This window comes from Diadema antillarum, unplaced genomic scaffold, assembly GCF_040938485.1.
Source record: "Diadema antillarum isolate AM-2024a unplaced genomic scaffold, OU_Dant_1.0 scf00000090, whole genome shotgun sequence".
Lineage (NCBI taxonomy): Eukaryota > Metazoa > Echinodermata > Echinoidea > Diadematoida > Diadematidae > Diadema > Diadema antillarum.
Window position 1 is genome coordinate 1,891,626 of NW_027270979.1, and position 144,179 is coordinate 2,035,804.

At 38.7% G+C, this 144,179-nt stretch overlaps 2 protein-coding genes and 4 non-coding genes across 6 annotated transcripts; 3 read left to right on the plus strand and 3 right to left on the minus strand.

Moving 5' to 3' along the window:
- Nucleotides 1-31,246: 31,246 nt before the first annotated feature.
- Nucleotides 31,247-42,369, minus strand: LOC139718152 (dolichyl-diphosphooligosaccharide--protein glycosyltransferase subunit TUSC3-like). Its single transcript, XM_071629636.1, has 12 exons — nt 42,310-42,369; nt 40,321-40,416; nt 39,598-39,767; nt 38,503-38,620; nt 38,116-38,198; nt 37,132-37,189; nt 36,175-36,315; nt 35,579-35,668; nt 34,618-34,681; nt 33,922-33,996; nt 32,643-32,733; nt 31,247-31,412 (listed from the first exon to the last, which is right to left on the minus strand). The coding sequence occupies exons 1-12, from the start codon at nt 42,349-42,351 to the stop codon at nt 31,397-31,399; spliced, it is 1,044 nt and encodes a 347-aa protein (XP_071485737.1). The 5' UTR covers nt 42,352-42,369; the 3' UTR covers nt 31,247-31,396.
- Nucleotides 42,370-42,594: 225 nt separating this feature from the next.
- On the plus strand, nt 42,595-42,666 carry Trnam-cau (transfer RNA methionine (anticodon CAU)). The gene has a single exon. It is a non-coding gene; the product is annotated as a tRNA-Met (tRNA).
- Nucleotides 42,667-45,610: 2,944 nt separating this feature from the next.
- Nucleotides 45,611-45,682, minus strand: Trnaw-cca (transfer RNA tryptophan (anticodon CCA)). Its single transcript has one exon. It is a non-coding gene; the product is annotated as a tRNA-Trp (tRNA).
- A 1,167-nt stretch (nt 45,683-46,849) lies between these two features.
- On the plus strand, nt 46,850-46,921 carry Trnaw-cca (transfer RNA tryptophan (anticodon CCA)). Its single transcript has one exon. It is a non-coding gene; the product is annotated as a tRNA-Trp (tRNA).
- Nucleotides 46,922-48,632: 1,711 nt separating this feature from the next.
- Nucleotides 48,633-48,704, plus strand: Trnaw-cca (transfer RNA tryptophan (anticodon CCA)). Its single transcript has one exon. It is a non-coding gene; the product is annotated as a tRNA-Trp (tRNA).
- Nucleotides 48,705-52,196: 3,492 nt separating this feature from the next.
- LOC139718166 (protocadherin Fat 4-like) lies at nt 52,197-106,446 on the minus strand (the record flags this gene model as incomplete). The annotated part of the gene is made up of 11 exons (XM_071629651.1): nt 52,197-55,154; nt 55,830-56,094; nt 56,804-57,021; nt 57,696-57,991; nt 58,495-58,574; nt 64,985-69,759; nt 70,854-71,098; nt 73,059-73,233; nt 97,604-98,692; nt 104,930-105,131; nt 105,922-106,446. Coding segments are annotated over 11 exons (9,696 nt in total), but the record flags the coding sequence as incomplete, so codon positions are not given.
- Nucleotides 106,447-144,179: the final 37,733 nt, after the last annotated feature.

Genomic DNA, 144,179 nt, shown 5'->3' on the forward strand with positions numbered 1-144,179 from the left:
GGGGATGCCAGAAAACGTTCAAACAATAAGCATTTTTTTTTAAATGACACAATAGTACAACTTTTAAGAAAAAACGCAATGGCGCAAAAGTCATTTGCTCATGCAGGAATATGGTGAATGAGCAGAGTGTTAGGAAACATTGCATGCACATTTTCTCTCTTTTCACAGTAGGGGAGACTCAATGCAAGCATTCAAAATCGTCCGCTGCTAAACACAGCATTTACGGTGATGGCAGGTGCGGGTCCCACGGGCATCACTCGAGGGCTCCCCAGACTGTTGTGCAGCCTGCAAATGTCATTGGAAAGCTAGTTCGTTATCGGCATTACGTGGGCACGCACCTGTAATGGTGGCGATACAATGGACGAGGGATGGGGATAGGGGACGTAGACAGAGAGCACGAGAGAGAGGGAGGGATGCGCTTTGCAACATGCAGAAGCCAAATTGGTGTTTAAAGGCATTGGTTGCCATCATGTTGATTTTTGTGAATGGTCTCAGGGTATCTGATGATGGCAGGTTATTTGTCATTGAACAGAATGTGCTGGGGCAATGTTATAAATGCAAGAGTCACATCAAATTTACATACTTTGCAGCTTGAAGATTGTATTCCTTTGTTTGAGACCCTTTTTTTTCTTAGTCAAAATGATGATTACTGTCATTATTTTGTAAATGGATACACAATTGTACCAAATGTTGGTAATGATAGTCAGAATACATACACTTGTAGTGGCAAAGCCATTTATCATATTGAAGTAACCTGACAAACTTGTACAATATGATTAGATCTACATAATGAATGTGGAATTTGCATTTTTTTAACATACAACTACATTTTCTTTTTCTTTCTTTTGGTGGAAAGTCAATTGCCTCACAAAGAAAAAAAAGCATAGGATTTGCCTTTGATGGAAGATGCAGCTTGCTCTCTTTAAAGTATGCATTTATTGCTTGATAACATGCTGCTTTTGTCTACATCTAAATCCAAACACAATTCCATTTTATCAATCAATTTCATAAATCTTGTTTTACGGACAATTCAGCAAAGAGTCAATACAGAGCCTACAATGTCATGCCACATTCAAATCACAAAAAAACTTCTTGCAACATAGAAATCAGCAATAAAAAGCCCTGGAGAACACTGAAGAAATCTGTTTTACCATGGGCATGAGATGAAAGAATATCATCTCATCTACTATCAAGTATGAATCCTCTAAGAATTTCACAACCTTTCTTGCTACTGTAGGTACACTGTTATTTCCAATCATATAATGGCATTTTCTCTTGTCACTGTGATAGAAATACTCCTGTGTTAGTAAATGTCTGTGCAAGTGTAGCAAAAAAGATATTCTGCAAAGAAACAAACAAAAACAAGAAAAGTATTCACCTGAAATGTAACATTAGAGTACATTTGCTGTCAGTACCGGTAAGTATCACACCAGCAGACTATACATCAGCAGTACAGAGGTTAGACATGGAAGCATCATGCCACGACAAAAAATGAAAACCCAGAGAAACGACTTTGTGCCTTGTCACAACCTCCCCCATAAATCATCCCAGAAACTGTCCTCTGATTAGCATTTATTGCACACACCCATACGGAGGTGTGTACATGTATGCAACGTATCCCACGTTTCAATCCCGAGTGCTGTCCAAATTGCACACTTTTCAATTCATCTCGGCGGAACATTCATCATGTGAGTGCCTCTAAGCCCAACGGGGCAATTTATTCTCAGTGAACAGGTGGTAGTTACATGCAGCGCTTTCATCAAGGGGGCATTGGCTTTGACAACATCTGGGCTGGTGCATAAATGTCACATCTTCATTTCACTAAAAGTCACAGTTTTCAGTTTTCAGTTTTCAGTATGGTGGTTTTTTTTCTTTCTTTCTTTCTTTTTTTGATAACTTATTTATGCAATAGAAAGACATGATTGTTTGATATCTATAGCATGATATTATTCAAATCCAGCCTTGAATTATATTCAAAGTCTCAAGCAAGAATTACTGGAATGTGTCACGATATATTACTTGGTGAACTTGGTATATCCTTTGATGTTAAGGCCATCAAGTGATTTAAAAAAATTGTTGCACACAGCCATTTTCGTATGCTTTCATTCAGATGTACATTTGCACAAGACAGTTGGCATATCATAGTTTTATTACTCTATCCTTTCTTATTCCTATGAATTTTGCAAGGATATGCAAATTACAGCTACACGTATATGAACAACTGTTCGATTTATAACCTGTGTATGTAATAAATGCAGGAGTTGTAACCAAAGCAATAAATTGGCATTTCCTGCCTAGATTGCGACTGGCATATGAAATTAAATTCATGGAGAACGACACTAGGCTCATTTGTTATCAATCACACACACCATCATGACAAATTTTTGCGCGTTGCACATTTGCAGCAAAAGAACAATTCTCTGGAGGGGGGATTGCGAGCCATGCATTGCTACATGGGCATGGGAGTTTGCGCCTAAATCAGATGAATTACGGCGCGAACATGCGCATAATCAACCCCATCAAGGCTGCACATTCAATTCACATTAGAGCGAGTCTTCCCCCAGGGCTAGTGCACCAGTTGGAGGAGTGTGATGGTACGAGAGAGCGATGCAGGAAGAAAGAGAAAGATATTGTGGGGAAAAGGGATTTCTCGCGCTGTGAAAGAACCATTAGGAGAAGATATGCTGGAAAGAGAAAGAGAAAAAAAAAACCAGAGAGAAAGGAATGAGAGAATCAAACCGGCATTCGGTACAGTTGGCTCGGTTATAATGCTACAGGTACATGAAGATATTCGGTTACGGAGTGTTGGTGTCTCGCTTCTAGCAGGTGTCAAGCCCGACACGGCGTGCAGTGGGGCATCTCTAGTGCTTTGTTACCCTCAATGCGCCTCGCTTCTACTCCATTCACACTCGGGCTCACAAGGCACATTGACATGAGTGGATTTTTTTTTCTCTCTGCTCTCTGGGAGTTGTGTCTGAATGACAGAGAGAGATGATGTGTGTAGAGAAAGAGTGGGAGAGAGAGCGATGGGAGAGAGAATGGTTGGGAGAGATGAAACAATGAGAGCCACCATACGCCATGAGGGAGATGGAGATTGGATATTGAGAAATGTGGATGATTCGAAATGGGTGACAGGTAATGCATAACACACTGACACAAAGACAGTCTCTGGTGCAACACACGCTCTCTCGTGCCACCAACAAAACCTTTCCTCTTCTCCCCTGCACCTGCCCCTCCCCTTGCCCCTCACCCTACCCCTTCCCCCCCCCCCCACATCCTCACCATTCAGAGGCCAGCAAATGAATGTTGACGGGTCGTTTCGAGTTCACTACCATAGCATGAGAGTTCAGAGAAGAACGGATGTTGAATCAAGATATATTACACAGTAGAAGACCTCAAGTGGAGTGAGAGAACTACCGAGTGTAACCTGATCACCAACTTAACGAGGGGGGGGGGGGTCTGGGGATATGATGATCAGGCCGCATTTACAAAAATTTGAAAACAATATGTCCAAAGAGCTCTAAACAAAGGTACATGTATGTGATCCAAGCAGCACTACGGTTTACATCTTGGGCAACTAGACATTTTTATTTTTAATTCATCTTTTTTTTTCTTCTCCTCAGGTTAAAAAAAACAAAAACAAAGAAAAAAAAACACAGCAAAACATTAAAAAACAAAGCAAAAAAACAAAACAAAAAACAAGTGGCTGCCGATAACTTTTTTCAAATGTCTAAAATTTAAAGTTTTCCTTCCAGCACCTTATGGCCAACTTCACATCTTCTACAGATGAAGTTATGGCATGCCACTCCTTCAAAAAAATTTTTAAACTTTTTTGGTCATTTTGTCTCAATTTTGCCCTGCATTTATGCACCTTGCGCATTCTACAGACTGGATTCGGCACAATATAAGTTAAATGTATTATAATAATTTATTCCATGCACCACCTGGCTTCAATATTAATAACAAAGTCAATGCTAATTTCACAAACATTTTCACACTTGTAAATGCTTTTAACTGATCGTTTTCCCAAATGATTACAAGTCTTAAAGGAGAAGTGAAGAGGTATGATGGGGAACTTCACATCTTCTACAGATATCATCACCACACCCTGAATTACCAAGTCAAGAAAAATCCATGCAGTCCTGAAAATGGACACATTATATTTGTCTTTTTTTTTTCAACTTGACTAGAATTCCGCAACTCTTCTGTGAGGAGCACGGTAAGATGGCAAAATTTCACTTTTGTTGTCACCTAGCACAGAAACATGAGAAATATCAGAGTTCACTGCATGTGAAAAGAGACGCCTCCTGCACACTCGGGGGTACAGAGTCATACATAACAAAATAAGCCCCCAAGTTAGCACTCATATCTCAGACACTGATATCAATGTATCAATTCATTAATTTGAATAATGTACTGGAACTTCTGAAAAGAGAATTTTGTTTCTCATTATCTTTCAGCAGAATACGTTTCAGGGGGCATTTGAAAATCAATATTGAATACATGTAGATGAGATACATGTTGTCATGGCAAGAAGCAAAAACAATAAGCACACCAGAATTTTGATTGCTACATATGATACATGTTTACACATGCTGATAAAAATCACATTTGAAAGAATGGCTGTGCAGATATCAACATATGGTATTGGTTTCAAAGCATTATCTTACTTTTCTAGGAAGAAAAAAAAAAGAGATGTAAATAATATATCATCTCAAGAGTTGGTTAATGAATACACAATACACATTTAGCATGTCTGGCCTTCTTTGCTGCAGTGACCAGAACTACTAATATACATAGTTAAAGTTGAATATGGACTATATGCGTGTAACTCAGAATGCATTTTCCTTTTGTATATGATACAAGCAGTGGTGCTGAAATATGGAAGAACAAAACAAGTCTTCTCTTAACCAACAGGTGGATAGACAAGATGGCCTGAATTCACGAAGGTGGTACATATGAAACCATGGTTTAAACCATGGACAAAAGCCATGGAGCGCCAAGTGTCCACGGAATATTTCTTTACGAAATTGATCATTTCGTCGACAAAATGACCGTTTCGTTAACGAAATTATCATTTTGTGGACGAAATGTTCACGTAGTTACAAAATGTTGTAATTTTGTTACAAAATAATCATTTCATCGACGAAATGACTGATTTCGTAACGAAATATTCCATTATCATTTCGTGGACGAAATGTTCATTTAGTTACAAAATGTTGTAATTTTGATACAAAATAATCATTTAATCGACGAAATGACTGATTTCGTAACAAAATATTCCATGCCACACTTGGCGCTCCATGGTTTCTGTCCATGGTTTAAACCATGGTTTCATTTGTACCACCTCCGTGAATTCGGGCCAATGTGAACAGTGAATAGTGAGTTTATGTCATTTCATTTCCATATGATTTAGCACACAGTATCTTCATAGCATAAACAACATACACAATTGACAAGGCCATCAAATCATTATATATTATTATATCTGTGGATTGTCAGTCCATCCTTGTGAATCTGACTTTAACAAAAATGAGAACGCATGCTCTCCAAAAAAGAGAACTGCGACTGTGTTCAACATTACTATCAAAATGAGAGCAATAAACATGTGCTTTTATTAAAAAAAAAAAAAAATGATAGTCTACAGGCACCATCACTACAACACTTCCAAAGCGACCTAATGTCTGGGACAAAATGTGTATGTGAAGTGACACATTTTGTTCAGATGATTAATGCCAACCAAAGCTCGAGTCTCATCTTGAGCGCTACTTTCATTTCAGCCATGACGCGGCCTTCCCCCTGACCTACGCTGGAGTACCATCAGCCCAAAAGTGGCTGCGATGAATTTCGTTCTCCAGTCTCATGGAAAATATCTTGACACCGATGGTAAACGAGCCATAAAATCACCATTAGCATGACACCCATAAATTAGGGTGTCTCCTTTCACAAATGCAGTCTATCTGATAAGACCATAAGCATTAGTTCACTATTTCAGGTCTTCTAGAGCAGCTTAAATATTTCATTTCATTCTTGAAAATGGAAATAAGGCTGCATTACCAGCAGAATGATGCAAAAAAAAATCTGAAATGATTTTATAGCATAAAATTATTGACCACAGGTAGTCACATCAGGGAGGTGGAAGAAATGGAGATGGCACTGTGAGAGCTTCCCTCAGAGAAAAAATCAAGTGGTCTTACACCGATTAACGTCTTGAAATCCAACCCTCATTCTGTGATAAATATGTCAAAATCTGGCCTTATCGGTCCACCCATCACCCTCCGGCGCACTAGAGTGACGCAACATGATCTCCTTTCCAGGCCTTCCATAAACACACGCTCGTAAAAATCGGGCTTTGAAGCGATGCGTGGCACCGACAAAATGACGTCATATTCAACATTTTGGCAGTCTATTACATTCAGTGAAAGACGTCCCCCTTCGAAAGTTACAACTTATGGCTCAAAAATTGGGTAGTGTGGTATGTCTATACCTTTCGCTGGTTCAGCAGACTGTGCTGAGGAGATTGCCGTTTGAACCAGCGAAATCGGTACACAAACAACGGAGTTACTGAGCAGTTAGTTTTGTGCGCTAGAGATGTCATCATATTGTTTCTGTATCGATTATGAGAAATTCCGCACATTTCCGCAATTTTTTTATAGTTAGAGAGGTAGGCCTGACCTTGATCTTCAAAATGATATAAGTTACATGAGCGTGTTCGAGCGTGTTTTCAAACAGTTCGAGTGTAAAAGTAGTGCTTCATAGAGACCGAAGCGGGATTTTTTTCGTCTGCACCCGTGCGAGCTGGGGCTTTTCAGCGTACTCGTCGGGTTGTTGTAGGGCCGCCGCGTAGGCGTCGGGACAGCGTTCGTTGCCGTTGTTTCGGTGAATTTGAGTTACTAGTAAATACATATTGGAATGGAAAGTTGAGTGTTAAAAAGTGTTAATTAGACATATCAGCCTTGATTATAATAATTTTCCGTAGAGAATTAAAGATGATATCTATAAAAGCCTAGATGTATGATGCTGTAAGTATATTTTAGGGGGGAAACAGAGCTTAGTATACAGTGTTTCGCCTCACTCTCCCTCGATCATTCATCGGTAAATACCGGTAATCGGCTTGACTCTACCCCATGCTAACGTTACAAAAAAATTGAATTAAAAAGTAGTAGAGTACACCCTGGAGCTAGTAGAATCTAACGTTTAACAGTGGTTAGATTCTAGTTTGTGAAATATTAGAGTCTACTAGCTAGGACTAACGTTAGGTATGCTTTTGCTAGGCAGCATACCTGAGGTGACGCTGCGCTATTAAACAGTGTCCTGAGCCTTGCCCTTGCCTTGGCCTCCAATTTCCAAGCCAAGGCCCAACTAACTTTCTGAGTTTCAGTTTCAATTGTAAATCAAATTTAGTTAAGTTGCTGTGTCAATGTGATTTTGAATTTGAAAAAGAAGCAATTCCTCCTCAACAAACTCGTCTCCGTTAAAATCACGATCGCCAGAACCACCACCACTGCTTACACCACTGCTTACACTCTAGAGTTCTGTGCTCACACCGTAGGACGCCATTTTATTCCCCGACCACAATGCATTTCGCGTCGTGAGTTTCCGCCACAAGATTTACGACTTGCAGTGCGCCGAGCGTGAGTAATGGGATTACGGGAGGGGGAAAAAAACGCTGTCGGGGCCACGCATGACTTCAAAGGAAACTCAAAAGAGCACACTCCATCTTTCTTCCACCTCCCTGGTCACATAATCTTATTTTGCATTTGCATTATCCAGACTTAAAGTGCAGTGTGTGTCATTTAGTATAGACCGATTCGGGTTCGTTGAGGGCAGCAGACAATTTGTGGCACTGGGCGCAGCCATAAGCTCATTTTGAGGTGTCTTAGCCGACCCCCCTCCTCTCCCCCACCCCCCGGCAACATGTTTATCGCGCACATTTAACAAAGGTTCGCGCACTTAGCAAGCATTCGCGCACTCAGTACGAGACACCTATTGGCTAAAACAACCATGCATCAGTTTTTCATTTCTCGCGCGGAAGGGGGTGGGAGAGAGGGGAGGGGGGGGGGGGGGACGGCTAAGACACCGCGTTAATGGCGCTGCCCATGCCAAAAATACACATAGCGCGTCACAGAATCGGTCTATATGTGGTACTTGTACTCATGCGTAAGGTCTGAAACTTTTTAATACCTCAAGTTTAGGAGATGTAAAATGTTGCTTTCTCTCAACCCTCATTTTGCTGCATCATTTGCTCAGAATTCTCACTTATAATGCTGTTTTCATGGAATGAAGGAAAAGGGAAAAGAGCTAGTGATGCCTCGTGAGCAACTTCTGTTGAAGTCTTTACCACCTCTGCCGAGTTTTGCCCAAGGATGCCGTTTAAGAGGCAGAATGTTAGGCAACGTGCAAATGAGAAATTTCAGCCTACCCCTTGCCTTCATATCTACCAAAGAGATCTCGTTAGGCATGTATCTTTACATTTTAATTTTCAGGAACTACAACATCATAATTAAGAAACACTTTATGGTATGCCTCATACAAGAATGGTTACACCAAATGATACACCAACAATAGCTCACTCTCTTAATCCCCGGTCATCCTCTCTCCCCATCACCATCTCCTCCACACCCTCCACTTTCAAGATGTCTGCATGATATGAGGACTAAGAAACCAAAGTAGGCTCCTTTTCAAAAAACATTCTGGGGTTGCTATGAGAAATGGCCTACCTGTCATCTTCAAGGTGGCGTGTTTAGTAAACATTTCACCACCTTTTGATTCACGATTACCAATGAAGACGTTTGCTGCGAGTGATTAAGGCACTTGTATTGCAAGGCGACACAAAGTCACCTTTGAAGAACTTTACAAAATGGAGAATTGATTTTACAACATTTTTAAGTGTTAAACAGTAGGGCAATATGATAACACATTTACCAAATTATCATATACTATCTATATCAATAGCATGCTATTTATGGTATCAATGAGTCGCAATGCACGCGCCGAGGAGCCGAGGAGCTATTTTACCAGCTAATTTACCAGCTACAGGGGACACATTTCTTCGAAATTCTCGTGCACCTTGCGGAACTGCTACGATACACTAGAATATTAATAGTGCTTTTGGCTGCGGATTCTGAATTCAGAAGAATGGACACATTTGAATTTCACATTCAGCCTCAGCAGCATGACCCCGCTCTTCGTGTGTAGTCCCGTCCATTTGTCTTTGTGCGCTGTGCCCTGGAATAGTGATATACAGTCAGTGCACCGTGTCTCAGCTTGGCACTGTGCTGTGGAACCAGAACTTCACGTTGGAGACGAGCAGTCTACCCCATCATGCCCCAGCCTGTTCCGTCACAGTCCCCTCCCTCAACGAGGAAATCAACTGCGCTTGTTTGTCAAGTAATCAAGGAGCTGTTGAACAATGAAGACTACATCAATATGCTCAACAGTGTAGTCAGCAATGCAGTCGACAAGGCCTTCACTAAACTCAACAGCCGTGTTGAAGTGCTTGAAGGTCAAGTCCATGATCTCCAAAATGAATGCGACAACAAGTCACACCAGATCACAGTTCTCAAGAAGGAGATAAGTCAGCAGTCAGACCGAATCCAAAATCTTGTCCAGGGTCAACTCGACCTCGAGCAGTACTCCAGACGTAACTGCATCCGGATCTTCGGTGTCAGAGAAGCAGCAGGGGAATGCACCGACAACATACTGTGCGACATTGCTCAGAGCAAGCTAGGAATCACCATAAACCCAGCAACAGACATAGACCGGAGCCACCGCACAGGAAGGAAGAAACCTGAATCGGCCTCTCATTCTCCCAGACCAATCATCGTCAAAATGACCTCGTACAAAAAGAAGCATCAAATCCTCACAGCAAGAAGAAAACTGAAAGGAAGCGGTATCTCCATTCATGAAGATCTCACGAAGCACAATGTCGATCTCCTACGCAAAGCAACACACCACCAGAAAGTGAAGAATGCCTGGTCATCAGACGGTCGTATCATAGTCGAAATACCTGCCTCACATGGGAAAACAATCAACAAAGTAATCAGAAGTGAAAGTGATCTGGCCAGATTATGACTTCAACTTCTCAAAGTCCCCCACCTCCATGTATGTATCCTGTAAGTTTTTGTAGTTTTTGTAAGAGACAACGGGCTCAAGATAATATCTGTTATTTTTGTGCAACCTCTAGTTCCAGTCGCCTGAGGGCATTAGAAGAAGATGAAGATGGTGTATCTGTACTTAGTACTGAAACAGAATATTTCATTCCAAGTGAATTTGCCTCTATGATGAATGGTACGTTTTCAGAAATGTTTACGTGTCTGCATTTCAACTGTTGAAGTTTGAAGGGTAACAGTGATAACTTTATATCGTGCATTAATTCCTTGAATACTGAAATATCTATTATTGCTGTATCTGAAACATGGGCACAGGGAAATGAATCCCCTCAGTTTACGTTGCCCCAATATAAATTCCTCGGAAGGGGAAGAACAGATAAGAGAGGTGGAGGTGTTGGTATGTTCATTAATAGAAAATATAATGTTAAACAGAGATGTGATTTAGAGGTTTTTGATCAATGTATTGAGTCAACATTTGCTGAAATTATCAATTTGAAGGATAAAATTGTTATTGGCGTGGTATACAGACCCCCCAATCAATCTCTTCAATCATTTCTTACTGGTCTACAGCCAACATTACAGAATATATCTCGAGAAGGTAAACATTGTATCCTACTTGGTGATTTTAATGTTGATTTATTGAGTTCCGACAGTTCCACTCACCAATTCTTGGACTTAATTCTTACCTCCTCATACACTCCTACTATTTTTAAACCAACACGTGTAACAAACCACTCTGCAACCTTACTTGATAATGTATTCATTAATCGTCCTGAAAATGTAGTTAAGTCTGGTATATTGATTTCAGATGTGAGTGATCATTTATCACCCTTTGTCATCTATCACCTTGGCCGTCAGCAGGTGAGCACCGAAAAGGAATCATCCACTTATATTTACAAAAGAATGATACATGAAGAGGGTATGACAAATTTTTTTTCATTGCTCCAGTCTTATGAGTGGAGCCACCTGGAAAATATTCCAGACATCAATGAGAAATACTCTGTTTTTATATCTCATTTTATGACCCTGTACGATGAGTGCTTTCCTATAAAGAAACTTGATAAAAAAAAATATGAGAAAAAACAAACTTGGTTTAACAGCCATCTGAAGAAGTTGTGTAAAAAGAAATACATTTTGTACCGTAAATACATCAAGAATCCTACAATGTACAGAAAAGAGATTTACGTCAAATATAGAAATTTTGTGAATAATGAAATACGACGTGTTAAGCGGGAATATTATCATGGTATTTTTGATAGAGTAAAAAATGACCAAAAAGGTACATGGAAGGCGATTAACGAAGTCTTGAATACATCGAAGTCTAAAAGTACATGTGCAAGTATTATGAAAGAAGGTGTTCTGATTGAGGATAAAGAAAACATTGTGAATTTATTCAATGATTATTTTAGTAATATTGGTTCTGAGTTGGTTAGAAATATGCCCCCGTGTTCTATGAATAATGATTTTTCAGAGTATTTAAGACCGAGAGTATTACATACTATGTTTTTTAACCCCATTTCTGAATCTGATTTGATTACAGCTGTATTAAGTATAAAGGATAATAAGAGTTCAGGGCATGATGGCATAGAAGCATTTATTGTCAAAAAATGCATTCATTTGATTGCATCCCCATTATGCCATATTTTCAATACTTCAATTGAAAAAGGTGTTTTCCCAAGTGATATGAAAATCGCAAAAGTTATCCCAATCTTTAAATCTGGGGATAATCGTCTTTGTTCTAATTATAGACCAATTTCTATTTTGTCCATTTTTTCAAAGGTTTTCGAAAAGTTGGTACACAAACGATTGATCTCATTCTTGGAAAAAAATGCAATCCTGTATCAAGGGCAATTTGGTTTCAGACAAGGATATAGCACATTTATGGCCCTTTTAGAATTTGTCAATAATGCTACTTTGGCTTTTGAAGAAAAAAACATTGTTATTGGATTATTCTTAGACTTATCAAAAGCCTTTGATACTATTGATCACAAAATTCTGATAAGTAAAATGTATCATTATGGAATTAGAGGCAATGTGTTAAACTGGTTTGAAAGTTATTTGTTAAACAGAAAACAATATGTGTTTATTGATAATCATACTTCACAATTTCAACATATCAATGTTGGTGTCCCACAAGGATCAGTGTTAGGTCCATTACTCTTTTTGCTTTATGTAAATGACCTGGCTTTTGTAAGTGATGTTTTAAAGCCCATTATATTTGCTGATGACACAAACATCTTTCTGTCAGGCAAGGATATCCATGATATGAATGTTGTATTCAATGCAGAACTTGAAAAGGTGTATTCCTGGTTTTTATCCAACAAACTCACTATTAATTTTGAAAAAACAAATTTTATGATATTTAGACCTCAGCAATTACAGCTAGATACAGCTTTGTTTGATTTATCCATTAATGACCAAAAAATAAGTAATGTTAAAAAAATAAAGTTTCTTGGTGTCATTATTGACGAACATCTCACATGGAAAGATCAAGTGCAAAATATTTCAGGTAAAATAGCAAAAGCAGTGGGTATTTTAAACAGATTGAAGAGCTTGCTTCCTCTTCGAATTATGTTAAATATTTATAATACCTTGGTTTTGCCACATCTTTCATATTGTACTGTTGTATGGGGAAACTGCTCTAAATATCTTTTGGACAGATTGCTTGTTTTGCAGAAACGTGCAGTCCGTTGTGTCTCAAACTCTCACTTTTTAGCTCCAACAAACCCTTTGTTTGAGAAATTGAAGGTTTTAAAGGTTTTAGATTTGTATACATTGCAGGCAGCATGCTTCATGTACAAATTTTCTAGGGATTTACTGCCTGATGTTTTTAAAGAGTATTTTATTTGTAATAACAAAGTTAATTTGTATAGAACTAGAAACTCTGATAAATTGTATGTACCATTTTACCGTCTTAGCCTGTCAAGAAAGTCAATAAGGTATACAGGCCCAAAAATATGGAACTCAATTACCCCCAGTTTGAAATTATGCCCCACCATTTCATCATTCAAAAGACAGTTTAAGTTACAGTTGATTAATGCATACCGGTATTGTTCGTAGAACTGTACTGTGTCTATACAGTGCACTGGCTGATTCTCGGCATGTGTTGTTCTGTGTTCTCTGTTCGGGCGCCTGCTCGGTGAACTTCACCCCGGCGCGCTGGCGGGGTGCGCGCGCCGGGGTGGGGGTCGCCGGGCGGCCGCCTCGGGTGGAGGATGTAGAGTGGTACAGGTTGGGAATCGCGCGCGTGCCTGTGGTGATTATGATCGGAGCCTTCTACATTCATTGTACAATGTATTACAATTATTCTATTACACTGTACTCAGTACATGTATCGTAATGGAGAGCTCTGATCATGTTGGAAGTGGTGCGCCCTCAGTGGCGGGGCGCGGCTCACGATATTGCTTGGCATAAATGTACACACTGAAGAATCACGATTATACAGCTGCACACCATATTCAATGATACTCGGTATTATGATGATATGTATTTTTTTTTTTTTTTGTCTTTGTCGATTCTTATAGAATATTATATGCTCAAACCATATATATATTTCTTAAATTGCATTCAATGATAATTCTTGCCCATTTTTGTCCCACCCTTTTTATGGTTGTTTTTGGTATGTCGTGGTTCCTTCCTTTTGGATGTGCTTTTTTTTTTCTTCTTCTTCTTCTTCTTGCCCCTATTTATTGCAAATCCAGTTCTTTTTTATGCGACTCATGATTTATGTAACAGTGTATAACGACATACAGTTTTAATATTGTATATTTGCTCAGGGGATCAGCCTCGAAAGGCCAATGGCCTACTGCTGATCTCCTCCACCATTTATTTTAATTGTTATGTCAATCTGGAACACACACTTTTTAACTTTTAACTGTGATTATGTATTTATCCAAAATAATTTTTGGTTTGTATGTATGTGTTAGAACTGATTGATTGTGTATTTATATGTTTTTACCTGAACTGTGGAAATAAACTGAATTGAATTGAATTGAATATATTTACTTATCTATTCATTTATTTATTTACTTATTCATTTATCTATTTATTTATCTATTTATTCATTTATTTCTATAAACAATGCAATATCTACACTTGAACTTGTGTGCCAATGGCCATTTATTTATCTATTTATTTATTTATTTATTTATTTATTTATTTATTTATTTATTTATTTATTCATTCATTTATTTATTTATTTATTTATTTATTTATTTCTATGAACAATGCAATATCTACACTTGAACTTGTGTGCCAGTGGCCATGTTCTGTACACATGACAGCTCCTGAAAGCAGGGAGAAGTCTCATTAAAGGGCAAGCACCCTTTAAAGGCTGCAGAGTTTACTCATGAAAAGTGCAAAAGACTATGTTGGACCTTTCCTGTGGCAGCTGAGGCTGCGCCTCAGCGCCATGGGAGATGTCCAGGCACCTCATAATCATTACGCATTGATAGACTGCATGAGGGGGTTTCAGACTTCAAATAATTTTCTGACCTGTCATAGCATTACTGAAACAAGTTTGTAGTCTAGTTACAAGCCACTTGAGACACTGAATGAGTATTCTCCCCAATCACTTATCCTGAATACAGAATTTCATGTGACAGAGGTCTGTCATATTAAAGGGAAATGAACCCCAAATATATGTGGATTGAGTGACAGCAGAAATTTATACTAGTAGAACATGTTTTAGTGAACTTTGAGGAAATTGAAAATCTAACGATTCATTCAAAAGTTATGAATTTACTGCCATAGCTAGATAAGAAGACAACAACAATTTGTGACATCTTTGTACCATATCAAGTTCAATTATACAAAGAATTCCACCTTTTTTATTTAAACTGAAAAATGCACATTCCTTCCACTTGTTACTGACATATGTTGAGGGTAATATCATTGCCCCTGCCTTCTTATAGAGGTATGGAGAATGTCCTTTAATTATGCAAGAAAAATTGAAATATGTTCAATTCTCTCTGCATTTCCTTTATATTGCACTGCTGTGACACCACAAATTGCTATTGTTATGAGTTCTACTAATGCATCTATTTCTGCATTCACCCAAATTACATATATTTGCGGTTTATTCCCTTTTCCCCAAACACTCAACTCTATATGCTTAAAAACATGCAAGACTTTGCAGGCACATGCACTGACCAAGGAAGCAGGGAACACAAGGTCACATAAAGTTCCCCCTCCTAAATTGTGTTAGAGATCAAACCATTTCAGATGAGATGAGAAATGCAAGCTCAGATTGAGGCACAACTTAATTGGAAACAACCTCCTGATTTGGATGGGCCAACTGTGTGATTTCAAAAATATGTTTGTTTGGAAGACACATGCTTTACATTTGTTTACAGATTTTACACTTTAAAAATGACGATGAACATGAAACATGTTTCTAAGCACATTTAAAACAAAATCTTTTGCAAGTCTGAAATACCCCATAACTGGTTGTAGACCATGGAATGCCCTGCTCTTTTGGAGACGGTCGGTCAGATCGGTACAAAGGGGAAAATTCTCTGGAGACAGAAAAGGGGGGGGGGGTGAGAGGGAGAGCAAAGTGCAATGATTAGCCGTGGCTCATCATCACGAATGAAGCCATCATTGGTCAAACCAACATCAAATTGGCTAATCATGATGCAAGGAAAGCGAGGTTTAAATAATACGAAGAAAAGAGCAAATAAATGCAGTGAGCCCTCCTTGACACTGGATGGAGGTTGGTCAAATCAATACCAGCGACGACCGTCTCTGTCTCGCAGGCAAATTTGCCAATTTTCCTCCAGCAGAACAAATATTGTTGAAGAAAAGTGCTGGTATGTAGGGATTTTATATCTTTTTATTAGTTCACCGCTGCTGCTGCTGCAGGAGAAAGTGTTGATCTACTTCCACCATACGTCTACTGAGAATTTGTGCAGTGTGAATTTCCAATAAACTTCACCACAGCGTCTCTTTGAATTTTAAAATCATTGCAACACTTGGCCTTCATCTTTTCTTTTCTTTTTTATCACAGCAATCATTTGCTCAGGACTCTGGAATGAACTGTCATAAAATCAAATCTCTTGGGGGAAAGTATTGACCACTATTACATGTCTATGGCTGCATTTATCTAAAAATTTTCTGAGGCAGAATCACGACCCTAAACGCGTTTGAGGCATTTTCAGGGGTTAGATAAACGCAACCGTGGTTTCAAACACGTTTAGGAACGCCGTTTTGAAACGCCTCTCAAAAGGCATTTTGAAACGCGTTTGAGACCACGATCGCTGTTCTGTGAGTAGATAAACGCAATGCCGTTTTGAAACGCGTTTGTATCTCAAGGTCAAATCCCAGCTGTTTCCGGTTGTGCTCTCTGCCCATTATTTGTGTGTGACTGATGAGGCAGGTTTGGTGGTATGAAGTTGACCTTTACTTCCCGGGTCAGACGGCGCAAAGCAGCTGCGCAGTGACACCACTGGAATCGCGATTGTATGATGGTTGGATAAACGTGGCTCCTCGAGAATCGCGTTTCAAACCACGTTTACGAACACCGTTGCAAACGCATTTGGAAACGTGATTCTCTCTCTCAAGTTAGATAAACGCAGCCTATAGAGAATTTGTACCGTGCAAATTTCCAATAAACTTCATCAAAGCTCCTAAAGAGTTCATGCAACAACAGTCAATACAGCATTCAAAAGAGAATGTAACTCAAATATAGCTCATTAACTAAACTGCAATACATCTGTGGCACCAACATTTTCAAATTTACAAAATTTGCACGATATTCAATCCATTTCTTACGGATATACTGAATATTACTTTGCGCAAAGATCTTCTTTCACAGTCTTTGTTTATTAAACTGACAGTTATCAGTTATCAGCATTAAAGAAAAAACTCCTCCATCCTCTTTTGATGGATGAACCATTACAAAAAGAAATTGTCCTCACTGGCCAACATTCCAGTTGGGACCTACAAACCCAGACTGCAATGTGAAAGCAGCCCACAAATCATGCACTTGTTCTACCTGAAAATTGAATTCATACCTGCCAATCTAATGCACGACAGCATGGAGTTTGGTATTAATTTCTAATTTAATCGAGTTTACAACACGCGGTCACATATCAAGAGACAGCCCAACCACTGGATTGGATGGGGGGTGGGGGGGGGGGGGGGGGCTGGGAATAGAAAAGAGAAGCCTTCAACAGGGGCATTATTTTGCTTTAAAGTTCAAGATGGATGCTGAAACCCACCCTTCCTCTGGATAACCAAAGGATGAATTTAATTTCCCTCACAAGGCCGCGGAATTTAACTTCCCACTGGTAGACTATGGGGAACCAACAGCTATCTTTGATTGCGAGTGTCATGGGAATTGGATTTGGGCATTAGGGCTCATCTTCCGACTCGCAAGAAAGTTTTCCCCGTTCGACAGCCAAGTTGAGGCCAATGCTGCGCACAAGCTGACATTTTTTAAAGGTCAATTATGCAACTATTACCTCGCTTACTGCAGTATCCACCGTGTCATCTCAAAGGCAATGGCCCCAACTCCCTGAATATGGGTCGGGCTCTCGCAGCCAGAATTAGAGTCACTTGACAAAAAGCCAGCACACAGTACGACCTGTCTAGTATCAGCTACCTGTCCACAGCGACCACCTCATTGCAGTGGCCACTGGATATAATCCCAAATGCACAGGCAAACCAACTCACAAAAGCTGTTCATACGTACCGACTTGACAAATGTGTCCATGAAAATGCAGCAGAAATCTTTCTCTACTTTCCAGGACTGGACTGTTATAGTATGTAAAATTAGATTGCATCTAAACTTGCATCTGACAGCCTTATCAGAAACATCGAAAGTTATCTACTGTAGATGTGTTGTATAATATCTTTTCGTAAAAGTTTAATCCCTTCTGTGCCTCAGAGTAAGTTTCTAGATTGATAGCACTTCATAAATTGTATTTACTACTATTTAACAAAGTCTAAAACATTTCCACTATGAATCTGCTATGTACAGTTTACAAACAAACAAATAAAATGTAATAGAATATTCATGTTATAGACAGTTGCAGCAACATCTACCCTTTCTTCTTTTTGTCAGAAATGTACTTTGAAAATCTGTAGTTAATCATTAGAAGTTTACCAACATCTGTCGATTATTGTAAAGGTCTTTAGTCTGCGACAGGGGGATTGGTGGCTTGCAAGAGCTGAATAGAAACTATCACACGCCCTGTTCAGATGCTTGTTGTGTCATAGTTGGTCTTGGCCCTGAATTAAACTGAGCATGCCTCAGTATATGTACACACGTATACCTATACTGTATAATACAAACAATCAAACACATACATTATACACATGTATACCAGTATTAGTGTACATATAAGTATGTATGTGTATACATGTGTGTGTCTGTTGTGTGTATACAGTATCAATTGCACTCTATAGAATAAATAAAAAGGAGAGAAAAAAAAAAAGATTGAAACAATCTCATGACCATCTAGTATTTACCAGGTGGAAAGAAACACAAAGCTTGGTCATATATAATGTAATTTGTAAATGATCACAAAAGTAAAACAATACTGTTCAAAATTCTTACACACAATTTCAAAATTAAAATGGATATGTCAATAACTGTTTTCTTAAATTATTCTGTCCGGCTGTCCGGCAGTCTGGCATATTGGATGGATACGTCTTAACCTTAGGTGAAGGCATGCAGAAAGGTTTATTCACAGTTTTCCCTTTTTCCCCTTGCGTTCACTGTCTGGCGCTACACCCACACAGTGAACAGATGGGCATACGTTGTGTGAGCGACACATGTGGGCCATTCTCCTATCGCGACACACCTGTGACAAAGCAGTTGATGAAATCATGTAGGCTTGTACAATGATCAGCCCATGCACAACCCGCAAGCATCCCATTCATCCTATTTACCAGCAGAATCAAATATTGACAGTCAATCTATCACACTGTCTGTGATACTAGACAAGCTTACATGGCACCCAGAGGGCAAATCCCTCGGGGTCTAAATCTTCCTTGCCTTTTTTTGCTTCCCCCCCCCCCCTCCCAACTTGCTATCCCTCAAATATTTCGAGCAAATTAGGTGTTGATTATTCAGGAAATACCCAAAGAGTGTTTCCCATATCACGATATATTCTCAAGGTGATCACTCATGAATGCAACAGTGGTAAGACATTATCATGATACCTTTTCAAAGTGATAACTCTCTTAAATGTTTTAATGCTGTGAGTGTGAGGAAAGAAAAAAACGACACAAGTACAGTTGTATGGAAGGAATTTGAACAGTTGTACACATAAACTTAATCATGCTCATTTCTCCCTCAAATAATTCTCCAACCTCTATGGAATAAATGAATGTGAATGTGAAATATGATACATGTATTACACTACCCACTGCTGTTCACAAATCACATTTAATGCACAATTGAATATGCTGGGAAGCATGTGTACATACGCCCTACAGAGCAAAACTGTTACAGAAACATATTTGCACGGCAATTGTTTACACGATACAGCATGCAAACCCTGCACATATATTTCAACCCTCCATATTCTTTTTCTTTTCTTTTCTTTCTTTTTTAAACAGGCACATCACTTGGGTCAAAGGTCCTGTTTACCTTTGGGAAAAGCGATTTAATTTTTTTTCAATATACATGTATGACATTTAATGCATATGTGTTGGTCTGTTGTACCACAAAACATCCTATCATATAAAATTTTTGTGATAAAGCCTAAATAGGGAGATATCTGTATTTTTCTCAATAAACCGTAACTGTAGACGGTTTAGTCTGGAAACATTTTTATTGTAACTATTGTTCACATTTTGTATATTCAACCATACTTAACATCGATTTCAACAATTCAAATTTTTACAGTGGTTGTTTCAATTCCGTAACTCACATTTTAGAACTATATCAAAGCACAATGCTGTGTTTTTGTTTAATCTGCAAATAGTATATTATGCCTTTAATGTTTTCCTTGATGGCGTCACCAATTTCTGATTAGGCTTGGCGGAGGTGTGTGTTATTTACATAATATTTGGTACATATTCTGTGGGAGAAGCACTCAAGAGGGACTTTCTGGATGTTTTTGACAGTGTCCCAATCCCCTTCACTCTTTTCCTTCAATCAAAGACTGTATTGCATGAGATAAAATGTGTACAGCCTAGATGGTGGCATTCCAAACCATACTTGCACATGTTATTATATAATCCTGCTGACTCTTCAAATAATAAATATAATGCATTAACCAACATATAATTCATCTGAATCTGATATTACAATCCCATGCTTGTTTGGAGGGGCAGATATGACTTTCAAAATAGTCACATTTCATATACCGTGAACATGTACCAAACACAGACAGTTTCTGCTCACTGCTTCATTTTTTTTTCTATGTAATTCAACTCTCTGTCTTTCCCCTAGCATGCAAGACGGACTGACCTTGATTCCCTTCTGAGGCCACAGCATGACACCATTCAAGAGATGGGTTGTCATGGTAACAACATAGTTTCCCCCAACAGTGAGAGTTGTTGGGAGCAAGACAGGAACAAAGCCCTGCAGTTAGGTTACATACATCAGGTACATCTGAGCTGTTGGTACATTTGGCCACACATACATATATGCACAGCTTGCAGATTGAACACATATATATAGGAATAATTTGCAAAGTTGAGACTGACAAAAGAAAACTTGAGCATTTGATTTGTTTGCTTGTTTGGCTTTTGATGCGATTCAAACTCCACCCATTCCTGCTAGAAACATTGCTATTTTATACCTGGAATCAAGTTTGCACGTACATTATCTTTCAGACCTACTGAAGGTTAAAGTTTTCGAGTTGTTATTCAAGAATTTGTTCAAAGGGTATGTATAAAATTTGAACGTGTTTAGTAAACTGTTCTACCTGTACCATCACCTATGACATCTTCAAAGTCTGACAGGTTTGTGTTTAGGTATGGATCTGCACTGAATTTGATAATTCCTTCTAAAGCTGGCCTTGCAAAGTTTGGGGACTCTGCCCAAATTTGTCAAGATAGCCAAGCCAATATACACAACATCTTTCTGATTTGATATTTCTTTACAGGAAGACATGGGACAAATCGTGTAGGTCTAACATTTAACAAGGTTTTCAGGACAAAAAGACATATTGAGTAGCAATAAAATTAAAAAACAGAAAAGATTTAAAGCAACATACTGACAAACTTTTATTACCGTAAAGTTCCGTGTATAAGACGCACCCGTGTATAAGACGCACCCCTACTTTCGGACCTAAAATTAAAAAAAAAAAAAAACGAAAATTTCCACGCAAATATTGCATGTGTCATACATATTTTTTCAGCTCAAAATTTCCCTAGAATGCAGCATGTATTTGCTCTATTTTTCGTCTTGTTTTATACTTTCTTTTAACGGTATTCATCGGACATCGGCAAAATATGGAAGACGCAAAATGCGAGTCTTGTCTCGGTACTCACTTGCTGTTGTTTCGCCTTTCAATCGTGGTACATGTGTCATGCATATCGTACTCTTGATTGTACAGTACGATCTTTGCTGTCATACATGGCAGAGGGTGTCTCGCATATTGACGCATGTCAGACTGGAAGGTTCATTACGAAAAATAAGAAAAACATCAACAAGTGTAGCAGAGGGATCATACGGCGAGACGTACGGTGCGTACGGTAATTACACTCACTGTTGTTTCGCCCGTAGGGATTACCAGTAACATGTGTGTCTCTTGTACCATGCTTGTATGCACAGTGCTAGCCTTTTGCAAAAGGCAGCTCGCTATAATTTCAGCACACGCACACAGAGAGCAATGGACTTGCACACACAGCGCGCAACGGGCAAGCGCGCTACGATCCGATCGCTGTGTGCACGCGAGTCCATTGCAAAAGCCTCTCTAGCTCTGCAGCAGCTGCTGCCTTTGCCAAAGGCTTGCTAGCTAGCTACACGCTGTAGCTAGCTATGGTGTAGCTATGCTATCCGCGATCCTAGCTGGCCTCGTGAAATGAAGAGCAAACGAACGACACGGATATATATGCATGCATGCTTCACACATCGTTCATATTGCGGTGACATAGTGTCGATCCTACTCCGTATTTTACAGCTTTTGTCTATGGCCATATTGATACTTGTAGTAGTAACTAGTACAGTGATAAGTTTTACGGTATTGGTAATTTAGTAATGATACCTGTACATCGCGTATTCCAGCTACTAGGTTGGCTGTTGGTAGCTTGGTAGACTGACATCGGTAGCATACAGCAGTGCTGTTACAGCTGTTGTCTATGGCCAGATTGATACATCGTTACTGCACAAGGCCGATCGTAAGTTTATCTCGTATTTGCAGCTTTTGTGTGTGTCCCGATTGAAAGATCGCTCATTTATCTGTAAGTTTTAGTGATTGCTTACCTTCCAAATGTCGATGGGCATACATGGCCCCAAGTTGGCCTTATAAAATTGGGTGTACATGACGGATTTTTTCCGTGATTCGACTGTACCCGTGTATACGACGCACCCCCGATTTTCAATGTTTTCTGACGAAAAAATAGTGCGTCTTATACACGGAACTTTACGGTAATCACTGCCAAACCCCTATAAACAAGTTTACTGTTTTTCTACTGACATGAACTTTATTCTCACACAAAGTCAAGCAAAGATTGGAAGGACTGCTACAAAGAGCTGCATATTACTTTACCTTATCAAGTCTTGGGGATTTCAATAAAGAAATCACAATCCTGTAATCATGAAATTGGCAACTTTTGAGTTTTACTCAGTATTGGAGAAATATTACGTGTATAAATGGAACTGGCTAAATGAATATCAGTCTTATAAGAAATCAGAAAGAAATGAACATATTTGAGAGTGAGAGGGGGGGGGAGATAGGCTTGTCATTTTTGTTATAAACTGTAAGTTTAGCAAGTAAGGGACTTTCAAAAATTTTGTTTTAAAGGTAAACAGAAATTTGAACAAAGGGAACAAATGGAAGGTCCCCCTCCATTTTAGCTCCCCTTCTATTTTCAACATTACGCAGTAAACAGGATAATACGTTTATTAATTTCTTCCTAAATTCATTGTTTATATATTTTGATGTATTAAGAATATATGTATTTTTACATTATTTGTTCCTTTTTTGTGCTATGTTTGTATAGAATGTACATTATCACTCTTTGTCAAAAATGAAATAAACAAAATCAAATTAAATCATTCATCATCCAGAAGTTTGTTCATTCAACCTTGTGAAACACAAACAATGAATAGTCAAAAATCAAAAGATCAAACAGCAGTATATAGCGAATGCCAATATTCACTAAATGATGGGTTCCCACATGCTTTAACACACATTACATTTGAATCTGATGTGAGGTACAGCCATTTTTCATGAAATGCAAGTATATAATGTAGAAATGGTATGTAACATGTTTTTGTACAAGTGTTCACTATCTTTACATTCGTCAGATGCTCATGACATTAAAAAGAGCTCAAACATCTGACACCAATGACCAATGTGAAGCATATCCCATCCCACTATGTATGTTATGATGAAGACATGCATGAATACCACTGTCAAATTAAGCCCTGACTTTAATACACTGGTGTCCTTGAAACGCTAATTAGCTTTGCATGGGTCTTAAAGACCATCTATTCTCCAATGCTCTTGTCTACACTCTAATGTAAACTAGTATTCCAACAAAGATATTAAACATTAATAATGATAACATATATATGTGAATTGCATCATGGAATCCAAAGTGCTTCACTGACCACATTTGTTACAGAAATGCAGATACTAAAATTTCACATATTTGGTAAAAATGTTTTTCCAGCGCTCTAGCTCTGATATGCTGTTAGGGTAATTTATCTATCACACCAAGATGTACCTGAATGCTGGAATCTCATCAGTCTGTAAATCAGAGCTAATAAATTCCTTCTTCATGTGTTATTTGTTCTTTTCATTGTTTCCACATGAAACATTCGCCCTTGCCACGTCAGTGTCTCTGAGGTGAAATGGAGCCCTTCTTTCTAACCCCAACAATAAGCATGTGCATAGAATAATCATTAATCAAAGCAGTTACCTTGTCACATTAACATTCAGAATGGATCCACCATATGTTTACCCTACAATGCCCTCAGTAATACAATGCATCATCAGTATCAATAAATTGCAATGCTGCATCATGATATTAAGCCATAGCTGTATCACAGAGAGCAGCTTCAGTAATTAATGAGCTTTTTTGTACTCTAACCATGACAAATAACGTGCATCGAATACTGCCTGCTATGTTGCCATTCGTTTGATGAATAAAATCATTATGGCCTATCAGCAGTTAACAACAAATAGGTGATAATATACAACCTGCCCTGCATTTGTGATTTCAAGTGATTTTATACTAGAGTACTACTACTGTACAGTACGTTGCACTTTATTTTGACAGCCCATCCGAAATCATGCCACCATCATACCTCCTCTATGACAAAAACACATGCCTCATGAGATATTGTTACATGTACGTCTTTTAAGAAGTAAAATCCAGCAAATTGATATTTTCCAAAAATGTCTAGACTGTAACACTTCAAAAAATATACTGAAAGAATAATATATATTGCTGATAATTTGCAATATCTTGATTAGTAAATTAAACTGTCATGTGTGTAGTGCAACTGGAATTTTGGAAAAATCCAAACATAGTATAGTTCTCGCAGAAGGGCTCAAAATTCATCTTCCATCATCATTTAGAATATGTGCTTACAATACATCAAAAGGGTCTACCAGGAAACTTACCTGGCTGATGCGATTTGACAGGATAATAAGTCTTTTGAGATCAAACATGTAAAATAATTTCGATTTCTAAGTGCCCTCCCCAGGCCCCATTCAGTAGTGGGTAGGTAGACCATGATGATCGATCATGCCCTAGCAATATGTGATTCACTCTCTCTCATGGAAGATCGGTGGATACTGCTGTGGCCCAATTTGTCAATTTAGTATCGATAATCGATTAAATTTACATAAAATTACATGGCACTGCAACCATAATCTGGTATAATGGTATGCTCCAAGCACCCAAGTTGAGATTGTAGTACTTCCAGCGAACCTTTTTGGCTAATATTTTGCATTTTCATTGTTAAACAATAAAATCATGATATTACAGCATTATTTCACACATTTACATAATTTCAATTTTGAAGTAAAAATCGCCAGTTCTGCAGGCATATAATTATGAGAACTAGTATCAAACGTTACATGTTTTCACTTCATGAGTGAGTAGATACAATTGTACTTTAAACGGATCATATAGTTTTGGTTGAGACCTAACTTCAGGTTTCTAACATTTTTTGATGAGATAATGAGAAACCTCTTACAAAATGTGAAAGAGCATGTAATTCCAAGAGGAATTCAGCATTAAATTGGTGAAAATTGGTTTTGTTATGGCCAAGATTTCAAAAACAGAGCGATTCTAATAAAAGGTGGGACCCACCTCTTATCAGGATCACTTTTGTTTTTGAATGTCTCAGCCATTCTAAAACTGATTTTCATCAAATAAACTTTGAATTCCTCTATTAAAGAATGGTATGCTCTGTACTATTTCATAAGTGGTTTCTTGGTATCTCCCAAAAAGTTTAAATAGAAGCCCAATCCTCATCTCCACAAATAGTAATACCGGTGCGGTATTACACCATTCCTGTTAAAGGGGATGGCTAGTAACTGATTGATCCAATCCTTGTTGGATTCATTCAAGAGTACGATATATATCTATTGTTGTGTGAAAATTATTTATTTCAGAATGGTCTCATATTCAAGTAATGTGCAGATTAATGTTTCCAGGTTAGCATGCCTGGTACAGTGACGGGGCATTCGTTAACGGCCAATTAAATGAATCCCACAAGGATTGGAAAAATCATCCCTCAGCATTCCCACTGATCCCACCGATCAGTTACTAGCCATCCTAGTACGTAGATCTATTCTATCTGTTAGTATTGCTGGTTAGAGTCTATATGATCACCTCACTCAGCTCAGTCGGTATTTTTCTCTTTAGTGGATTACCTGAACATCAGCAGTCAACATCATACATGCATACTGTACACTGCAACTCACATTTCCCTTGTATTTAACGATTTGTCAATCAAGATGATCTAGACTTCTATACGAAAGTTTACCAGTAGAGATAAGAGAGATGCAACATACCGAGTCGGGTGTACTCGTAAGTGAACTCTTGTCTGTCTGCTGTCAACACCGTTTGATCATGCACCGATAACGTAGCGTTCGTATGTGTACTGTCGTCAAGCAAGCGCTCCCCACGCGAAACGTTGGATCATCAGCTTGCTTGCTGGGTTACCTCTCGAGACACTGGCAGTGCCTTTTTCTGAGACTCAGTGAGAATGCAGCTGACGTTCTAACATGAGGAAGATGGAAGGCAGAAAGAGTTGAAACGACACAGTTACTCAGATCTGCTGTCACGTCTTTACCCACGAACAACTTTCGTACGCTTCTGAGACAGGATCGCAGCGAGCGGAAGGTTTTGCTCGGGCAACGATAAATCGCTCACCACGCCACTACTATCTAGGGAGCTCTCGGAGCAGGTGAAGGTACCAGTGCAGCGCAGTGAGCAGCACCACACACGCGGTAGCCAGCTCGCTAGCCAGAGAGATGCGGGGCCAATGGATGAAAATGACGCATGACTGGTACCGTCAGTGCAGTGTGGATGCGAGGTCACCCCATGTTCTACCAGGATGCTCGATGGGAAGCAGATGGGAAGGGCCAGGCCAGGGAAGGGGACACACATTTCGGGAGAGGGAGGGGGAATGTAGTTACCGACGAGAGAGGGCGCTTGTCACAAAAACTGAAATGACATAGGATGTGCCTTCATGTCAAAAGATTAAAATGAAATACGGTACTTTATACATCATAAAATATTCGACAAATGGGGGTGAAAATTACACCATTATGCTCTTCCATAGCGTCATCTGTCACAATGTCTTACAGGTGTTCTAGGGGGAATGCAAAATAGTTCCTTACTAGCACTTGTGCTATCTTTGATTCATTTGACAAGGTTCTATATCCTGTAATATATCATAATATTTGTATTGTATTAATTTTATCATTTTCTTTTCTCTTTCTTATTTGTCTGTCTTTTATATTTGTTCTATACGTGTAATATGTTCTTGCCAATGAAAATCAGTTTAGTTCTAATGTTTACACATGTGTGTTTGTCTAGTTTCACTTATTTTGTAATGAACTTTTGCATCCATTCATGTATTCGTGTATTCATGTACAATGTATTCATGTACTCATTTACTCATTTACATGTTGTTGTTGTTAATAAACTTCAAACTTCAGTTCCCATGAGATTGTAACATTATCTGTGCATTAAAAAAAAAAAAATTGGAATATCTCTCTCTCCAAAATGGTTCCAAGACATTTGTTCCTGCAACAATTGCTCGGACCACAAGATATCTGCACGCTAAGCCAAATATAAATTCTACCCACAAACATAACCCTAATCCTTATCCTAACTTCAAACTACATCTAAAACCCTATCACAACCCTAACCCTATTAAAGTCCTTGGAGAAAACAAGACCGAAGCCATTGTCACAGCAGCAAATGTTGTGTCACCCTCTAAAATATATACTGTAATCAATGAAATATCAATAATATCACATTTCATCAAATTTATTTCTCAAACTTCTCAGGCAAAGGAAGTTTAAAGTAGAAAGGGACTCAACATTCATATTGCCTTGAATAAGTAGTTATTCAAACATACAGGGCGATATCTTTTTCCTATGAACTTGGGCAACTAAAGTGAAATAAATCTGATGGTGTGAAGAAAGTAAAAATCATGGAATTCTCAAGTTTTGCATAAAACAGTGATGTGTGTCACTTTAACCTGTTGAGGACGGGCTGATATTCCTACAACACACATTTCTCATATACACCTGCCCGAGTATACTCAGGAATTGTCCTCAATGGGTTAATAAGTTAAATGAAATATTGTTATCACCTCAAAACTCCCAGTGACCTGAACATAAATCTCCATCAACTTCCCATGACAAATACAATTTTCAGTCTATTTTTTTCTTTTGTTGCACTAAAAAAACAAAAACAAAACAAAATTAAACAAATCATGGAGCAGTCTTGTCACTTTCAGTCCTTATAATTAAAAATTCCAGAAAAAGTCTGTTTCAGGATCTTTTCACATAGCCTACAAGGAAAATTGCCTTATTGCAAATATATGTGCAACACATCACTGTAATTATATATATAATATATAATATATAACTGTTTTGAGGTATAAGGCTAACGCAATATGCAAAGTACAGGTACTGTACACGTATTTGCATTAGTTGATTTTATAGTTGAAATGATTTTTTTTAAGTCATAGTCAATTTTCCATAGTTGAACCCAATGTAAACTAGCTCTTAGCACTAGCATCTCCCTGTATGACAAGGAAAACTGCAAGACATAATACATTTAGACAGTGGACATCAGGAAATAATGAAAAAATTGTTCTATGCAAGTTTCAGAATGTTGAAAGTGAATACACCAATGTTTCAAGGGTTTCATGTGTAGCATGGTAGCATTCAGTGAGTAGATACATCATATTTCATCTGAAGATAATTGTGCTAAGTAGATAAACCACTATGTTCAAACTGTAATTTGTGTGCAATGTGTGTCAAGTGTAAAGAGAGTTCACATAAAGTTATGTGGACCAATTCGCAAACATCAAAGTTTTACAAATATGCATGTAGAGTGTAGTTTGTTAGCATTGCATAGCAATTTCACCCAAAGACAAGAGTACCTACTTGTAGTTGCAACCTTTAAAAGTAATTTGTGTGTAATGTATTACATGTAGTGTTTAGAGTACTGAACTCAAGATTCCTGTTTTGTTGCTAATTTGTTCGTTTCTTGCGTCAAATGTGGTGTTCCATGTCATGTAACCAATCAGTGCACAGTATACAAGACTTTATTCTCATTTTAATGACCAGGACATAATTGCTCATCACAGTATACTGTATACATGTTTTTATCATGCCTGAAAATAGAATCAAAATAAAACAGACAAGGAAAATCTATCGTAATTTCAGTATTCATCTTCAAAAGTGAAAAATTTATTTCATCACACATATTCAACATGAACAAAAATCATTTCTAAAGTAACACTTTCCAATCCATCCATTTCACCCAGCTACAGAAACTTCAAGAACTCCACATACCATTTTAGAATAAGAAAAAAAAAAGATACAAAATTAACTAAAACCAAGAAAAAAAAATCTGAGTCAGTTGTAAGGGGAAAGAGAAGAATAACATAAGAGAATCATCATACACATACATGTACTATTATACTAGAATCATGATGAGAGAAGCAATTTTCACTCTTGGTCAAGTAAGACGAATTTTGCATGTTTTTAATTCTGGACTTAAAACATGCAACAGTGCCAGCCACATATAACAAGCAAAAATATTAGCATGATTTTATTTTCACACTAGTTTCATGTTGCGCGAAATGCGAAAAACCTTCCACACCACCAATATGTCCATTTTCACAGTTATCTACAGAAGCAGTTTGAAGTCAGTGACACAGTGCACAACAACTACTGGTACATGATTGGACTGTGCTTAATGCAGCATGACTGTGCTGCTGCGCTACTCTATTCCAACTAATTTTGAGGTGCAATTATTCTGACGCAGACAGAACTTTAATACACACTTTTGACAATATGACACTGTTGGTGATAATAAGGAAAGAAGTGCGAGTACAAGTGTACTATCATGACAAACAATGTCACACTTGTTACACAATGTATCTTCATATAGATGTGATGTGATCGATGCAGACCCTAGTCAAAAGTGCCGAGCACTTTGTAATAATATTTGTATCTCTCCCTTTGCCTTTGTTACATAAAGACTGCTCACCGCACCGGAGATCAGGCAACTTTTATCTTCTACCTTAATGAAATGTTAAGCTCAGCTAATGACATCCAAATATTTATTAGAGCTGATGTTTTACACACAAAAAAGGTATATAAAAGTTAAGGAGAAGAAAAAAGTCAGTGTAGATTTTCTTTATTCAAGTTTTTAGATCTAGTTTTTATTCAAGTTTTTAGGTTTAGATTTTCTTATTCTTTTTGTTTTTTGTTTTTGTTTGGTCATTTACCCCAAATAGATTTGATAACAAGGTTATCAATCAACCTGTTCCTACTAACTACTGTACATTATAAAACCAGGACTTTGGCTTGCTTGCATCCGTTTTGTTTTGTTTTTGCTATGCCATGCAATTCTGCGGCAAGCTTTCTAGTGCTGTAGTCAGTAAGCCTTTCTTCTACGACTTTGTACAAAATTTGGACTGATTTTGTGCTATGAAAACTTATAGGGGCCATGGCATTCAGCCAGTACGGATGCAGTCCCCATTACACATCTCAGTTCCTCACGTGAGGATTTCACTGTACAAACTGTATTGATGTAACCAACATTTTCTCCTGCAGTATTCTAATGGACTAGGTGCCACACAGATGGCAAAATCATTATGATCTTGTGCAGTCTGTAACAAGTACAGGAATATGCTCGTGTTGTACTTGTACTTTTAACCAAAACAACACCATCTACAGCATGTGAGTACAATATGTGGTCTAATCTGAGTATAATTAAAGCATTTTAATTTCTTAACATTGCCCTGATAATGATGAATAAGAGAGCAGGAAAGTTTCTACTGACTGTTGATTACCTAGACATCTTAAGTGAACAGCAATGTTAGAATGGTAATGAGCACAATCACTATTAAAGCATAATTCAAAACCCAGCATTTTCCCAGTTGATGATTTTGTCCATTTTCATCTGAGACACACACCAAGCAATTTGCAAAAAATTTTTAAAAAGTCTTTTTCTGCTGTTCATGAAGTTTTGTATATTCCATAGAGGGCCTACTACATTATCATTAACATTCTCATTATTGATAATTCCACAATCTGCATACTGCATCCATCATATTTTCCTTTATATTCTTAGAAGTAACCATCAGCTTCCATACAAACAAACACATAAACAAACAAAAACAGCTGAAATGTCTGTGATACATCATGCCATACATCCAAGATACCGGTGTAAATGTGATTCCAATAACTTGATTACTGAAAACTATTTTGCAAATGCATAATTACTGTGACAAATTGAAACTGAGGTATCTTTATATACAGGCTAGGTAATAAAACCATAGGCAATGTACATCAACTTGTTGAAAATTAGCTGACAATGTATACTACATAGAGCGCTTTCATTCCTGTAGAAATATGTGTGGCTCTTCCTCAATGCTGCCCAGACTACTTGATGAGAAAACTGGAACAGAAATAGGATATGAGAGAACATGTATTAACCAAGGAAAGATACTGGAAAAAACAAAAAACAAACCAAAATATCCAACATGACATGTGTACTAGTATTTCATTGATAACAGATCTTGTACATTAGTATCAAAACCACTTACTAGTATGTTTGTTTTTCATGTAAGTGGTGGGACATATTCACATTACTATATCTTTTTTTTGTTCTTATTTTTTAATCTTCTTTACAATTTGAAAAAGAATTTCAGAGACTCTTCAAATCCCAAGAACCTTCAAGGTTTGTGGAAAGATGTGTGCCTGGTAATTACTGGAATCCATAGATATAAAGACCTTGACTGTCTCTCCACTCTGCAACACTTAAACCGTATTTCTCTCAGCTCCAAAGGTATGGCAAATGAGGGGAATATGAAATATATCTCACTGTACGAGGAACATTTTCTCTCCTATGATATGCCAAGGAGAGGAACTACAATGCGACACAACACTGATCAATACAAGCAAATGACGTGTCTAGGAGCGAGGATGGAATGTTTGAAAGCAAATTATTTACAGCAGTAAGATGAAGGCAAACTGTCCCCATCTTGACACAAATATTGAAACGTTGATTCCCACTAGTCTGAAATTAATGGTTCTTAAAAACAATTTTTGAAACATTATGTGATGATCGTGAATTCCTGTGTGTGGACACCAAAAAAAAATCTCTCAATATGCATCAAATTTTGAAACCCTTGGCATAATTTGCTATGTAATTTGGTATCTGTCACCAGCACGCAAAGAAAGAATCCATTAAAAGAAAAAAAAAAAAACAAAACATAATGCAACTCGCCACTCTGGGTCTACACAGTGGAGTGTCTTGCCTGGGTCATGCTCCCATCACTGTTTAGGCATGCCCAGTCTGGAGATTTGAAGCACTTCATTTGCAGCCAAGTGATCTCTTTTTTTTCTTTTTTTTTTTTTGAGGGGGGGGGGGGGGGTCCTTGTGTGATGGATGGCAAATAAACCTGATTTTTGCATAGCTATACAAAAATTGATAACTCCTGTACACGTGTGAATGTGGCTACTGTGTGTATAAAGGAGTGATGATACAGTATGACACGTGTGGCACTCTGCTTTTACAGTTTTCCAGTTTCTTCATCTCCAAATTCTGAGTACTACTAGGTAAATGGATTATAGATCTTATCTTACCTATATGGATCTTATCTTACCTATATGGATCTTATCTTACCTATATGGATATCCCCTGTACTTTGCCCTAAATATCGACAGCAGGAGGCTGAAGAAGAAGACTAATAGAGCCAGGCCAATGACGGTAACAACTGCAGACAGAAAGATTTGAAGTACACAGTTTGCAACATTACTCAGCTACCCATTTTCATGCACACATATACATACAGGGCTCATTATTGGCAGTGGCTATAGACCATTAAAAATGCATGTTGGGCCACCAAACTTTGGAATAGCTAATCTTTTGGTGACCTGACCGGGTAAGTAAAATTCAAAATAGATGGCTACGTTTTCTTTTATTTAGCACTTCTACACTTCTTTTACAGGTAACCAACATTTCAAATTCAAAGACTTCAGTGTCACGAATGGACAACCAGAGAAAAAAGTTAGGGTCAAGCTCTGATCTTAGATATGTATATACATATTTACATACACATCTTGTGTAAGTAACAGCATCTCTGCTGTTCGCTTGAATATCAATGCACCGACTATGCAATACTGTCTGATCTTTTGGAGCAATCCTATACAAGATTAATTGGTATTCCTTGAAACATTAATGTCTACTCCTGGCAATGAGTGAATGGTTTGCTCAGAAGACCTGCAGAAGAAAAACCTTGAACTTCATGAAACAAACTACTCCATTTGCTCCAAAACAAATGTGAAAGTTCAAAATTCTATGAGGGGCAAGTGATGTCACTTTTAATGCTGCATAGATATACATCCAGAGACATAGAGAGAAAAAAACAATTATAAAATACAGTTTGTCAGACATAAATTCATATTTCTTCAAGTAACTATCATGGGCTTGTCTTTCAAGACATACATCTTTAGACACAATTGCTTGTGAGACATACTACACTCACACTTGTTACACTTTTATATTATTGAAAAAGGGGGGGGGGGAGCAAAAAATTTACCAGTAATTAAATATGCAAATGATTAATAAAAATTAACATATAGCTACAGTAACAGAGGAAATATTCAAATTGGCTTTTACACTTGCAAATATCTCATTATGACAAGTATAAAGTCTAACCAACTCTGTTTAAAACATAGATTTCGAAAATATGATTGCATATGTTGGAAATGAAGTCGAAATTTCAAGTGTTTAAAAATTAGGAAAACTATTTTGCTATTCTGTCCATTGCAGGAAAAAAAAAATGTATATATCATGTCAAACACAAAGCTAACAAAGGAAGAAATATTTGCTATTCAATGAACACAAAAATAGAATGATTACAAGGAAACAAAGATCAGGACGATTATTTCTCCATTCTTACCTCTTCGTTTCCTGACATCACCATCGGTGATTGAGTTTTTGTTGAGTAATATAATGCCGCAAGTCACAGCAGCATCTGAGCAGGATCTGTTAAGGAACAATCATGCTCTCGTGGAAGAGATTAAGATCTTACTTCCTGGGACATATTAGTTTAAATACTTATTTCTAAGAAGTTGTTGGATTCAAAATTTGTCACCGTCAATGCGCTACTTTACTACAAAATCATGTCTACATAACATTTTAAATGACATTGGTAGAAAATAACAAATATCAGAAGCTACAATCTATCAACATTTTTTCCCCACAAAACACACTGACTTGAACAGCCAATTTCTCTCTGGGTAAACTGTCAATCATCTTTTGGCAAAACAGCAATATGCTATTTGACAAATGCATCTGTCCATCTTTGTTAGCTTTGTTTGTTTAATGTAGAAGCATATATATCATTTGATCATCTAGTTAATCTGTTACTCCCACTAAGTATTTTTTAATTTGAGTTTGTATTCATACCTTGATTGTGCAGGTCACCTGTCTTTCTATTCAACCTTACCCTAACATGCTATGTTCACTGTAAAGCCACATCTGTAATACGTTTCTACACCTCACACAAACTTTAATTCATAAACGGGGTGGGGTGGGGGATGACACAGCTAAAAACTGAGTTGCACATGGATTGATGACTCTTTGCAAAGGATACTGAGCAGGATGACTATGTGTGTCTCAGCAACAAACTGCCCCTGACTGCTGCCATGGATGTAACTCTGGAGAAAGAAATCATAATTTTATTTCTCATTTCAAAATTCAAAAACAAATCTTCAGATATACAAATATTCACAGAGAGAATAGCAGTATTCATACAAACGAAGTAAAAGAAAGCGTCAGAACTAGATTACATGATAAATGAAAGAGAGATGAGGACAATTACAGCGACAGATAGATGAAAAAAAGGAAGGCTGAATTAAATGATCAAAAACATGATGATGCAGAGAGTCAAATACAGGCAGGCCAATGTCAGAGAAATGGATCTGCCCTCTCCGCAACCAATACCATTCCGCATCTTCTATCTGTGTCATTTTCACAGAGATTTGTGGCAGCATGACATCCATTTAATGTACACCTGAAAATATACTGAATGTGACAGCACAATTTTATTTCTCAGTCATGCTACAGCACCACTCTATGGATCAAGTTCGACTTGGAATCATTGCTTTGCTTTTACATGGACACCAGCTCATCTTACAACTGAATAATTTATCCATTCTAATTTGATAACTCTATATGGTAGAAACCATGGAGTGCAAATCACCATACGTTGCCTTGGAAACACAAAGGCCCCTTTGTCAGCCTTGAATAGATGCCAAATCTAACTGATTGATATGACTAAAAAAAACTTCATATAATTCCCAAAGTGTTCACAAAAACTGACTACAAGAAATTTGCAAAATACAGTATTTCAAATTCTTACCAATTAATCAGATTGAGCTAAACTGTAACTGGTATTCTGATATAATATGGCTATAACAGATTTTTTTAAAAGAAAGCGTTTCAATTTTAGAAAGCTTGTCCACCAGCACTCTCCTCTCAAAGCCAGACACTTCAACAATTCGGACAATCTAGATTGTCCACCCCTCCACACTGTAAAATCAACTTGGACTTACTACTTGTCCTGTTTGAGGGTTGCGATGAGCATACGGCGGTCCCCTGATGTGATTCCACATCTGTCCCGATGTCATGGCAAAGACGATGCACTGTCAGGACAGAATATAAGAACTTGTGTCAGACTTGTGACAGTCTTGTGTATTGTGTGGCCCATGACATAGAATCAATAACTACATGAGTGCCAACAAAACGAAAGATGTATTTGGGGTTCAAGTGTCTCACTCGAATACATTGATTCCAAATCAGGGCTAAAACCCTGGGACCGTCTTCTTGAAAACAAGGGCTGCAAAATCTACAAGAACATGATGCAAGCATATACATGTTACTACTTTAATTACATTTTTTCATGAACCTAAAATTGTCTTGGTAGAACACTCGGCAGTGAACTATTAACAAGTAATGAGTAATGTGAGATATGGATTTTTACAAGTGTATCAAATCTTTGTTCATAATTCTATTTGTGTGAATTTACTTAGTTCATTCAAGCAAACTTTAACATGGTAGCGAATTACGTGTAAGTTTATCTTCACACACATCTGTATAAAAATGTATTTAATTCCTGAAAAGCATGAAGCTCAAACTGGCTAAAACTTACCAATGCACTAACCCCCCACATGGTCTTGTTGTACAGAAACTCCAGATTGTTTCGGCGGAAGTACAGGAAGCCTGCCACCATAGCTAAGAGAATGCCCAGGGCAATTGTACCAGAGTAGTTTGGAGGACGGAAGATGCGAATCTAGTAGAGAACACACAATTAATGTACAGAATCATGTGACATTTACATGGAAACAGACACCAATGCTCCTAAGCATCAGTGTGCAGCTAAACTATGTTCTGTAAACATAATTCAAATTCACACAACAGTTCCATTTCAAGCTACATGAGGTACTAACAACTATATAATAGCCATAAGAACTTCAATCCATAATCTGAATTAGAATGGAACCAGTTTCCATCTAAACCACTCTTAAACATTAAACAAGACAAATAAAAGCTTGTAATGCTTATCACATGAAAAACATATACACACACAATCATACACACAAAAAGGCATTTAAATACACTTTATAATAAGACACATAGTAGGGAAAAATGACTGTCCAACACAAAGCTGTCCATTCACAACATGCCCAGCAAATAACACATGGATATTTTCTTGCCAGTTCTCAATTTCCTGAGAAGCAATAAGACTGATTTCACTGAACATGTCATACTTATTAACCAATATGGACATGTAAAAGAAACAAAAATGTCTTGTCTCTGTCAACATGGAATGACTTGTGGCTCCTTTATGGTCTTATTAGCTAATAAAGAGTAGACTACTAGCCAGTGCAGTGGGGGTCATGTATTCACTAAACATTAGGCATGTATTATCTTCATTTTTTTTTAAATCCTGTATTTCCTCTACCCAACAATAACCTTACTTTGAGTTTTTGCTTCAGATTTTTCATTCTGTAGTACCTTCATGTAATTCTGATAAGAGGCTCTTGCAGCAAAACTCCTAAATTTCAAAGGTGAGTACAGTTACAACACTTTACAGATGAATACTTACATGTACATCAGTTCTGTCTGCAACCCACTTGGCTAAATTTTCTGCCTGGAAACCCAACCTTTATGTACAAAGGAAAGAAAGGCACAATGAACCACATGTTAACACATGTTCATTACACATCAACTTGATTAACTCCACTTCTGAATATTTGCATGACAAATGATTGTTAATATGTGGCAAACTACCTCTCCTTTTTTATACATGAGGGAGTAACTATAGCATATCAAATTCCTTCATCAACTAGGCACCTGTCTCATTGTTATAATCCTTTATATCATTATCAATTACTATAGTGACAGAGCTACTATTTGACACAATTGACACCTATTAGTATAACCTGCCTTCTTTCTTCCCTCCCATAAGCATACCAAGGTACTGGGAAGGACTGAATTCCTTACTGTTACACTTTATATATTTGAATAAATTTGGCAATTGGATATGAATATAGATATATGGAAAAGAGATTATCTGGTAATATAAATACCACTACTACTACTACTTCTACTAAACTACTGATGGAAACAATAAATGATGATGAAAATCAAAATAACTAGAAAAGCACTCAGAGAGTGTAGACCTCCACCAAGCAGCTCATTTCCAACCATACATGCATGCTGAAAATCACCCTTATTTTCCAATGATAAAGAAGCCTTTCTATTGTGTCTCATTTGCAGAGTCTACCTCATGAGCAGTTCACAGCATGCTGCGCCTTGAACACACGCTCAGTGCACATATATATGCATATCTGAAATACGCTGAGCTTGAACTCCTTCGTTTGTTGCCATATTTGCCAATGATAATCCTTCAAAAACATTTTTTTTTAAAATGTATCCTGGATCCAGAGGTTATATAGATCACTGAATGACACTTTCCTACGGACACAAGACATGAAAGAGCAGCTTGAAGATTGTTTGAAACTCCACACAAATCTGTACAGTCCATTTATTCTAACCAATTTCCTTGGAGAAAAAAAAAAATGCTCACCTTTGGATGTCATAGGTGTCCCCCTTCTTGGGCTTTCCTTTGGCTGGAAAGTGGATGATGCTTGGAGCAGATGTGATTTTCAACTATGAATGATACAATAAACCATAAATGTAATTGTATCATTGCATGAAAGAAAAACGTTACTGCTATACTCTTGTGCTACTAATTACCTCCATTTGATATGCCATAAAAACATAAACACCATAAACAATAGAACACATGATACAGTTGAAAGAAATCTCCAGACCCAGTTGTATTGAATTAGCAGATATGGGGCATCTGAAAAAGTACTGGTTAGGAAAATAAAAAATTACTGAATAAAACTCTTACACTTCTTCCAAATTGACATTTTCTTAAGGCAGAGGATAACTGAGTTATAGTACTTACACTTTTGAAGACATCGGGTGCCTCATCATAATCCACACTGGCAAAGAAGAGCTTGTTGGAATAGACCTGAGAATAGCGCCATGAGTTGGCAAGAATCTGAAATTCCTCGCTCACAGCCCTGCCAAAGGGAAAAAGGAACAGCTCAATTACAGACCAAGAACGGCAATGCTTTCTCTTTTGATTTCAAGCAAATCTGACCCAGCCCATCTCATGATATTCAAATTTAGAGAAGACATTCATGGTATTTAGTTCAAGCTGGATCTTCTGATGTTAGGCAACTTAGCACAAAATAACTCCAAGAAGAAAGAAATATTAAGTCTTATCAAATTTCATTCGGCATTTAGCCATGATGACTGTTTGATGCCAATTCTTTGACTCTCATAACCTAGCTTAAACTGATAGCATTTGAAAGTGAGTCCCATCATCCATTCAAAAACTGACAACCTGAATGCAAAGCAGATTGAAACTAAGGAGGCATGTGATTGAAGCGGTGTATAAACCAAGGAATGCTAACCTTGTAAACAGCACAGCAGTGTCTGAGGGCTGAAAAGGTATATTTTTGGTGGAAAACAGTATTTTTTCCTATCCTGCAATAGACAAGTGTGTATCAAGATAATAAAATTTTGAAAAAACAGTATTTTCCATGAAACCTGCAGTATTTTTTGGCAAAAAACAGTAAGAAATACTGCAAAAAAAGTGACATTTGGTATTTCTGTAATTATCAGATTAAAAATGGCATGAATTGAAAGTCTGAGTTCCCCTTAGAGTAACAACAGTTAGCAAAGGAAAGAAGTATCTTCATAGAAGCCAGGGTTATCACTAACTTAAAGAAAAAAGAAATCAAGTATAACAGTTGTGTTGTCTCATTGTGTACAAACACATGAACAATACAATCAAAAGATGATGGCACTGCAGGAATGTCATGATAGATCCTCTATTGACATCCAAATGGATTTTTTTTTCTTTTTGTCTGCCTTTTGCAAAAATATTTCCTTCTCTTTTGCTTCAAAATCAATGCCTGTACTCCCATCAAACTTCTCTCCAGAGGGGATCTCCTCGTGCTCATCTGTAAATTCAAAAGGACACCCTGCTTACTTGCACACTGAGCACTGCCTCTGTGGCTGCATGGCGGTCAGCATGAGCACCAGTGAGTAGTTCCTCGGGCTAGTCTTGGCGTACAGCCGGTACTTGTCGCCGTTCATGCGGATGACCGCCCTCTTGTTGCCCCAGTCCATGAGCTGCTTGACTCTGTCACCAAGCTGTTCCTGCATCATCAGAGCACAATCAAATCCATAAAATTCGGTGTCATATTCTAAATTGTTCTGAGCTGTTCTGGTGTTTTATCTATGTTCACAAGTGAACCTTAGTTTTGCACAAGTGATGTGTTGGTGAAGGGAGAGAGTTCATTCAGAAAAAAACAAGAAAACAAATATGGCCGATCATTTCATGCGCAAACAAGTTATACAGTTCTGTTTCATACATAGAACCCTCATTGTTTTTATTTTCTTTTTTACATGAGTGGACATCTTAAGACAACACGTGAATTACTTTCAAGTCACGTCAGTACTTGCCTTTCAATGGGCAAGCTACTGATATGCAGCCGTTCCAAATAGCATTTGGCTTGAAGAATAAATATACTCTCACACACAGTACATCATCATTCTTAATAATTCTGGCTGCTGTATGAGTAATATTGTATTGAAAGGTCTTTACTACAATTTTGAACTTCAACATAGCCTCTCACATGAAATGAAGGGTTGAATGCTATAGCATTAAATCTTTTTTTTCTTTTTTTTTAGCACAGTTGATTCTTCTTACCTCCTTTTTCACAGCATCAACATCACTGGTGAAAAGATGTGCTGTGACTATGACTGCAACAAGCACGTAGACTGCATTCTTCACAATTCCAGCCATCTGTAATTGAAACAATAATGAAAGGACGTAAATCTAAATCTTTGCCTCCTGTTAGCACTGCTCTTTTTTTTTTTCATGATTGCATCAATGATCCTGCTCATTGCTACACACCACAATACAATTTGCAGTGTAATTCTGAGGTGAACACTTTGAAAGTCATTAAGTTCAGATTAAAACATTCTCAAATCATACACGTGAGACCTACCTAACATGATCCTGCTCATCAAGGGGGGAGAGCTGAGTGCGAGTTGACGCATTGTTGTTGTTTTTTTAAGTGCTCTCAAAAGCATAAACAAGCTGCTTACATTATCATAAATAAAAGCAGAAAACCTTTCCAAAAAGTTTTTCAAGACAGATAGAAATCAAGTAGGGTCTATGTTAGTGCCATTAAAAAGTCAAATTCTGAAAACATTAGGCATGTCATCCTATATAAGTTTACATTGTACAAATGAAGGCAAAAGAACTTCCATCATCAAAGGATTTTGACAAGACTATATCATGATTTCTGAATTAATGAAGAAATGGAGTTTTGATCTAATCAATTTATTGTGCAAGTAAAGGTTGAGGAAAAGACTACATACAACAGTGCAAACATGTTGGTATAGGTAATGAGTTACAGTGTGCAATGCCTCATGCCTACGTCCAATTACAGCCAGTTACAGGGTGTACAGTGTAGTGACATAATGGATTAATGAGCAATTTGATTGTTGTAAACATTTATATACAGGTATGGTAACCAGTATTACCAGACAGCATGGTAATTCCGACGTGCACATTTCAGCAAATTGTGCACTTTACGGCCCATATTATCGGTGTGAGATTTTACCCTAATCGAGCAGTGGGTGCCAATTCGAGTACCTATCAGGCACCGCAGGTTCGACAGCATGTGTTCTGGTACTGTGCTGTGTGCACGTGTGTGAGATTTCGGGTTGGGATGCAGTGTGTGTGTGTCAATGTGAGTGTGCGTAATGAAAGCACGGTATGCCACATGGTTGCTCTAACGCCCTTCCCCGCACGGCGCAATTGAGAAGAGACAAACAGGGTGCTGTGCATTGGCACACAACGGAACGCAACCAGTGGTAAACTTTCATCCTTCATTTATGATTTTAGATGAATGGACACTGCATTATTAATTATCTCAAGCAGGGGATCGATAATTAACTTATCACCATTTTGATTCTGGTGCAAGGACAAGATGCGAAAGACATCAATTACTCTATTTAAAAAATCCTGTCCGGAATTATAACGCGATTTTACTCTGCGCAAAAAGACAACTTTTTGGAGAGGGATGTATTTGAAGCCGATTTTTGAAAAGATCGGAGTGAATATTTTCACAACTTGCCAAATTCGTAATTTTCAGGACTTTGTGAATAACTCCTGTAATTTTTGGCCGAAATATCATCCTCTGATTATGGAATTCAGAGCCACGAAAAAAACCAAAAACAAAAACAAAAAACAACCGTCCGGTGATACAATCAACTCTCCTACAGTTTTAAGAAAAGAAGAAAAAGAATAGAGACTGTTCTACGCACTGATGAGTAAATTTATACCTACTACTACTACTAGGTCTACATCGATCCAAATTAGACATCATAGAAGTTGGGGTCTCTGAGCTCTAGGACTCCTTGGAGTACGGAGCAGGACTCTCGAGCTAGCTCTCCAGTCTCGACAGTCTCGTGTCGAGGTCAACTTAGCTTTTTAGCTCATTCACGCTCTCATTCACAAACCTGTCCATACATGGGGCACACGAATTTACTCATATGGGACTAGGAGCAAACATTGTATTCGTCGCAGCAAAGCAGCTGCATTTTTACGTATTCCAAGAACTTTTTCAGCTACCTAAGCCATGTTAACTAAAATTCTACGGAAAATTACATAAAAATATACACATACCATAATTTTTGCAGGCAATACGGTGACAAATAGGTTGACCATTCACAGCTTGCCAGCAACACTGATCCAACAGCAAACGAGTGGAGTTCAGTGGTTTTTTTTTTCTTTTTTATCGGATTCGATCGATCGATCCCGTGTCCGTACGTGTCAGCGGTACAGCAATAAAATCATGCACGAGTGCATGTCCGCGTGTACACATCTCACGTACACGCCGCACGCACACACTGTCTAAACCCCACCGCAAACAAAGTATATAAATATTACAACGCCACAATGATCTCAACAAGCAGAGTGGCGCAGCGGAAGCGTGCTGGGCCCATAACCCAGAGGTCCGAGGATCGAAACCTCGCTCTGCTAAGCATTCGTTTTTGGTTTTGATTCTCATTTCTGTTTTTACTTTCTGTCTTTATTCTGTTATTCTTTTACTGTTTTTAATTTCGTTGGTTATTTTTCTCTTTTTGTTTTGTCGCCTATACCAGTGTATTTTTTTTTCAGCACATCAATCTACGCGTTACATCCATAAAGTGTTTAATTTGATTTCACCATTTTGGTCTTTTACGTCAATAGATGAACTCCATTCCCATGTTATGCAGTATGGTTTACAAATACACAAACTGAAGTACAAGAGAAGTCAACCAGTATAACTCATGTTTTACATATATATATTATATTAACAAATTAGTCTAGATAAAAAAAAAAATAGCTTGGCTCATGTTTAACAAACTTGTTTTGGATCTCCCCCACGCCAACCCTCCCCCCCCCCCAAAAAAAAAAGAAGCAAAGCAAAACATAAGTAGCTTAACTGCGTGTCAGCTCGATATTACTCATTATTGTTACTCTTATTACATCAGCCATCGTTTCTTTTTCATATTAATTTATATCCATCATGATATTTCCTTCTATTACATACTATAGCATGACTATCTTTTTCTCGCTTTTTTATTCCTTTTTATTCTTTTTTGTTTGTTACGAGGAAAGCCACGTCATGAATGCACGCTTTGAAAAGGCTTTATGCACGTTAATAATTTGGTATTGAAAATAGTCAACTTTAATTACTCAGAAAAAAAGAAAAGAAAGTGAAACAATTTTTTCAAGTTTGTATTTCTCTTAGAATTTGGTTGGCTAAAATATTTAGTGTATATACCATAAGGTAATGGGCTATCAACCTGGTAGGTCAAAAAAAAAAATATTTGAACTTTACTTTATAACCATGAGTAAACACATTCGTTTTTCTCTTCCAAGGCACAAATGTAAAAACTGCAAAAGTGAACAAGTTGTCATTAAATGCATAAGTGCTATTCCACATAACAACGAGAACAAAAGACAAATTTAAAACAATAACAAACATGAATTGATTTACAAAAATAAACGTACTATGATCTCTATAATTTCTTTGTACCCAAAACGATAAAGAAAGGCAAAAAATAATGGAAAAATATTAAAAATATTCTTCCATATACAAATTCAAATGACGTAAAGAGAACAAACAATATTAATACAGAAATGGTACAAATTTGATTTTTTTTTCCAAGTTAGGGAGATTGAAAACCATATTTGGCTCTTCAATTTGTCTCATGAATCCCTAAATTCCTACATTAAAAAAGAAATGAAATGATACAATTCTGTCCATTCAACCATCTTAGTGGCTTTACTTCCTATTTTATTTAGAGTTGGAGTTGACAGCAATTTCTTATTTTCCCCTCTTTAGTTTCCCACTTTACTTTTGTTAGGGGCTAAGCAGAGATACAAGAGAAGGAAAACTTATTTTTGCTTTTTCATTCATGTCTTTCAAACTACAAAACGCCTTGAAGGGAACTAGATAAAAGTTGGTCCAAAGAAAGGGTACTAATCACAATTGTATTTAATAAACGCAACAGTGACAATTTAATCATAAACGAATCAAAAGTAAAGAAGCCATATAATTTGAAATATTCTCTCGAACAATTTATGTGAATATGCAAATGAGTGAGCTGATGATGTCATCATCACACATTTTTCCATTCAATTCTTCTGATATAAAAGTGTATAACATAAAGTTATTTCTAACTTATGTCTTCAAAATGATCAGTCCTATATATACGTGATCTTTAGGCTTGAAAAAAAAAACCCTGAAAATTTCAAGATTTCATACTTACTCTACGGCAAGACTATAGTGTGAAGAAATGCGAGTATATGATCAAATCAACATTTGCATATTTACAGAATTGCACATACAACAGCGTATATAATATGCAAACATATTGACATAAAAGGAATAATTTCATGTACATGAATAACCATATGACAATCAACACATTTGAAATTCCATACAGACTTCATAATAAGATATATTACTTAATGTTGTACTTCAAATCGCATCAAAAGTATGAAAAACAAAAACAAACAGAGGAGGCTCGCACAAAATCTAATAGAATCAAAACAAGATGTCATGAATTCCCGAAGCTATACACAATCAGAAAAATCGTCAACTCCGCCCGAGTAACTCCGCTATACGCATCTCCTCCCTCCCCCACTGTATTCATTCTCTTCAGACTAACTTTAACTGGTCCGGAATCGTCACCGATAACAACTTTGACGATTGCAAAAAAAAAAAAAAACCAAAAACTGGGCATCTTTCTTCTCTTCTTTGATCTCTTGAGAACAAGACGCAGGGGCGGATCCAGGAATTCCGTAAAGGGGAGGCGCTTTTAGAGAATTAAAGGGGAGGCGTACGCCCCCCCCCCCATGTTTATCTTTTTATTTCCTTTGTTTTAACCAAAAAAATAAATAAATAAATAGATAAATAAATAAACAAATAGATAAAGAGGGGCGCGCGCCCGGTGCGCTCCCCCCTGGATCCGCCACTGAGACGCAGAATTCGACTGCACTCAGTAATTCATACCGAGTAAAACTTAGTCTTTAATCTCTCTTTTTTTTTCTCTCACTCTTTTTATTTATCTTCTTTCTCTTCCTCCTCTATCAAGTCCTTTCTACCAGAACTAAGGTGGAGACAGGCCACTTTGACAATAATTTTTTAGATGTTGCTCGAGACGCGGATTTCTTTTCTCTCTCTCTCTCTCTCTCTCTCTCTCTCTTTTCTTTTTTTTTCTGGTATATTAAATTAAACGAGCATGCACAGAAATGACAGAGAATGGCAATATTTCAAATTCAGGTCATTTTATCACCACTGAATAGAAAGTAACTATCAAGCACCATATTCTCCAAGGTTTGTTTCCTTGTTTGTTTGTTTTGTTTGCTTGCTTGTTTTAAACGAGGAATTACATTTCGTGAGAAAAAAAAAAGAAAAAATGAACAAAAGGTATGACCCCGACGTGAATCGAACACGCAACCTTCTGTTCTGGAGACAGACGCACTACCGTTATGCTACGGGGCCAAGTTATATGAAATGTTAAAAAAGTAGCAATAGAAAGAAAAAGTCTCAAAAAGTCTGGCGCAAGAGGTATTCTGTTTTGTTTCGGGAAACACTGCTATAGGCTGATGCAATTCGGGACTACGATCAGCAATCAAGTCACTGACTTCTAGCTAATGTAAAAACCATAATAAACATTTGACAAAGTAGCCTAATTCGTAAACTGTTATGAATATTCTAGACTTAAGTCTACATCTCGTTTGTCGAGATGTGATTATCTTGATATCAAAATATTGCTATCTGTACATCTATTATAAGTAAGTATCTTGTTTAGATAAATGTGGACTTTATGACTATATGTATAAAATCGTATACAAGTCAATACAAACAAAACAATGAAATAGAGTCTTGCTACAACGACTACTAACGTTAGTAGTGTAGTTTTTATGTATTCCATGCAAAAATGTTCTTTCTCAAAATCACACGCACCCGGCCGGCGTGTTTTTTTTTTAGACGGCACAGATTGGGGAAACTAATGCACTACAAGATACAGAATGAATTGTTCGGTTTCTCTGACTCAAGCCAATCAGACGAAAAAAAAAAAAATAAATTGCATACAAAGTTACTACGAGGACTGTGACTAAAACTTAAAACTTGTGTAATGTTTTATACATACATGATTTTTATCAGCGGACGTTCGTCAGTGGGTTCACAACCTCCGTTAAAGTAGGCCTACTCTATGTATATCATTTTTTTCCGTAATATAGATCATCCATGATTGGGCCCCGATATATCCCTGTACAGTCAACGATAGGGTACAGAAGTGAGTAGTCGTTACAGCTACACCCTAATTTGTTGTTTTGTTTGTATTGGCTTTTATGATTTCATATAAAGTCATAAAGCCCGCATTTATTTAAACAAGTTTCTTGATTAAATGTACAGATAGCAACATTTTGATATCATGATAATCACATCTCAATAAATGACACACAGAAATAATTCTAAAATTTATAACAGTTTACCAGATAGACTACTTTGTCAAATCTTTATTATGGTTTTTTTTACATTGGATAGAAGTCAGTGACTTGATTGCTGATCGTAGTCCCGAATTGCATCAGCCTAGAGCAGTGATTGCGACACCATGAGACTTTTCTTTTTTATTGCTATTTTTTTAAATTTGATATATAACTTGGCCCCGTAGCATAACGGTAGTGCGTCTGTCTCCAGAAAAGAAGGTTGCGTGTTCGATTCACGTCGGGGTCATGATATTTTGTTCATCTTTTCTCTTTTTTCTCGAAATGTAATTCCTTGTTTAAAACAAAGAAACAAACAAGCAAACCCTGGAGAATATGGTGCTTGACATTTACTTTCAATTCAGCAGAAATAAAAGGAACTAAAATTGAAGTATTGCCATTCTCTGTAATTTCTAGTAATCATAACGAATATAAAAAAGAATATAAAAAAATACATTCGTGTCTCGAGCAACATCTAATTATTGTCAAGGTGCTGTCAAAACACTGTGAATCACTTATAAAAGGGGCTGTAGAGCGAGTTACGAGATAGAATAAAGTAAAACGGGCAGAACTTATGAAAAGAAGACAGCGCAAAGAATGCCAGAAAGAGAGAAAAAAGTAAGTAAGTAAGTAAGTAAGTAAGTAAGTAAGTAAGTAAGTAAGTAAGTGAAATTGACACCCTGCGATTTTTATAGGCCTATCAATATATTACTGGACGAAGAAAGTGCTATAAATAACGAGGAATATATTACATAAAAGCATGACTTCATCATGTTCATGCCATATAAGAAGCATAAACACACCAAAATGAAACACTGAAAAAAATATCTAACAAAAAACTTATACTATAAGTTCTGCATCTCCCGCCCCCCCCCCCCCCAAAAAAAAGAAAGAGTAGTCTGAAAACATTGGAAAACTAACGAAAAGCAAAACAGTCTATTGCTTTGTAGGAATGTACAGGCTTACTCCCTTAAAAAGCAAGCAAGCAAAACAAAACAAACAAAGCAAAACAAAAACAAAAACACGGGGGGGGGGGGAGTAATCATCCCCAGGTTTTGTTTTTCTTTTTAACCGCTCTTCGTAAATCCCCTCGATAGAGCCAACTCCTGTTTCTTTCGTTCTAGTTTGGTTTTCTCTCTTTATAATTTTTTTTTTTCGCGTGACGGTGTTTCCCTCCTCGATCATTTCGTGGGATGAACTTTGTACCATTATGACCAATCAAACATGATTATCAAATAATCCCAGGTGCAGTACATGGGTATCGCGATTTGTTTTAGATTCTGTTTCTTTTTTTTTTTTTTCTTGTCCGTATTATACCGTCAGTATACATCCCTTGCTCGGTTCGCATCACTTCGCCTGATGGATTGCTGTGACGTCAACGTTGTTATGACCGAAGAGCTAATTAAACTCAGGGGAGTCGTTTCCGTCAAAGTTAGTCATTGCGGACACCCGTGCGAGCTTATATAGCATGTAAAAGAGATATTAGATCCAGCCTACTATTCATTTGACTCCAAGAGTGATGCACACTTCAAATCATTTGCAATTATATGCATACATTAGCTGAACTTTTATCATAGTAATGGTATAACATGCACTCCTAGTAATACTCCAATCATATTATGATGTCTTAATTCTTTAATTGAATGCTTATTTTACACCTGATTAAAGTGAGTCTACAACTTCAACGGCAAGCTGCTAAACTTCAGAGCACAGCTAGAATTCCTAAAACATTCATTCCATTTTCCAAAAGAGCTACACTGTCGAGGAATGATTGACATGCATCAGCCCACCACTAATTTGGAAGAAACAGAAGAAGGCAAGACAAAACAACAACAGCAAAACATCCGGGTGTGTGTACTGAACCCACTGATCTCTGTAGGACGGAACCGGGCAATTGTGATTATGACGAGATACTGCCGAGTCGTGGTAATATTAGCTTTGTGCCAACAAGAATCTGACTTGACTCCGTGGCGCAACGGTAGCGCGTCTGACTCCAGATCAGAAGGTTGCGTGTTCGAATCACGTCGGGGTCATGAGTTATAACTTTTTGTATTTTTGAGTGATTTGTTTTTCCCTTTTTTTTTCTAAGAAATCTACATTGTCTTCTTTATTCCTGGCATAATTTTGTGAAAAAGAAAAACACAGGATTTTTCATTCACAGTTTCTTAATATGAATGGATAGTAACAAAATATGACACAAACATTCTTTTTTTTTTTTGCTATAAATTCAGAGCAACAAATTGTCCCACAAGTATCAAATAGGCCTTCACACACTGTAATTTTCATAGGACTAATTCAGTTTATCATTAGATATTTTCTGTTCATTTCTAACAATTTCATAAGACATAAATAATCTCACTACTCGATCCCTCCTTGAAATACTCAGTGTTTTAAACAGTAAACTTCTTTCTCTGCCTCTTCCTAATGCTTTTTGCTGTTTTAATGTTAATGTGCACTTGTGTGTGTGCATGTGTGCTTGTGTGTGCTCCCATGATTATACATTTTTTGTTTGTTTTTTTGTTTGTTTTTTCATTCTCAATGAATTGAACAGCCCACATATGTACAAGCTTGTAGTTCAATGTGTCTCTTTTTGTTTCATTTTGTTCAAGTACAGTGGACACACACACACACACACACACACACATACATACACACACGCACACACAGAATAAATAAACAGAAACAATGGTTTTGTTATCACCATTCCCACATACTGCTTGTGTAGCTGAGTTAACTCACTTCTTGTTCTAAATGACATCTTGAAGACAGTCTACAATGGCAGGTCCTATAACATGCAAGAATGTTTTGAGGGGGATGCACTGGGCGCGCGCCCCCCTTTTTTTGTTAAAACAAAAGAAATCAAAAGAAAAATGGGGTGGGGGCATGTGCCCCCCTTTAATGTTATAAAGGCGCCTCCCCTTTACGGAATTCCTGGATCCGCCTCTGTTAGCCCATAATTTGTGAGCTCTTTATTGAAAGACATTTATTAAAGGGGAATAAACCCAAACACACATGTGAATGCCAGTGATTGCAATAACATATGTATTAGTAGAACACATCAGGGAAAGTTTGGGGAAAATGGGATGATAGGTTTGAAAGTTATGAATTCTTTAAGTTTTGGTGCACTTATCGCTTGATGAGAAGGCTAATACAATTCATGTCACAAATGGAAGGTAATTCCACAAAGTTTATTCAATTTCATTTGAATAATACTCATTCCCCGACTTGAATAATACTCATTCCCCCGACTTGTTACTGACATATGTTATGGGTAATATTATTCCTCCTGCCTTCTGAAAGAGATATGACAAGTGCTCTTTTATTATGCTAGAAAAATTATTGTACTTATACATTATTGTAGATACATGTTTGGTCAATAAGTACACAATTTCCACTCCCTCCCACTTCTTTGTTTGTAAGATTTTACTGAATTCATCAGTCGAGTTGAAGTTAACTTTTATGTCAATTTGGAATATTGTTGAGTGATGTGTATTTGTGGTCTAGTCCTTCGTATAATGAACCAGATGAGCAGGTGCAGGAGCACACGTACATACTTGCATACATATATGCATACATGTACATACACTTTGTACATAAACACATACACACTCATACACATACACACAACATAAATCTTAAAAATCTAAAAATATCTCACTAACCTATCACTTTAATAGTTTGATGTCCTCTCACACATCACTCAAACTCCAAGTTCACCAGTGCCCGAAAATATATATGAAAAAAAAAATACCGCTGAAAAATTGTGTTTCATTACCAATCGGGTGGGGGTGGGGGTGGTCCATAATCGTAATATTCATTTCTGTGGCTCTGGCTTTAGACATTACAACACAGGAGGTAAATTCACATATGACAAGCAATCATATGCACGAAAGATTAAGAAACAAAGATTACTGCAGCAAACCAGGTTAATTTCATTGTTGAATACAAAGTGTTTATTGACTCTCCAAACACCCAGCGAGGTTCAATTTACTTTATAAACTTTTGAATACTGATTCTTGTAAGTCCATGCACAATGCACAAATGCATGCCAAGTTAAGTACAGACAACTAGTACGAACATGTACTGTGCAGAAATAAAGTACCCACTGATCTATGAACAAAAAACAATAATACGAAAAACTTTCTAAGAAATTGTAACAGTGGAAAGAAAACTTCAGACAACACATTGCTTTGAATGTCAAGTGAAACAGAAGCTCAAAATATCTCAACCATTTGAGTGGTTTTAAGTCCATGACACTAAAGTCCTGATAAAACCATCCCTTTGACATAACAACATGATCTTATCTACATAATGTTCTCCAGAACACAATCTATAGAAATGACATTACCACATTGAATTTAAAAAAAAATGGAAAATGCGAGAACATGCGTATCAAATGCAAAATGACAAACTGTGTGCTCTTACTTACATCAGATATTGTACATTTGTGCAGATACAGTCAAATTTTATGAGGTTTGTCAAGGTAGTGAAGTATGTAAGACTTTGAATACAAAGTACCGGTACTCTATCCAAGCAGTGCATTGTTATGAGTGAATGGGTGTGTGTGTGTTTGTGGGTTTGTATATGTGTGTGTTTGTGGGTTTGTGTGTGTGTGTGTGTGTGTGTGTGTGTGTGTGTGTGTGTGTGTGTGTCTGTGTCTGTGTTTGTACTAATGTGTGTATTGATGTGCATGAAGATATTTCATATGACAGAAGAAATAATAACCAAATATTGTGCAGAGAGAACATAGGCTCTACATCTGAATATCTTTCTCCACTTAAAATCATAGACAAGAATGCAAACCAAAACATTCCGAAGGGCATATATATCATACTTGATCGAGTATTTTGGAGACTTTGAAATAAAATCTACATCATTAGTCCATGACAGTAACACAATTAAAGTAGAAATAAAGAATCATTGTCTGTCACTTGATAGTATATTATAAAATTTGCAATATACAAAAAGAAGAAAAGATATCAAATTCGTAGATAAAGATTCATCAAGAACCAGAGGATTTAGCTCTCCTGTTATCAGCGTCTTGCTTTTTGTACTGACAAAATGTAAAACTGGTATACACTAGAAAATCTATGCTTATAAAATTCATCATGCAAGTCTGGTGCCAAAATAAATACTGCATACTCTAAAACTGATGTATAACAATAGTGGCATTTAAAGTGGCAGATCAGACAGAATCCATACAGGAGACTTTATAAAAATATGGCATTCAACAACTGTACGGCCTGAATAAGAATGCAGCAAATATGGATGAATAGGATCGTGTGACTGGACTGAAATACACAGAATAGGAAGCAAAAAGATCCATAGGAACATTACATTGCAATTTTTTCTTCTGTTATAATGAGGGGTCGGTCAACCCTTACACATAGTGCACATACACAAAGATTGTCAAAGTACATTGAATGATAAAAACAGACTGTTGTGCAAGATTTATCCTTGTTCTGTTGTAAAAGTGTAATTATGTTTGTTTGTTTTTGTTTTTTGCTTTGGGAAGACGTGGCATGAAAGATATGCAACATGACATGAATGTCGTTGAGAAGCCTTCTGTAGAAATCAAAGTATACAGAAATATACTTTCCCTCCCTGCAAACAGGACAGAGACACTGAACATAAAATCAAACAATATACAATCAGCCATACAAATGTTTTTTGAACAATGTCTGATTTGATTGACTTCACCTTGATATATGTTGAGAAGCTCCGTGTTTAAGTCCACTGATCTTTGATTTCTCTAAAAAACATACACATTTGCAAACATAGGACACATAGGAAAAACATTCACAAGCATATTTCAACAGTACTATTGCATGGAACATCATGTCATGTCATGGGTGCTCATTACTTTCCACAATAAATATCAATACGCAAAACATGAAACGAGATATTTCACATATATATAAATGGCCTCTAACCTTTGTACAAAGGATTGTCACATTTACACAAACAGTTCTGAATCTTTTAACATCTTCACAAAATACAAAGTAGCAAGGTATTACCTCACTGTCTGTACATGAAAAAGAAAAAAAAAAGATTAACAAATCTAACTCTTGATACAAAATTCCATACACACTACAGAATACTTATAGATCAAGGCATTTGAAAACTGGATGTATAAAAGAGATGACACTGTAGCATGCCAAGTGCACTGAACAGTTTCTCATTTGTTAAAAATATCTCTAGCATCTCAAGCCTCCATCATTTTGTTCTACATATGAGTGGTGCCGTGTATTACATAACATCACCCTCATCAGCCCTCTCTCGTCAAACAGGAAGAAGGAGCAAATTACAACCGCTGCTTGTTCATTACAACAGTCAACATAACAGTCTGGCAAAGATTCAATAATATATTCTCTCACATGGACAGGCATTGCCCGTTTGCCTGGTAAATACATAGAGGCTACAACAACAACAAAAAATAGGCTTGGCAGAAATCACTGTTAAAGTATAAACTCTGGGAATGCAAAGTTTGGAATAAAATGAAAATTATATCTTTTTGGTATTAACAAGACATCTTTGAAATGAACCAAAACTGACCAGACACAGTGGCAATGAGTACTTTGGCAGGCATCATACTTATGCACAGAATATGATATGAAAGTTTGTCACATAACAAAATTGATTTCCACTGATAAGGCATCAGACGAATTCCTCATGTGTGAGTGATGTCTGTAATGTTATCTTGCCGTTGTTTTCATGTAGCTGAGCAATGTCTTTGAAAACACCAACCAGGTGCTCAAACCTGGGCCCCCAGCCCAGCAGCCTCTCTAGACTCACTTCAGGATTACTTTTGTCCTTCCGCGGATGTCCGTTCTCCTCCTCCGACGTGATCAGCGAGCCCCCGCGAGAGTCCAGTCGCCTCTGCTTGAGGGCGCCGTTCACGTGCGGTAGCACACTGTCCTCCGCGTCCTCAATTTCCGCCAGCTTGCTGCGAATCACAGCCTCCGCAGAGAATTCCCTCTCGAAGCGCCGCTTGCCGTACTCCGATTCCATCTCGGAGCAGGTGAAAGAGTCATTGGTGTCGTCCGAGGTGGAATCGGGTGGCTCCAGCAAGTGAGAGGGATCGACGGGGGTGTGATCGTCTCGACGATGTCTGCATGGATGACCCCCACTGCTGACTGATGAGAGGTCATCTATCGTGCTGGCATGGCTGCCCGACATGAGGTCAGGTCTTGCGGTGTTGAGTTGCGCTACCTCTTCGGCAGTGAGCCCGACTAGTGGGCTTTTACTAGTCCTCCCCTTTGATGGGGCTTTCTCTCCCTCATGGGAGAGGGGTGTGGCCCCCCGGCGGGCCTTGCTCCCGCTCCGAATGCTGCTAACATCCGAGCGGTGTGCCTGACTCCTCAGCTCACTCTGATAGCTGTGCTCCGAGTTGACGGGGCTAGCCAGGCTCCTGGCTGGGGTGGCCCGCCCACTATTTGGCACCGAGCCTATGCGTAATGTGTTGTTTGTGCTATAGTTGGAATGTAGTCCCGGACTCTGCCGCAAAATAGCATTCTGAGTGTCTAGCGGAGTACTGTGCGCTATATCATTTCCCATATGATGCGAACTATTACTGACCGGGCTCAGTCTCGCTGGTGATGCCTGGATCCTGGCCAACAGCGGGTTCTGGCTGGGTCTGTGCTTCTTCTTTCTGCGATTGCGATCGCGATCGTGATAGTGTTTATAATGATAGGCAACATCGATGTCTGATGCTGCTAAGCTACTTGCATTTTCTAAGTCATAGTGCTCTGCCTCGTCGAATTCAGGGCCGTTGCGAACGTCCATCTCAATATTGACATGCTCACCAGTGTCATTCTCCATCATGAGTGAGTTGCTGGAAGGGTTGCTGTTGTTTTGGATCGCCATATTCTGCTCTATGATGTCAGGCGTCTGCCGCTGGATCAGCCCAGAAACGTTAACCTTCCCATCCGATCCTATCATGGTGGCATCATCAAAGGTGTCCCCCATAAATCCCGGGTTGTCTGTGGGACTCAGCCCCAACGTCTTGGGGACCCCTCCGAGGGCATTATTCTGAGCTGCGTGCCGCTTTTTCAAGGCAAAGCTGCGCCGCCGGACATACAAAACCGCTACTACGATAACAACGATCAGCAAAATCACAAAGATAATCGGTAACACGATGTAGAGCACATTGGAATTGTTGTTTTTGGTGGGTTCAGACTCTGTCTCACAGAAGCTTCCAGCAAATCCATCAAGACAAGTACAGGAGGCTCGTCCACCGCTTTCAGAGCAGGTGCCACCATTCCTACAGGTGTCGGAAGCACAGGCGGTGGGCACACAGGTGGGAAGATTGCCATCGGGGACGCACACCTCTCCCTGTCCGCATGGCGTGCCCAGGCAGGGGCCAGCTGCGTCGCAACCTTCACCCGCGCTGCCCGATGGAACCGCCTCAAATCTCTCTGTTTCACCATCCAGCGGCAGGGGCTTGCCATTCATCTCCACATCATCCAGACATCCAGTGAAACCTGCAGGTACGCAGACGAAACCAGTCAAAAGTAATGCTATTTTGTATTGCTATAATTCATATATGCTCTTCTTCTCACCAAGATAACAATCCACATCAAATGCACATGGGAAAGCAATACCCGGTTCGTGAAAAATGGTACAATTCGAAGATGAATTCTGACATGCCAATGTAAATACTACAATGATTCAAATTTTTCTGCATATTCAATCATAATCTCTAGATACAAAGCAGATATGTGGCTGGATACTGCTAACAAGGTGTCCTGAGTAACATGTTGCACCAGTACAACTTAAAGACAGGCAAATTTTCCTTTAAGCATATACTCAGTACTCAACTACTAAATTCTCAATGCCAATCCATGAATGCTAAATTATGCAGCATCTGCATTTTCTTAAACTTTTTTGCATACTTTATGCAAACACTTTTTGGAACACAAAGGTGAATTGACATTCAAGAGTACACAGCATGACAAAATTCTTGCTCAAGATGTTTCCTGCAGTTAGATGCCCAAACTGCTGCAAATATGCAGGGGGTCAAAACAGCCTCTCCAGCAACTTAACTCTCCAGATTTTAGAGGAGCTATTGGTTTTTGAGGATGAGTCTGTGAGGAAATATGCCAAGAAAATAAACACTACACATGAACAAATTCACCCTGGTCCAAAAGTGCACTTACCAGCTACAGCTTGTCCGTTGATGACAATTGGTGTCTCGGCTCCACCGATCCACATCCCAGTTACTGCCAGTGCGGTGAATTCATGGGGATCAGCAAATGTGGCAGTTTTCTCGATGTTGTCAACAACCAGAGTGATCAGGTCTCCGGCCAACGAGAGGCTGATGCTGTGCCAGGCCCCATCACCAAGGGATGGGGCATCTAGGAGGAGTTCTCCACTGCTCTGCCCACTGCTTCCATGAGAGTATTCCAGCAAACCATCCTTCAGCTGTGACAGATACAATACAGGCGACGACTATAGTTATAAAAAGTTCTCAGAACCAGCAGTTTTCTTTCATTATACTGAAAGTTCTTTAAAGCTGTACAAACAGTGAAGTACATAAAGATATACTGACGATAATTTTGGGACTTGAATTTTCTATTTCGTTGTAACAAGAATTTTGTTTTAAACTGTGTTTATTATAACTGAGTACAGTGTGAGCTGACTGCCAGTTGCTGTTGGCTGTGGTAGGAAAACTTCACAATATATTTCTTGGACACATCATCCACACTCCCATTATCTCTGTCTTGGATCATGACTTTTGCATCGGTAGTATCATGCTTGCAGTGTGTCATGCAGCAGGAGATTAATCATGATATATGCACCACTTAGAAACATGAATGACTGAATTGCATCATGTAATACATATGAAGAAAAAAAAAAAACTTTCCAAAAGATGTTCTGTCTGACAATGTCTTTGTTCTGAACTGGGACCTTCCGTATAATAGCACTAGGTTGTCTTATGAATAACACAGCATAATATACATGGAGTAACAGCAACACAGTCAATTAGGGTACTGTGTGAAAAAAAAAGGATGACTGTAATAACACATTGAGAAAACAGCTTCCGCAGCATATGACGAGCTGTCTTCACTGTCTAAACTATTCTCTGCTACAGTGATTTGTCATCATTGCAGCTAAATCCCGACGGCCGTACCTGTAAGGCTGTGAATTCCTCGTCGGAGGTAATGTAGAGAAGCAGGGCATCCTTCGTATCTGTTCTGAATGAGAGACCGACGGACTCGGACGCAGCCGCCCTCCTCCGTCTTCTCCTCGACAGCGACTTGGCCTCCTCGAGGAGCTGCTGCCGCTTGTAGTCCTCCTTGATGCGGTACGTCACAAAGCCTCCATCCCCAAGGGTCACAGGCTGGTAAACTGTTAGGGTCAAGAGAGAGGACACATTTGAATAAATCTGCATGTTGACAGGTTCCTTTAAAACAGCCTACAGCTCCAATCCGCAAAGAGACCATCGTTGAGTGCAAACATTTTCACATATCTACTACCTTAATCTTTAAGATCACAAAATCACAGTTCATGCTCCATTTTTAGGAAGAGTCCTTTTAAATAAAAGCAATGCGGTCCTTTAAATATAACTAGCACATTACAGGAAATACATACATGATTCTATCTTCAAAAAGGGGCACAAACATTTCAACTTATGAAATCCACTAGCCAGAAATAACCTGACTCTAATCTAGGTAATCTTTGTCACATGCCCATTGCTCACAAGACAGTCATGAAGCTATTTCACGATCAAATCACAACATGAATGAAGATTTTGTATTAGACAAAAGTTTGGGTACATATGTTGGTTTGTTGTTGTATATTTAGGATGAGTGATCACAGCAATGATGCAGAAAATGAAGTGGCGTCAATTGAGCTGTCCTTCATTAATAGACCAATCATTCAAAATCCAAATCAACCAGTCAAGCAAACATAAAAAGAAACCTAAGTAGCTACAGTTAACTGCGATCACCCTGATATAACATGCCGGTTCTTAGTTACGAGCCTGAAATATGATACATTTATGAAATCTGATATGATCTCACCGTCGCTGCACATGATGGGGTCACACTGACACCAGCTATCCCACCACTCCTCCACACAGGTGTTCCCATCTGGGCAGGGCTGGGCGCTACTGCAGGTCCCGCCCTCCCGACTGCACCCTTCCACCAGGCCGGCGCTGTCCACTGCATTGGTCATGTCCTTCCGTTGCCCGTTGATGTAAATCCCCTTCATGCAGCCTACAAAGTCGGCAGAGGACACTTGGGATGGCCTTGAGGTGACCTCAGTGATGTCAGCCACACCGCCAATAGAGAGAGGGGTACCTCCAAAGTCGAGTGATCTACAGAGACCAAACAAAAAGAACACATGAGCATCATTCCAATCGCATCAATCTCAAATAGTTTCACCTGTTTCCCTCAATGAAAAAAAGAAGAAGTCATAGATAGACCTGGCAGCTGCAAGTGTTTCAAGAATGACAAATAGGACAAGTGCACAGAGTTAGTTTTTTTATATACTTTTTGCGGCCTTCATTCAAATCTAGTGGACACTGAAATGTTGTTGCCACGACAATGAAATGCTAGATCTTGAATTTCACCTCATATTTAATCCAACACTTCATTAAAGTGACATGCATACAACTGTAAGTGAGTTCGTGCACTGACATTTTCAAACACTATTGGTATTTAATCAAAGAAATATGAGGAAACTATTTTTTTTTTTCATATGAACGATGTCACCACTTCGCTTTCAGACTACCCATTAGTGCATTGCCTCAACTACACTCAACTGGAAAAGGTTGCATTCACATCCAAACACATGCCCAAAAAGAAAGACTTCTCTTACATGGTAGTCGTCTGTACAGCTGAACACGCATCTGATGACAGTGTGCGGCAGTCATCATCCAAGAGATTAAGACTTATGCTCTGTTGAGAAAACAAAAATCAAACAAAGAATGCAAAACATTAAGACATTTGATTTCATTAGTCCTTTGGGGATTTGCACTGAACATCGACTTTCAATATGTGTAACGAGTTTATGCCTGCATCTGGTAGCAAATAAATGGATCAATTCCCTACTGCTGTTACCCCACCACACCCCTTAGATCATACTGTGGTTCAGCACCTGTTGAATGAGCATCAATCAATATCAAACTTGATTTCTTGGCAAAGTAGATACATACAAAATTATGCCAAAGACAGCATGACAACATAATTGAGGCATTATTTCAGCTAAGTGTTGTGGAAGTGTTTGCAGTTTGCAGATGTGGATGCAGATCTCGGCTACGTGCGGAGACCCATGAACGCAGCCGCTCGTGGGGACGATAATTAATTGCCTTGGGTAAGACTAGAAGCTAGGGACACATTAGCATTTGACCCGCAGCACCCTGCAACAGGCTTCTACTCTGTTTTAATAGCCTCTACAAAGTTCATGATGGGACAAACATTAGCTTGAGAATAAAAGTGCCGGAGCAAGAACACTTGATTTACACAGTTGTGAATTGTAACTCCTTTTTTTTAACTCCCATATACATGAAATATGTCCAAAAATGGAATATTATGTTAACTAGAATTGTCATGTGACTGACTATGATTTAGGATGAGGTATGAGCATTCTAAATTCTTGTACTTCTGAACTTCTCTGAGGGCGGTAAGCAAAACTAAGACATTAGGAAATGTTCCCGGCCCAGTAACAGGTGATCACTGCATTTCGCTGGTTTACTGATTAGGTGGAGCTGACGGTCATTGGTATCAAGGGGTTTATCTGTTCGCACCAATCATGATTTTGTGGATTAAAATGTTCCACTATCTGCAAATTGCAAATCTGCATCAAATACCCTGCTCACATGCAATGCGCTGTTACACACATGAATAACCTCAGTATCTCACACATGTGTATCAACCAGGCTGTGGATTCTTGAAATGCTATGAAAACTGTTCAGTGTCGATTTTCTTGTAATTCTTTTTTTTTTTATTAGCATAATTATTATCATTGTCATTATCATCATCACTTCTGCGAATACTGCTACTACTACTGCTGCTACCATCATTATTATCATAACTATTATTATAAGCATCAGCATCATTATCATCATCATTATTTAACAACTACATTAGAACAATAGCATTACAATGAAGGCACTCATTTGATAATGGGTTGTTAGAGTTTGTATCCTATAATATTGCGTCGCAGAGATAACTCCAATTATTCATATTCTTTGTGCAATTGTATTGATCATGAGCAAAATCAGTCTTTGTGAGGCCGAAGACATCATCTGCAAGTTCTGCATTTTATCTGTTCCTTCAGATGGGGAGAATATGAGAGTTAATCTCATAAACATAAAGTCAAGTCTCAGGCAATGAAAACCTTGTGGAAGGCAGATTCAAAGCATCGTCGACCACACTAATATCCCCCTCATGATACTTATGGTGGTAGTAATTGTATAATCCAACGAATCATTCTCAGGGAATTTCCTGACATGATATACCCTCCTCTTCTCTGCATTTATCCAGGCAGCATCCCAAGCTTCCCCAGGAAATCTGACTACAAAAATTGCACTAAAGCTACATGGGATCAGCGAGGGGCGTAAAACTTCTGATACAAACACAGGGCATTCCAGCTCAGATGGTATGTGACTGAAAAGAGCACCCCTCTCATCAAAAAATGGAATGGTATGTACATGTCTGATTGCGCAAAATATAATTGGAGGACATATCTGGGGTCCTATTCTCAAAAAACTGACAAGGTTTTTGCCCTCATATTTTGCAATAAATCGTTCACCAACACAATATTCAGCCAGACCGTGGCTTCCTCCCCCACACTGATTGGTTGTTTGGAGTCGGGGCTTTGGCTCTTCTGATGTGAGGGATACAAGAGGAGCTGCGGTGGTCCTGATTACCCCCAGCTTGATTTCACTCTCTACCGGTACATTTGAAAAATAACATGTTTCAGCAAAGCCAGATATAGGGTTGCATACATCCATGTCGAGTCATCACATTCCCTAATCTCATTCGAATATGAGAAGGGGGCTCTTTATTGAATGAAAATGTTACATATCTACCTCTACATCTGTACGGTACCCGGTGCATTTTTCAATGATCTAAACTACAGCAACATTATTTTCAATGTTTTTTATTGGGGGGGGGGGGGGGGCTTTAAATTATTCTAGAGTTATTTGAATTGAATATATCAGGGGTCTCATCTACTACACTATTTTGGTCCTTCGCCATTATTCTCATGGCCTAGTTTTGAAATGACATTTTGGTGGGTGTTTGCTTTTTTCTTCGTAGTAGTACAACAACTGTATCACTAAAAAACATGATAATTGGTGCCCAAATTCATACACCGCTGAACGAAAGAAACTGTACCAAACAACTAAAAAGAACAGGGCCCTCTGAAGATGCCATACCTGGAGCAATATATATTTCATATGAAAGAAGAAGAAATCATCCGAGCCTGGTGTCACATGACAGGCAAAGAGAATTCCTATTGGCAAAAGACAGGGTGTCAACGGGATGACCCTGTCCTCGTAAATCCACCATTGTGTCTGGTGGTGGGGGTAAGCTGAGATATGGAAGAGTCTCATTTACGGTGAAAAATGGTCTTATTTGTGATTATCCTCGTGCACATTTGCCGCTTCCACTCCGCCATTTATTTGAAATACTAGACAAAAGACATCTTCATTCTGGGCGAAGACAATTCATGTAGCATTACCAATGTCACGCCACATACCACAGGCAATTATTGTCATACTAATCTCTACATGTACCTTGAGATTTCGTTTAAAAAACAAAAAAAAAAACAAAAAATTCTGATGAACATGTAACTTGCTCAAAAAACAAAACAAAATCAACTATGTATTCCTCCAGACACACTTTCCATGATATTGAGACATCTAACATTAAAAAAAAACACATGCAAAGTTTGCCCATACAGAGTAGGGAATAAATGCACAACACTCTCATCGAAATATGGATGACTTTTACCCTGCGTATATGTGTGGAAATCAATATGGAAAAAGATTTGGTAATCTTGTTTTTTCAATTTAAGATTGCTTGTCTATGTCCCTTCTTCTTTTTTTCCTAAGAGGGTAATTTCAAAGCTTCTTGATATGAACATTTGAGAAGAAAATGATTCAATGCTCATGCAATGTACACAGACATCATGTGACAATAATGAATCATGTTGATCATACAGATACTTTACAAGCAGAGGATACTAATAGCACAGGGCTTGGCTTCTACAGAAACAAAACCCCATGCAAAGGCGCTTACAGTATTTCTGATGTTCTTCTCTCCACAGGGGGGAGTAGAATATGTCTTTCAAGAACACCTCTCAACATTCGTGCTACGCACATTACATACTCATCTTTATCCATGACAAGCTGTACTCTTTATCAGTGACCCGTAGTAGTACATACGCTATTTGGCTACATACACCTTATTCATATGACAGTATATTCATCATCGCTGTGAAAAACCTAGGTAGATTTACTGCAATAAACATCAAGGGGTAATTTAGCTCGGGTTGTGATGAGCATGCTGAAGGATTTACATCACTCATTTTTCACAGACGCATCCAACAGAGAAAGACCGCGGACTTGATTTTCAAGACTGGTTGAAATGTCTGACCAGATGGAGATTGAATTCGCTCTGCACTTTGAGGCAAAATGGTGAATAGCCATGTACTTTCCACTTTGGTCAGTGACATTAGGTTAGGAATGAGTCCCAAGCAATACGATGCACTCAATCTGTTGCCAACAAACCTTTTTCATCGCCCATTTGATTAATATGGTTTCTAAAAGAGCAGTCATCATTTCTACAGTTCTTCAGGAAATCAATCACTTGCTAAACAACGGCCACATTTGTTTCTCAAAAGGGCGTGCATGACACTAGCCTTTATTACTCTCTCTCTTGAAAATATTTCTCTCTCCTTTGTAACCAGCGCAGAATGAAGATTTTGAAATACAAACTTACAAACATGAATTAGCTAGTACCACTTTGAGATCTCCTTACTTGTGATTGTCATTATATATGTACTATTATCAAGTTGTCTGCCCAGACAGCAGTGACAAAAATGTGATTCAGCAATTGCCTACGTCATTGGTTTGTCATGCCAAAAAATACAGATAATGATACTGTAACTTTTGACAGCAGCTTTTGTGTACCAGGTATGTCTTGGGGCCATATGGTTTTTGGTGTTTTGCCTATCTGGTTTTTGAGAATGTGCTGTGCTCATAAGCAGTTTCACAGCGCTGCATTGCAGACATCCTCAGTTTTGCAGTTGCATTTTCTCCTTAAGAAGTTTGCAGACTTCTGGAGATCAAATGAAACTACCATGGTAGATATTTGCACATCACAGAACTGAAAATTATCTTTTTTTCTTTTTAATTAAAAACATCAGGTATCTAATAAGGCAAACCAAGACTCATGCTAGAGAAGCCTGTATTAATAACATGGCTATCCCTAGTTCATTTCTTTCATCACTATACATCCCATTAAGAAAACAAAAACAAAACAGAACACCCTCCAGCTGATGCCGACAACGTTGTCTCTACAGCGAGATGAAACCTGATGACATGCCAAGTCGTGTGATGCCTGGAATTAAGGTATATGCAGTGACTAGCAAAGATCAGCACCCCATAATTTATCACCCACCATCACCCACAACACCGACTTGCATGGCATGGAATTCTTGCCAGTCTGGTAATGACTTTTCCCCTAGTTTTGCAGCATAAATATGACACCTGATATTTTCATATTCAAGCTGCTAGGTTTTACTCGGTCAAGTGAACATACACTATGCTCATTTTCACCGTACACTTTGTTGGGCAGCGCCATTAAATGATTCTGGAAAAATGGGATGATGTGTGCACTACCTTGAACTTCTAGGGCAGTTTGCGCATGAACTTTTGAGAGGATGCATGATATCAAAGGGAATCATCAGCAGCCATAAACTATTGTGATTATGGAGTTTATAAGTCAAACAATCTTGGAAGCAAACCATCCATGGAAATAAGTCAACATTGATATGTTTCATGATGTATCTAGCTATTCTACAATCAATTCAAATAAGACATATCTGTGCAAAGGTTTTCGTACACTGAAGTATACAAATATATAAATGTGAGCTCGACAAGGAGTTAGGACACATAAATCTCTTGTTTGTTTGCTTGTTTGGTTGGGTTCTCTGCAAAATGTGGGGTCTATGACTTTCACATTCTATATCTACTTTCCCTTTAAGGGTGTGATGACATTTTTCCAACCTTCTACACATGACTGGCAAAAATCTGACAAGCATGCCTTTAAAGGTGCATGATGGATTACCTCCAGAAATCACACCACTACCCCCCAGAATGCTCAAGAGGAACAAATACCAAGAAGCTAAATCTTTCATCAAGGAATCCTTGCTGTAGATGGACACACAATTGCAGTGGCCACTATGTTAACCTCACAGGCTCTTTGAAAAATCAAGAGGACAAGAATTTATTGTTGTTGTTTTTTGGTCTTTTTTAAAATGGCAAATGTTGTTTGAGGGAGGATGTTGCCTCTTTGCCAATGAGATCATAAATCGGTCGAAGTACGGCATCTCCTTCAGAAGTTCATGTGTTATTTTTCCTCAATTTCTTTCCCCCAGTTTAAAAGTGAAAATAAACATTGCGCACATGCTGTCAGTATGTGGGGCAAGTTCGGCTAACTTATGAAGTGTTACCGTGGGGGATGATTTGTACCTTGGCAAGAGCGCATCTTCTCTGCTCTCTCAGCTCAAGGGCTGGGTCATGCTGGGCAAATGTGTGTGAGGGAATAGTTTCCTGTCTTTTACCCATTCCGCAGTTTCACTAGCATCACGACCTGTGCCTATAAATTTGCTTGAATGAGGTCACTGTGACATGCAAACATAAAGTAAATTTGAAGGAAACCTTCTCAAACTCTAAACATTCGATTGTTGGTGGGTTTTTTTTCTCTCCATAGAATTTTCCCATGTCTTCCTCCTATCAGCAAACTTGTTCAGATATTCCGCAAACATTACAGGCTTTTGTTAAAATTGTAAAATTCCAAGTCAATGCTCGTTCAAATGTTTTCTACACTAAGTGTATGTTTGGCATGGATTTAAGCATAATTGGGAATAATAGCATACATGAGAGACAGGCAACCTGTTTGTACTGATAGTTATGATAGAGTAAATTGTGGGGGAGTGTAAAAAAATTGCTCTGCCCAAGCAATACATTATGGCTGAAACATAAGACATGTTGTCTGTTTGGATAATTAGGTTTCTATATCTGAAAAAGAATTCTTATCTATGAATAAATGGTAGTCAAAGGGGTGTGATGCCTTACCGTTCCTTCGAGTCGTACTTCCACTTTGTGCCAGTTTCCGTCGTTGACAACCTTACTGGTAGAAATGCTGCTCTGCCCATCTGGTGCGAAGTTGAAGGAGAGTTGAAGCAATCCTTCCACCACTTCCAGGGCAACAAATATGGCGTTGTTACTTGTGGAGTCGTCATGATTGTAGAGCAAAAGGCCGTGGGTGGATGTCATGGCGAACTCAATGGAGACAACAGCACTGGAGGATGGCAGGGAGGGGAAGGCGATGAAGGAACCACCCTCGAAACCGATGGTGGTGTGCTGGCACCGTTCACCCCAATGGCTGTCATCACACTGACACACAAAGGTACCTTCTCCTTCTGTGCAGGTACCGCCATTCTCACATGGGCCAACGCTGCAAGGGCCAATCTCACAGAAAAAGCCGGTGTAACCGTCCGCACAGTCACAGTAGAACCCATTGGTGAGATCTTCGCAAGTGCCGCCATTAATACATGGTGCGCTGCTGCACTCGTTCACTTCGCTCTCACATCTGGCACCTGTAAATCCAGGTAGGCAGGCACAGGTGTAGCCTCCAATTTCATTCTGGCAGGTGGCCCCATTGAGGCAGTTGGCATCCTCGCAGTAGTCCGTCGGGATTTCGCAGGTTTTGCCCCCATATTCGGCTGGGCACGAGCAGGTGAATCCGTGAGTGGTTTGTATGCCAACGAATATCACTGGGTTGCTCTCAACAATAACATTCTGAAGGTCATGATCTATGTAATAGCTGCAGATGCCATTATTCTGGCAGGGGTCATCAGAGCAGGCGGTGTAGTCTATGCTTTCTATGATCATCTTTGCCTGGTTCTCCAGGGTCGCCTCGTTGCTTGTCAAGACCTGCACAAGTTCCTCCCGCAAGAGGTGCTGCCCATTCTGCTTCTTAACAGCCAGCAGCATGTTGACCTTGTCGATGCCTGGACTGTCTGTGATACTCAAGACAATAACATCTTCTTGGCTGCTGAGGAAAGTAGATAGGGATGTCTTGAATAAGTCATAGGACTGGGACAGGAATCTCTCGGCAGTAGTGTCAGCCAATCGTAGAGTAACACTGTTTGAAAGTGTGTCATTGGTGAAAGATTCGTATATGACAGTGAAGGAGGACGTCACGCTTTGGTGGGAGCCGTCATTGCCTGACACGTGTAGGCTGAGTTGGGATTCTCCAGTGCGCTGGTTTGAGAAGAGATTACAGTTTGATTGGATGGAGAACTGGGAGGTATCACCACTGGTAATCTGGCAAGTGAATATGTCATCAGAATCTGGGTCGATAGGTTTGACAGATCCGATGAGGCCACCGTTAAACCTTGACTGATACATCTTCACCTCAATACCAGCCTGTCTTGCAGAGGATGGATTGTCGTTGCGATCAGCTACAGTTATGTGAACGGCTGACACGGCAGTAACTGCTGGGGACTCTCCATCACTTGCTTGAATTTGGAGGAAGTAATCCGACTTGATTTCACGGTCCAGTGTCTGGGTGGTACGAAGAACATTGCCCGACAAAGTGAAAGCTGGGCTATCGGCAGTGGGGAGCAGAGTGTAGGTAAATCGGGAGGGATCCGAGCTCAGGTCAGGGTCTGTGGCACTCAGGGTCATCACCAGTTCATTTGATGGTTCATTTTCAAAGACAGAACCCTGCGCGGCATCCCCTACAAATGATGGGCCATTATCATTGACATCATCCAGCTGCACAATGACCGAGGTGGTGCCTGTCTGCTGCGGACTGCCAGAATCGACTGCTGCCACAGTCAGGTAGTAAATGGCTACGGTCTCGCGGTCAAGTGCAGCAGCCGTCTGAATGCGGCCAGTTCTTGCGTCAACAGAAAATGCATCATCCGTATTGCCAGCCAAGATGGAGTAGTTGAACTGCCTGAAGCTCGGCTCCTCGTCGTAGTCCACAGCTGTGACAATCGTGATGTACGAGCCCCTTGGAGCATCCTCGCTGACACGGGCTTGGTACTGGTCTGATGTGAAGACAGGAGCATCGTTCCCATCCTGAATATGAATGACCACTTCTGCCTCATCGATGTCATTTCCAAAGATTGGGCCTTCATTCTTTGCCATAACTGAAAGAGTGACTGTGTCTGCTTCTTCTCGGTCAAGCATGCCGCTTGCAAAGGATACAGTGATGAGACCTGTGTCTGAGTTGATGGTGAAACCCTGCGAGTTACTACCACCAATGAGAAGGTAGTAAACAATGGCGTCACTCCCAATGTCATTATCACTTGCAAATACCATGCCAACTGGTGTCCCATCAGCAGCATGTTCATTCACGTAGAACTCATACTGATGTTGGGAGAAGACCGGATAGTATTCATTCATTCCAAGAAGGTTGACAGTGACATGGGCAGAAGACACCATGGTAGCTTCCTCATTAGTGGCAGCGACAGTCAGTTGATATGAAACCTTCCCAGCCTCGTAGTCCAAGTTACCTTGTGTGAGGATTAACCCCGAGTTTCTATTGATGGTAAAGAAATCAGTGTCCCCTCCTGTAATAATGTATTCAAAGTCAGCATTGGCACCGACATCTGCATCTGTTGCAGTCACCGTGATAACTGGTGTTGCGCTTGGAGAGTTCTCATAGACATCAGTTACGTATTCCGAGGGATTGAATTGTGGAGCGTTGTCATCTACATCAGTCACAGTGATGACCACAGTTGCTGTAGCAGATCGTGAGTATAGGGCTGAATCTTGGGCCACCACTTTGACCTGATGCTGTTGAGATGCTTCCCGATCCAAGCTCCCAACGACGGTGATCAAACCCAATGTCTCATCGACGCTGAATAGGTCATCATCGGCTGCGGTCAGGGAGTACCTGATCTCACCATTGATGCCGTTGTCATCATCTACTGCATGAATGGTGATGATCTCTGCACCAACCACATTCTCAGAGACCGAAGCGGGGTATGTCTGATAATTGAACACCGGTGCAAAGTTGTTGGAACCTGTGATGAGGAGAGTCACGGTAGTGTTGTCCTCTTTTGAGAAATGTCCTTGGTCAATCGCTTTGATCTGGAGCTGATATATGGAACCAATGTCACCCATGAGAGAAGTTGTCAGTGTCGTGACCCATCCTGTGTTACTTTCGATGCCAAATCTTGATGTTCCATTCCCACCTGTCACTGAGTAAACAATGACTGCATTGGATCCAGAGTCTCTGTCTGTGGCTGTAACCTGGATAATACGTTCATTTGATCCCATGTCTTCCGTAACTGGAGAGAAGTAAGTCGGCGGATCAAACACCGGCTTGTAGCTGTTGTCCTGGATGACATGTACCACTATTGAGGCTTCATCATACAAGGAGGGTGTGCCACCATCCACCGCAAAGACGGTGAATTCATACCTATTCGGATCTGGCGTCTGACCTGGTTGAGGCACTACATAGGGGATTGGGTGAGTGGGATATACCCAGCCACCAACAGCTGTGCTCTCAACACGAAACATGTCTGTCATAGTTTTGAGGATGAAATCAATCTGGCCATTATCTCCATCATCACTGTCAGTAGCAGAAAGAGTTGTGAGGGGAACATTGGAGGAGAACACAAATTCTGGGAAAGTCAGCTCAATAAAGTCTGTTGTGAAGACAGGAGCATTGTCATTGACGTCTTCCACATTCACAGTTACCTGTGTCTGCACGTTATGTACGCCATCTTGAGCTTTGACGAGAAGATAGTGGATTTGCTCCTTCTCATTTTCGAAATCAAGGGTTCCATTGACGGTGATCTCTCCCGTCACCTCGTCGATTGCAAAGAGGGAGGATGATCCACCAGCCTCCAGGGCAAACTGGCTGAGATTGCTCTCGTCAGGGTCTGTGGTGTGTACTGTCACGACATGAGTGCCTGGAGGGGCGTTTTCAGGGATGCTGGCCTCGTATATCCTAGTGAAAGACATCCTGTTGTCATTAATATCTGCTACCGTGATGACGACTATGGCTGAACCGGACATCGCAGGATTAGTCCCATCTGAAGCGACGACTGTCAGTAGGTACTCCGGTGTGCGTTCCCTGTCCAGGGCTCCAGATGTCCTGAGAAGTCCAGAGGATGGGTCAATAGTGAAGGCATCATTGGTATTGCCCGACTCAATAGAGTAAGTGACCTGACCATTGACACCACTGTCTTTGTCCTGTGCCGACACGGTTACAACGTCCACTTGAATGGCTTGCTCCTCCACTACAGTGGCAGTGTACACAAGCTGATCAAAGACAGGGGCATTGTCGTTTTCATCAGTGACTGAAATGCGCACTTCTACAAAGTCAGACAGTGGCGGGTTGCTTCCATCTGCTGCTTCCAGCCACAGGGAATACGAGGGAAACATTTCATAGTCGAGATTTTTGGCAAGGGTAAGAAGTCCACTCTGGCTGTTGACTTCAAAGGTATCACCATGGTTGCCTCCTGCGATGGAGAAGGTTGTGCCACTTGTTGCCGTCACTGTCACCACATCAAATCCAATCTGTGTGTTCTCACTGAAGCTGTGGCTTGAGCCAGATGATGGAGCGGTGATGACAGGGAAGGAGGCAGTGCTGAACTCAACACGAAGCTGAGCGACTGCGGGGTTCTGACCAGGTGCAGTATTCTGCGCCGTAATCTGCATTTCATACGTTGTCATCTCATTGGTGAGGTCTTCCGCTGTGAACACAACCCCGGTGTTGGCATCAATCTGAAATTTGCTGCTGCCACTTCCAGTCAAGCTGTACGTGATGACTGCGTTGGCACCAAGATCCAGATCATCAGCTTGCACTGCTGCCACATACCGACCTTCGAGGAAAAACAAGATGAAAACAATCATAAGTGCAAGCTACAGAAATGTGTTTGCTATCAGTGCTTTAGCTCATCAAATTGGAAAAAAAAAGAAGATAAAAATCCTCACAAAAATTCTCCCCAATTAGCAGTACTAAATACAGAATGAAATCAGAGTATGAAGCATCAGAAAGCTGATTTTCCTATCTGTATATGAAGGAGTCTATTCCCACAATGACACTGTTTTGAAATTCTATGAAAAAAAAATGTATAATACAGGTGTAAGAGCTGATCCACTGATAATGTGAAATAAACCTCTGAAAGTATATATGACCTTCTTGGGAATACATCTTAAAGGTAGGGACTCCCATTTGCATGCCTTAAATGAAGAGTTGTGTAAATACAAAGGTATGTTAAAGAGAGTATCATTTTAGAAACTCCCATAAAGTATTGAAAGTGGAAGGTAACATTTAGTACATTTTTATTGACCGTTAGATTTTGAATTGAATTTTTTTTGTGGCTCACCGTAAATTCCAGTACATTACTAGGCTACCTTTGCAGACCCATGCACTGCATGTGTGTCCATCATGTATATTTTGTGAAGAAAGTTCATCAAAACTTACAAACATTTCTATATACATTCTTGCCACACACTCTTTATGTTATTACATCAGCTCTTATACTTTTAGATTTGTGTTTATAGATAAAAAATACAGAAAACTGCAACAAAAAGGCTTAAGTGTGGCTGACACACAGAACTACTGAGTAGTTGAGTTTTGTGCATTATTCAAATTGTAGATAACTGTTGACTTCCAAATTTCTTAGCAGTGGACTAAACAAGTCCCCTGAGGTTCATATTTAATCTTATGCTGCATTTTGGGAGGTCTGTAAAAGGTATCCCCTACCTTTAAATCATGACATTTTTGGAGATTATTATGAAGGATTCAAAATTTCTCAGCACCAGAACAATCTTCTCTACATGAGATATACCACTCATCAATGCTGGTTAGGCTCATGAGATTACAAAAATCAATAATGATGAAGTGATTACCACAGTTAGAATGCACACACTAGCTTTTTCAGGTCTATGGTCAGGGGAACAAGAAACATACCTTGTGGGGATGTAGCAGGAATTACTGCCAAGTAAGAAGAGGATGGGAAATGTGGAGCATTATCGTTGACGTCCAGCACCTCGACGACCACTGTGGTCTGTGCTTGCCGTGAGGGACCATCATGGACAGTCACGGTCAAGACATAGGATGTCTGTGTCTCGCGGTCAAGCACTCCTGATGTGATGATGCGACCCCCCAGTGGGTCAATGGTGAACTTTGACCCGATGTCATCGTTCAGCTGATACCTGACAAGTCAATGAAGAGAAAGGTAACTCTTCATAGGTTGCTATATAGTGTATAAGCTATGCATCTTTAAAAGAGGATTACATTGGTGAAGAAACTACACATTTTGCAAAGACAATAACCAAAAGTAATAAGGTAGTAGATAAGATCTGAATGAAATGAGGAAGTGTCATTATTTCTATTACCAGTATTATTGTCATTATAATTACCACCATTACCATTATCAAATGATTTGTCAGTATTTATGAATGAAAAGGGCAAGGCTCGACTATGCAAACAAGTGTGAGTTCAGTTCACAGGAACTCATATGTTGGGGTAACATCAGTAACAATATTTTACAGAATGACAATTGTTGGAATCCACACAGCAATGAAATTCAGAGGCAGTGTCTTTTACTGTTCTCATGTAGTAGTCCTCCTTTGGTGAGCCTTTCTGCTGTCAACTCAAATATTTGTCTGCAGATGACAACGTTATCCAAATCCTTCGTGTCAAACTGAAAGTGAATTGCCCTTTTGTGCAGCATTTACAAGTTAAATCCAGAGATATTATTTAAAGCTCATCAAATGGTTGGGAATCTTCTAGTCGACTTCAGACTGGAAGGCTCATGTAAAGATTTTGATGTAAACATCCACATTATGCCGTCGTGAAGGGATCACTGTGACAATTGACATATCTCAGCTAATAGGCGTATTTCTCTTTCCAGACAACTGCATTACTTCAAAGAAAAAGTCATTTTGGTTCAAGGTATCAGTGTATCAATTTGTCTGCAAGAGCAACTGGCAAGCTTTTTTAAAGTCCAAAGTTGTTTGTTTTGAAGTTCTTTAACCTCCCCCTTCCCCCTTCAGAGGATTTTTACTTATGTGGGATGTCGTGTGCATCTGAAAGTGGCACTCCTTCTATAGGTGCAACCAGTGTCAAGGCATACTGTAATCTGCACCAAAACAATTACAAATGTGACAGCCCCCTCGGCACTTATCAGAATCTAGGAGGCTGCAAATCCTATCTGATCCCTGCATGTCACGACACTGTGGTACACGGAGGACAAGGTCTCCCACATAAGCCTTCACACGCACGCCGGTGAAGCGAGTCGCATGATGCACAAATCAAGAGGATCACTTTCTTTTGTCAAACAGCCAAGGACACGGAATAAAGAAGAAGATCGCACCACGCAACATCCGTAAACTGTTTGCGAGGAATTCGTAGGATCGGTGTAGGGAGTCACGTTGAGATTATTTGTGTCATACCGGTGGTAGGATATGTATTCCGCTCTAACAACAGCAAATGTGTATTGACAAATTTTCGAATTGTTTGCACCTTTCACTATCATGAATCTCACAATCTTTAGATAAAATGTTAACAGGTGTGATTATGTACATGATGTGTATATGTCAGCAGCAGTCATTGTAAGGAATTGATCAATGGGGTCTCTATTCCAATATCCTGATTTAGTTATGTAGATGGATTCACTCTTTTTCTTTGGTAATATCACAACAACATGCTTCTGCAGAAGAGATTACCCTCCCCAATGCCCACAGCAGTAAAATCATGCATCACTTGCTGAGCGCCAGAATGGCATTACTTCCTCAGACTTTGCATGGAGTTGATAATGCCCTTCTGTGTCTCACCTGGTGATGTAATTGATGTAATGATAAATGGTTTCCCTTAGAAAAGAGGGATATCACTCTGCTATCATTCTCCTGAATAATCTGCATTACAGGCAGGAGACAAAGTGTACTCAAGGGGCCCCATGAAGGATTTTCAATTCAAATAGGAGGTTGTTTATATGCATATTTATTTTCTTGCATATATTTCTTGCTTGCTCTTGGGTACAAATACACACTGAAAGCATTGAAGGTTGATGAACTAAATCAGTTTCCATAATTCCCTTTCTTCTACTAACTAGTCCCAAACTTTGCTCTGCAAGCCCTCAAGCAAGTAAAAAGTAATGGTAGACAAACTTACCTGAGATCAGCTGTGGCATCGACATCAGTGGCAGTAACCTGGACCACAAATGTGTCAGGACTGGCATCTTCGGATATCGTCGCTCTGTACATGTCGGAGACAAACACTGGATCATGGTCGTTGTCATCTTCCACTGTCAGGACCACGATGGAGGTTGCTTGGTGAGATGGAGTACCTGGCAAAGACACAAAAGTTTGAAAGCATTGTATTTTTAATGAAAAGTATGTTATGATGAGATATCATGGAATACAAGTAAAAAGCTGGTATCTTCATTTTCAGCTGTAATTTTACTGACATGAGTCAGATGTTTCATCAATTACACGTTTTTTCATTCAAGTGAATAGTGAGCTTTAGATCTGTGATGTGAATGCTAAGAAGACACAGCCTCCCGGGTTGAACAATGGAAACACCTGCCTTGTGCATGTGCAGAACACCATTTTTGCCTAATAGCGTCGTCTTTAGCATTTGCATCGCAGATCTGAAGTTCGTTAATACTCAGTAACATCATATCATTGATGCATCACGAGGTGTAAACAATGCATTTATCAGCAACCCGTAACTAATTGAAATCAAATGATGTGGCACAGTGAGTACATGATGGAAAAATTACCCGATTCCTCACAGATTTAATTGAAATTTCAGGAATTCAATCAATTGTAACATAAGTAAGAGACCAGAGAGTGACCTTGGAAAAGAAAGACCTTCAGCAGACCAATCACAATGCCATAATTAGAGTCAGCTTATGTTACATGCACAGATGTATTTTCCTTCTTGACCCTGTGTGAGAATAGACGGGGAACTTGATATTCATTTTTCATTCTAACATTGCCCTTGTAAAGACTATCCTGTACATGCCTCATCAGAATCCAGTTAAACGTGACAACACTGAAGAGCAAGGAAAACGCGTCCCAGGCGGCATGGAGTGAAAAATATAAAAGGAAAATGTATCATCAGGCTGCAGGTTCCAGTTCATTACCGCTGTGTGGAGCTGATGCACAATGGATGAATGAGGGCCAATCACCACCAGTGCTACCCTCCGATCAATTTGCCCCAGATCCCGACCTGGCACTAGTGCGTTTTGAATGAGGCTCTCGCCGTAATGAATGGCTAACCAGGAGCACTCACATATTTACTGATCACATTGGATGTGACAAGCAGATAGGAATTCCACATGTGGTGGGCCGTTTTCATATACACGCGGCAAATTGCCATGGTAATATCGGTCCTGCAGCGCCATGGGTCTTCCCTTGTTCTGCCGTCTGGATTGGTTCTTAAGGAGAGTGTGTTTTTTTTTCTCTTTTCAATCTTGTAAATACATGGGAGGTTCATCACCATAACAACTGAATGATGCCACTTGGGAGAGTTAGTGCCCTGCCCTGTGTTACAGTTCAAGTCTGCCATGTAGGCCCTACATGTTTTTATGTTAAATACCAAAGCAAGGACATTCTCAACATGAAGTGCTATAGCAGTAAAAGAGAGAAATAAAAAGTACAAAAGTCATTGGTTGAAATTATTTCAGTTGCCCAAGATGAAACCTTCAATTCATCGACTGCATAGTTGTACAAAAATGAAATGTGAAATGTTTTTTTAACACTCAACGTGATTGTGACTACTCTTTCTGCTCCTGAAATATTCTTATGAACATTATATGAATCAGTACATAAGCTACTGGGGGGAAAATGGAACTCTGAGAGAGTTCAAATAGGTTAATCTAAATCACTCAAGAAACATGACATTTCTTCCCAGCTGTGTCTTGACCTACTTTAAATAAATGAGCTCATTAACTCACTTTCATCTCAGACACCTGCTGTTTTTGAACATCGAAACCAGATGACAGACGATTTACTCTGACATTTCCAACTCCTTGGCTGTGTATAGCATCCTGTCAGTGTAATCCACATTGTTTTGTGAACAGCTTCATTCTGGGACAAGGCAGCTAGGCTCCTTGATTCACCGAGGTATTTCTCATTCCGACATGCAACCCTAATGCCACGTCAATTTGTCTACCAGGCTGGCACAAACCACAAAGGAATTGTCAGCAAATACCAAAAGCATGTAGCAAATGGCACTGAACTTTCTCTCCCTCTCTGATCATATCCATAAAGTCCCCCACCCCCCACTCACTACAAACCCCCTCCTTTTCCTGGTCCTCTTTTTCCCTTTCTTTCCCTACATCGTTTCCCATTTCCTTCTTTCATCACCTTCTTACTCGTCTTTGCATCCTAAAACTGTTTCTGCACTCTTTATCCAAGTCCTCGGCATATATCAATCACTTGCCACACGTAATGAAAGCAAACACAGCCCCACCAACTTTGAATGGCCTAGACTGAAATGAAAACACTTGGCATTTCTATTCTCAGGCATATCTCTCCCCAATATTACTGAAATGTCCTTGGAGCTATTTAGGCAATACCTCATTAAAGGTGGAAGTCTCTCCATTCATCAGACTGATCTGGTATATATACGTCCCTCACTGCATTCATACAGCATTATTTCTGGTACATTACAGGCCATGTGCTTTGAACCTGGCCCGACCCTGAAGTATGCATAATCCATCCGACCTTTAACACTGACCCCGACACTGGGAAGCAACATAAAAGTAGTTGATGAGAGTAGAGAAGCCACGGCTCACACGTACGCCAAAGGTCTGGCGGGTTGCACATACAATGTCAAGGAGTTCTCCACTATAGATATGGGTGGATGACACAAGAGTCTTTGTGATGTATGTATTGGTCAGGACTGGCTCAAATTTCACGTTAAATGGCAAGAAACTATGGATCTTTGAAAGAGAATACCCCTAGTAATTTTGCCTAGTTTTAACAGAACTGCAATCATATGTAACAGATAGCTTCTACAAAAGTTGTGATGAAATTTTTTTCAACCCTCTGAATCTAAATTCTGATATATACAGATGTATGATGAGGAAACAAGTTAAAGTTGTCCTCTTTATACAAATTCTAAAAACTGTCTGAGTAATTGTCTGTTTAGCGACAGAATGTAAGGATTGCAAAACAAATGTTTTTCGTTTTCACAATCATAGGAAAGAGAATTGATGTATAAATGACTAGTTAGAAAACGAGTGTATAAGACAATAATCTCAACAATCATATCAACTGGATTTTGTTTTTAGTAAATAAAAAAAAAAATTTTTTTCCTAGATATGAATGTAATCAAATACCATTACTTCTAAAGCATATACTGTAGCTCACATGTTCCACAATTCCATGTAATCTTGTGCTTTTAAACAGTAACATGAACGTTTGCATTATTCATTTTGCTCTCTGGAACAAGCTCAATCATGGAGGAAGGGGGGGGGGTGCTGGAAATTAATCTTTCTTACCAAAACTAGGTCAGGATTTAATGCAATAACATTCTTCTGTATAGCATGTCTGTGCAATCCCCTCCCCCACCCTCTCATCTTTCTGTGCAGGTGGTTTTACTTACAGAGCATATGTGTCAAATATACGCTTAGATTACAAATGCATTTATCAGCAATAGATGAAAATAGTCTGATAATGAAGTGACAAATGTCAAATTAAGTTGTGCTTAACATCTCCTTGTCCTTGTTTGGCAAGCTTAAGGCATATTTCAGCCACAACCCCCGCCCCCCCCCCAAAAAAAAAGGATTTACCATAATTAATGTTCTAGTCACGATAACATTAGTTCAATGTTGATTGTCTCTAACATGAAATACAGCATGGCAAAAGTAAACCCAATTTCTGATCAAAACTTAGCATAGAGTTTTGCCACATCAAATGTTATTATTCACTGAATGAATGCTGTATATTCGTTAAAGTCCACAAGTGAATAATGACACTCTAGCCATGTCTCTATCACAGATGCTGTAGATATAGACTAGCATGTGTGAACTTCATCGCAAAATCTTACGCTTGCAATTGAGAATTTCCAATTTCTTTACAGGAACACTAGTTGATAATTCAGGGGATTCAGGGGATTACTGATATCACAAGGATTCCATGTTAGAGAATCACAATTGTCAACCTTTTAATCAAATCAAAAGGAACTCTTCATGTATAACACTACATAATCAATTAAAAATATCACTGGTGAAAGTGGACTCATTAAAAACAAATACAGATGTTGCATGTGCCTCTAAGTCAACACTGCATGCCACGGCCCATGAACCCGGCTCTTCAATGTCGAGTCAACTAATACATTAAGGTCAAAGATACAAATTGTCCACAAATATCAGCTTGTCACATTCTTTGCCCTACCCTGGCAAACTAGCGGCATCAAATTCTCTGCATGAGATCCGCATCCTCTCCTCCTTTACTTCTGGAAATATATCAGGGGATAACAACTTAATAGTGCAATGTAAGACATGACAAAAATGTCTTCTTTCCAATCACATATCTACTACGTCACAGATCCACGTGACGATGAGCTTTGAACTTGAACTGCAGGGACCTGTACTAAATGGGCTGAACACTCCCCTATACCCCCCCTCCCCCCCCCCCAAAAAAAAAGACAAAAAATCCAGGAAAAGGAACAGGAATTCAAAACACAGAGGTGAAGGAGCAAAAAAAAAGAGGAGAATAGAAGGGGTGAGATAGGCAATAAGAGGGAGAAAAAGATTTAAAAGTTATCAAACAGAGCTTTTGTTTTGCTATGAGCAAGAAACAACAATGAGAGGGGAGAAAGAGAGAGAACAGTTATCTCGTGCAGAGCTTTTGTTTTCCGTGAGCACGAAACAGGTAAAGCATCCCCTCTCTGTTTATTTGTGCTGTGGTAGAGAGAGGTTGGAGGTGCCTACGTGTGGAAGTGCTCCCCTCCTACGGAGGCAGGGGAATAGTAAGCAGCTGATCTTATGTCGTCTGTGTCGTCTGCAGTGCTGCGCGGCGATATTTCACTGTCGCTGTGCGGCAGAGACCGTCCCCCTCAAATTTCACTGACGGCTGAATTTCAGAAGTGAACACATTACATGCAAAACACGGTTCCTGGGGGTTTGGTTTACATGGAACCAGCATACTGAGGGTCATTAGTCGTGAATGACAGAGTGACTAATGCTACCAACGTATCCTTTCTCAGAAGAACACATGCAGAGTTCTGCTGTAGGTTTTGTGTGGCAATGAGCTAACATGTGGGTTGTTTGTTAAGAAGAAGTTCTAATTTGTATTTTCATTTTAATTTTGATATCTCTTCACAAGTGCATCAAAACTAATTATGAACTACATATGTAGGTCAGCTACCCACAACAATGTCATGACAATCTGTCTTTGATTTATCATTAATAATCAATGTAACGTGGGCCCAATTCTGATTATTTTGTTGTTGATTTTTTTTTTTGTTAAACAGAATATGATGACCTCATCATTTTCATGAGCATACACAATCAAAGCTCAACTTTTAATTCCAGACACAAAACAAAGAAATGAAACACAAAATAAACAGGGAAATGGGATAAATATGGGCTTGTATCAGGTATTACAAATGCCTTGCAGTTGATGAAGATGAGAAATTGGGAATAACTTTCATTCGATTAACATTCATTCATAAAATATTCCAGAGTAGTTGTCACTTTCAGGAATGTCTTGGAACCCAATACAACACAATCCACACTTATGAAATACTATATAACCTTCTGTTTACTTAAGAGAAAGATGCTACAAGCACATCCACTACTACAAATCACTCCATTTGCAAATATTTGCTGCTACAAACCAAGCACACCGATGCTAGGGCTTTCACGATGTGTGACTGCACTCTTCTGCAAAGCCTCGCGAACGGCTGGTGTCAAAACAGATGTAAAACAAAGACCACTACAGGTCAGCGGAGATGCTGACAAGCATCAAGAACCAATCCTTGCAGTCCCGTCTATTCATTTGCCTTCTTTAAAAACAAATCTGCCCCTCCCCCATCCCATGTTGACCCCACTCTGCAGCGGGTTAGCGAAATTTATGTTTTCGGGGTTCTCATTTTGTTTTGTTGTTTTCTCTATCTTGTTTTTTTTTTTCTTTTTTCATAACATGTTGCCAGGGTTGAGGTGTGCACAAGTGGCTGACTTTTGGGAATGATGTATTGGAGAGGCTGTCCTAACTGGATCTTTTCATGTAAACACCACGCCCTGTGGAACCAAAATGATAATGATATTTTCAACTAATTTTCTCTCTATCTCCTTCCTCTCTTTCCTTCACCACAATTCTCCTCGAAAGAATTCCATTCTTTTCTGTCATCCTTTTCCTTTTGCTGGTAGTTGGTGTGTGGGAGCAGAGACTATAACACATAGGTTGAAAGCAAACACATATCAGATGCAGTCAAGATGCATATATCGAGTACATCGCTTACCACGAGAGTCTTTCACTCAGCGAAGGAAGAGGTTCAAAAGACTTGTGTATTCTCCAGCTGACTGATTTTACGCATGCTTATATTGTCTTGCTATTGAATAATTGATCCCTCCTTGCATGGACGTTTGATTTATGCAGACATGCATTCAAAGTAACATGTACTCTTACCAAATGATAATACTGTGAACATTTGACCCCCTCGATATCCAAATTTCTTGGTACGAGAATTGCTGACGCACTCTCTTCTAAAGTTTCCAGTGATGAATACTGATTTGCATTTTGCAGGGCAGCCAGTGCCGTACGTCCGTTGCCACCGCAATATGCATAATGACCTACTTGGAAATTCTGGTCACCTCGCCGCCGCTTCCCCGCTTGTCCCGTCCCGTCTCGTGCAAATGACACGGACAAACTACAGCGTTTTGTTACCGCAGTGAGACATCTCAAACCAACATCAATTTGTCCTTTATGTATCTGGGAGGGTTCTAGTTGCATATCAATTGGTACACAGCATCAATTTTTGTGCAGAATTGAATGATTTGATAAGTGAACTCTGAAAACACTTTTCATTCTCCATGTTGGCTTTCCGAATTCCCTTTACCTTCAATGAACATAAATTGCTGCATCTACCTCACTCTTTGCATAAGTATATATTAGCTATGCCTTCATTGGCTTCTTGTTCTTTCTTGTTATTATTTTTTTTCTAAATGTTAGTCAATGAAAGATATATTGCATCACTCACTGGAACACAAAATTTTAAACTAAACATGCAGTTATCAAGTGTGCTCCTTACATTCAAATTCAAAATTTTCTTGCATTTCACCCTCCACACTGCACTTTGCTGGCTCAATAAGTCCACTGGTGACCTGAGAAATGAGACTTCTCTTTCTACATGAGGTCTGGCAGCCCACCCATCACAATACCTTGTCCAACAATGTCTAATTTCTCCTACAAAGGGTATTGCCAGCAAGAAATGAAAATCAATTTTCTGCTCCAGTTCAGAACAGTGACCTGCATTGAATGGAGAATTACAAGTTGAAAAGGCAACAGCTATTGCCATTTTTTCAGTTTGTTTTGTTAGACATTTTCAAAGGCAAACTGACATTTTGTCACCTTGCACTTGTTTCACTGTGTGTGGTAATGAAAATGGAGAATTGTTTAGAAAGACATTTGTTTTAATACATGTAATAAACAGACATTATCAGTCTCTGTTTCAAAATTGAATATCTAATAACATAGCACAGAACAGAGGGACATGCTTTGAATATCTTCAAACATTCTATGTCAACAATAAAATGGAGCAGGCTGAAGTGTCATCATTCACACCTGGCAATTCATATCACAGTTGGGTCAGAATACAATATGAAAGCAAAAGCAAGTTCAAACATAGGATTCTAAAATATTTTCAAATGTAAGTTCTACAACCTCAAACACGCGAAAGTACAGTGTCTCTTTTGTTGCAGCAACAATATAACAACAAAAAAGAATCAAACCTATTGGCACGCACCAAACTTATTTCATAACAAAGCTATCAATTTTGCCACTTCACCTTCTGACTGTACTTTTCCCTTAAAAGACAATAGCTGTGTTTTCTTTCTCTAGGGGCACTGCACAGTTATCAGAAACTCTGATATAATCTCTTTTAAAGGAAAAGCAAAATATTGTGAGAAAAAAACGCCAGACTATGTACTCCCTTTTGCAGTACCCTGCCTCGGGATTTAAACTTTTGCAACACTGTTGTTGTAGTAGCAAACCGCTTTGACGAGCCTTTCCAATGTGCCCTAGCAAGCCCAACAAATGAACGACACAGAATATTATCTAGAAAACTAATTTAGAATATGTTTGATTTAAAAAAAAAACACTTAAAAAAAATGGTTTCAGTCAAGATATCATCAGCTGAGAACCACAACGGTTTCAACACTTCACAGAGCCCACGTGGAGCTGTGGCTTGACAGTGCTCACATACCACTGTACACATCACTACCAATTTGTCAAAAACACGTCCCCCCCCCCCCCCCCCCCCCCCAACAGAGTACTGTGTAAGATGCAGAATACATCTAATGCTAAAACACTTCAATAGTCCTCCCTCTTCTCGACAAAACTAATCTGGTAACTGCTACACATTACGAATTGGATCATAAAGATGGGAACTTTTTTATTTCAATTTTACAAGATATCAATGCAATTTACATGTATGTTTCTACACAATAATACAATCAAGTCAACCTATGATCCCATACTTCGGATACAATGCCAAGTATTTTGCTGAGTCACGGTTCTTGTGTTGTTGCCATTGTTATCTAAAATGCATTAGTTCACATACCAAAACACTCTGAGCATTTCCCCCTCCCCCCTACCCTCCCTTTGAGAACATTTGCATGGGACCGAAACATGGCTTTATGCACTGAATGTGGGGAACAGGTCCATTGCACATAATGGCCCCAGTTGGCAATAAAGGGGACAAAATACTAAGCACGGCATGTCAACAGAGGTGTAATTCAGACCCAAAATGGCTTCTTGAACAGTTCTCCCAAGATTCCCATCCAGGTCTGTGAGGGCTACTTTTTTGTGCGCAAATCTCATACAGAGAATGTTTTCCTTACATAATTACATCGGAAAATGATCATTTTGAACAGTAAACAGCCTCGAAGGACTATTGGAACACAAGACCATTCAATGCACTAGGAATGCTTCTGTCACAAGGACCAACATCTGCTTCCCAGACTAATGTCGAATTTCAGAATGAAACATTGGATTAATGTCGCTGTAATTACAGCTGAGCGGACAATCCATCTTGTGTGCTGCATCAGTAGGATAAAGCCATATAATTGCACATGGCGCAGGATTAACCTCTGTGAATAAAAACGACCAAAAATATCCCTCTGCCTTACTCTCAGAGGTCATCAAAATTGCCCAAAGAGTCAAAGTACAATTACTGGGAGCAACATAAAAATTACTGGGAATAAAACAGAAACTACTACTGACTGCCATGTGAGCAACAAAGATTGACCACCTAATGTGTGCCAATGATCTGACTGAGGCTTTGTATAAATGTTCAAGTCATATGTACATTCACTAGCCAAATTAAAAGGGAACACTGCAAAGTTATGGGCTCTATTTGAATATAGTTTAACTCCTTCAGTTCTGAACACAATATGTCAACACAATATTGATAGGATTTGGGATGAATACGGCGCAAGTTGCACAAAGTTATAGAAAAGACTATTCAACGAGGTGATCTCACCTCCCTGGACTATTGCAGTATTTGCCTGTCTTTTGAGAATTTTAAAATCATCTGAAAATTATGGGCAATTGAGGATAATCTGACAAAGTCCCCTATTCTGCATCCTGGGTCAAAGCTACGAAGAGATGAATAGGTCTTTGACTTGATGTTCATATCACTCTACTCTGCAGGAAGTGAAGACTAATAAGTTGAAGGCCCCAAGACCATCACAAGCAATCACTGCACTCATAGGTGTCAAATGACATCAATATAATGAAATAATCTGGGAATGACTTTGAGCTATGAATACAACTGTGTTCACTGAGCTCAAATTATATGTGTTGAACAGTTCTTGACCTGACACTATTCAGGCAAAGAAATATTTGCTGATATTGTGGACAACAAATTGTTCCAGTTGTCAGTCTTTTTATCTCCAAAATAATCTTGTGACTGAAAAGAAGTAACAATAGTATTTTTCTATACCACACAGTACATTTTTCCCTTTTTTAGACCTCGTGAAAACCCTCTGAATGAGGCAGGGCTGCATGGCATATTCATTGAAATGTCGTTTGATTCATTATTATTCACACGGATGCAAAGAGAAAAAAGAGTGGACAGGAGATTAGAAAGAAAGATAAATTAAACAAAAAAAAGGTTTGTGTAAATGAACTGAAATAATGTTTAGGGGATAATCTGCAACATTTTCTTGCATTGCATCCTCTTGGTATATGTAAACAGATTTTAAAAAAAAAAAAAAAAAAATATATATATATATATATATATATATATATATATATATATATTCATGCAGATTAATGTAAACACAGAAATTTTTGTGTATTTTGTGTTAATTCTGGCTAGTGCGAATTTTAAAACCCACAAAAATATCTTCACAATTTTCTCTGCACATTTTGAATGGTTCGAATATTGCGCAGCACAAATTAAAGAACCCAAGAATGTTCTTTTTTTTTTGTGTGTCCCTCAGCGCAGAAAAACTGAGCGAAAATATCAATGTTTACAGTATGAGCTCTCACATCCAAATCATGTTAGCTTCACCAAGCAAGAACAGATGAATGTTTAGATTTGAAAGCTGTAAGTCATGAAACAATCTCTTCCTATTTGTGAGTCCAGTGGAGTGAATGTTTCTCCGACTATATTTCATGCTTTCACAAACATCATTAACAACTCACCCACAGCACAGATTTCAGAGAAATTTGACAGGAGTTGAGAATAGAGACATCTGCAGGAGCATGCACTCCTTGTTGCAAAGGGTGTCAGCTACCGCACAATATAAAATCCCACAAGAACACAGACTAAACAACGTGTTAAATTCTTCCATCAAGGCATTCCAAGCTGTGCTTACATCACTGTCACCTGAGGTTTTCTGCAGCTGATTTATGACAATTTTTTCTATTTTGATTGGCACCAAGAATTCCCCAGTCTTACGAAAGGGAAGCCCTGCATTTCCCTTCACTGCCCCACTCCCCTACCCTACCCTCCCCTCTGAGAAACACATGTGAAAAATTAAAAAATATAGAGATAAATGTGCATAACCCACAAGCCACTGCGAGGTCATTGACCCAAATGCCCATATCACTGCCTCTAGGCTCTCCGGGCACATGGATGCCACATCAGCTGAAATACTTGACAGAGCACATAATATCTACAGCTATTGTTACCAGCAGGGTGTTCAGACGCACAAAATCTATACTAGAACGGTAGAGCTATAGCAAGACGGTATAGCTATACGATGAATTTATTCGTCTGAACAGTGACTAACAAAACGAAGTATAAAGAAACAATGTATAGGGAAAAGACGGTCAGAGCATCGTTTCGAACTAGAACTCGATTAGGAATAGGCATTCTGTCATGTCCATTGTGCATCTGAACATATGGCAACCATAGAACGGTATAACTGGGCGGGGCTTAATGGGAGCACACGCGAAAAGATGCGCAGTGGGACTCTGCACATCTATACCATGTTTTCCAGAACAATCGAGATTATAGCGTCTGAATGGTCTGTTGGCTATACAATGATTCTTTGTACATTTTTTATCAAGTTTTGGTATAAACTGGCTTGCGTCTGAACAGGGGGTAGCATTACTGGACTCATGAACAAAGACACAGAGTGTGTAGTTTGAGAGAAAGATGCCATAATTTGCAGCATTCCTTATTGTGGCAGCCGGTGGATGAACAGATTCTCAATATTGCTTGGGTATGAGATGCTTTAATATAATCTAAAAAGAATCTGTGGGACCCTGATGTCACTTCACTGGATTCACCTCGTCATTCATCTACGCAAGATGAAATCACTGATTTGGTTTCAACTGCTTGCACACACCAATTTTCACAGAACAAAAAGTCAGCACTATGAATCATCACACACTAATAATTCAAGGGGTGGGAGAAATAGCCACCCCATAGCACCAGGCAGGTACTAGTATAATCGTCTGCCAGTATTGAACCAGGTAAAAACATATCATTTTTCATCAAAACCTCATCATTTGATGCATCATTTATTGTGTCACAAATCAGCACCTTCAGCAGACAACTGCTCAAACCATTAGAGCTCATGCTGTGGGACTACAGCATCATCATCTTTTTGCAATAAAATGAACAACAGTAATGTGTGATTGTGTGTGTGTGTGTGTGTGTGTGTGTGTCTAATATGTCATACAGCACGAGGGCAATAAGTTTCTCTGTGAAATCATGGTGATATAAAAGAGACTGCCTACCTCTAGAGTATGTCACTTTGACGTTCTGTTTGGGTCTGTTTTTCCAGAAGATTTTGCATCATTACAACAACTGATCATATATACAGTATGGGTAACTTTATTAGAAAACTTGTCAAGTGATTGTGATTGTCAACGATCGCAGATCACATGTGTGTTGTATTCTTTCTTTTTTCTTATCATTCCATCTTTCTTTCTTTCTTTCCTTTGTTGCCACTATTGCTCTCTCTTCACCTCTCTCTCTATCTTTCAGGGAGAGAGAGGGAGAGATAGAGTGAGAGAGAGAAGAAAAGTGAAAGGTAGGGCATCAGAGGAAATCAGAATATGTGCATTTCTTTTCACATCATACCCTTACTGCTGGTCTGTCCCTGTTCCGAGCCACACACTCACCATGGGGAATAACCATCGCAGCTCGTGAATGCAGGAGTAACAAAGTGGTCCACTTAACACGATACCTCCAAGTCCCTCACCCAACCCCCATCCCCTCTTTTGTTGTCCTCCCGTGGCCTGGAGGAGCAGCCGTCATCAGAGAAATTTCTCCTCTTTGTGCTGTGCGACAGCAGGCACAAAGAGACCAATTTGTGGGCCAAGGAAGAACTTGGACTAAGACTTTCTCAGTCAAGCTTGACAAGTTTAATGACTCCTGCAGCACTGCCTTTTTCTCCCTCTCTTTCTAAAAAGTAACCTCGTGGACAGGTTTTTATGTCTATGAAAAGGTAGAGATGCGGTGATGGACTCTTAATATGCCTTTTGAGGGGCACCGCTATGCTCCTCCGGCTCCACCCCACCGTGACCTCGAAGCATCGTTATTAGCATCTCATTACCATTAGCATTGCACTTGCTGTGATGGTCCATTCATCACGGGAGGAAATAACTGCCTCTTCAGATTTGATCAGATTGAAACAACCCTGCTGGCGAAGATTTCCCGCTGACTTTCAAGAACTTCATTCCACCTTAATTCCTTTGTGAAGGGCTCCTTACAATCCCATACTAGTACTGTAAAAAGCTGTTATTTTTCGCGTTCAGATATTTTCGCGAACGAGGCAGTTACAGAAATGTTTGCCATATGTAGTTTTTGCAATTTGACACCAAGGCTATCGAAAGTGCACGAATGCCTGACCGCTCGGTATAATTTGCTTATTGTTAAATTTGTGGCCAGTCAGTGATTCGCAAAATTCATGAAAATTAAACCATCGCGAAAATAACAGCTTTTACAGTACATGCATTTTTCATCTAGGAAAATAATTTGCTTGTAAGTCTATAGATTTATGCTCTGTCACTCTTTCCACTCAACTTCTGCATCCCCGGCATGTTTTCCCCCTCATGCCATCCTTCTCAGTATCAAATATAGGATTCCCCAATTCCTCAGGTAGCGTTTCTTTCCCCGTTGGAGCTAATCGGGTTTTTACAAGGAGCTTACAAATCTTTAAATCAGTCTGTTCGGCAAACATGGTTGCTCCATGGTGCGCTTTGTTCGACAAAAGCGGTAAGGATTTGGCCAACAAAGGAAGGCATTCAATAATTGGGGTGGAGTATTGAGGAAGAAAAAAGCAAGAATGGGGGAAAAGCAGGAAGGTTCTAAGTCTGGTTGAAGGACTTTTTTTCCTCCTTTTCAAATATCTGGTGACTGCTTATCCATGAATTGTACAATGTGTTCTGTTTCTCATCCTCTCCATTTCCCTTGTAACACTGAAAAATGCACTGAATCTTCCAATATTGGGTCAACATTTCAACTATTATAAGCCAATTCTACACACATGCACATGATGTGAACAAATGCTACAAAAAGGGTAAGAAAGTGTTACAATCTCCTTGTTGAACAGTGGAAAAAACTTGAAAGGCTCAGATTGATAAAATGAAAAGAAACATATTGACCAACACAAAACAAAACTTGTATAAATTGCAGAAATGATTACATACAGTGTACATGCTCTCCTTGTGCAATTTTTCGGTACTGAACAACATACACACACATAAAATAACACATATAAACACAACAGGAAAATTTTAAAGAATCCATTCAACAATTTAGTATTGTCTCTCTGTTTATTAGAGATTTTTCTTCGTTTTAGAAGCTCTAAGATGCACTAATATTTTTCAAAACTCAAAAGACAAACACTGGAGGGGAAATCACAAGTTTTGTTGTTATACTTGATGTTTTAACCAAAAGATGTGCTTATGGCAAAGGTCAAAATCAGGGTGTCCTAATGCATTGCTTTTACAGGCTTTAACCTTGGAAGAAACAAACCCTTAACATTTGTAAAAGACGGGAACAGATCGTAAGCATGTAAACCAAAAACTGGTGCTGTATTGGCTCTAATTCAAAGTTGTTCCCCTGGAAATTAAATAAAGTCTTACATCTCCATCCAGAATATTTTCTCTGACAGCAAATTATGTTTTCTTTTCTTTCTTTTTTTTTCCTCATTTTTTCTTTGTGCTTGGCGGGGGTGATTTTTATTTTTCTGTGTGTGTGTGTGTGTGTGTGTGTGTGTACGTGTGTCAAGAGAAGAAGGGGAAACAAGAAAAGAAGAATTCACCCTTAGAAATGAACAGAAACATAAGGCCATTGTTCGCACACTGCGTCAGACCAATCCATCAATGTTGGAGCTAAAAAACAGAAATGGAGAAAGAAAAAGTGTGATGGTACCTAAGGGGATAAGCTGAATCCCCGTGATCTGGTTTGGGGTATTAGCAAATCCACCCTGGAATGTTAATCAGGTGGAGCACATAGCCAAAGGCAGACAACATCCACTTTGTAATCCATACTTTTCCAGCACCAGAAGAAGTACTGAGTGTACTTGATTCAAACGCTGTGGGTTTTTGTTCTTGGCTCACTTTTATTTTGAAGATATACCCTTTACCTTACCATCTCATGACAGCTTTTGTGCATGTCGCAGAATAAGTAACATTTTGATGACCAATGTTGCTGGTGCTTCTCACAACTGTTTGCGTATAAGATACTTTTTGAATACATGAGTATGTGTATACAGTAATCTGAGAATACATCTATTTTTCTCCCTCTTTCTTTTACCCATTCACCCCATTGGAGATGATGGCAAGCACTCTGTGAAGCATTTTTTTTTCCTTGAGGTCATGTGACTGCCAAGTTGCTAACTTGTGTGAGCAAATCTCTTAGAAGGATAACTATATGCCTAAAATGTGCAGCTTTGTACATACACATAGGCAAATATGCCTATGTGCAGGTTTGTACATACACTGTATCTATATCCACTTTCCACAACAGGGTCCAACAACACATAATATGTTCTCATTGCACTGGTCCCACAAGACATTTCGTTTTCTCACTTCAAAAGTGAATATGGCATTTCGCTTGCGCTACCAAATAAATTATGGCTCACACCTTGACCTCTTTCTTGGGGGGCTACCTCTACCAACCCTGAGGCAAAACACCAATTGTTTGTTTCCACAAAGATTCTTAGCATCATATCTAAATAAATTCCTTGTCTTCCCTCAGCCGCTCTTTGCCGAGAACAAAATTCAAAATTGTAACATTCACAAGCACCCATGAACAGAGTCATATCATATGCATTTTCCACATGTCTTTGCTTGTAGCAAAGTGAATTGCCTTGAAGTCATGCTTTCACATATTTTCTGAGAGGCGAATGCTTATTCTGTATTCTTAAAAGTGCAAAATCTCAAAATGTCAGAGGATAGATTGAAAAGTTCAAGATATATACCCTTTAGACTCTCCCTTCTCAAAACAAAAACATATTCATTTAGTAATACTTTTTTGTAAGTAAATTTTCATGTCAACTTGAGATAAACAGTCAATGACAATTTTATATCCTTTTTTATTTGATTTGAACAACTTGCAGTATATTCAATGTAAAATGAATAGCAAATTAATTTGCCATTACATGTACATTATTATGTATGTTAATAGAACAATCTACAGTGTATGTAAAATATGACACATTCACGTACAGTATGATTTGTTTGCTAATTTTTCTACTGCATTTGTATGTATGTATGTAAATGTATGTGGGTGTGTGTGGGTGTGTGGGTGTGTGGGTGTGTGTGTGTGTGTGTGTCCATGTCTCCTTCCATTATTTCTGTTGTTTTTGTTGGCATGTTTTATAGGGGAATGATAAGTACAAGTACAATTTCCACGGAGAATTCCGGTAGGGGGAGTTGGGATGGTGTAATGATGATCAATCAACAATTTAGCAAAGTTTGGGGTCATGCGAACAGAGCTGTATGGAGCCTTGCTACTTCTTATCCATCAGGTTCTGAAATGAAGGGTGAAAGTGAAAAATAGAATAGCCTAGGGCAACTTGAAGCCTTCATTAATGGGAAATAACACAAACTGGCTGAGGAATAACTTATAAATATTGCCAGGTGATGATATATACTGATTTCAATCTTTGTGGTTAACAAATTATAAGACATAAGAATTTAAATACCCTGGGTGCGATTCTTTGAAACAAAGAACACCCTTTCTCCATTTCTCAATTTGATAATCTTCTCTGAGCATTTTGAACACCAATTCAACTGTTTCATGGATTAGTAGATGTTATAAAATGGGTTCAAGAATGTAGCCAATAGGAAGCGCTGAAATGAGTCATGTGTGCTTTGGTTACTCAGTCCCATTGCACTGCGTGTTAAATCCTATTGCCGATTGTCTGTGCGCGCGGTGGCTCCTTTAACTTGAATTGCATGCATACGCGCTGTCAATCCTGTAAACAACTTCTAGTTCGGACTGCCGGCCGGCCGGCCTAGCGCCTTTCTTCCCTTGTGCATAACATGTGTGGCGTACGTATCATACGTACAGTGTACAGTAAACCAAGCGTTGTGGGACCGGACGCGTACATGGAGTCACTTTGAAGGGCAAATCCAACGATTTAGCAGTTTAATTCTCACGCCATTTTCAGAGTATGTTGTCTAGTAGGCCTATATGAGGAGTCTATATCAAGTCTTTAAGGTAAAGGGTGCATATTCTATGTAAAATAAGTAAGTTTTCATGCGGGAACTTAAGTGTCCGGAAACCCAACCCCCCATCATACTTTTGTGCGGGATTTCCGAGTGCGACGTGCGTAAATGTTTGGGACGAACATCTTCGGACGTCTTGACCCACAAAGGTACGTGAAAAACGCTGAAAAATGCTGTTAGTTTTCGAATTTTCGACCCATTTTATAAAACAAATGATGCACAGGATTATTTCGTGGCGTTAGTGGAGGCGTATAGCTCACGCTCGGGTATTTACAATGTAGTGCAACATGCACTCGGCTTCGCCTCGTGCATGTTTCACAATTGTAAATACCCTCGAGTGCACTATACGCCTCCACTAACGCACTCTATCCTGTGCATCATTTGTATACTAATGGCATATAGAGATACTGTACCCTCCTTGACAGTCACATGGACAATACAGCATGCAAAAAGCAACAGAAAACAAGTCATTGTTTTAGCTCATGTATGTTCTGCTGTATTACTGTACAGTTAATAAACCTTGTGCTATTAAATGTAAAGATGTGAAGTTACTCCTTGACAGTCACATAGAAAATTTATAATTATTATTCCACATCAATTCCCTAGTTTGTATGGTTCAAATCTGCCTCTTCACATCCCTTACCTACAGTGTATCTGTTCTGTAAATGCCAGACAATGCATGTTATTGTCAATGGGTAAATTCCTTCTGAGGTTGAGATAATGGAGAATTTTAGATTTCCCTCCATTTATATCTGGTCAAGCAGAGCAGCCCTTCAACTTATGAGGGCAGCTACTCATCACACACACACACACACACACACACACACACAACAACAAAAAATCCAGGCTCTCTAGATCTCAATTGTATGAACACTACAGCAACATGTTGGAATGCTTGATCAGGCTTCCTCAAGGGGAGTCAGCTGTAGTGTGTTCCAGTGGTATATACCCAAGCACCTGTTGCTACATGTTTTCTACTCACTACAGAGATTGGCCTGTATGTCACATTGGAACTTTACTTTTCATGTACACATTCAGACCGTACGTGACAGCCTGTACTCTCAGTTCTGCATGTTTTGTTCTATTCTTTTTCCCCCTGCAGTATGACATAAGACCCCGCACCTCTCGCCGACACTCGCAGTGTGGCGGCGATCAAGGGCATTTTGCATCTTCACCGCCACCACCAATGAATTTGAAATTTGATTTCTTTGTGCACACCTGCTTGCTATATAACACTAATCTGAAAACTGATGGTAGCATGGCAGGAGAACTTAATAGCGACAGGGAAAAATATTTCACATTGTCAGAAAAGGTCAAGTCATAAATGTTACTTTTACAGAATGTTCTACGCCTCTGCAGTAGTGCTGCCTGCAGAATCTCAAACACTTTAATGCTTCTCTAAAAGTTTGACATGGATGCAGCCATGCAAACATATTGTGTGAAATAGTGTGGATCCTTTATGTTACTTTTTTTTTCACCCACTCTACCTAAGATGTTGAGGCATGCAATGACAGTTATACATCATCACAAATTAATTGTTTAGTTGACTCCATTGACTTTTCTTTGAAATGACAATATGATGAGATGAAAGTTTATTTACAACTGTTTGTTGCAAAGGTGCATATTTTTGTTGACGACTTAGACTACAGGCCAAGTTTAGTCCATTCTTCTGATGGACCACTGAATCCCAACTATGTGTTTGTTGGTTCATTGAATGTAATATGTAAATATGCAAAATCTAGTGTGTGTGTGTGTGGGGGGGGGGCAATACAAAATAAGAACAATTATATCACATCAAATGAAACAATAAATCCGAACAACTGGACGCTTATGCTTCATATCAAAGAAAGAGTGGACGTTACTGTCAAATTATCATGGATATAGGACCTAGATCTATGACCAGCATTCAAAAATGACTATGCCTATAGCATAGGGGCCTACATCTTTAATGGTATATAACATTTCAAATGCATGACATCATCACTACATGTACATCAACAATAGTGTTAGCAAACAGGAAAAAAAAGTGTCATGACTTCATGCATTTATCACTTTTAGAAATAGACAAAGAGGAATTCCCTCTTGCCCAGCTATCCTTGGATATTTTTTTATAGCAACTTCAAATCCTTTGTGATTTAAAGGTAGGGGATACCTTTTACAGACCTCCCAAAATGCAGCAAAACATTAAATATGAACCTCAGGGGACTTGCTTAGGCCACTGCTTAGAAATTTGGAAGTCAACAGTTATCTAAAATTTGAATAATGCACAAAACTCAACTACTCAGTAGTTCTGTGTGTCAGCCACACTTAAGCCTTTTTGTTGCATTCTTCTGTATTTGTGATCTATAAACAAAAATCTAAAAGTACAAGAGCTGATGTAATAACATATAGAGTGTGTGGTAAGAATGTATATAGAAATGTTTGTAAGTGTTGATGAACTTTCTTCACAAAATATACATGATGGACACACATGCAGTACATGGGTCTGCAAAGGTAGCCTAGTAATGTACTGGAATTTACGGTGAGCCCCGAAAACAATTCAATTCAAAATCTAACCGTCAAAAAAATGTACTAAATGTTACCTTCCACTTTCAATACTTTATGGGAGTTTCTAAAATGATATTCTCTTCAACATACCACTGTATTTATACAACTCTTCATTTAAGGCGTGCAAATGGGATTCCCTACCTTTAAGACAATATTTGAGAGTTTGAATAGAGAGTTCATTATGGGCATTTGTCCATGTGTACTCCAAACATCCATCACTGCCAAAATAGACTCTGCTAACAGGCAAAAGATTGAGACTTGCTAGCAGGGTTAGTCTTTGTAAGCATGCTGCTCCCAGTATTCAGGCATTTTCCCATATGATTTATTCCAGGCTGACCTCATGCAGACTTTGATATTCTCCGTCAGCAGTAGGAATTCAAAGGTACTGCACGTTGGCACGATAAATGTTTCAACACCACAACTCTTAAAGCACTTTTGCCGGGCAGTTAACCGAGAGTGTACACAGAGTGACAGGGAGGTGTAGAACAAGCATTAATTTCTTGAGGACTATGTCCTTACTGAACTTCTTTCTAGAAGTGCTTGACACTTGACCATGAACTCAGTTTTGTTCCCACATGTCAAACCCTGTTTGTGTGTTGTTTTTGTGTTGTTTTATTTCATTGCCTTGCGTAAACTGAAGGGTCATATATTTTTTCCCCCTCACAAATAAAACTTATATGTACTTCTACTAAGCGGGAAGACAGCCTCTTCCAGATAACTGTTGAAGTATAATACACAAAATTACTTTAAAGTATTCACACGGTGATTTATTAATATTTGAAATGTGTTTGGTATGTGACGTTCCTGTGTTTACAGATGTTGTTACCAGGGATGTAAATTGAGCCATGTAGTGTTGGAATCTTTGAAAATACACCCTTTTATGTCATGCTCCGTGAAAAGTTCCTGATAAACTTTAACCCATTGATCTTCATGGCGTCCTTCAAATATTGTCAATGTCATATTTCAACTTCAACTTAATACCGCCGACCAACAGGTACACAGAGGACAGGAAAGTAATTCCTAAAATGGTCATCACCTGACAAAAAAAAAAGAAAAAAAAAGAAGAAGAAATGCCTGCGTAAAATGTCAACTATGAAACTAGCATATTTATAACCACCTTTCACGTGGGCCAGGATTATAACTTTGAAAATGTCTGTTTATCATCTATACAGCAAAGTGTAATTAGAATGAATATACAGGTGAATAATCAAGTTGGGATTCCTAGGTTATCAAATCCTGATACATCTTTGACAATTCTGAAGTGACAACATTTCAGGTAGTTTTTGATGCCTAAGCCAGTCACTGACAGGGGCTCCAAACTCATTTCCAGAGATGGAAATATGAGATTTCTAATGGATTCACAGATCAAGATGACGAGATATTTTAATAAATCTCTGGAACAGCTCTGACCCTTTCAAATATACCTCTGATTCCCTTATGAAAGTTGAGCCACTGTGGAGACAGAATGCATTGCTGATGTGTCCACATTGAAATTGTAAAAATGGGCTTTAGAGCTAGAATTTTCTTTTCTTCTTCTGTGCAAAATTGTATTTTGGGGGATCAAGGTTCAACTCAGATGGTCCCCGTGAGGCAGGAAGCCTAGCAACACATGGCTATGCGTGGATTGAGCCAGCACAGACTCCTGTACCCACGGGTCAGGCTAAATTTGATACCACTCCAGGTCACATGTGGGACTAAGGGGGTGCAGGATTTCAGAAAGACAAACATTTATGTAGTCAGCGGTTGGGGGGAAACCAAGGGGTATTCTCCTTTCTTATTTCCTGCCAGTTATAGTAACTGCAATCTTTGGGGGGCAAATCAGTGGCGCAACTCTACTCACTGAATAGAAAAAAAAAAATGAAATTGAATTCATCTGTTTCGTTGCCATCATCACCGTTACCGAGTTTAGGGTAATAATAAGTGCCACAACTGACACCAATTGTGCCAGAGGGACAGACAAGCTCAATTTTCATAACTTCTCTTTAAAAGAGCATCGCAGTGCATATCAAACTCCCATGATTGCAGCGGGCATCAAATAAATCCAACTTATTGCATTGATGACAGTGTCAACCAACACAGAATTGAACCCCAGTGAATGTGGTCCTCTCAGCTTGACAGATTTGACATTCCTACCCTCGAAATATCATATGCAAAAGCATCCATACAGGAGATGTTAAAGCATCCAGCATACAACCAGCTCATCAGAGAGCCAGTTCACTAGGAATGACATTGATAATGTATTCTGACAAAACATGCCCAACAAGTATCTAAAAGGAAAATCAAAAAGATAAGAACAAAACTGCAATTAAGAATGAAGAGAATTTGTTCGTTTGTTTATCTTTTTTTTTTTAGAGAGAGAGAGAGTGCATGTACAGAGGTACTTTCTTCTTGATGTCACTCTCTGCAAGGGGGGCATTTCATGAAGCGTTTTGTCAGATATTTCGTCTGACAAAATGTTAAAAGCTACTGAAATCCTTGCATCTGATTCGTTGAGAGCAAATTTGTCCGACAAGTTGTCGGACAAAAATGCTTCATGAAACGCCCCCAAGATTGAATGCTCAGTCCATATCAGCATGAATGATATTTTATTTATTTTATTTTAATTGATTTTTGTTTCGTTTTTTGCTTGGTGTTTGTGGTGATATGGATTGAGCACACAATCTCATTTACAGAGAGTGACATCATCAGCAAGAAGGAAGACCTTGGAATCTGGCATACCTTGACTTGTGTACTCCTATTGATGTTAAAAACTTTGCTATGGGCTTCAAAGTCGGATTCCAAGTCATATTGTAGCCTAAGTCAAGCCCTTTCTTTATGAATGTTTTATAGATATGTTTACCAAAAAAAAGTAAATTGATGGCACTTGAGAGTTGATTATTTAGACATGTGAAATGCATTTGCAACAATCGGCGATGAGTCAGGTGATTGTGGAACAAAACACTCTCTACATTTCATTCTTCACAGAATGCAGCTGGATCTGTAGGGCTGTAGTTGATGAGAGATATATCTTTTAAAGATTTTAAAAAGATGCAACTGTCATCTTGAACTATGACATTACTGTAGTGCAACAAACTCCTTATAAGTTATTTTGTTAGCATTAAATCATGCCTCTCTTCAGGTCATTGCACAAATGCTACTGTGACAACGACATAAAATTTTTTAGGAACAAAACATTTTTTTCATCTCCCCCTTAACTGAGCTGTGAATATTCTAAACATTTACTTCAGCGGCACAAAACATTCCCCCTCCCCCACAAAGAAAAAAAAAAGTAAAAAGACCTGGTATGTAGGAGCACATTACTACAACATGGGGGAAAAATCCACTGGTTTCTAACAAATGATCAGCCTCGTGACTTTTACTGAGGAATAAAACATGTGCTGGCCTTGCTCATTTCCATTGTCAGATTCTCCAATAAAGATGTTGAGAGATTTGCTAAATTATCACTTCTCTGTGAAAACTCTGGCCCCAGACTCGAACGTGACAGGTATGTTGTAAAAACAATGAATTATCATCAATAACTCCGCTTGACAGAAATGTACACTTTGTTTGTCTGTTTTGGCGGCAGAACGCAGGATTTTTTCTCCTGGAAGTACCGTCTTCCTGTGACCTAATGTAAAAGGGCATATACACAGTAAAATCTTCAGTGTGCCTCGCTGAACTTTTTCATTTTGCCAGCACATGAGTCAAGAAAGTCTTTGTTTATATTAATGCACAGCCCAAAGAATGCTGAATGGCATTTGTACATGTATTCAATGTGCTGATGTTGGAGATAAAACATAATCAGATACAAGATATGCAGAAACTGCTTTCATGGTCCTAACAGCAATATGTACACCTACTTCTTCACAGAACAGCTCTGCCCACAGAACCGGTACTGTGTAGACATTAAACACGTATTGAAGTTGAAATCATGCTTGCGTAAAATAGTATCCGCATTGCAAACAGCATGTATTTTTAGAAACAGTATTTATCTTAGTGTTGAAAATAATGCAAATATTAAGACAAAAACAACAGCAGTATGTTCCACATGATAAAATGTCTTTCACACCTCATTGCCATGGAATGTGAGAATGGAAGCTCCTGCATGAAAGCTATCTCGATAAGCATATCATCTATTCCACACACCCACGTTGCTAATGGTCCGTTCCACTAGCACACTGATGGCACATTATCCTGGCATAGTCCAATTGTCCATAGGGGTTTGATCATGGTTGGAATGCCTGCCCACTTCAGTTGCGGTTCCATATTGGAGATATCCATCAGTGAACTCATTAGGAGGCGTAGACAAACTTCTATTCCTTGAGATTTAGAGAACCCCCCAAACACCACTAACCCCCGATAACCCGGGTAACATTGCAAAACAATGCAAATGCCAACTCAGAAAAATCCCTTGTGGATCAGATGCTCATCAAAAGGCAATCTAATCAAACTGAGTCACCCCCTTCGAGGAACCTGAGAAATCACCCATGTTGAGCCCTCACAAGCCTCAGTGGAACAACATTGCACATTGAAAAAATAACAATGGATCCAGAGGTGAAACTGTGGGAGGAATTTCTAGACGATTGTCAATTTTTTTTTTTCCTTCCTCTTTTAATCCAAAGAATCGTCAGTATAAGGTCCAAGGTGAATTTCCCTCATAAAGCATAATGATTTGAGGTGAACTTAATTTACTTTTTCTATGGCTCATAGATTTTCGTTTGTAACCTTATTCAGATCCAGAGCCCAATGGGACAGTGTAGTCGTTACGGAATAGTTGAAACAATTGTATGTGGAATATTAATGTATTCTTACCTGCATCTTGTGCAATGACAATAAGCTCATACTCGGTCTCTGCTTCGTAATCCAACACGTCTGTCACTTCTATGAGCCCAGATGTAGATCCAATGGTGAAGAGTCCGTCATAGTCTGCTAGCAGCCGATAGCTGACGATGCCATTCGAACCACTGTCGGCATCACTCGTGGAGACTTGGACAACATCGTAAGAGGGCAGGTTGTTCTCCATGATGGATGGTGTGTAAGAATCAACAAAGATCGGAGAGTTGTCATTGATGTCGACAATGTTGATGGTCACAGTGACCGATGAAACCTGGGTGGAATAGCCCTGGTCCTGAGCTCGGATGAGCAAGGAATAGGAAGACTGCCTCTCGTAATCGAGAGCAGAGTTGACGGAGATCACGCCAGTGACTTCATCTATGGCAAAATCATCATTGACGTCTCCACTCAGGATGGAGTACCTCACGATGGCATTGAGTCCCTCGTCGGGATCGGTCGCCGAAACTCGCACGAATTCCAAGCCGACTGGAGTGTCCTCGTCTAGAGTGGCGTGGTAGGACTGGGGGTCAAAGGTGGGTGCGTTGTCATTGACGTCGGTGATGTGCACTGTTATGTTCATCACAGATGACTGTGGTGGGTTGCCCTTATCCGTGGCCTGCACTAGGAGATTGTACGAGGGCGCTGTCTCCCGGTCTAGAGGCCCCGTCACCCGCAGGTTGCCCTCAACAGTGCTGACTGCGAAAGGCACAGATGGAGTAAGAAGTGAGTACTCCACATAGCTGTTCCTCTCCACATCATCATCATCTGCGTACAGTGCCAGGATGATGACATTGGTGCGCGTGTTCTCTGCGACGCTGACCGTGTCCTGATTCATGAAGCGCGGGGCGTTGTCGTTGATGTCCGTCACGATGATGGACACTTGAGCCGTGCTGGATCTCCTGCTGGCCTGGTCAGGCGTTTTGTCCACAGCCATTACCTGGAGGTTGTAGAAGGACTCAGATTCTCGATCCAGAGCCTTGGCGGTTGCAACCGTTCCGTTGTCGTACACCACGAATCGTGCAGAGGGGTCGCCAGATGCAATGATGAACTCCAGTTCTCCATTGACACCTGTCCAATGAAAAAGAAAGGGGAAAAAATCAAAACATGAATACTCCAAAAAGTTAAAAACATAATAGGATGAAATGAAGTAATTTTGAAAGAGGCCCTAATGATCAGAAAAGCAGTGCACTTCTTCTTCTACACATTTGAAAAACAAAAAGGACATCAATTGTTAATTCTATTCCAACAGGAAATCTAATACCAAGGGGTTCTACTGCACAAGGCTTTGCTGTCTCGTTAGTAGCCAAACCAGGAGGTAGAAACACAATTTTGAGGACAAGTTGACCATTATATCAACACCATATGTGTACAGTTTTTCTAGTTCATGCACTGACCTCTATTCCCTCACTAGGGTATTGGTCCATCTTTCTCTGTGTACTTACCATGTGGAGGAGAATTTTTCCGCTATGTTCTATCCTACACTTATCTCAATATCTGAGATACACGGATAAGATTTTCATGTCAAAGAGGTTTCCAAGGTATCCTGCCTCACTTGCTACCCTAAATGCCCTATCAACTATGCCCCAAGGGTGACTGAGGCATCATACACTTGTCAAAGGGGAAAAGTTTTTCTGTACTGTACCGCAGGTGGTTTGCTTGCAGCATATATTATCATGCTTACTATTTCGTACTTCTAATGAAAAATCTGAACCAATCATTTTAATTATTATTTATTTTTGTTGTAGATTTTTTTTCTTTGTAAAAGTAATGGCTGGTCATCTTTGACATCATACAAGCCATGAGTACATGGAAGAGCTTGGCATACAGAGGGGGAACCAGAATGATCTCATAATAAAGAGACTCTGCATTCCATTGGAATTGTTCTTTTTCTGTTCTGAAATTTTCCAATATTCAACAAATATTGGGCAGATCTTGCCAACATCAAACCAATGAAAAGCCTTGATATACAGTCATAATGCAGCTAATATCTTTCAGTTGTGTGCACTAAACTCTGGACATTCTGAGGAATTATGGCAGCCTGCTGGTGCTACAATCTCTAAACCCTCTTCTTCCCCCTTGTCGTAATGCAGTCCATCTGAACTTGACAAAACTGAAAACACCGAGATTCTTCACTTATGCCAATCAATGAAACAAGGTGTTCCTCGGGGAGGACTGGTCATGGAGACCCACTGTCATCGACACTGGCACCCCCTAATCCTCTGGCAAAATGCAATCGCCTGCTCCGGAAAGCTCAGAAACAAATTACCATCAAAACTACCCCAGGCAGAGAGAGCAACGATCAGTGGGTTTTGCTGGATGCACATTGGTTCAAAGTTGGTACTTGGTTGATGCAGTTGCTGTGGAGATTCGAACTACGTGGATTACCCGCATGCCACACGGAGCCTAAACCAATACCACTCCTTTCTGCAAAGCTATTATCCATCTAATGTGTCACATAGCTCTGACAGGAAATGACTGCATTCTATGAGAAAATTATTCTTGTTTTTTTCCTCATTACATTCTGACAAACACTGATATTGATATGCCATGGCAATATTTTTTCACATAAACCTCCAAGAGGAAAAGTGCTTTAAAGCATAAATTGTGTACTGGAGAGAAAATCTGGAAATAGTGGAGAAGTCACAACCAGTGCTAACTCACTGCAGATAAGTACCACATTATCATAAACGCACGACAGAGATGGATACACAAACAACTGTATATGTCGCTTGAAATGGTGCTATTAGTATTATGAAGCAGATATAGCATCACAGGCACTCAAGATAATGAAAACTTGAAGGTAAAAAGACAATATGCTACCAAGGCCAAAAACCTTCAACAACATTTGATGTCGTGCCAGTCCTTGAATTCAACGTTAATCTCCGGCCTGAATGGCGATTCTGCGCTCTTCAAGGACGATTCATTCACCGTGTCTCCTCTCGTGATGAGGCATCAAGGTGTTGTCGCAGGTGTCTGTCGCTAGTCTTAATACCAATAGAGATTTATGGCAGCATTCCTCAATTCAGAAATTTGTCATCTTTCAACTTGGATACATTCACCACATGTGTGACAACCAATTCATCTCAGTACTCAAAGGCAGGGTGTAGAGGGAGCAAAACAACAATCTCATCAATGAAACATCCTGTCACATTTACAAAGCACAATTAAAGATTGTAAAGAGCAGGATATCATACTTCACTGCCGTATTCTTTGATAGGAATGCACCATTGCTCACGGGGCATCTTGCACTTTCAGGTAGTGAAAAGGACAGGATAAAATTTAAATCTACAGGAATGAAATCCTTGGCCTTCATGAAAGCTGAGTTGCCCTCTTCAGCTCTCCTCTGGAAAACCAAAAACAACAACATTTCTTTGCACGCCATGCAACTCAAATAAAAATATGGCCAGCATTCTCACATAATTGTATTTCCTCTGAGCGGTGAGAATATGATTGATGAGCGCAAATCTCCCTATATAGCCATTGCTACTTGGAGAGTTATGGCTGGCTTATCATTGTCATTCGTCCATCAACACATAGCACTATTTGTGAGGAGTCTGCATGATAAATTGGTTTTGAATTCTGCTCACACATAATGAGCTTGTGAAAGAGAGGTAGAGGGAAAGAGAAAAAAAAAATGTACTGTCAGAGGTAGTAGCAGGCTTGCTGTGGTATGGTACAATGGGCCTATGAAATATGATTTCAAAAAACGAGATGGCTTTGTGCATTATTTCCTTCAGGCAATCACTTTGAACAATGACAGAATCGTCCCATACATGCAAAGGTGATATGTGCACCTGTAGGATAGGGTCTTCATATTTTTCCTGTATTCCAAGCACCTAAACACTGCTCATGTCGTAGGGACAATAACACAGCAGCAGATCTTATCTTGCTCTGAACCATGCTGTACAGAAGATGCATGAGTTGCACATAATAACTACAATGAATGGTGCTTTTCAGTTTACAAAAGAATGTGCCGGGATTACAAATATGGTTGTTCATTCATCTGTATCTTCACACCTGATTTCCATCGATCAAAAATTGAGTAAATCTGAAAACAAACAATACTTTCCATGTTACAGCATCTTGCACATTTTTTCTTTCTTTCTTTTTTACTGAATGGAAAACAGGCATTCCTTCAGTAAGCATGTATGTATGTTGCTGTTCAACAATCAGCTAACGACATCTCTGTGTCACAAATTCCCAAAGAATATTACTTTCATATAACCTGTCCCTGTCCGTCTGTACTATGCAATGTAACTCCATGATCATATCAACTCTGATAATACAGGAAAATGAAAGAAAAAAAAAACACCAAAAAAAAAAAAAAGAATGCAAGTTTAATTAAAAACAGGCAGGAAAGTTTAGAAATCGTTCACATGCTTTAAAGGACAAGTTCACCTTCATAAACATAAGGATTGAGAGAATGCAACAACATTAGTAGAACACATCAGTGAAAGTTTGAGGAAAATTGGACAATCGATGCAGAAGTTATGAATTTTTAAAATTTTTGTGTTGGAACCGCTGGATGAGGAGACTACTACAGCTTGGGAGTCATATGCGTACAACAGTATAAAGAAAATGTAAAAGAAAATTCAACATATTTTCACTTTTTTCGCATAACAAAAGAGCAATTGACTTGCCTCTTTCTAAAGGCAGGGGGAATAATATTACCCATAACATTTGTCGGTAACGAGTCAGGGGAATGTGTACTTTTTTCAAAAGATGGAATTTTGTGAAATTCTCTTTATATTTTCCTTATATTGTTGTACGCATGTGACATCTCAGTTATTCATACACTGCAGTAGTCTTCTCATCCAGCGGTTACTGCACAAAAACTTAAAAAATTCATAACTTTTGAACGGATTGTCTGATTTTCCTCAAACTTTCAATGATGTGTTCTACTAATATTGCTACATTCTCTCAATCCTTATGTTTATGAAGGTGAACTTGTCCTTTAATGAAACACAATATTGGTTTCAGCCACATGAAAGGGATAACTCGAATCTAAGGGGGGGGGGGGGTGATATTTATGCATAGAAACAATTGTAAAACGGTCTTGCAATGAGACCACCATGCAAGCTGCATGTGCATAGTTGAAATAGACTTGTCGACGACATGTGTGTCTGTCGCTCGAGATTATCATTTGCTTCTATTTGTAGCAGCAGTACATAACAATGAGGTAACACTATCATAACCTCCCAGCTCTCTTATTGGTTTGTATTCCAAACTATCATGATAGTCTTGATTTTCTGAAAATCTATCAACTTGAAACAACTTCATCCTGCAAGTTTATTACAACACAATTTTAACGTGATGGAAAGTATACACGTTCTAATTGACTTCATGTCACACACACACAAATAAATACAAAAATTGAGATTTTTGTGTGTGCATGTTAATGGGAGGATTATGAGGCAATGAAAACATCACCTCATCAAATTAGCATATATGTGGTTTGGACTAACATCATTTACTTTCAAAAACACATGAAAGGTAGCTTCATTACTTCCATACTTCCATATCTAATGTCTGAGTTGATGTTACTTCCACCCATTTGCTTGATGTGACTGAATCTACAAAACCAGCATGATCATGGAACACAATTGTACTTTGATATACAGCTCGTAAATCCACTGACGGAATTGTGTGTTTGGGTCTGGGCAGTTAAAGTTCTTGGTGTTGTTTGTTGCCCTCATTTTCCTTTAAATGGAGAGAGGGAATGTGAGAAATTGACACACGCAATATGAGACTATACTTGCGATATAATACATCCTAGCCTAAATGTGTGAGCTCTAAATCCACTCAACTAAGCAGGTGCATCAATCATGCTTAGTTTGCAGTATTTACATATTGAGACAAATTTCAGACCCTCTATTGTGAGGTCAAGGTGTTTTACCAAAACCGGCAGACACATTTTTTTGAAGTCCAGCCCAGCCCAGCCCTACCCTACAGGTGGGATAGTCTGTAGCAGAGCCAAAACTCTGAAAGCAATGGAAAAGAGGTCAGTTTCAAGCTAGACGAGTGCTCCTCTTCATCCCCCTCCCACGAAACCTGCAATATGCCTGCCAGATTACGAGGGAGAAGTTTACAAAGAGACCCTCAGTTTCCGAACTTTCCTCCTTGATCCAATCTCTGGTTCAGACCTGCGGCTCGCGGCCGATGAAAAGGTGGATCAGCAACGCTCAAAGGTATGCAGAGGGAAAACCTCCTTTTTAGTTTTCTTGAGGAACGCTGGACTTCAGTCCATGGATGATTAGGAATGGGTGTGTGGTTGGACTCAGTAAGGGGTACGTTGGTGAGATCGGTGAAGATTAAGGGAACATTTTTTATTTAGAGCAGTGGAAAGACCCTGAAGCAATTCATGAGTGACTTGCGCGGTAAAATGGACTACAAGATTGAAGAATTTCTAAACAATGTTGAGGAACCATTACAGACAGCACTTTTGGAAGTGATAATTCAACCTTCACTAGAACCTTTAACCTGAAAGTGTGGATCTCAAAAGTTCATACCTTTGATGCTATTGTTTTTCCACCAGCAAACTTAGATATTGGACAAATCCCATGCAGTGCTGTAAGTATCACTTCTGTACGCTATGTGCTTTTCATTGAGTAAAAAAACAACAACCAAAAACAACAACAAAATTTCCCTGCACAATTACATTTTAAGATCTTACGTGTGCATGCTCTGTTAATCTACTGTAAAAGTGGATATTTTCGCGCGACTAATCTTTTACGCTCAGCGGGGTTAGAAGAGTTTCGCGTGTTTTCAATTCCGCGGAAATAAGACATGAACTACTGGAACCTATGGCAAGCAAAAATTTTAGCATTGCTTTTATTTTCATGCTTGTTCCTGCTTGCGCAAAATGCGCGAAAATTTCAACACTGCGAACACTTATACAGTATATCGAGAATTTGTAGACCACACATTGAATGACCCATTGAAAATAAGCTTGGTATAATTCACATTTGGCAGCACAGTAAATATGAAATCAGTGGTAATTTGCAATTCAGCCACTTGCTGCATCAATTCTATCATCTTTGCTACCTCCCCTGAACCTTATTCCTGCAATCAGCCATTAAGGTAGCAGGTTGTCTCTTGTTATGCTGATATCAGTTATTCTGAGTTTCTAGCAGCATTTCATGGTAAAACTCTGAATTAATCTAAGCTAAACTGACAGTTTTGCTCGAATGCAACACCATTCTCATCTCTCTCTACCAGTATGAAAACAGCATGGGCAGACATCACAATCAGGTGTCAAGCACATTGGTGGAGGGAGTTGGGGCGGGGGAGGAATTATTATGTTACCTGAGTCGAGATCTGTGGCAGACAGGGTAGCAACCGATGTTCCCACGGCAACATTTTCAGGAACCTCCTCACTGTAGAAGGTGGGATCAAAGACTGGATCATTGTCGTTGACATCATCGACGTTGATGTAGACCGATGTGGTGGAGCTGCGCGGTGGGTTGCCGTTGTCAGAGGCCATGATATTCAGAAAATAGTGCTGCTTCTGTAATATTTGAGAGGGAAAAGTGGTGAGATGGGTTAATCAACATTTTCTTCAGCGCTAACACAGAATCTTTACTCCTCTTGGTATCCTAACCCGTTGAAGACAAGTCCCGAGAATACTCGCGCATGTATCCATGGGAAATGTGTGTTATAGCAAAATCAGTCCGTCCTCAATGGGATAATCTTTATCATTATCACTCAGTAACTATCACACACTGCTAAAATGCCTGGCATTCACATAGTAATGAAATTAGACTGTCTTGACTTTCTATAGAATTATTTAAATTCACAGTGCCCAAATATATCATACCATTAAAAATTCAATATTTTACTTTACGGTTGGATATGCATAGATCTACCTTAGCAGGTCAAGAATACTTATGAGCATATTATGTATGCCTACATTTCTGCCTCTGTGTGGCATATGTTTACTCATCAACATCATAAGGAAAATTTTGAGGTGTGAATTTTCTTCAATTTGTCACCCTCTACTAATACAATTTGTAAGATTGCTACTGCTGATCTGTAATTGAACAAACCTGCTGCCGGCAACCAGGGATAGCCTGGTGGTAGTGTTGCTGCCCTGAAAGCAGTAGATGACAGGCTTGAGTCCTGTGGTTCCTTTTATTCCCACACACTGGTTCAATTACAGATCAGCAATTGCGATCTTACAAATTTCATTTGTAGAGGGAGACAAACTGAAAAAAATTCACACCTCAACCTTCACCCCTCTGATTAATATTCTCTTGTTTTCAAGGAAAATTTTGTTCATTCTTGACTCAATGAATTACCGATTCATAGTCCAGGGTTTGTAGAAGCCTGATGGATCCAGTGCTTGGATCAAGGAAGAAGACATCCTCTCCAGGTGCTCCTTCCGCCACCACAGAATACACCACCTCACCATTTGGACCAGCATCTGGGTCTGTTGCCACGACAACGCCAACATCTTCCCCAACCATCGCATCCTCGGGGACCAGGAAGGAATATGCACTGGTTGAGAATTCGGGATCGTTGTCGTTTTCATCGAGGACATGGATGTTGACGGTCGCCGTGGAGCTCTGGGTGCCATCCGATGCCAGAATGAGGAGCTGGTAAAGGGCGGAGGACTCTCGGTTGACCACGCCCTTGGTGCGAATCTCACCATTGGTAGCATCCAGGGAGAAGAGGCTGCTCGCTCCTGCAGTGATGTTGTAGGAGATGATGGAGTGGCTGCCTATATCTGCATCTGTGGCGGTAACCGTGGTAACTAGCGAGTTTGTGGGTGAATTCTCAGTGATGGAGACGTTGTAGGGTGCTTCATTGAAGACTGGCGCATTGTCGTTTTCATCAATGACTGTGATGGTGATCTAAGAACAGATAAAGAAAAGAAAGTAACAAAATGATTAGATTTTTTTTCTTTAAGACATACACAGTAAACTACAGAATGTTTCTATTGACATTCAAAAACATAGCGACCTCACATGGTGATAGATGGAGTTTCACGGTTACACAGACAAGGAGAAACAAGGTGTCTGTTAACTTATGAAGTTATATAGGATTTCATGCCCCAAATATCATCCCATATCTGGGAAAAAACAAATCTCTGAGCAGCCGATTCTGCCTGCCCCCCTTCCCTGCCTAGTTAACAAGAATGAGTTCCCGTCCTTCACACTATAACCCCCAACAGCACAGCCTTCATGTCCGTGTTCGATTACATGAGACTGCTCCTACTCCAGGAGGTGAAAATAATCCACAGTACAAAGCAATAGTAGAACAGCCACTGTTAAACCACGTCCCATTCATTGACACTGAACTGGGAGCGAGTGGGTTAATGTGTCCCTGACTAACTGCATATTTCTCACATCCATCAGTCACCACCTGCGTGATCCCATATCCAGGGGTTCAGTGGCAGAAGGGATGATGTGGGAACATGTTCTAGCTAACACAACATGTATAGCCTTTCAATCATAACATTTCCATTTGCTGTTGCAACCGGTGGCTAGCCTACAAAAAAACATGAAAAAAAAAATATCGGTCAAGTCGTTGACTTTCGCAGACTGTTTCTGAAGAAAATAGAACAGTGAGGGCTGCATGCCACTGCATCTGCATCACCCCTGTAACCACGACAACCAACATCTATCAAAACACACTTCATAATCCCCAGCTTCATCCATATGACGTACAACTCACCAGTTTCAAATGTTGCACTAGTAGACCAGGTATTTCATTCAATCGACACCTATCCACTTTATTGTCTTTTCACTCTCTGTGGTTCCTTCCCTCTCTTTCTCCCTTTCTTTTTCTTTTTCTTCCCAATACTCTATGAACGATGAAATCATCCTGAATGACTGAACTAAGAAGCACAAGTCATGTTGTGACAAACGTTCCTGCGGCTAACAACTGGAAAGTTCATCTTGGTTCTTGGGCATTCTGCTGGGCCTGTGACACCACTATTGGGGTCTCTCCTTGTGTTTTGACACATGGAAAGAATGTGGACGAATCCCTAATCGGACCATATCAAGCATGCCTGAAAGTGCATGACTAGTTCATGGTTTAAAATAGTCCTTTCATGTAATATATTACAATTATACATTGTTCATACAAGATTGACGAGTTGTGCTCTTTTTAGAATACAACATGGCATACAATCAACCTGTTTCCAGCAACCTTCATATAGGCCCTATGTGTTTATATCAGCACTGTCAGTGTATGACATTTGAAAAGGGCTACATTCAATCCCTTCTCCACAGTGTTATGCAGTAAATTTCTGCCACAATTTACATTTCTACCTACTCATGGCAATTTCCCTGTTCGTGACAGCACATTTCTTTCAGAAAAGATATCCATACAGTATGTATAAAGTGAGATAAAATTCTCTTTTCAATATTTACCCTCTTCTACAAAAAAAAAAGGGGAGCTGACAAATGATTTAACAGAGTGTCCTTCAGCAATTCCAGCAGTTGTGTTGATACTTTCTGTATTATCACAAATCATAATCAAAAGCAATATACATGTAGGACTAGTGCCATTACTTCTAATTATGGGTCAATGATTCATATCATTCAATCACAGATGACCATTGACAGCAATTTGAATTCATTACATGAGTTGAGTAGTGAAAGGATGATTAACTTTTTCATTACACATGATGACTTGTCTGTATACACAATGCTAGGGTATTTTTAACTGTGGTCCTGAGGAAGAATTCTCTCAGTCTTTCATCTCAACCCACTGGTCCTTTCCTTCTTCCTGGTAAGGAGCACACAAAGGCCAAGGAGGAAATGGTAGTCAGTGTCTTGCTAATCCTGACAAATCCTGTCAGATGCCCTCGCTGGAAAATACAAATAGCAAATACCACAGGAGAAACTGCTACCAGTGGCTAACTAGGCACTTATCCCACCATTTTCCATGTCCATCCAGTACCTCATCTTAATCATCTTAGCAGGTGCCTCAGTTGTAAGGGAGCCTTTCAGTAAAACTACAAAAAGAAGAAAAAAAAATCTCTACCACAGTGTCTTCGCATTCTCTGCCCAGTCTCTTGAAAAGATCGTAGACAATAGGATTAATAGCCGCAAATATGTAGGTGGGGACATCTTGCCACAAGACAAAATGGCAAAATCTTGCACGCTTTGAAATGATAATTACCTCTCAACTTAGTCTCTTTTGTCTACATGGTTTACATAAAAAGTAAGCTTGCCTAAGCACGCGGAAGCTGCGAAGCAGAAGAGAGCTGATGGGCGCAGGACCAACTCACAAGGAAAAGTAGCTGGTGGGAGCAATGGTAATTCCTCGGGCTTTACTGCACTTGTACATGTACCTGCTTTTATTGTTCAGACCCAAGTCAACAGATTACAAGGGACTTTATGTCAGAGAAGCCTTAGAGTTTTCCACAAGGTTTGCAAGATGCTTGGAAGGAGATGCACTCCAGAAGACATTCTCCCAGTCAATCAAGCCTACATCCTGACTCGTGATACTCTTTAATCTTGAGCACTTCAACCACTTTTCCATTTTTCCCACAGCTCATCCTCATCAGTCAACACTCTCCTTCTACATATTTTTTTTTTTTTTTTAAATTGCAGACGATGAACCTACAGCACAGAGAAAAGACTGACAGTTTACAGCCACATGTTGGAGACTTGGAAAGAAATAACAAAAGCTCACTTTTAATCTCCTTAACATTCCAAAGATATTACATATATGACGCCTCCAATCTGCGCGCTGAACTATTCATTTCTTTTTTCCTCTGCCAACCATAGCTCACTATTCTCTATCAATGACTCACCAAAGCAATGAAAATTGTATTCCAAGCCAACATCACCTATTTGCAGTCTTGTTACTTATTACCTTACATATGTAGTGAAATGTCAACATAAATTTCTTATCAGCCATATATATCTGCAAGTTGTCCACTGGTTGAGCCAAATTCTGCGGGCTGGTTCATTAGGCCTCAGAGCAGGGGCTCCCTCTCATGGAAATGACATGCGAAAACAAACTCTACCCCATGCAATAACCAGCACTCAGCATGACTTCTGCCATGTAGCCACACTATTAACTGAACATTCCGATATCAGACAGGGCCCCCGTATCTTGAAAAAAACAGCAGATTGTGGAATATTGGGTAACCAGCAAATGCATTCAGTCTATTGAGGCTGTCTACTGTATCAGGACTGAGATGAACAGAGTGCCATGATCAGTTACATTATGATATCTCAAGGCAAATTAATACTATACACAGCGTATTCTAATGTTATATATAATAGTTATCATGACACACAGGTAAACAACATGTGAAATTTCACATACTTTGACTTCACCCATTTTCATAGCTTGTGTAAAAAAAAAAAAAAAAATCATAAAAAAGATAAACTGAAATACTTGGGTGTTCTCATCACAAACAAAAGCATTTTATTTCCTGCAGAAAGCCACCAAATGTTCACAACATATCATATTCGACTGCATTCATCTCGGGTGTGCTGTACATCACATTTTATGACACAACACTGGGTGTAAATTACATGCTCATATATTCTGATGCCACCAGAAAAAAAAAAAAAAAACAAGACATAAACCATTCAAAAATGGGTCTAGGTCGCAATCTATTAACACGTAAAATAGGCAAGTTCTGTCATCACTTTAAGCGAAACATTTCATGTCCCATGTCCTGTTGTCACTTGACGAGAAACATTTCATGTCCTGAGCTGTTTACACTGTAACATTGTGAGGCATACGTGACCGTGAGCAACCCCTTCAAAAAGCACTGGGTTCAAGGTAATCTCGGCCTACATGTGGGTGAGATAATCGAGAGTGAGAACCAGTAGTAACTCACTAAAATTTGTAGTATTGTTTTTTGGTGCTGTTTATTTTACTGTCATAACACAAACTTCATCAGAAGTCCGCCTGACTGCCTCACTCATCGCTGGGCAATGAAACTTTATGGACTACGTGTTGGGACTAGTGACTGCCAGTGAAAAATATATGTTCACTGATCTCTCCAGCTAACACAGAAAAATAGTTCAGTTTCAGTCAAATTGTAAAAATCTTGATCCCACTCGAACAATGCCTACAATTTCAAATCCTAAATACAGGATCATTCTATATATTTTTAGGAACACTTGAAAATCAAGTAGGCCTACCAGTACCACCAATGATATCACTTCACCAGTCTATCAAATTTATTTGTTTTTATTTAAAGAAATGAATAATCACAATGCCGCAAACAAACATGCCATTTTTGCAAAAGTGCTGAAATACAACATACTGGTAGTTTATTTTCCTGTGAAGATTATTGAGCAGTCAAACTTTAAAAAGACAGATATGAGTCATTGGGAAAAAGAGGAAAATTCTAAGAAGAGAGACAGAAACACAAAAAGAATCTAGGGCCTAAATGTTGAAGAGGTACATTTTTGTAAGAGACTGGACAAGGGCTGCCACATATACCTCTTGTAAAAGATTCCTTTGTAAAATTGCACTTCAAATAGGACAGACAAACTCTTTCACACAGTGTTTGAGTGAGTAATCTGGATTTCCATGGTCTTCATGTGGGTTTATCATCATTATGTTCCTCTGCGAAAACCTTGAAAGATACACTAGCTACAGATTTCTCATTCTTTTCCACTCTCTCTGGCCAGAGTTGGAAACAAAAGGATTCTTACATAACTGCTATGCACTGCCACCACAGCACACTAATCACTGCCCTAAGGGGGTCCGCCAAGACCCCCAACTGAAACTCCAGTGGGAAGGGCTGGTCCCCCATTAGTCTCCTGAAGACAGACTCATCTCCATTTAAGTTTTGCACAGAACAAGTTCAGATTGAGCAAGTGGCATGTATTGATCTTACCTGCCCCTTGTATACACTCGACCATACCCAACGTACACTCTCAAAATCATGATATTCTACCCTGAAATGCTAGCAGAGCAAAAAACATCAAACATACAACCTGTAATGAATCTAGTAATGAATCAATTCTATGCTGGGTCATGTGAATCAGCAGCAACACCACCTCAGCCACCCCAAAAATAGGTTCTATTCATGCTGAGCTCTTTTCAAATTTTCTTTGTCAAGCTCATTTCATTACCATTAAAATTTCGACATCACTGATGTACCCAGTAATGTACACTACATCCTTCATCTGATTTTTCATTTCCTGACTGATTGATAAATGCATAATCTAGCTATGCCAATTACCATGATGACAAGGATTGCTATGGGCACTGTAAAACATGATATAGGCCTACACCTGTTCGTGACATGAAATTTTCGAAAACTGCTTCTGGCATTTAATGCATATAGTGTACACAAGAAGTTTCGTGTGCATTTCAATTTCGCGAATCTTGGCGCTCGCAAAATTCATGTATTAAAATGCACACAAATATTCCTTGTTCTACAGTAATTATGTCCTGTCCCTTTATTTTGAAGATGTCTAAAACATAAATTAGCTGTCATTTTTAAAGTATAAACTAACCCATTTTCAATAACCAATTAAACATGACGTTCCTTCATCTGTCTGTGATGAATGATGCTCATTACCTTTCAGATGTTTCAATCTGAGTTTTATTGTAAAATCAACTCTTAAAATAATCAATCAAGATGAAAAATTGGAGGTGGGAGTCTATTAAAATCAGAACAGAGTTTCCACGATTAAAAGAAATCAGTTCCTCTTCCATGGTTTCTGGTATCAAAGTACAACCAACCATTTAATTTGCTTCTAAATTTGTCTGAGATTGCCTGCCTGCACTACATATACATGAAAACTCAACAATTTGTTGTAACTGCAGTGGATGCCTTTCTGAAATGTCAAATCAGGAGTTTTGACAAAATAAGTAAGAAAAGAAGTTGTTAGCAGGGTTTTCACCTTCCTCCAATTCAAGCATTCAATGGAAACATAAAGCTGGCTATAACGAGATTGAGCCCCATAAGAAACATAGTTCTGATAGAAGGTACGATACAGCATGAGCACTGATAAGGCATCTTGGCTGCAATCAAATTTGAAACTAGTCATTGGAGAAACCACAGCCTATTGGTGTTGATCAATAATAACTATGGGGAAAATTGAACCCAGTCTTTACGGGGCTGGAGAAAAATCTGCAACGATTATCATCTGGAGGAATAGGGCTGTACACATAGGCAAAGGGTTGGATCCTAAGTCCGACAAACGAGCAGGCCGCCCGCCTGGGGTATAATATTGTCCCTGTAGGTGCCAGGCAACTTGACAAATGAGGCTACTTTGTACGGCTTTTGCGCCTCAACCCAACCTTTGATCTGTCTTGGAGGTGTTGTAAATACTGCACAGAAGTCAGGTTTTGTCCTCCAGATCCCAGGAGAAATTTGGCAACAACCCGAGCACAATTGGGCCCTCATTTTCCCTACCATATATGATGCTGTCAGATGGGATGAGACAAGTTGGTACGGCTACAAGCTCACAACGGGAGGGGGAGGAATCAGTGACTGAGATTCCCTTGAGCACAATAGGATGCTACCCGCACTTTTTTTCTTTTCATTCTTTATTTTTGTACTCCCAAAAATATTAACGACACCGGGGCATTCTTCGAGAGATTGCCAGGGCTTTGTCCAGTCCTGTCGAGAAGGGAGAGAGAGAGATGGGGTGTATTCAAGGAGATGCCCTTCCCCAAGTTTGGGAGAAGAGAAAGTAATCACAGGGCTGGAGTCCCGCTCCAGTGAGGCTTCACATCATTTACATGAGAATAGACGAAACCTGTGCCATCCCCTATACAACCAGCTCAATTTTTACCTCTCCCTCCCTACCCAATCCTTTTGACATATAGATGCAGAGAATTAATACATGAAAATAGAGATATTGTGGGCTAATGGCAAATCCTCCCCCCCCCCCCCAGGTAACAATTATAAAATAAAACATAAGAATATTTTCTTTTTAAATCTGGATATGGAATAGAAAACATGAAAGTCAAAAATTTTTAAACCAAGAACAGGGCTTACTACCATACAGTATACAACTCCAGCACAGGGTCAAGGAACATGTGAAAAAGAAAATGCAAGAGATGGCACACATACGAAAATCACATGTAAAACCTACTACTATGATAAATGGTACATATGGAAAAAGACACGACAGAAGGAGAAAATCAAGAAAGTTTGATGTACAGAACTAGCTCTCTCTGACTGGATACTATTTTCTTTGCCTAAAAACCTTCCGCAAATGAGAAACCGAATGAGGAGACACCGTCCCTCCCTGTTTGCGCTGGGAGAGGGGAACATCTAATCCCAAATTCTATACATCCTCTCCAGAAGGGGAACAATGGAGATGGTGGGCATGCTCCACAAAAGGCAGGCAAATAAACAGAAAGTCTGGAACCAGGTTACTAATCTATAAACAGTGGCTACCAGCCTCTACTTTACCACTGGTAGTCTTCATACAAGTTGATACCTTATGACAATAAGGATATACTGATCAATATTTTCATACAATACTTTCTGAATTTTAGTTCAATGACTTTAACACATAGTTGCATTATCATCATTCACTAGCCTTAGGCCTCTGCTCATTTTTCAAGCACCAGATGGGTTGTTGAACTACTCATAACTATTGCCGCTGACTGAATTAAGACTATTTTCATGCCTCTGTATTTGAAAGTAGAAAGTAACCTCACAGAAATTAAAAAGAAGGAAAGACCGCAAAAGAATGCACCTGCCATAAAAAGACTCAATTCAAACAACTTCTGACATCACTCCCGAAAGAGATTACAGCATCCTGCAAGAACTTCTGGTCTCAAACAACTTACAAATTTTGGAACACCCCTAGAAATATTTCAGTGATTTGCATCACATACTGTACTAACATAAACATGAAACCAACATTTCAAGAGAAACTGTACTAACCAGTGCATTCCATGTTGGCTGTTATTCGATTTAAGTTCTCCATTAACAAATTATTCAACAATTGATTTAATGAGCAAAATTCTCCTAAAATATTTCACTTGATTTCATTTCTGCACTAAACTACATGTAAATCACACAATTACTTGGTGATGTGCACAACAAAATAAAATGTGTGCAACAAAACACAAAGTATGATTTTACATAAATAAACATGACAGCAAAAGAAATGCATTCATAGGACACATGTACTGTATTTTGTACAGTAATGTCACATGTAGAGAGAAGACAAAAAAAGAAAGAAAGAAAAAAAGACCACCATTCTAAGCTTATGTTTGATATTGGTGGTGGAATTGAATTCCATGTCCATAAACAAAACAAAGACAATGCAATTATTCAACTATAATGAAATAGTGTGATGTTCCTTTCACAAAGGCTGAATTGGTTATGTATCCACTGAAAGTTAATCATGGAATAAACTTTAAAAGACCAACCATTTTCTACCCAGATTAATAAAAATGAGTCACTGTATTACTCTGCGTCAGAATACAGAAAATAAAAACACTCAACACAGTGAAAATAAATCTCAAACTATGCACTATTTTTCCAAAGCATGCATTTTCCTCAGTCAAGGGTGCTATGCCCAACTACTAATTTTCATTTGCAAATAACAGCAGAGTTTTGTGAAGAAAGCAGTTACATATCCAACAGCAGACTGGAATACAGAGCTCTACTAGACACATTGACAGAGTACAAATGTATATTGAAAGGGGTTAATGTGATGCTCAGAGCTGTAAAGCTGGGTGTTCATTTCAATTGAGTCTCAGGCACTAGACTACTTCATGTGTACAAGAGAAGCTAATCAATAACTATCACTATAACTCATGTACGGAACAATACCACAGGCCCACTGCGGCAGTGGACTGCCCTGTACAATGCTGTCCTCCCGGAGCTATCCCACGCTATGCCGTCACCCTCTGCTACGGATTTACAGTTCCAGTCAATAGGGTCCTTTCTGCTCTAAGAACGAGCCAAGTACAATCGATGCCACTGATGTTTTTACACTTAGTGTTTGCACCATGCACAGCTGTATCATTTAAAAGTCCTTTGGCTGGGATGCCTGCGAAAGACTACAGGATAGTTCAAATTTCTTTCTTATTTATAGTATGACTGCATACAACAAATGATGACCAAGACCATACTTTGTACTTTCACAATTTACATGTATGATAGAGTTAAATTTGCATTCACAGCAATGACAGGCACTCCATATTCCATATCATTACTACAATTGTATTGTATGTATCTGAGGGTTTTCTTCACATGTAATCACCAATTTGTGATAAAGCTCTACCACAATGAAAGTCTGAAGACAAAGCTATTTTATGAATAGCATGAAAACTATCGGATTCTATGACTGCCCCATGTGTTACAATGAGGTTAAAAAAAAAGTGCATGAGTATCTTATATGGTGATGCTTGGGGCGTTTTCAAATGGATTTCACGAGACTTCCACAATATTGGAAAAATTAATAAAGTCAATTTTGAATATGATTTAAGGGTGCACGGACCCTTAGGGTATATAAGCACTAGCAGGGCCAGTTATCTTCATTCTGATCAGAATTCCATGAATGCATAACAAAACCAAGATGGGCTCGGGCAGGGTATCTCCCTAATCAACTATCCAGTGACTACATCCAGTCCTTATCATCAGAGGCGGGCTGACTTCATCAGGCAGTAATGGGCCGCATGTTTGTCGGGGCAATTAAGACAACAAAGTGGGTCATCATTTATTAGCCCTCTTTATCTTCAGCAACCACCGGAGGTTCTTTTTTCTTAGTCTGGCCTCTCCTCCACACACCTAGTCTTCCCTATACACTGGATGATGCACAAATGGCATATAAGTCGATGTTCACATAGTGAGCAGGACAATGGGTTGTGATTTTTATTGGGAAGAGAGGGAGGGAGTTCATTAGGGAATGCTCCTCACTTGAAAAACAAAGACACAGGCAATTATAGTATACAAAGCTACAGGAGTGACTAAACAGTTGAAGAAACTACACAGCCCTAATATATATTGCACATCAAGCATCATGCCTGAAAATGGTTGAGTTCAGAATTTTACAGATTTAAATTATGTAATAATTAAGTCCCAAGTTGTCATTAATCTGGAAAAGTAAATTCCAGATACAACCTACAATGTACATCTACAAAACAGCAGTAAGAGCTACTGTCAGGTGAAGATTTACTAGTTTTCCTTTTGTAGACCAGGAAACTCATGTTGTACATGAGCAAAATCATATCAGGATGAACAAATTACAATGTGTCCACACACTATGGGTATGTTGGTTTGTATTTTTTTAAATTAAAATCCTGGCACAATTGAGACACAATTAATGATGTTTCTGAATAATCCCCTGACCTAATTCATTGCATTAATGATTGAGAAAAGGGAAAATACTTTTGTAAGGCGCTGTAATTGACACAATTCACCAATGCACACTTGATGTCAAATCACAAAATGAATCTTTCATTATGAGCAATCAACGAATCATGAAAAACATCAAACACATTAGTATCTACATAGTTTCATCTTTAGGATTATGAGGGCGAAGAAAGATATTTCCCACAGATAGTCTCGTTTGGATGGTCAGATCTCCCTTCACTGTGAGCGAATCCATCAAACCATGGCAATGCCTTTGAGCCCAGCATGACTGTGGAATTTCATCTGAAATTTGTGTGTGTACCAGCCCCCAGCCTGCTGGGTAAAGGAGGTGGAGATATCCACTATAATTCAGCAGCAAACAGAGGGGGAAGAAGAAGCAATATTCCTTCCACCTAATTGGCAGGAAAGGTGCCGCGCTCAAATGCAATTGTTGTAAATCCACTGTGATCGTGCCGCCTGCTTTCACTTGAAATCATAATAGTTAGATTTGCGATATTGTGCCCTGTTCAAGCAGGTGGAATCGACGCGATTCAAACACCAATCTTTTTTTCACAATTTTTTTCTCCTCACCAGGAATAAGTTTAACAATGTTTTGCCACCTTTTTAGCGATATTGTTTAGTCACGCTTTCTTATCCCATTTTAGCATGCTTTCATTCTTAATTCTTTCGCTCTGTGTTCGCTCTTTTCATTCCCACCCCTTCCAACCTACATGGCACAGATAAAATCAACAGCAAGAAAAGCTACAATGGATAGGCCCTGAAAACAGTTGACACGAGGAAGAGAAAACTTGTCGCATTCACAGGAAATGAAATGTCCTGGCGCCAGATTTACAAAAGTTGTTAAAACATTTATAAGTTCTCTGCTAATTGAAATCTTTGCCTGAGGGCAGACATCAGGGCCCCATTTCATAAAAAAGGTGATATAACAGCAACTCTTGCTGGAATGGCAGTTGTCATGGTAATGACAAGAACCCAGCTTCCTGATTGGCTGTTGCTATAGGAAGTTACCATTCCAGCAAGAGTTGCTATACTAACATCTTTTACATGTATGAAATGGGGCCCTGATCTACTTGGGAAAACTAAAATAATATTTGAGAAAAAATGCACTGTCATGAATATTAATTTCATCTGCAGATTTTTGTCATATAAGATTAATAATTTTGAAAAATATTGTATGTGAAAACATGAAAAGTTGGGATATGATTGGCCCATGGGGGGGGGGGGGCAATCTTCTATAGGAGGGGGTGGCATGACATATCAGATAAACTGTATTATTGATGTATAACATGTTTTGCAGTCACAGATTCTATAGGTACATTTATGTACTGTTCCATTCTTTATGTGTATTTAATTGTTCATGTCTGCTGTATGTATTATAATTGTTTCTGTTGATATCATGTTAATGTTACTATATGTGTTTACTGTCCAAGCACAGCCTCCTTAACGGGGATGGCTAGTAACTGATCGGTGGGAATCAGTGGGAATGCTGGAGGATGATTGTTCCAATCCTTGTGGGATTCATTTAAGAGTACATTATATATCTATTGTTGTGTGAAAATTATTTGCTTCAGAATGGTCTTGTATTCGAGTAATGCGCAGTTTAATGTTCCCAGGTTAGCATGCCTGGTCAGTGACGGGGCATTAATCTGCATATTACTTGAATATGAGACCGTTCCGAAGCAAACAATTTTCACACAACAGTAGATATGTAATGTACTCTTAAATGAATCCCAAAAGGATTGGAACAATCATCCCTCAGCATTCCCACTGATTCCCACTGATCGGTTACTAGCCATGCCCTTTAAATAACAGTGTTTAACCCACTGATGAAGCCACCCTGTGAAAACAAGACAAATAAATAAATAAATCATAAATAAATAGATAAATATGAACAGGTGAATGAAAACATAAAATGTTGATTTTCTTGTGAATTAGAGCATGTTGTTATATCATAACTAAACAGCACATTTTGTTTTGTTTTGGGTGGCTTTTTTTTTGGGGGGGGGGTCAACCTGTTCTGTGTGTTGACTAAAGAATACTGAGCACTTTACTCAATTAAATGTGCTAAATAATGTGTGGATGAGTTGAAAAGCCACTTGACTGACATACACATTTAACAGGTTGCAATATCTTTCTTTATGGAGCCACATAATATGTGCAAGATAATGATGTAATTCCGGTAATTGGGAACAGTGTGTGTTTGGTTACTGTAAAACATGATATATTCGCGGCATGAATTTTTCGCAAATTGGAGCCAACGGCCTTTTTTGCAGCATGAAATTTTCGCAAACTGCCACTGGCAGACAATTCATATAGTGTAGACAAGAACTTTCGCGTGCACTTTAATTTCGCGAATCTTGGCGCTCATGAAATTCGCGAAATTAAAATGCACGTGAACATTCCTCGTTTTACAGTCATTCATAACATGTATTAAAGATTATGGTGTAATTTCAATAATTGGGAACAGTATGTGTTCGAAATGTTGCTATTAGCATCATCATTTAGTATGGCTATAGGGTTTTTTTGAGAATACAGTCTGCAATCACTTGAAAGTTAAGTTTATATTCTATATTTTAAATGAAAGTGTTATCTGTTGACAATTGACACATCAGAATAGACTGATTTTATTTTCACAGATGAATGAACTGTAGAAAGATGGAGACATGCTCAAGAAGTTACATAAAATAGGTATTATGATAGAAGAGATATCTCCATACAATGAGTTGTTCTGCATATTGTATTTTTCATCTCTATCGTATTTCCTGTTAGGAATATGTTGTGTGTCTTTTTATCTGTTTTAATGCATAATGCCCAGAACTCTGTTGAAAAACAAGTACTAGTACCCTTGGCTTGACTGTTCATCTTTTATGAAAACTCCTTGAATAAAAGAAGTAACTGGCAAAAATTATAAGAAGTACATAGAGAGAGGGAGAGAGAAGGGGCAATAATCTGAAAGAAAAAATGTTTATATCGAGAGAACATGACTTATCAGTTTTATCTATAGCAGCTGTATGCCAATTCATAACATGTTTTTATTCAACAAAGTCATGCTCCATGCAGACTTATCACGCAAAGCATTGCACTTTTCTCCAACATTCTAGGGCATTATCATGGAGGTAAACTGTACTGCACGTTGTGTAGTATGTAGTTCCCATGGTCTTATGCACTTTTATAATACCTTCTAAATTTATCACACAAACTAGGCAAGCATTTTGAACTGATATTTATGATTCTCAAGAAAGAAACTAGTCACTTGCTGTCATCTTTTATGGAGAAAAAAGGATGAATAAACTTTACATAATTTCAAAGATGTCCATAACACAGAACTTGATGACTGCTGCACTACCATTGCCTTTTGCACATAATTCCCAGACACATTATAAAAGTGAACAATTAATAGTGCAGCATTGAAAGATCTACAGTAGTTTCAAGGTCAGACCTTTTCATACCTTTGTCACTGGATTTGTAAAGGGAATATTACGAAGCACGCAATCACGAGTAATGATGGGAATGGTATGTTACAGGGTGGTGCTTTTTTTCCTCTCTCTCTCTCTCTCTCTCTTGTTTTCTTAAATCCAAATACATGGAAGCACAAATCTGACACGGGAGCCATTTGCAAGACAAACCACTGCTCACCCTGATGTGGCACAGTGGAATGTCACCTTACCTACAGTACCTACAAAACTGTTAAAAAAAAAAAAAAATGTGCAGTGTATGATTTCTTCTGCTAGACCACCAGGATAACATCAGATCATAATCAATGTGTCAGCACATCAAGACCACACATTACATTGTATTTCCCAATAAAATGTTAATTCTCCATCTTTAATTAATATTACATGAAATGAATCATAGAAACTATCACAAATACTTAATTTTTCAACAAAGAGCACAATGAAATGTACAAATTTGTAAATCACAATGATGCAATATAAGATGCAAATACAGCTTTTCCCTTACAGATACAAACATTCCATCAACCCCATCTCTTCACCAATGTAGTAAAGTGAAGCTGAAATAATAACAACATGATAGCCTTACATTGTTGAAACAACTAAATAACCATATGTGAGATAAAAATCTATGCAGGTCATTACTAGGAACAACCTGTAATGCTATCAATATACTTCCAGAATGTTCATTTACATGTGGCACCAATTTTCTCTTATGCGAATGTAGCATTTGATACAGAATTAAAGTAATTCATGGGTTATGATATGAATTTCATTCTTCCTGCAGACAAACTAAACAAACCACAAACTTTGCACCGTTGACCTTTCCTCTAGCAATGACCCAATGTGACATGAGTTGACCCCCTAGGACCATGATTTATGGCTTGCTGTCATCTCAAGCATCATAATGACCGCTAAGTGACCCGACCCCATTAGTCTCTTGGCTCACAAGCATGTCAGAGAGAGAATCCCTCACCAACCTTTTCTCTGCTACTGACAGGTGCAAGAGTGTATGGGACTAGGGACAGACACTTGAAGTTATTATGTTTATAATCATTACATGGCCCTAACTACTCTGATGACTGAGAGGTATGCAAAAATGTCTGACATAATTTTACCTGTTCATAGGCGAATTCTAACAAAAATGTAAGGCAAACAGCATGCATCAATTACCAGTCTTTCATTACTGTTTTAAGAAATAATAGATTTTATGCCACATACTTTTGCAAATTATGAAGACATGTTAGACAATATTGTGAGTGTTAAAATTCATAATTGAGAATACAATGACAAATGGTTATTTTCCCCTTTTCTTCAAGAAGCAAAGTTAGCTATTTCCGATTTTAAAATACAACATAAACTTTGTATATGACCTATATATGTGTCTAACACGGGAAGCTATATTTTGGCATGTTTGTAATTTTGATGGCGTTATAGTCATGTGGCTAAATTCATGAAAATAAAACTTTATTAACGCTGTATACTATCGCATAAGCTTGGATGAAAATAGAGTAAACTACTTTAAAACCAGAAATATATGTATTGGCTGCGTGACATTTTTGCAAATTGGAGCTGTCGGCCTTTTTCTCGGCACGAAATATTTTGTGAATTTCCACTGGTATTCAACGTATACAATGTAGACAAGAACTTTCATGGCATTTAGTTTCACAAATCTTGGTTCTGACAAAATTTGTGAAATTAAAATGAACGCAAAAATTTCTGGTTTTACAGTATTTCTCATGTAGGCCTACGTGAGATTGCTAAAAAGTATGATGTGCATAAAGAAGGTCTCTCACATACTACACAGGACTACAAGGATAAAATGAGTTGTCTTGCTCTTTTCAAAAATCATATTTGTGACAGACACACACACACAAAAAAAAAAAAAACCCAAAAAACAAGGGGCAGTTCAAATGAGCAATTGTCAAACTAGGTCGTAACTCCATTTCCAACTGAACTGATTGCACATTTCTTTGTACGTCTCATTTTTTCTTTACTTCCATGCACCTTGCAGTGCCATCTTATGCTTGAGCAACAATCTATAATATGACAGGAGGGGGCGAACACATCACCTAAAAAAAGAAACAGGTGCTAAAAATCAAAGTAAATTGAATACAAGAGCTTATGAATGTGCCGAATCTCCACCCCATCCTCCCCCCCCCCCCCCCAAAAAAAAAAAAAAAAATCCAACCAAAATCGCATATAACGCGACCCTTTGGGTGGCATGTCTATCACTTTCATCCTTTCTCTCTGAACCAGTTATGTTTTTCTTCCTGTCCTTACAGATTACAGTTTCCAACACATTACCAAACTTGTTGCTAACATATTTTGAAAGGCTTTTATGCTAATCAAGTTACTTTTGCAAGCCTGAAAGCAATCATTTCTTCACAAACAAATTTCTCATTCCTTGTCATGAAACCTTTTTTTTTTTGAGAACATGATATGATTGATTCTCAATATGCATTTGGAGTGTGAACAGCACAATTGAATAGATGTTGTATACGCATAGATGTGCTTCACTCTCATCATGGCGCATGCATACATGTGCACATACATTGTACTTGCATGTCAGTGTGTCAAAGAGTTTGTGTGTTTGAATGACAGGCAATGGAGTTGTTGAAAACAGATGTATGAAATGTGATTTGCCTTTGACAGTCAGTGAAAACAAAAATGGAAAAAAAATGATAATAATTTTAGAGTCTAAGAACTCAACAACTATAAACATGTTCAGAAACATTTTTCTAAAACGTGGTTACGAATGACGTTATATTTGAGTCTGAAACCGCTCCATGTCACGGAAAGGTGACACTGGTCATATAGCAGCAAGAGAGAATGTGGACGCAGGATGCCTGGAAAACAACATTACTGGTTTGATATTTGAGACGAAAGAGAAAAGCTTGGGGAGGACGTGCGAAAGACGGACTGGATTGAGTTCATGAAAGAGCAAATCGAAGGTAGGTGGTAAATTGGGCGATGTACGCAAAAATTGGAAAGTGTTACAAATTTTCCATTTCGCCACTTGTATAATGGCATCACTGGCGTAATAACTTTTCACAGTTTTGCAAACATAACACTGCCTACGACACCACCAGTCCGGACAATAAACAATAGTGAGCACTGTAGTTAGGAATGAAGCTATCATGACAACCTACAACCCCATGCATTTACCCTGATCACAGTAAATAGGATCAATGATTGCATTGCAAAGATTGCTCTATAAATGCGAGAAATCTAATTTGCAAATAAAATGCTCTCCGAGTTTACAGAAATTGTACTGAATATGCCAGTGGTAAACACGTGAAATTCAATCTTTTATGAGTTACATGTATGAACGAACTAGTTTGCACAAAAGATTGTTTTACATCAACCAAATTTTGAGCCCTCCCCCCCCCCAAAAAAAAAAAAAAGAAGAAGAAAAAATGAAGTGTGACAGCCAAAGGAATAACAACATATTTTCAGGACAAAGCACAAAGCTGAAATATGTGCGAATTAAAAAAAAAGTAGAGTTTGCAAATTTGATCTCCTAAATTTCTGTCTTCTGTCCCCACCCCATAACAACAAATTTAAGTATTAGTCTACAAATATTGAACATGCCTGAAGCAATTTTTCCTCAAAGGAAATTGATATGGTTGAGTCATAGACAGCATCCAACTGGCAAATATGGGAAATATGGAGCTGTCACCGTGGAATTTGAAATTGCATGTTCTTTTATGAAGTAGTACAGGTAGTAGTTGAAAACATAAATCTTTTCAAATTTGTCATATGATTTTCTCCATTTTTTTTTTCATGAGAATGTAGAACTGATGCAAACATGTATTCACAAAGCACAAGGATAATAATTTGCAACAGGTCAATGTTTGAACCTAAACCTTTGAAGAATTCCTGAAATGATCTTAAATATAAACCTACCATTTATTAGAATAAGTGCATTTATATCTGAAACCAGAAATTTATGAAAATAAAATTCAATTAGACCTACATATTTGCCTATATTTTTATATCAAAAACCAATCATTAGATGAGTGACAAAGTTATCAATGTGGCCTTTCTTGATGACTTTGCATATATCCCCATAATATGACATTGCATTGTGAGGAGTAACTGTAAATCTCACATACACACTAATGTACCAACATTCATCTCTGTACAAGACAAAAGTGTATGCTTTTCGAACCAAATCTTATTCTTGCAAAGGCTATTAAGACCAGTTTGGTACTTTCCTGCAAATGTGTTGTAAAAGAACATATAGGAAAAGCTTCAATTCACTGCATAGACAGAAAGACACACAAAAGAGTTGAGAGACAGAGACAGGGGAAGAGAGCTCAACATATGTGAAATGTGGTCGGCATGCATCCACTAGCACAATGCATGCCGCGTGAATATTATGTTTCTTTCACATAAATTCACAGAAAGATTCCGCTGCTAAAGGAAAACGTGTTGAAATATGAAGTTGGGGGCAAGGGTCAAATGATTCCCTTTTAAATGAAAGGTCAAAAGAGGTCAACTCCATGGTTATCAATAGAGTGAGATGGCATTTTGATTTGTCTGCTCCCAGTGCACGGCTAATGCATGCAAAATGTGCTCACAGATGAAATTGTGCAGTAACACAATGGTGAGTCTGTACTCGCAAGGTTCTATTCAAGTTTGCAGTTCAATGTGGGAAAATTTTCTAAGGGCGAGATACACATTGCTATTAAATGAACTTAGATGCTTTATTTCAGATGTGTGTATATTTTCCACAATGTTATTTATCACCTCTTCCTCACAGAGCAATAATGCATTGATTTTTGAAAAGCGTCTTTTCCTTCCAAAACATGCTACCAGAAACAAAATTGTGCACATCTTTGCTAATGAAATATGTCTGCCCAGACGAAGACATTTTTTTTTTTGAAATACCTCATTTTTGAAAACAAGACACTCTTTCTTCCAAGCAATCTTACAATGAATTTAAATTTCAATGTGGTTTATCATTTGCTTTTTGCATATTTCTTTTTACAGTGGATATAATTGAAACTGTATATAAAACTGTATAACACTATTAAAGATATCATTCAAACTGTACATTCAGATACATTAACACCACATAGGCCTATTTCTATCTTTGTTGTCATGATTCACTAATTCAGTGACACAAACAGGTGGAAATTGTCACAATCGTGAAAAATAATTACTTTCAATATACGCAAATAGACTTGCACAGGATGCCATGTGAGCAACTGAGCAGAAAAATTGTTTACACTACCTTGGAATAAACTCAGCAGCACGACATCATGTCAATTCTACTGACCATCACCTACACACATGAGTGGATACAGACTAAGCAATGCCAATAGCAATTTCAGAGAAAATGAGTGGCAGGGGTGTCCTGTGAATGGCAATAATGGTGTGGAAAGAGTAAAATATCTGTTTATAACCTTAGCAAGAGGATTAAGAGAGCAAAAAGACACAAGTTGTATGCCCTACTCCTGGTCTTTCCTAATCACTTAGCTCACAACATTGTTGTCAAGGCATAGTGTGTGCAGAGAGACCTCATATTGCCACATGACTTGTGGAGAAGTGATTTGGAGCAGTGGAAAAATTGTCTTTTAAAAACAACAATTATGCAAGATACAAATGTGTACTCGCATTAAGCCTCAAGTTAAATTAAGGGTTAGGAAAAAAAGGTCATTCTCACTTACCCTATTTTAAATAGTTATATGACATGTCACTGTCAAAGAATTGGAACAATAAAGTTGATAAAAAACAGCACTACGGTTGGGAAAACCAAATTTTCAGACATTTTCAGGAAGTTTCCTGAATGAGTAGCCATTGGCAGACAAAACAAAAACACCCCTCCCCCCTAAAAAAAAAAAAAAAAAAAAAAATCAAGTGAAACTCCAAAGGAAGTACACATAAATATGTTGTAAGGAGCATAAGAGACAGGGACAAGCATAAATACAGGAAGTAAAAAATAACAAATAAACAAGTCACGATGGAAGGGTGAAATTAGGAGTGTCTATAGGTTCTACACAAGTAGTTTTGTGCTCTGTTGCCTATCCACTTGACTTTACCAAAATTCACACACCTCCCCCCCCCCCCAAAAAAAAAAAAAAAAAAAAAAAATCTCTTCTTCGTTTCATTTCTGAGTCACTGCTGAAATTCCAACTCTGAGAAGAAAATGACAGCAAAATCATCTATTTGGCTGCAACAAGATGTAACGATCAATCAGCAATATTTATACTCCTCCTGGATGTACAGTCTTGGATGACCTCAATAACAAAAATCGACAACTTTGAAAGAGGTGACCAAAATTGATTACCTGTCAGCACCTGCTCTAACTTAATTATCTTAATGCAGTCTTTGCCCTGTTGATTGCTATTTCAACAAAGGGAAGACACTGTGTGACTGTGTCCTTCTGATGGAATTAGATAATAAGTGTTGAAATCCTGATTAGAACATTACAAGAAGGTTTGAATGTCAAATAAAGAAGGGGCCTACAATGTAGATGTATGCAAATTAGCAAAATGTGCAACTGTGCAGGTCCTCGATGTTTATCCTGCTAAAGTGTTTAACAAGCACCTCCTTGTCCTTGCCAGAAGTTTGATTATAAAAATATGATTTCTCTAGCACTATGAAAGAATTCTTGCTAGACTCAACTTTTACCTTCAGAAGAATTTGTCTACATATGCTTTTGTCAACAGATATTTTTTTACTTGATGTTGATAAATAGGATCAAAGGAGAGCCTATATAAAGTGTAATGGCATTTCTTCTACCATCAGGGCCATTCTCATTGCAAAAAATCGCGATATGAAAACTCGCGATGTTTTACCTTTGTGTCCACATTGGCAGGTAAACATCGCGAAGTTAGCTCCAGTGCCAACAATCACGATCTTTCATGACGTACTGAGCATGCCCAGTTTACTCCAATCGCGTGCTCGGCCTTTGTTTGGGGTCAAGCGGATACGGAAGTCACGTGAGTAATATCGCGATATTTCTGCTGCGTGCATTCACATTGCAAAACTCCTTGCGAAGTTTCGCTCGGGTGATGGTTTAGTGAGAGTTGCTAGGCAACTTTCACCCTAACTTCGCGATTTTTCTAATATCGCGAATTTCACCTGCAATGAGACTGGTCCTATCCTTCTACCTTCAAGCTCAGCCACCAGATTGGGGAAGGAAAGGAATACTGTACCTCTAACTTTGCTCCAAGGATTGTCTGGCAGTTACTCAATACCAGAATTACTGTTTGCCCAATCATGACAAGCATGAAAGGAGACATATTAAATCATGCTGTGAGCTAAATGGTCTCTAGGTTACCGAGAATGGACTTGGGCCCTGTCCTTTCAGCACTTGTACCAAACCTCTCGCCGCATTTCTCAGCAAATACGAATTGGATTATTCACATGAAGATTGTTCTTTAATGGGGAACAGCTGCTCACTACACATAACAACATGAAATGTATCATAGACTGTGATCTTGAAATGTGGAGGCGGCCATGTTTTGAATTTGACTACAAGAAAGCTATAAATAACACACGACAAATGATTTGCTGCTCATAAAATTACATATTTTCTTGTAGTGAATGAGGCATGATAGCTTTTAAGACAACGATGAAAATATGGCAATGCTCTATTCATGCTATTAATGGCCTAAAGGAGTTTTTCCTGACTAAACTTCACTTGCACAAATGTTTTACGATGTTAACATTCATGCTACATGTATCACTAAAAAAAGAACAAATTTCTAATATTTTTGCTTTTTCAGGCGAGTCCAAAAAGGACCGGTATACTTAGACATACGACAGATGAACTGCACAATGCATTTTCACATCTCATTCTCCTGTTAATAAGTACAACTGTTTATTACTCCTCTAAGTAATATAGTACATCATGACCCCTCCTCCCCCCCCCCCCCCAAGTATTACATCACTAACATTCTCACTGCAATCATCTCTATCAGTATCATCATGTCACTGTTTTGACCACTGTCATTATCACCAATGTCCTCATGACTACTATTATTTCTATCATCATGAACCTACAGGGTAGGCCCATCTGTTTTGTCTTCTGGCATTTTCTTCTCAAACACACACACACACACACACACATGCACTTGCACACAAACACCCCCTAAAACATGTGACCTTGTGTGACACTAACTTGCCTTATCATTTTGGATAAGTACAAAGACCTACAACATGTTTCTACATGCTAAGTACAATCCCAAACAATGTTGACACAGGCCTTATCTCATAAGTACAGTGTACATAAAGTGTACAACAAGTTTCAGGTACATTGTATGCCCACATCCCCTGCAAAGGTAAGATTAAACTATCACAGGGAGCAGTTCATAGTTTCCTTAAATACAGTGCACTCCTGTTACAACGAACACGGTTACAACGAAATTTCAGTTACAACGTTATCCACTCTATGTACTTTTATTGTTTATCTGTTCGGTTATAACGAAACTTTGATATAACGAAAGGAAACTGCTGGTTCCGAGGACTTCACTATAACGGGAGTCCACTGTAAAATGCATCTCCATGACTTCCTTCAGTCATAGAAGTTTCTGTGCATGATTCAACAGTTTATTAGGACTGTAAAAGAAGGAATGACATTACACAGGTTTAATTCTACAACTGTCAACCCTGTTGACCCCATTCAAACCTACCATAGCAAAAATACCACTGAGATTATATGCAAACAAGATGCCAGTGGTACTGATAAAGTTAAAAACAATCATATTCATTCAAGATCTATTCATCTGCCCCCCCCCCCTTACTTTACAACTAATCAATGATATACAATATGCATTCGATGTGTACATTTCATCCCATACAAACCCCCTCATACATAGTATACAGTAGTACCAGAGTATGGGGTCTGGAAACTTGAATTTATAGGAAGCTTGGTACATGCTGGAAGCTGTATCTATAGGCTCCCCCAATGTGCTTTTATACCACACTTGCTCTTTGGGTACAGCTTAAGTTTCAACCGGTTTGTGAAATCAGAGCTGACAATGAAGCTCAAATGGACCAATGGCAAATTGCAGAGTTCCTTCACATGCGCAAATCTCGGCTTGATCGCTGCACTATCAAAATGGGAACGAAACACTAGATCAATGACCTGCTTGAATGGGGAAGAAAATCACTGTGGTAATCGACCTTGCTATCTCCCTGTGAAGGCAGAATACAAAGGCATCTAGGTAATCCACAACCTGACCATCGCATTCCACCTTGTGGGTGCCTTGAAAACAGGGCTTCAATTTCTAATTGTTTGGCGCCATGTGATACATTGTGTAGCAAACAGAAAATGCACGATATTTGTTCTTCTAATTCCACTTACAAGTTCAATTACACACCACTTGATATCACTGAAAATAAAAGCTAAAAACGTAGGGCAATCACAGTCACCTGTCAAAACAGTGAAAACAAATCATTTTGTTTTTCCCCTCATTCTGCGCAGAGCTATCAATCTTCACCAACAGTCAATATCTCATCTCATTAATTGTTCCTTAAAGATCAGCTAATGTTGAGCACTGAACTACTGTTTACTTGCGAGCAGTAGCTCATCTATTAGGCGGGTGGAGACAAAAGCTTTTAATGTGCACAGCACTCCATGGACTTCCTGATAGAGTGGCATGATATTGACTTAAACATCGATGTGACTTGTGTAAACATGGTTTTGAACGTTTACAATGGAAAATCACTGTGTGTGTCTTTGAACTTTAGAAGGGGCATGAGGCAATATAATGACTGCATTGGAAATTTGGCATTATTCAAAAGAATAGTTGATAACTAACATCATATCTCAGTGGTTACAGGTAGATTTCACTTTACAGAATGCACATTATATGCTATCTACTGCAGATGAATTTGTATCTCAGAAAACCTTCGATCTCTCTGAAAATATTATACAAGAATCAAACTGGCATATTTTTCCAGTTTTTCCCCGAATCACGGTTGGATCGCTAATTTAACAACACAAGAAAATGTATCCATTGGCTAGGGTAATACTGCATTTATATTTAAATAGCATCAGCATCTACTCACAAAAACAGTATCTCGCGAAAATGTCTATGACCTCCTCATTCGCGAAAATATGTACATGAAAATAACAGCATATATACAGTACTCATGGGTTGCTGGGAATGAAAATGTGCATACGCATGAAAGTGTGGGTGTAGAATTTTCATTTTGGGAGTTGCCTTCAAATGTGGGCAGATCCAAGCATACAATCTATGTCATTATCTCTCTGTGGACACATAATTAACCAGGGAGGTGGTTCCTCTCCATCATCCTGCATGAACAGCGGATGTTCTCCATTGCTGCATTGATGCAGCAGGCTCACGACCACATAAAGTGATGCGTTTAAATTGGGACTACATGTATACATATATACTATGTTATATGAATGCGAGTAGAGGCTCAGGAGGATCACTGCTGTGCATGCACAAAATCAGGCACAAGTGCATGAACCCCCCATCTCTTGTAAAATGTTAAGTTTTTTTGTCAATAATTTAATGGCAAAACACAACACTTAGAGATTGATATTTGAAGGCTTATCGTATAAAACTGTGGTGGGTGGGTATGTAGGGCTGAAAGAAGAGGTTGCATACTAGGTCTCGTAGGATGGAAACTATAAAGTATAACTGTTGAACATCATTGATTTATAGAAGGTACACCAACAAGAAAATGATTGATAACCACACTTTCAAAGCACAGGGTAATGTAATTTTGGGTAAAGACTTAGTTTGTTTTGATTTTGTTTTGTTGTCACTGTTCATAACAAATGTTTTTCTTTGGCTCAATAAATCTCTGTCTCCCTTTTCAGTGAAGTGTTAATATTCAGGAAAACAGAAATAAAAACTTCATAAAAACTGTCAGAGATCAATGGCATGTTTACTATTTGTTTTGTGAGGAGGGTGCATCATATGAAACACACAGTAAGAGAAGATGAAATGAGTGTGTGTGTGTGTGTGTGTGTGTGTCTGCGTGTGTGTGTGTGAAGATGTTTACATTAATATAGTCAACTCCTGTCCACTTCAATATAGCAATAATCATTGTGTGTGTGTTGTTGTTGTTGTTGTTGATTTTACTATAGATGCACAACCACCCTGCATATTCTAACACTTTTAACTGTAGCTTACAAATATGTCTTGTGAAAGAAATACTGTTTAGTAAATGACTTTTGCCACCCTGACCACTGACGAAAGAGTTTAAACTGGTCTAGAAAGGTTTAAGAAATCTTCATCAATCACTTAAAAAAATCAACAAAGACTTGCACTGTTTTCTTTGGCCAACTGGTAATTCATGACCGTTTACATAGGACCAACTATGGTAAAGTTGGGTGCAGCATTTCTTATGACACTACAGTACAAGTACTCACACATACATGTGATTGTACTTGCTACGCACTGTACTAGATGTGAGAAAAACATGAGATCACAACCAAAGTGTTAAAAACAAAGACGTACCGATTATAAACATATAATGCGTCTCTCTACATGTCTGACAATATGAGGACTATACAGAGAAAAGTACTTGAGAATGTTTAAAGATATAATTAATATCAAAATCCCCTCAATTTTCACATCAGTCTCGAGACTTCTCTTCTTTACTTTGTTTTGTTTTGTTTTGTTTTTTTCCTATAAGTGCCTTGGAAGGTCAGGCCAAATAAAGAACAAAATCAACATCTTAGCATCAACTATCTTGATCAGTGACGGATGATATGTCATTCTCCATATTGTTAAAGCATTCAGACACACACTTTTAGAAGAATATAATTTATCCCTTTCAACTGTACTACTTCATGTTTTTGTATTCTGTCCATCAAGTAGGTAGGTTCCAAGTCTCAGCTCATGTGTACCATCCGTGTTTGCTCGCAAATGTCAACTCTTTTGGAGTTATTATTTCCTAATGATGAATCTTGCTCACAACACAGTCTGCGGCAAACATATTGGTTTATTTAGCACTCCACAGACTCTTTTGTGGGACTCCACATAAACTAGATAAGCAGTCAGATAAGGGTCATAAAATGGACGGGGAGAGAAAACAAATCTTTTTTTCTCCATCAAATACATAAAACTCCACAAGTCACATGAAAGGAGCTGGCACACAACTGTGAAAATGCATGCCACCAGCACAGAAAATACATTGTATATAAAGAGGCAAGCAGACAAAATGCAGTTGCACTGCAGTGGCACAAGCTATCTAGGTCCTTAAAAGCAGTGTAGTAAAATATCCTAAGACATATAATCAAAATGGGTAGAGTTTATTTTGCAGAGAAAAACAAAAAACAACTACATTTTGTATTGAAAGGATAACCACAAATCTTATGATTTGACTGTTGCCAAAAATGTATTTATAAATGTGACATCTAAGTAATCATTTCTATTTGCGTGGATAAGAAAAAGACAGAAGGAAAGGTATTTTACATGGTGTACATCACAATGACACGGTTACACATTTACACTTGATTACTTTTATTACTATTTCTAATCCAACTGCAATGTGACTTACAAATTTAAGCCTATTAAATGTACCTTACAAGCTTAGCTTACCGTTCATCTTCAGTGATTTTGATACATGTGTAAGTCATATTTGTGCTTTCTTCCCCCCCCCCTTCTCTTTCTCTCTCTCTCATTTTGACATGTTTGTATGCATTAACAGTGCAAACTGAAGAAAACTGACCAGAAATGAATATAATTTATCTGTGGAAAAATGAGCAAAGAAAATGGAATTCCATCAGGATGTTTGAATGTATGTAAGCAATTCTAATAAGGTGCCAATAATACATGTAGCTGTCACGGTACAAGCAATTAGCAAGTGAAATATGGGGTTATCATAAATATGGATGTGTATGTGTATCATTAGGCATTTTCACATCAGCCCGATGTTTCGAAATAGCGCCCTATTTTAGGACTTGGGAAGTTAAAAAATATCTTGAGCTTGGATTTTTTTCGGGCTGATGTGAAAATGCCTAGTGTGTGTTGTGTAGGTTGGTCTATACGATTCTCTTCCTTCCCTTCTTTCTTTTTCGATCACTTTTTTTTTTCTCTTTTGTCAACTTAATGTGAAGGTCTCTTAGATAGTCCAGTGCTTGCTTTTAACTGATGGTCCCGTGGAATGCTTGGCGTTTTCCCTGTTCATTGTTTGCCTTTCCCATGACCTAGGCACCAGAGATTCAAGGAAATGTGGTCAAAACTGCTACATCCAGGTATAATCACCACACCTCTGGCATCAGTGTCAGACAAGGTAATCAGCACACAAAAGGCGCATACAATTCCTCATTATTTAACCCCCTTCTTGGTAATTACCAAATGAACAAAAGCCCCCCCTCCGAGCATTAGACTTGATCCATTACATGGTCTTAATTTCTTTTGTATGTTTAAGAGATTAAATGAAGTCTAAGCCTTGAATGCTAACCCCTGAATAGCAAGGAGGTCAGACTGTGGACTGGATTAATCCTTGCACAAGCTAGTGCTTCATTAACACTAGCTACAAACTGTAGGAAGTTGATACATACAAGGAAAAATTTATTGTGTACAGCAATAGTAAAGATTCCTTATACACATGTACTTGGATAACACGCCGACTTTTCAACTGAACCATACACTTACTACTATTATCAAGATGTGATATTGTTTTTAACGTAAAATATTTCATGCAGCATTTAATGTCGGTAATAATTTGGGTAGATTTCTGCGTCAATATATGGAAGTCAACATCCCAGAAAATTCGCTAGCTTTGTAATTTACCCCATATAAGATGTATCTCAATTCCAAACTATTTGACTAACTTCTCATGGACAACATTCATTTTTTTTTCTTATGCTGAGTTTGATATTATGGATATATTGTACTTGCAGAATACAGGAGACATTCAATTGCAAATAAAACAGTCCCGATCAGGAAAATGGAGGGGCATGTCAAGAAGGCCTAGAATACTAATGAAACTAGACTGTGAGCTACACTGAACACATTGTTCTCCTCAAGAGGAGTATTCATTTGAAATGTATCCCACACTCTCGAAAGTATTCTTCATTTGTTCAGTAGGTGAAGGACAAAGATGTGTAACAGGTTCATTGACATTCTTACCTACAATTAATGAGATATTTCATTAAAATTTGGATATATATGAGTTTGTAACTGAATGTCATGCAGTGCCAATTAACACTATTCAGTTGAAAGGCACATGTAAATTTTCAATTGAATTTCGTGTCACTATCAATGATGATGAATTTAAACAAATTTCCATTATGTAGTAAAGTCTGCGCTTCTCAACAATTTTAACCAGAGGTCCACTTTCATTGCTCCTATAGATACATGGGGCCCAGCTACAACAAATATGTAAACTGAATTTTAATCTCTTTTTTTTTTTCACTTTTGGCCAACATCATTGCCCACCTCAAAGCTTCCTGGCCAACAAACTGAGAAGCAAGGATGTAAGTGATGTTTTGAAACAGCTATATCTTCACTGCAACACAATAAAATACATTACATTTAAGGAAAAACTGAAAACATCACATACATGTTTGGAATTCATGTAAAAAAAAAGATAGACTCATCTAAACATTAGGATGAATTCAATCTGGCACCAGTTGTCATTGGATTACAGCCATGGATCAATGGAATTGTATTTCATTACCCATTTATCCTGATTCACCCAGACAAGAAGTATTTTTTTTCTTTATAGCTTTCTTCCTTTGAATTTATCCTGCATTGATAAAAACTGTCCCAAAGTAAATGGATCTCACCTTCTACTCCACAATCTCCACAATTAAAGTACAGGGAACACTACAACAGTCATCTCAAATCCACTGAGCCTTCAGTCACTATTATCATTTCTGTCACATAAACCCCTCTTCCACAACAGATGAAGATAGAATAATAGTCATTTTCTCTGCAGGGACCCTCATTTTGAAATACGGATAAAGAGAAAATGACAAAAGCACAGCTCCGAGAATCACATAATACATAGTTTCAAGATATTGTAAAACAAGAAATATTTGCGGTATTAAATTTTCTCAAACTGGAGCCAACAGCCTTTTTCATGGCATTAAATTTTCATGAATTGATACTGGCATTCAATGTATAATGTACACAAGACAATTTTAGCAATGATATTGGCTCCTTGGTAAACATTGGCTCCTTGGCAAACATTGAGATCTCCTGCTATCAATCCACTAAAACCACAGAAACTAGCTCATATTCATGTTTTTAGGAAGTTTTTTGGGGTATGCTTGAGGTTTATCCTGTATGAAATAAGCATTGGGCCACAATGTCATGATAGAAATTGGAATTAAGAAAGTTCTCATCCTCATGCCCTCCCTTTGTATGAGAAATGGATAATAGCTACTGGCTACTTGACAGTTGTATCACCCAAGTGATAAAAGCTGTTAATTCTAAAGATGGTATGGGTACATAAAATTCTGGTACTATTACTACTAACCTACAGACACCAAATGATACCATAAAATAAATGTTCTGTTACAACTCTGTACCCACACACATACAATGTACAAATGCAGTGGTATAAGTTTAACATATGGCAGGACTGTGTATGCACATACTTTCACCAATTTAGAAATTTGCTTTCACATTTATATGCTCGACAATTTTTAAGACATCATTTCCCAAGGGAGGCCCATATACTTGAAACTTGCTACTTAATTTTCAGAAGACTCCATGCCATGCAGCATGTATAAAGCATAATCATGCCCTAAAATTCTGATTTTTGTAATTGATAAATGGTTATAGAAACTTTATACATTTATCCTATATATACTTCAATAATACGTGTCTATGGATTGATTGTAAATCTGGACATATGTACTGAAACTCTGTGTATTTACTTTGTGCAACTATCAACACAGCAAAAAATAAGTAAAGGTACTACAAATTCAAAAAGAAACTGCATTGGCTATATGAATGCTACTGGCAGTTGTTTACCCCGTACAAATGTCAATAACAGAACAAATCTCGGTGTTAAATGCCCAACAAGTACAGAAAGCGTCAGCTCTTGAACATGTTCTTGTGTTTGTCTCCATAGAAAAGGGACAGACGAATATGCAAACACTATAGCCTATGACAGTCCTCTTTTCTCTCTATCTCGTGAGGCATGTTTGTAATAAGACTCTCTTGAGGATAACCAAACTGCAGAGGCATAGAAATCACTTTTATTCTTCCTTTTCCCCTTAACTTCTAAAACTATAGAATGAGACATGCAGTCTGGCAGATTGGGAAACCATAGCAAAATATCATTTAAATAAAAACTTGATGATTAGGTACATGTATGCATGTTTACAGAAGAATACAATTTAATTGAAAGAGAAATATTTTTTTCTTCCAAAATGGTGGGATAATGGCAGACATGATAGAAAGAATTCATTCATTAGAACTGTTCAGATGTTGTTACTGGAGATCGCAGACTACAACATGTACATGAATTATACTAGAGTAACTTTGCTCTTTACAGTCATTTCAATTCTCATGAACATGTGTATACAAGTAGAACTTAAATATTAAAACCCAAAGTATTGTATACTGTATCCATTACAGAGCATCCATTTTCAGGACTTTAAAATTTCCATCAAGCAGGCCTTTGATGTCAAATCCTACACATGCATACACAGCAGTTAAAACACTTTATAGGCATCAGTGAATCAGAATCTAAAATGCAGGTTCATCCAAGTTTTTGGAGCCAACAAAATATTTTGTCAGTGCAATGAGGGCAATGAAAAGGTTTGCTGCATTCAAAGTAATTCAGGGTTGAGTAGATTTTATATCAGATAAAAAAAAAGCCTTAAAATATTTTGGTACCATAAAAATGCAAGTGAATACATGCCATTCATGCCCACAAGCAATGGCAGCTGATATTTTGGGTGTCACAAAGGGCTGTCCAATTATTCTGACCAAATAATACCCTGTTCTTTGTAGTGCTCATGCTGAATACACAAGTTTACCAAAACAAATACGTCTGCAAGTTATATCACGGGGAGGGGGTGATGTGCATCATAGAAGGGTAGCTACAAACAGTATTACCATGCAGCTACTTTGTGCACCTTTGAAGTCGCCATGTTGGATTTTCTGATGCTACAGCTGTGTGTTGAGAGGGTTGGGTCAAAGTGACGGCACACAACAGAGAAGTTTTGGACACTGATGCTACAAGCATGAAGTCAGTTCCCATTCAATGAGTGGTGTCCCCACCACATATACAAATTGTAAATCCTCACCATGTATAGTGTAGATGCCATTGTGCATGTACACTCTTACATGTGGATTAAATATGAAGGCAAGTACCACTACCGGTACTTCATAATCTCTAATCTCAACACAAATCAAGAATGAAATCATTCAACCTGGATGGATGTATGCTGATTCTCTTTCAATGAACATATGTATGAACACATGCTGCTGTATTCAATACATTCTAGCTTTTTGAAGATCAGAGAGTTACAAATATATTCTGAAATTTGTCAGAAAAAGAGCAATAGGACAATATAAAATGTTGCCATGAAATGTGGGTCGAACTTAGTGCCGGTACCTTGAAGTTTCCCTTATGTGTTAAACATACTCTTGTAACAAACCTAGGAATTGAGTAAATCAGTTTAAGCAACGCTGGTTGCATTATAATTAATTGGTAATTTGTTTGCATTACAATAGTACATGGTAGGATATCCATCGTTTTGTATGCAATGATAAGTATGTGTGACAATGATGGCTCGCTTTATTTTACAGAGCCAAAAGTTTTCTTGCTCTCACCCTTGAGAAGCTTGGTAAAATGTCCTTACTCTATTGAAGGAATATGTTTGAACATTCCTTTACTGCATTGCTTCTTTCAGGGGATTATTTGAAGATGACTAGTCAGAGAAAGTTCTTTAATTACAATTGTACAATGTAACATCTACACCAGGGCTGCACACTAAGTCATTTTTTTTTTTTTTTAAAACTGGTCCGACCTGTTTTTGTCAGACCAGTAGATACCCAGTTTTTCCATTTTTTCCTGGACCGAACCTAAGATTTCCTTGTCCTGATCTTTTTATTGACTGGCCTTAACAATGATTATGATTATGATTATGATTATTTTTTTTTTTTTGTCAGTCATGTATGTCATCCAAGTAAATTTGGCAATTTCTGAAAAGTTACTGGCCCGACAGTGGTTATTACCAGTCTGGGACTGTCGGACCGGCACCAATGTTTAAGTGTTGTGATTAAACAAATCAGGCTCAATGTGCAACTTCTCTTTAATAACTATCCATCATCCCTTGAACAGATGGAATGCTAATCAGAACACAAAGCATACAGAAGAATTACTAAAAGGAGGCTGCACAGCAATCTGACAGTCAGATCCACCTACACATTTGAAGGTCACATTGAATAACAATACCATACAGTGTACATTGTAGCAACCTGGTATATAACTTCGTAGTGAATCATAAATTAATTGCTGGTAATTGCAATTTAACTTTGTCCTGTACTAATCCCATTAGATGAGTTCAAGGAAAATTGGGGACTGATCTTTGAAAAACAATATTACAGCTGTACAAACTCTTTGCAAATTTCAATCTCTTCTTGACCATCTTTCAAATCAAAAAAAAAAGAGTCATTCATAAGGAGAGAGAGAGAGAGAGAGAGAGAAAAGAAAAAAAACACAGTTGTAGTCAACAATGTCCTCTTATGGTACAAGTGGCTTGCTGTCTTGTTTCAAGGAATGTTTATTGGCCCATAATGACACAAATAAGTAGCTGATAAATTCCTGTGTACTTGATTAGGCAGTAAAGATAGATCCTTTCAAACTGTGACAATAAAAGGTTGGTGATTCATTCAAACGGCATCCTTATCGGCAAGTTGTGAATAACTGCTCAAGCCATGCAGTTGTTCGAGTGAACAAATATATACCAGAGATACATGTATGCCTTCACCTTCTATGTTCAATATCTTTGTGATAATTTAAATGTTCCCACTTTGGACTTAATACAGTTAAAAAAAACAAAACACACACACACACACAAATGATTCTTATCATAATAAAGTGTTTTTAAGTGTTATTGCCACAAGACTTTTTGAAGCTCTAGTGAAATAAAGTGACTTTTAAAAGCATTTCTTCAAATGTCCAAATTACAATACACGTAGGTGTACTTCCTAACAAATATCACAATATTAAAAAATAAATGACATAAGATTAAGGTGTTAGGCGTCATTACATAGTGTAACAGTCTTGGTGCATACAGTGTGTATGAAAAAGCATACAGGGAACCCTACATGTACCGTATGCATGCTAAGGTCTATGCACATCATTTGAGGTAAAGATCTTTAAAAAATATGACACAAGCACTTTTAACATTCAGGTATCAAGACGTGATATGTACTGGAATGTGCATGATCAGACACCAGACCCTAGGCAAAAAATGCATGTTTTATCATTTTAGTGTTGAAACTCTGTTTTCCTTTTGTCCTGTCCTTTTTGTCGTCATTTCTTAGCAGAGCCCCCTGGCTGTTTTTGAAGCCTGATGCTTTATATGTCAAACAGAAGGTTTTTTTTCAAAATGGGATATGATGCTAACCACAAAAAAGAGGTACTCCCTTGAACAGTAGTTGAGCCAACAGAGGCATGCAAAATGAGAGGCTGTGACAGGCAACCAAACATGAACATTCCAACAACAGCAACAAAATCAAAGCACAAAAATCTGTCTGGTGTTCCATGCATATGATATGCTATATCACCTGAGTAGATGAAAAATGTCAAGTGAATATCACAATATTTTTTTTTTTTTTTTAGCTCTTGATGATCTGAGAATATGGAATGGTCTCTTGCCTCTCTTGATGATTGTCATTAGCAGCCCTTTTCAGATGCATTCATAAATACTGACATTGTAAGGTGTTCCCTCTACATTCCAATAATATGGTCATTAATTATACTTCCAGAAACTGAAAACAGCAAATCTTGGTGTGAAGTCTGGAACTATCCATGATGAGTTCAATAAATTAATCAGAATCAATCTCGATCATAACATACACTTGTATTTTCTAACATAATCTATGAAGGCTCTCATTGCCCTATGCATAAAATTCAGCATTTACAAAGGAGAGGCTAGTAAAAACAGATGCAAACATTCTGTATTAGAAAACACTGGCCAGCTTCTTATCACAAGGGATATAGACAAGAGAGACATCATTGTGTGTAAACACACACACACACACACACACACACACACACACACACACACACACACACAGCCAATGATAACAGAGTTGAAACAGCAAAATCTCTCCAGTAACAGGCAGGAGTCTCTTGAAAACTCCTTGCTTGCTTTTCCCACCATACAAACAATGGACTCAAACAATGCCTGTTCCTTGATTTGTCATCTCTTGCTGTGTCCCCATACACATTACAGGCTGTGTTGGGACAGCAGAAGTGAGTGTTGTGCTCCTCTACTCATATCCACCCAGTCCATCAAATCTTTCTCTTTTTGGGGGAAAAAAAATGATGAAAACAACACCGCACCCAACTCTGAGCTACAACACAAGCAACCTTTGCTATTCCTCCTCTTCATCTGTTTTCATTGGCTATGGTACACATCACTTGTTCTTTAAGGTAGGAAAAACAAAACAAAACAAAACAAAATATCTGTAACAATAACTCAATATGAAGACATGCTGAAATTCATTCTGCTACATTTGCACCGTATGGCAAGGGGTCTTCAACGTAAAGCTGCCGCTTGCAGCCAAAAGCAGGAAAATTGATTCTGCTCAAATTGTCCCAGTGCTTTCCATGCACCATTGTGTTATGAAAATGCTTTTAATCATCAGCCATGCAGAAGTGCAACCAGTGCAAGTAAGTGTTGGTATCCGTGCACCAAAAGAACATATTGTCTAGAAGCACTATTGATAAAAAAAGGACAAAAGATATTGTATTTTGGTTCCACACTCAGCAGAAAATAATCAATTTCTCATTTTCACATGAGAAGTGTGAGGGAAACTACAATACTGTCAGAGACTGTGATCCATAATACAGCTGCCTATACTCATATGTGGTATCTTTTAACATGCTGCATCTTTTCAGGCACTGTCTCTATCCACCCTACCTCTGCCCCCCCCCCCCCAAAAAAAAAAAAAGGTAATGACCACACTATGTGACATGAGCACATTTGCATACATAATGAACAATTGCCCTATAAAATATATGTGGATTGAAAAATACATGATAGAAAACTCACTGTCAACAATGATAAAAACATCAACTCTAAACTACAAGGACTCAGTCAAACTCCCTACACCTGAACACCCAATGCCTGAACACCCTGTTCCCATGACCTGCATTGCTGACACTAGTTTCTATTTTCTTGCACCTGTCATTGAGCAACCTCACACCTTGAAATTCACCCTGGGACTGCCAAAGGAATACAAATGACGACAGGGTGTGCTTTTGATCATGTACATTTGGTGATATGCACTGAATAGAGTAAATTGATTATTTATATGCATGTACATGTAATACAAGACAAGAACAGATGGTTTGTTTCTTTCTGCTTATTATTTAGGCCTATGAAATCACAAATGTCAGCCTGGACTCTGGAGCACAGTGAGCTTGGAGCAAAACAACTCTTGTCTACTTTATGAAAACTGTTCCAACTTCAAAGTACAGTGTATCTGTTGTCCTTCCACATGTCATCATATCTGTCATGCACACAGTTTTGAACTGTTCAGGCTCATGATCATTTTTGCATTTATAACTTTGTACATTACACTGTACGGCTATTGATGGCACAGCACTGTACAACTTGACATGACTTTTGCAAAGTACAAGTTGTATATCATAGTAAATAAAAGATTTATCACAAATACTCCTTTCAAATGATACACTCATTCTGGGTTGTTGTTGTTCATCATTCCTCTAGTGTATACTTCAGAGTGGTTTCAAGTCCTTAAAAGTCACCAGAGTTAATCAATAATTATACATACTATACCGTACTACCATATCTTTTACCATAAAACATCGAGAGGTACGTCTACAAGGTGTAAAAGAGCATGACTTCACTTTTATGAATGAGTTTCCACACTGATATTCAAGATAATTCACTTTATTTCTTTCTTTCCGGAAACTTGCCACTGTTTAGCTTTTAAATATCAATTAAGGATGATGCCCCTCCTCCTCTATGTGTTTCTGTAGTCGTGAGGAAGAATGTGAGCAAATTTGCTTGGGTTGAACTATGGAGTTTGAGATGATGAGATGAAATATTTGTCTGCAACTGTCAGGGCCAGAGTTTTATTTATGTTTTGGTTTTTTAGGGGGGGGGGGTTATGGGGTGTGAGAGGGTCTGAGAAAGGAGAGCACTGACAAAACACACACACACACACACACACACACACACACACACACACACACACAGGCCCTGAAGCACTCGTAAAGTTGCATGTAAAGTTTTCACACCTTGGGTATTTGTTCTTTTCTTCCCTATCATTTTCCAAAGCTGGGGCACCAAAAGAGCACCCCATTTTGTTTGGACAGACTCCTGACTGGCACAGGCCAGTATAAACCCCAAGAGATACAGACTGTACGACGACTGTGTGCGAGAAGAGAATGCACTACAATACAGCTAGACACAGTGGGTAAATATTTGGCTACCTTTCAACAAAAACAAAATACAAAACAAAAAAATCAATGTGTCAACAAAACTGCAAAGAATATAAGCATGATACTATCAGAAATCTAATGGCCATGAAGAAAATTCTTAAAGTATCGTTATTATGGAAATTACTGATTATGTGATGCACCGTAGGACAATTTTGTTTCTGGGGTGAAAAGACAGTGATGTTGAGCTCTACTTTTCCACATGAGCTGCAAAATGCCTGCAGACTCAGAATCCCTCAGAAAAATAACAAGTCGGTTCTATCATTTTGCCCGATGACTCATTAATCCTTGTATGGCAGATGTACAGACTTCTCAATTTTTAAGATGCACACAGCGTGCATGAGTGAATATTCTATCCATACATTCATTCTCCTGCAGTTTGATTTTAATGAATAAATGGATCTTTCTATTTGAAACAAATTTCCAACACGTCTGGCAAATCATACTCAACAAATTGGCTGTGCACCAAGAGCTACCGTATACATTACACGCTTGTGTACCAGTAAGTGGCAAACTACAATTGTAAGACCACACTTCATAAAAGTGTAAATAAGGACAGTAAATGGAATAGCACAGTCATTCCAATAGACAAGGCTCAGAATTTGTGGCTGCTCCCTTACACTGGTCAACGAACACAAGCTGTCAGCTACCCAGTGTCAATTTTTTTAAAATTTCACACTCAATGAGTTGCGACTTTTTAGAAATATCACATTGTTAATGAATTTGTTACAGAGTTCAAGCACAGAATTTTTATAAGTACAGGGAAGACTCCTAGAGACTATCTATAATATTTATCTTCACTGCATTCTTGACTTCTTTAATTCATTTCTTTTTTCTTATTACCACTGTACACTAGTACATATATGTTTGACTGGTAAACATGAGTCAATTTCCAGGCACTAAAATAAAAATACATCATTCTTATCTTTAGACCATGTCACAATATAATCAACTGTAATAAAGAGTTGCTGAAATCATGTGAATTCTACGTCATCTGACTGGAATACGACTGACTACAACTATACTAATGTAAACTATGCATTGCACATTAATATTCATACCCATTACAGCCGCGTTCACTTTAATACATGAGATGAGCACAAAGTACAAGTATTTCTGTACCATGCAAAAGCAACATTTTGAAATATGCAGAGATTCAGACTCACACTTGTAACAACCTCTATCAGCACCAGATCTGAAAGACTTGGGC

Bases quoted from the DNA above. Each gene is read 5' to 3' on its own strand.
- LOC139718152 (XM_071629636.1), bottom strand. From the start codon at position 42,351: ATGGTCAACCTATTTGTCACCGTATTGCCTGCAAAAATTATG. The intron at 36,316-37,131 runs GTAAGTATTCAT...GTTCTCTACTAG, and splicing joins CAGACAGAACTGATGTACAT to ATTCGCATCTTCCGTCCTCC. The intron at 32,734-33,921 runs GTAAGAATGGAG...TTCTGTCTGCAG, and splicing joins TGATGTCAGGAAACGAAGAG to TTGTTACCGTCATTGGCCTG.